The sequence below is a fragment of the Sus scrofa genome, chromosome 14 (genome assembly GCF_054392235.1).
Source record: "Sus scrofa isolate SSC_HxYL_T2T_F1_AM1 chromosome 14, Sscrofa_HxYL_maternal_Yorkshire_Landrace_v2.0, whole genome shotgun sequence".
Lineage (NCBI taxonomy): Eukaryota > Metazoa > Chordata > Mammalia > Artiodactyla > Suidae > Sus > Sus scrofa.
The window spans coordinates 132,080,096-132,224,274 of NC_139396.1; the positions used below are offsets into that span (position 1 = coordinate 132,080,096).

The 144,179-nt window shown below is 43.6% G+C and overlaps 2 protein-coding genes across 5 annotated transcripts; one reads left to right on the forward strand and one right to left on the reverse strand.

The window, feature by feature from the left end:
* Positions 1-2,108: 2,108 nt before the first annotated feature.
* Positions 2,109-87,831, forward strand: R3HCC1L (R3H domain and coiled-coil containing 1 like). The gene is given in 7 exon segments (NM_001434936.1): positions 2,109-2,171; positions 56,050-57,866; positions 70,664-70,839; positions 76,277-76,347; positions 77,213-77,308; positions 78,033-78,173; positions 87,000-87,831. Coding segments are annotated over 6 exon segments (2,355 nt in total). The 5' UTR covers positions 2,109-2,171; positions 56,050-56,063; the 3' UTR covers positions 87,068-87,831.
* A 2,598-nt stretch (positions 87,832-90,429) lies between these two features.
* Positions 90,430-111,876, reverse strand: LOXL4 (lysyl oxidase like 4). 4 transcript variants are annotated; one of them, XM_001929152.6, is made up of 15 exons: positions 111,759-111,876; positions 107,372-107,686; positions 106,377-106,555; positions 105,342-105,547; positions 103,385-103,423; positions 103,018-103,237; positions 102,014-102,197; positions 101,689-101,843; positions 100,807-100,974; positions 99,648-99,810; positions 96,825-97,068; positions 95,593-95,708; positions 94,505-94,641; positions 94,037-94,148; positions 90,430-91,668 (listed from the first exon to the last, which is right to left on the reverse strand). In XM_001929152.6, exons 2-15 carry the CDS (start codon positions 107,649-107,651, stop codon positions 91,598-91,600), a joined length of 2,274 nt encoding a protein of 757 aa, XP_001929187.3. In that variant the 5' UTR covers positions 107,652-107,686; positions 111,759-111,876; the 3' UTR covers positions 90,430-91,597. The 4 variants fall into 4 exon arrangements, with proteins under 4 accessions (XP_001929187.3, XP_020930101.2, XP_084851160.1 ...); XM_021074442.2 differs by having other exon boundaries at positions 102,014-102,200; XM_084995034.1 differs by having other exon boundaries at positions 111,732-111,876.
* Between the last annotated feature and the right edge of the window lie 32,303 nt (positions 111,877-144,179).

Below are 144,179 nucleotides of genomic sequence, written 5' to 3' on the forward strand. Positions count from 1 at the left end.
AAATTTTGGAATATTTAACAATTAGCTCTTCAGAGTTAGAATGAGCTGGCACTGGTCTATCATTGGAACAGAGGTCAGCATGGGTGCACTGAGAACCCAGGAAAGAACTAGTAGTTCATCCTGGGGAAGTTCAGCAAAGGCTTCCTGGAGTAGGTGACGCAAGCTGTGCTCTGAAGGATGAGTTTATTGGCTCAGGTCCTTAATCCACTTGAGTAGCTAACAGAGCCCTGTTCCCAGTAACCCACATTCAACTGTTCCTGGATCCTCTACTCAGCTCATCTCTGCCTGCCTGGGAGTTATCACCTGACTCTGTCCAATCCTTTAGAAAATTCTTCCATGTGGCTGCACGTGGCTTGTATTCTACTGGGTTTTCTTTTTTCTTTTTCCTCCGTATGGCTGCATCTGCGGAATATGGAAGTTCCCAGACCAGGGACTAAATCTGAGCCACAGCTGTGATCTATACCACAGCTGCAGCAATACTGGCTCCTTTAACCCACTGTAACAGGCCAGGAATCAAACTCTTGCGTCTGCAACAACCTGAGCCACTGCAGTCAGATTCTTAACCCACGGTGCCACAGAGGGAACTCCCAACTGAGTTTGCTTTGAATGCAGCAGAGGAGAGTAAGACAGGGTAGAAGTTAGGGGAAGAGTTTTCCAGAGGAACAATTTATGCAGTTCAGCTGTTCTGTAAATCTAGAAGAATATGGGAGGGAGTGGGAGGACATTTGCTCCTGACAGGCTTTGTCTGATAGGCTGAGGAGGTATGCTGATTCACACCCTGGGCTAGGGTGGGTGGCAGAGGGAAAGGGAAAGGAATTGATTACTTTTCCTGCATAATAATTCCTGCATAATTCACAGCTGGTAATTGTGTGGGTTTGTTATTGTTGGTTTCATTTTTTGGTATGGAATCATTTGATTAATACCTGCCTCTTCCAAGACACTGTAAACTCCGCAAAGGCAGGGACTGTCCTGTTCACTATTATTTTCTCAGTACACAGCACAATGCTTGGTACACAACAGGCAAAAAATACATCTTATTGAATGGTGAAATCACCTGGGAAATTTTAAAAACATGCCCATGTCCACCAACCCTGAAATAAGATCTGCTATAAATTCTCTTCCCTGAACCTCGGAACCACAACTTGTGTCAGGATAGAGAGTAAGTAGTGGGGCTGGCGTCCATTTTTTGTAAAAACCACCCAAGAGATTCACTTTCATTCCTCTTCCCAAAACCAGTCAAGTGGATCCTTTAAAGCCAATCAATGTGACATGATTAAATTTGCTGGTTGCATAAATAGGGAGGACTCCACAGGCACGCTGAAGTGCTGGGACCAGTAAGGAAGTCTGCGTAGTAAGCAGGTAAGAAATGAGCCTGGTCTGGTTTAAATCACTGGTGGTGGGTGTGAAGAGGGAAGAGATTTAAGAGATAACTCTGGATGTAGAATCTACGCAATTTGGTGACCATTTGGACGTTGAGTGGAAGAGAAAGTGAGACAGAGGAAAGAACCTAGGTTGAAGGTTGGAGTGAATATTAGCAGACAGGAAGGGGAGGAGAGTCACTTTTGAAGTTGCTACATTCGAGATGTCTGTGGGACGTGAGGGGACACAAATATTCTGGAGAACACTAATGTTTGAGGCAGGCTAGAAAACGAATTCTTGAGGAAGACGGAGAAGAACGACTTGAGAGGAAGAAGGAAAACCTGGATAGCGTCAAAACATAAGTAACAATGTGCAACAGTATCAAGTGATTTCTAAAGCTTAGGTTAGATGCCCTGAAATACCTCCACTGAGTAATGGCAACATGGGCACTTTCGGGGGCGGGGAGCAGAAGCCGCGGACTAACTTTTTCAAGAAACTTGGGGCGAAGACAAGAGTAGGGTTGGTAAGATTAAGTGGGATATGACCTTCGAGCACATTTATAGCTGAGAAGGGGGAGGAGGTCCGAGCGGACAGGAGGACAAACATCTCCCTGCTTGCATCATTTTGCCAGCTCCTCCCACCACGTGACCAGGAGGCCGTCTCCGGGGGCCGGGCCTCGCGGAGACTACAGCCCCCAGAAGGCCCCGCGGCGCTCGGGGGCGGGGCCGAGGCCTGGCGCGCGCCCGGGAGGCGCGAGCGGAAGAGCAAGAGCTTCGAGGAGGCTGCGGAAACGGAGACCGACTGCGCCCCTGGTAAAGAGCTGCCCCGCTTCCCTGTCCCTTCCTTCCTCCGCACCTTGGGCTGGGGCTGGTCGCCTCTACTTCTCCCCTTACACTTGGGACAAGCTTCCTTTCCCTTTTGTGTGTTACCGGTATTTTTCTCCTCACGTGACGTGTGGGGCTAGCCCCTGCCTGGGGCGGAGGTTTCTGGGAAGCTCCCGCCCTTCGACCCCTGCGGGCCTTGTGTTGCGGGGGAAACCTTTGAAGGCTCTTTTTGCCTCCTAGGGCTGCTTACCTGCTTTGGGCCCCTTCCCCAGGTACTCCCTGAGGAGGGGCCGTACCTTTCCTGGGTTTCAACAGGTACTGAGCCGGGTCGTGGCGACCCCCCCTCTCCGCCCAGGAGTATTGGGTTATGGGCCTCGGGGGCTGCCCCAGACGACCACCGGGCTGTGGGCGATTTCAGGGCACGAGTCTCTGGAGGGAGTCCGCTGCGCCGACTGGGAGCCCCAGGCTATGGGCTGGGAGTGAGCCGTCTTTACGAGAGGGTGTATTTCCTGGTTTTCTTGGGCCGCCTTCAGAAAACTTCAAGTCCGATTATTAAAGTTTTCCTCATCAGTAAAGCCAACTCTAAGAGTTGAGTAAGGAAAGAAGCAGGGGATTTGAAGTCTGATGTCCTGGGAAGAGCCTTGGGTCTGCCACTTGCTGGGCTTGTGATCTTTTATAGCCCATTTGTCGTAGCCTCGGTTTCCCGATCTGAAAAATGGGGGTAATTGTCTTAGAAGCCTGCCTGCCTGCCTTCCAGTGTTTTGGGCTTCAGCAGAAGTGACCCGTGTGGGAAAGCACGTTTCAAATATAACAACCTTACTATCTTTTTTCTCCTCCAGCCCAGGTCAGTTGAACTTTAAAACCACATTCATGTCTTTATGAACTTGATTTATAAACATGATCGTGATCAGTTGAATTAGTTAATAAACAGGGGGGAAGTGTCTTTGCAAAAGAATGTGAGCCAAACAAATGTTCTTATGCCCTGTTCTGAGTGAAGCGGTGACATTAGGGCCTGTCACCTTTGGGGTCAATTTAAAACTTCATCTGGATTCAAAGGTCCACCAGAGTTTTGGAGACTTCCCTTCCACCAGGACTCTTAGAGCCAGTGTTGCTTCCCTCTTGTTTTGTTATAACTTCCCTTCAGCACTACACTGGTGCAAGTAGTCCAGAAAGTGCTTATTGTTCCTCAGATGTGGCGCTAAGCTAACGCCTGTCTCCAGCAGGTCTAGTGACTTTTTTTCCTTTTCGCACACTGCTTGTGTTAAACCTAGCTCTGCGTCTAACACGGTTCCACTTACCTAGCTATACTAGGTAATAAGAAGGAGATATATGTGTTAGAAGTGCGTGTTTCCTGGTTTCTATTCTGGCAGTTTAGCTCTGTGTTTAAGGAGGTAGGCTTTTGTCTTATTTCTCCCCTTGTAGAGAAAGGATTTTACAGTCAACTTTTTGTGGGTTTGGAGGTGTAGTTAGTTGGTAATCATGTATTTATGCTAAAATCATTGGTTCAGAAATACTTGCGTGTGGTTTGGTTCTAAAAACGGAGGATGGCAGTACAGTGATTTAGTTGAATGTACAAAGTTGAACAAATTTGAGTTCAAATCCTGGCGCCTGGTGCTGCGACTTCTAGTTTATGATGTTCAACAAATTATTTGACCTCTCTCAGCCTATCTATAATTTCTGAAATGAAGATAATAGCATTTACCTCATAAGGTGTCTATAAGGATTAAATAAGATGTGAATACAAAGTAATGCCTGCTCATTGTTTTGTTGCTCTTGTAGTTGATGACTGATGATGGTAAAAAATGATGATATTTTTGGAGTTCCCATCATGGCACAGTGGTTAACGAACCCGACTAAGAACCATGAGGTTGTGGGTTCGATCCCTGGCCTGGCTCAGTGGGTTAAGGATCCCGTGTTGCCGTGAGCTGTGGTGTAGCTCACAGATGCAGCTGGGATCTGGCATCGCTGTGGCTGTGGTGTAGGCTGGCAGCTACAGCTCCGATTAGACCCCTAGCCTGGGAACCTCCACATGCCATGGGTGCGGCCCTAGAAAAGACAAAACAAACTAACAAACAAAAGATGATGTTTTTAGGTACAGTATTTTCTTGAGATTACATCTCTTTTTTGTTGTTGTTTCTAAAATGAAGGTGGTTATCCTTAACCCATGAACTTAGAGGAAAAAAAAGCTGTAAATAGAAGTTCCCAGATTGCAGAGTTTTTTTTTTTTTTTTTTTTAAGCAATTACATTTTATATAAAGATTCATTTAGGCTATTTTTCACGTTCAGGAAGTTTCCAAAATGCTCTTGTGAAAAGATTGTTGTTGAGGTGTGCTACTGGACTGTTGCTTCATTTATAGCCTATAGTAAGAATGCAGTTTTCTGTCTGCACAGTGTAGCTTGTAGCAGAACAATTATCTATGTTTATTTTTTTATTTTTATTTTTTTTGTCTTTTTTGGTCTTTTTGGTCTTTGTTGTTGTTGTTGCTATTTCTTGGGCCGCTCCTGCGGCATATGGAGGTTCCCAGGCTAGGGGTTGAATCGAAGCTGTAGCCACCGGCCTACACCAGAGCCACAGCAACGCAGAATCCGAGCCGCGTCTGCAACCTACACCACAGCTTGCGGCAGCGCCGGATCGTCAACCCACTGAGCAAGGGCAGGGATCGAACCCGCAACCTCATGATTCCCAGTCGGATTCGTTAACCACTGCGCCACGACGGGAACTCCTATGTTTATATTTAGATACTGACTATTGACTAGGACAGAGTTTTATAGAGCATTTTTTGTTGGTTCTCTGCCCTCTTCCCCTGCCCTTCCCACCTTTCTTTTTCTTTTTTCTTTCTTTTTTTTCAAAGCCAGACTCTTCGACTCTAAAAGTTCAATCTAGTGGGTAGGGTCCAGAAGATTTGGTGACCCTCATTTTTTGAAAGTGGAAACTCTTAGTGACTGGTGATGATGGTGGCATTAGTATGTGTGTATCTGCAAGGAGTGAGAGTTTAAAGAAACTGAGGAGGAAGGCTTAGTAGAGAAAACTGATATGTTGGTCAAAGCAAAATCTTAGAGTTAAGAATTGAAATGTTTACTTTTTATTTCTTCCAGTGCTGTGTTGATTACAAGATGTCCACCCATGCACATGTTTAGGAAATATTTCTTTCATGTCTTTTTTCCCTGTGGTTTCCCCTGGCTCTGCTTTGTCTGTTTTATCTTTACCTTTAGTTAAGAATCAATAAGATAACTATTTCTTCATTACAGACTTGTATATAAAGGGACAATAGAGTTACTTCCATTAAAATCTACTTTGTGTGCTATAACGTGTTATTTTTCCCTCTATGTTTTTAACATTTTGGTTTTTGACTTTTTTTTTTTACATAAAAGAAGTTTTGGAAAGGTAGACCCATTTTCAGGTTTAGTAAAAGATAGATGGTGTTATTACCATCTTAAACTTTTATTATATTTTTCTTTTATTTTTGCTTTTTAGGGCCATACCTGCAACATATGGAGGTTCCCAGGCTAGGGGTCTAATCAGAACTACAGCTGCCAGCCTCCACCACAGCCACAGCAACACAGGATCTGAAGCACGTCTGTGACCTACACTGCAGCTCATGGCAGTGCCAGATCCTTAACCCACTGAGCGAGGCCAAGGATCAAAGCCGCAACCTCATGTTTACTAGTGGGCTTTGTTTCTGCTATGCCACAGAGGGAACTCCTATATTTTTCTTATAGTAATGAATTTGGTGATACATATGTATTCATCCCCCTAATGGTTCGCATGATTACTGTATTTTTTTTTTTTCCACTTTTTAGGACCACACCAATGGCATATGGAGATTCCAGGCTAGGGGGATCCAGTTGGAGCTACAGCTGCCGGCCTATGCCACAGCCACAGCAACGCAGCATCCCAGCCTAGTCTGCCGCCTACACCACAGCTCATGGCAACACCAGATCCTTAACTGAGTGAGGCCAGGGATCCAACCCCCAACCTCATGGTTCCTAGTTGGATTCATTTCCGCTGTGCCGTGACGGGAACTCCAAAGAAGGGGCCTATCTTTTTTTTTTTTTTTTTTTTTTTTTCATACTATTTTATGGCCGCACCCGTGGCATGTAGAGGTTCCCAGGCTAGGGGTTAAATTGGAGTTGTAGCCACTGGCCTACACCATGGAAGCATGGGATCTGAGCTGTGTCTGTGACCTATACCATAGCGGGTTCATTAACCGCTGAGCCATGAAGGGAACTCTGAACTGTATTTTTTTTTTTGTTAGCTGAATTTAAGTTTGTTGACTGTGACCATGAAACTCTGAAAAGCAGAGCTAACTGGCTAGTATGTTTGAATCTGTGACCCTGTCCTCATTAGCTCTATAAACTTACTGTTCACAAGACACCACAACAGAATGAATAAGACTGGTGTATTGATGATTTGGCACCTGTGCACTCAGACATAATAGCAGTAAATGAACAGGTACCAGAAGTAAAAGTATAGATTTTTAATTATACATACAAGACTGGCCCTTACACTGTGTTTAAAACTGGTGACCTATAGGATGATCTTTGACAGTCACTAACCTGAACTATAATTTAGACATTTCTTTTAGTTGTTGTATTCATTGCAGACTTCCCACCCACAGCAGAAGGGAGAAGAAATGGAGCTAGGCTCTTCATGTCTTGAAAGAGAACTCTACTTCTCCTATTCCACCCACCAGAAAATGTGCTCTTAGCTAGTGGGGAAAGCGTTTAGAGTTTTCTATTAATGAGCCCAGGAGGATGGATGAAGCCCAGGTAACTCCTAAGAGCTTATTGAATTACAGAGAAATTCCAGTTGTCAGAGGTTTAGATAGAAGAGAAGTTATAGAGTACTGCTTTGCAGCAGTAAGCCTGCATTTGGAGATTTTCTCCTCTCAGTAAAACTTGAACCAGTTGCTTCCAGTCTGTGGTGTGCACTTTTTACAGTCTCATGCCAGCCTTCTTTTTCACTCTTGAGATTTACTCTTCAGTTTCATTACTGTTTGTTGTCCCTCTTGTATCTTTTTTTTTTTTTTTTCAATGTCAAACATGGCTAGTTTTGGAGTAGGAATAAAAATGGAGAAGCAGATAAGCACTATTGGAAACAGCAGGTGCTGATGTATAGTATTCTGAGGCTCCCAGATAACACAGGTGAGCCTGTGTGTAAGATGATTTGGATTTCTGGAATGGGCCAGTGGCTGACAGTTCATGACTGTTTAACTTGGTGCAGAGGCAAAAATGTGGAGCAATGATGTGTGACATTCCTTAATATGAGATTTGCCTCTTAGAAAAAATCCATGTAGTGTTAATACTGGCTTGCATTTGGGCTGTTTTCAAGTTCTTTGCCGTGGAGTACCAGTAGCGTATTGAAGAAAGAAGGGAAGCACTTGGACTTGAATAGTCACCTCTTAAATTTATACCTGTTTCTGTTTTCTTATCGTTTGTGAAATAGGGGTGATAATACTAACCCTGCTTGTTTATAGAGGGAAAAGTTAACAAGAGTGTCTTGAAAATGGGGTAACTGTAGAAGAAAGACAGAAAGGCAGAGTCTGAGAAAGGGGAAAACACACACACTGGGGTGGGTAACTTGGGGAGAGACAGAGGAATACACACATACAAAAGGCAGTGAGTGAGGGTCAGTCAGAAACAGAGAGGGATGCGCAGGTTCCCAGGTTAGGGATTGAACCTACGCCACAGTTGTAACCAGAGCCACAGCAGTGACAATGGCAGATCCCTAACCCGCTGACTCACCAGAGAACTCCAGTCCAACATCATCTCTCTTTTTTCTTTTTATGGAAGTTCCCGGGGGTTGGGGCTGGCCATTGGGGTATCTAGGGGCTGAATTGGAGCTTTCTTCCACTCTATTTTCTGTGTATGTATATTAACCTAAAACACACACACACACACACACTTATTGGAATCTCTTGCTATTGTATATGCATTTTGTATTCTGCTTTTTAAAAAACAAAATATTTATCGATAGTGCAATAGTGTCTAGGTCTGTTTCTGGAGTCAACATGAATTATATTACTGGGCAGTGATCTTTAAATTTGTATTCATTTTGCCTGGGAACCTAGGAGACAGGTTCAAATTCTGGCATTGCCATTACCAAATTGAAAACTAAGGCAAGTTATAGGATATCTCTGGGCTTCCATTGTGTCAGCTGTTGAATGTATCTTCCAAGGTATTTGATAAGACAATCTGATGAAAGTTAACCTTCTCCTTGGAAAATCACTTATACATACAAGATGTCCTTGTTTGGTCAGTTTTTTAAAAAATTGGAGTATAATTGACTAACAATTTTATATTAGTTTCAGGTGTACAACATAGTGATTTGATATTTCTTATGCTACAAAATGATCATGAGAGTAATTACCATCTGTCACCACACAAAGTTATTATAGTGTTATTGACTATATTCCCTATGCTGTATATTACATCTCTGTGACTTATTTCTGTTATAATTGAAATTTTATATTTCTTAATCCCCTCACCTGTTTCATCCATTGCCTGCCCCCACCCCCAAACAACCACCAATTTGGTTTCTATATCTTTGATTTTCTTTCTGTTTTATCGTGTTTGTTACTTCATCTTATTTTTTAGATTCTACATATATGTGAAATCATACAGCATTTGTCTTTCTCAGTCTCATTTATTTCACTTAGCTTAATGCACTCTGAGTCCATGCATGTTGTCACGAATGGCAAGATTTTATTTTTTTTTAAAAGCTGAGTAATATTTAATTGTGTGCATATATATATAATATATGTATATGTTACATTTTCTTTATCCATTCATCTATTGGTGGACATTTAGGTTGCTTCCATATCTTGACTATTATAAACAAACTTGCAATGAACACTGGCATGCATATACCTTTTTGAATTTTTGTTTTCCTTGGTTAAATACCCAGAAGTGGAATTTCTGTATCACATGGTAGTTTTATTTTTAATTTTTTGAGGAACCTCCATAGTGGTTGTACTATTCTACATTCCCACCAACCCTGCATAGAGTTTCCCTTTTCTTCACATCCTTGCAACTTGTTATTTTTTGTTCTTTTGGATGAGCTGTTCTGACAGGTGTGTGGTGATGTCTCATTGTGATTTCGATTTGCATTTCCCTGATGATTAATGATGTTGAACATCTTCTCATGTGCCTGTTAGCCAACTGTATGTCTTTGGAAAAAATGTCAGTTTAGGTCCTCTGCCCATTTTTATATTTTTGATATTGAGTTGTGTGAGTTCTTTATATATTTTGGATATTAACTCCTTATTAAACATGTCATTTGCAGATATCTTCTCCCATTTAGTAGGTTGCCTTTTCATTTTGTTAATGGTTTCCTTTGCTGTGCAGAAGCTTTTGAGTTTGATGTAGTCCCACTTGTTTGTTTTTGCTTTTGTTGCCCTAGCCCAAGGAAACACATCCAAAAAAATGTTGCTAAGACTGATGTCAAAGAGCATACTGCCTATGTTTTCTCCTAGGAGCTTTATGGTTTTAGGTCTTACACTCAAAATACATTAAAGACTTAAATGTATTTTTGTATTTGGTGTAAGAAAGTGGCCTAGTTATATTTTTTTTGCATGTAGGTGACCAGTTTTCCTTACACTATTTATTGCAGCGACTATCGTTTACCTACTATATATTTTTGCCTCCAGTGCTGTAAATTAATTGACCATGTAAGTGTGGTTTTATCTCTGGGCTGTCTATTCTGTTACCTAGTCTGGTCAGTCTTTGGACTTCTTCCATTCAACTACTGGGTGAACTCTGTGTTGAGGAATGGAAAATAGAACAGTATCCATCTGAGGTTACTAGGTCTTCATGAAGAGGAGGATCTTGAAGGAAGTGATAGAGTGACAAAATGGGGAGGACAGAGTAAAATTACACATGAAGAGAGTGATGAGAAGTTAGAAGCAAAAAAGTATAATATATTGACTGAATGAGACAAAAAGGGTATTTTAACAGTATTGCACAAATGGAAAGTTAGGATTTTACTGATGATGATGATGATGAGTAGTAAAGAGATGTGTTTCGTTAGGTCTATATGTGTATGGGGATAATGAAGAATTAATGGAAAGCTTTGAAGGCTAGCCTGAAGAACTTAAATTTGATCCTGGAGTATTTTTGTTGAAAGTCATATGATGAAAACAGTGTTTGAGAAAGGTTGTTCTGGCAGGTTTGTGGGATAACCTTGGGTGGGGAGTGGCTTTAGGGTATTTCCAGTAAGACAGTCATGGGATGATGTGGAAATAGAAAACACAATAGCTCTCGTGGAGGAAGAGCTATAAGTATGGGGTGAGAAGAGCTGAAAGAGTTGGAATACCTTAAAGTTTTGAGCTTCTACAAATCAAGGGTATTGCGGTGCCTTGATTTGGGAAAGAATCTCATAGAGGTCAAGGGAGAAAGGGAATGAGTTCAACTGCTAATAATAAGTTTTAGGCATTAGATAATTTGGTAGTTGAAAAAGTCTGGTACTTTAAAAGTAAACTTGGAGTTCCTGTTGTGGCACAGCGGAAATGAATCCGACTAGGAACCATGAGGTTTTGGGTTCAATCCCTGGCCTTGCTCAGTGGATTAAGTATCTGGTGTTGCCGTGAGCTGTGGTGTAGGTCGCAGATGCGGCTCGGATCTGACATTGCTGTGGCGTGGCGTAGGCTGGTTGCTACAGACTCCTAGCCTGGGAACCTCCATATGCCATGGGTTGTGACCCTGAAAAGTGGGGGGGGGAAAAAAGGTAAAGAACTCAATAACATAAATGAATGCTGTCCCTTTTAAAGTAATCCATTTTTAAGACCATGCATTTATTCTAGGAAATAAATATTCTTTGGAATTTGTGTTTTAGGACTGTTTTCAGAACCAGTAGAGCCATACAAGAAAACCAGTCTCATTACTTTATGGTCATACCTTTTGTACTCAAGAGTATTATCTTCGTTGATCACTCCACTTGTTTACCATATTTATTTCTAAGTAATATTTCACAGTTCCTAGAAATTAATCTGTAGAGGTATAAAATTTGTTACCATGGTGGATGATTAAATAACTATCATTGTGGCCGAGGACAACATTAAAAAGTCAAACTGTGACAGCAACCTTAGAAAAGGTGCTAGTGCACCCTGGTTAAAAGGGTGGGTTCTGGAAGCCTAGGTTTGAATGATCTCTTCTGTATATAAGTTCTGTGTCTTGAGCAAGTTATTTAAGTTGTCTGGGTCTCAGTTTCCTCATTTTTATTTAAAAATTTTTTTAAATTAAAGTATAGTTGATTTACAATGTTGTGCTAATTTCTGCTCTACAGCAGAGTGACTCAGTCATAAATATATGTAATTTCCCTTTTTAAGTATTATTTCCCATCATGGTCTATCCCAGAAGGTTGGATATAATTCTCTATGCTATACAGAAGGACCTTGTTTCTCCATTCTTAATGTAATAATTTGCATCTGCTAACCCCAGACTCCCACTCCTTCCCCTCTCCCCCTTGGCAACCACAAGTCTGTTCTCTGTGTCTGTGAGTATGTTTCTGTTTTGTAGATAGGTTCATTTGTGCCATATTTTAGATTACACATTTTAGATTCCATGTATTCCACATATTTATGTGATATTGATATCCTATGGGTTTTTTTTTAATTTTTAATTTTTATTTTTGTGTGTGTGTGTGTTTTAGGGCCGCACTTGTGGCACATGGAGGTTGCCAGGCCAGGGGTCCATTCAGAGCTGTAGCCGCTGGCCTGTGCCAGAGGCACAGCAATGCGGGATCTGAACCCTTCTTTACCAGAGCCATTTTGCTGGGCCCTGGTCGGAAGCTGATTTCCTCATTTTTAAAATAAGGATGGTGATAATGCTTCCTATTTCATAGGATTATTGTGAAGATTAGCTCTTAGAACAATGCCTGGCAAATATGAAAAGCTCAGTAGACATTAGCTATTTATTGCCGTCACATCAGCTACTACTGTTGTTACCACCACTACTTTGTCTATTTATCTATTTTGTTTGTTTAAAAAATCACTTATGTTCCTGTTGCATTGTCTTGTACAAATGGAATGATACACAGCTGGAGATAAAATGAGAGCTCAAATAAATGATCAGGCATACAGAGATGAGGGTGTTTTTTGTTTGTTTGTTTGTTTTTTAAGGGTGTTTGAACTAGAACTTGGAGAAGAGCAGAAAAGACCAAGGATGGAATGTTGGGGGATATTCATGGTAAGGGGGTGGGAGGCAGAAAAGGAGCAGCAGAAGACTGTTTAGAGAAAGAAAACAGAGTGTATGTTAGTGTAGAGGTTATATTAATCAGGATTAGATTTGGTTGCAGCCAGATGACAGAGACATAAGCATGATAGAAGTTCATTTCTCTTGATGTCTCGAATTCTAGAAGTAGTCTAGGACTGTTGTGGCTTGTCATGGTGGTGTGTTGCTCCAGTGTGCATGAATTCTGTTCTTTTCCCAAGTCACTTTATAGTCTGAGATGACTATAGAGCTCCAGCCTTTATATCCACATTTGAACCAGCAGAAGGGAAGAGAAGAACACATCTCCTTCTCTTTAAGAATGCTTCCTGAAAGTTATATGTGCCACTTTTGCTCATATTCCATTGGTCATATAGCCTTAACTTCCTACTGGTGATGTTGGGAAATGTAGACTATTTGGAATGGTTAATGCCTGGCAAGGAAAAAACGGGAACAGTGAGGGTAATCCAAGGTAGTTAGATGAAGAATGTATGGTAGATAACAGAGTTCATTGTCTTTAAGATAGTTTAATTCTTTATTGGTAATCCTTGATAGAGTTTCTGTGTTTAGGAAACTCTGAGTATGAAACTACTCTTATCAAATTGCATCAACAGTGCTTTGTTTTTAGGGTGCAGTCCCTTCATGCATCCTTACTTAATTAGGATTATCAGTCTCTTTTAAGGAAAATGATTATGGGTATATATGTATACGTATGCACATGTGATGTATATGTATATTTATCTTCTCATTTAACATTAGCGTTGGCCAAAATTACTTCACATGGCAACAGCATGCAGTAAAGTTGATGGCAAATAAGCCTGTGATATCTTTCTTTAGTTGCTTTAAGCTTTTAATTTTACCTAATCTTCTATCCACTCTCCAATTTGGTTGTTTTGGGCCATTGTTTTTAATCTGTCTCTGTTCTTTTATATTACTACTCTGTCTCACTGCTGTTAATCGTACTTCCCAAAATAGATAAATGAGCAAATTTAATTAAATGTGTTCTCTGCACTCTCCTGATCATTAATGAATTTGTAAGTAAGGTCAGACCTGCAATCTTCCTAGTATTATAGTGACTGAATTCTCTCTATCCACTAAATTGGTAATTATTTGCTTTAACTTTTTTTTTTTTTAAAGCCTCCCTATTTTGTGTGTTTATATTCTTTCAGTGTTGGAAATATGAAGTTCTTTTAACAAAAAAGGGAAGACCTTTTCCCTAGGATTTTTGTCCCTTTGAATTTAAAATGTTTTATTTATGTATTTTTGTGTTTGGATTTTTTGACCAATTTCTGCCCTTTTTTTTTTTTTTTTTCCATACCTGTGGCATATGGAAGTTTCCAAGGCATGGATTGCAGCTCTTGCCTTGCCAGGCTGAGGCAATGCTGGATCTTTAACCCACTGCACCAGGTTAGGGATTGAACCTGTACCTCAGTAGGGACCTGAGCCACCACAGAGGCGATACTGTCCTTAACCTGATGTGCCAAAGTGGGAACAACTATTTATTTTATATATCTATGTATCTATACACACACCCCCCCACACACACATTTTTTTGTTGTTGTTGTTTTATTTTTTTTTGGCTCCAACTTTGGCATGTGGAAGTTCCTGGGCCAGGGATTGAACCTGCACCACACCAACAACCAAGCTCACCAGTGACCATGCCAGATCCTTTACCCGCTGCACCACAAGAGGACTTCCTATTTATATATTTTTGAGTGATGAACATATGTTTAAGATAAGTTCATAGTTTGCTATTTATATTTTGTCAACATACAGTTTAAAATCGATGCAGTTTTAAAAGTCACATAGTAAAACAAACCAAAAAAAAAGGTTTATAACAAAATATAGTGAATAGTCATTGTGTCACCCTTGCCTAGTCTCTCTAGTTATTTCTCTAAAGGTAACCACTTTCAGTTCCTTAGGATGTTTCTTCTGGCATCTACATATCTTTGTATTTTAAAATAATATGTGTGCAATGCTATCATTTGTTTCACCAGTTTATTCATTATATGTAAAGTTTCTATTATGATATAGAAAATTTTGCTGTTCTTAAACCACCATTACCATTGCAGCTTCTCCCCTAGCCTTCCAGTTTGTTCCAGTAGTTAATGTTGTATTTACAGTATTATGCCTGTGCACATTTGCTGATCGTGTCTTAAATAGTGACCCCTAAGTGCAGTTTTCCACAAGGTCAGTAAAAATAATCTGTCAGTTCGAATTTTCTTTCCTTTTAAAAAAAATTCTTGGAAATTTCTCTTCTGGAGATTTTCTCTGGGCTCCTATCTGAGCCTGCTATCTGGGCCTGCTGCACAGACCTTTTCCTGGTATGGTTTTCCTTTGTTGTCATCTTTAGACTTTTCTCTCCCTTTGGGTGTGATTCCCAATGTTGTTGGAAGTCTTATCTTCATTCTCCATTTACCCTCTTGCTGAGGCGCAACACATCCTCTAGTAGTTGTGTTGAATTGAAAAGACAGTACCTTTGGCAGAGAGCTTGAGGATGACTACCCTCAAATGCCTGTCTCTGTCACAAAGCTTTCATCTGGATTGCTTGCCTTCTACTGTGGTTCACAGTTAGCATCCTGGAATTCCCATTCACCAATGCTTCTTCAGTTCTCTCTTGTGTTGACTGTTTTATTTTGCACATCCTGCGTCTTTCTTTGTTTTGATTTATTTCCTTGTTTTATGTCAAAGGATGATGAGACTGTCACTCACCCTCTAGATTATCTGATCAGGCACAGCCTCCCTGAACAAAGCAGATTGTTTATCTTACAGTATTTGACGGGAGTGTGGAGTTAAGGGATTGGAAGATTTTAAGAGGCACAACTGGGTTAACAACATCTGTAAGTCTGGTTACTTGGGTGACATTGTTGATTGGTTGGTACTTGTGCTTATTGGAATGCGTTTGTCCCTGATTGGTTGGTTTATAAAAGAATGCCTGCTGGGGTAAATCATCCTTGTTATTTGACTGGATTTAAAACTGGTTCTTCTGAAAACATTTTATTTATCTTGGCTACAGGTAATCGTTTTTTTCCTAAATTTGTAAGAAGTTTAAATTCTCAATCCTGTAGTAGTTCTCTAAGAAAGACTACATGACAGGTAGTTTTTAGAGCCTTTCCATGTCAAAATGTCTTTTCTCTCTGTCCTCATATGTGATTACTATAGTCTGGGTAAGTGAAATTCTAGATTGGGAATCTTTTTCTTCAGAATTGTGAGGGAATAGTTTTTTTCAACTTGTCCTCTGTTGCTGTTTGGAAGTTCTAAACTCACATGAATCTTTTGTTTGGACCTTCTCTTTGGAAATTTGTTGGATCTCTTCTTTGTCTTGGTATTCTGAAATTTTAGTGATGTGCCTTGATGTGGGTCTGTGTCTGTTTTCATGCTGTGCTGGATATTTGTAGATACTTGGAGGACTCTTAGTCTAGAACAGTTCACATAGTTCCAGGAGCTCCTGTGTGGCGATTGGGGTGGGGTAATAGATCTTAGCATTCAGTATGCTTGCTTAATCACCCGGTTTTAAAGACCTCTGCACTTGGAGACCGTCACCAAACCAGAGATAATCTGTTTTACATTCTGCAGAGCTAAACTCAAGTCTTTTTTCAAGAAGGCGAAGGTGATCTAAGAATCTAACTGCTCTTCAAACAGCTTTTACCCAGTGCTCCTTCCCCACTTCACTTCCAATTCCAGAGGTAGTGCCAGCAGTCCTGACCCTTCTCTGAATTTCTGGTTGTAAATTGGCGAGGGTCTCAGGTTTCTCTACTGCTGGATTAGAATTTGACTCTCAGGGAGCTGCTATACAGTTACTATTCATCTGTATATGTTCCAACTTCCAAAGTTTTGTTACTTTTTTCTCCTTCTCCTGCTCTTTCCATTCTTACTGATTTACATCTTAAAAAAAAAAAAACTTTACTGCTGTTTTTGTAGGATTTTAAGAAGCAAAATTGTACACGCACACACATATATACATGTGCACACATACATATACATAAATATGTGTGTGTGTGTATCCATTCTGTTAACTTATAAGTCTGAAGTGATTTGTGATTTGCTAAGACTGACTGGTTTATGTGAAATGGTACTACATGATCATTATAATTTTAATACATGAAAGCCAAAGTAACCCCAGAATATGGCTCAAATACAATGACCAAATACAGGCCTGCAGAGAGGACACTCCTTTAGAAAATGTCATGTCTTCCTTCATCATGGGCTATCCCTTTAACTTCTAAAGATAATTTTCAGAAAAAAACATAAAAATATACATCTTCCTCATAAGAGAGCTAGCAAATACTGATAAGTAGGAGAAAGAAAATAAGAATACTTTAATTCCACCACCCAGAGTTAACCACTACTAACCCTTTAGTGTATATTTTCTAATCTTTTCTATGCATTCACCTATTTGGGCAAGTATGTTTGAATACTATATCATTTTGCTCCTTCACCCCTACCTTTTCCACCATGAGAGTCAACTTTTTGGCACACAGTCTAGAGATGGTATTAACAACCTCAGACAGCTACCGTTTATTTGATTGCAGATTATGTGCCACGGACTGTGCTAACATCTTTTTTTTGTTTGTTTAATTTATGTTGACTTTATTTCAGAGTACTGAGAAGTTACATGAATGTACAGAAAATTCATCCAGATACGCCAAATATTGATACTTTACTATATTTCCTTTCTCTTTCTCTTCTCCCCACCCTCCAATATTTACTTCTTGAACTGTTTGAGAGTAAGGTGCAGACCTGTTCCCCTGTATACTTAAATACAAGGACATTCTTTTATGATAGCGCAGGACAGTTGTCAAAATGAGGAAATTAACATTGATAGAATATTATTATGTAGTCTACAGTCTTGTTCAAATTTACTCATTGTCCCAATAATGTACTTTGTTATGGCCAGAGGAAATTCTGGCTCATGGAGTGTATTCAATTGTCATGTCTCTTTATTTAATTTCCTTTAATCTGGAGCGTTTCCTCAGTCTTTCTTTGTTTTTGCATGGCATCATTTTTGAAGAGTATAGGCCAATTATTTTGTGGAATGCGTCTAATTTAGGTTTATCTGCTATTTTCTTGTGACTGGATTCAGGTTATCCAGTTCTGGAAGGAGTACCACAGAAGTAATGTTATGCTACTCAGCATCATGTCAGGAGGCACAAGATATTGAAATATTAGTAATGTGATCTTGGACCACTTCATTAAGTAGTATCTGCCAGATTTTCCAGTGTAAAGTTCTGGTTTTCCTTTTGTAATTTTTTATAGTAAAATATATGTAATATAAAATTATCATTTTTGACCATTTTTAAGTGTACATGTACAGTTCAGTGGAATTAAGTACATTCATATTTTGTTTATAATTTTGAGGTATCTGAAAAAATACTTTGAGACTTATTTAATAAATATCCTGTTACTTCTTGAACTCTTACTAATTTTAGTATCCATTGGTGATTTCTCCCTGGATCATTTTCATGATGGCCCCTAAATGGTGACTTTCTAGTTTCATCATGTCTTCTATGCTTAAATAAATATTTATAATACTTTATTTCATTATATATTTTAATGCCATGTCTGATTTGGCCAGTAGGAGCTCCGTTCAAGTTGATTCCTATCTCCTTTTGCCTTACTTACCCTTGTCTTTCTTGGAGCACTTCCTCACTTTTTACTGCAGGATGTTCTAGGATTATCTTGCACTCTCTCATCCTGGGTCCTGGGATGAGTTATTTTTTTCAAAGAGGTTTTTTTTTTTTTTTTTTCTTTTCTATTTAGGGTTACACTTGCAGCATTTGGAAGTGCTTGGGCTAGGGGTCGAATTGGAGTTGCAGCTGCCAGACTACACCACAGCCATAGCAATGCCAGCCCAGATTCAAGCTGCGTTTGCAGCCTAAGCCACAGCTCAGGAATGTTAGACCCACTGAGCGAGGCCAGGGATTGAACCCATATCCTCACAGAGACAGCGTTGAGTCCTTAACCTGCTGAGCCACAGCAGAAACTCCTCCTCAGTTCTGTATTTTTAACTTCCTCTTGTAAAGATGAGAAACCTATCCCCATTTTTCATATTTTTACTTATTGGCCTAATCCTAGAATATCAGAAAATAGTTTTAAGGATTACTAACTCATATACTATTTAAAAGACACCAAGTAAGTAGAGTTCAGTATTTGTTTATAGTTTTTTCCATTAGCCTGTGTGCATATAGTCTAAATCTCCACTGTCCATGAAAGTAGCCACTAACTGCGTGAATTGAGATGTCGTAAATTTAAAAACATATGCTTGATTTTGTAAACCGAGTATGAAATAAGAAATGTGAAATAACTCATTAATATTTAAATAATACCTTTATGTTGTTTATATATTGAAATATAGCCATGGTAGATAAAAGAAATTAGTAAAATTAATTTTACTGATTTTTATTTTAACGTTTTAGAAATATTAAATCACATATGTGGCATCCACTATTTTTCTCTTGGACTTCCCGTGTGGCTCACAACCTTATTTTTCTCTTGGACATCGCTGATCAAGAAACCGTGTTTAAAAGTTGCTTGGATTAGTTTTCTCTGCCCAACATCCTTCCCATAACATGGTTATGTTAGTCATTTGAAGTACAGTTCATTTCTATTTGTAGTCTGTTTTTCTCCCCATCCTAACTGATCTTATTTATTCTTGAGTATGTTAAACATTAATATGGTGCCAAAAGTCAGAATTGTTTAAGAAAAAATATATATATATATACCCACTCAGAGCAGTGTCACCCATTTTTTCTTTCCTTTTCACCCTGTTTCTACCTATCCTCTGTAGGTAACCAATGTAATCATTCTCTGAATTACCTTTCCTGTGTGTTTTTTCCCCTAGGAATGAGGAGATACATGTTGCTTTTCTTATTTTCTCTAACTTTTTACAAAGAAGCTAGCATACCATAAATACTCGTTTGTACTTTGCTTTTTTTACTTAACATTTCACTTAAATATATTTTGGAATCCATTCCGTATCAGTTTATAGAGCTCACCCTCCCTCCTTCCCTCTGTCTTTTCCTCCCTCCTACAGTTGCACAGTACTCTGTGGTGAGGGTGTTCACCATTCTCTTAACGCCGTTTCCAGTATTTTGAATTTATAAACAGTGCTACAGTTACTAACCTTGTCCACTTATATTCTCCTATGTTGAAAATGTATGTTTCCGTAAATTCCTAGAATGAGATAGTTGGGTCAAAAGTTTAAAAGCAAATACAGTTTTCTTAAATATTACTAAATCCCTTTCTGTGGGGCTTATACAGATTTGAATTTCCACTTGCAATGTATGAGAGTTAGTTTTCCCACAACTTCATCATCAGAGTATGTTGGTATACTTTTAAATTTTTGCTAACCTGTTTGTAGGTAAGAAATAGATCTCATACTTTAATAAAAAAATAAAAAATAAAATAGTATCTTGACAGAACTTTAATATTCACTTATTAGTATTTACTCTCTTTTCATAATTTATGGGGGTCATTTTAATATCTTATGTGAATTGTATTTTTAAATTCATTTTTGTAAATCGGGTTTTTAAAAATTTTTTCACCCTCAATTTTAAGAGTCTTTTAATATCTATCTATTCTACATAGTAGGTATAATAGCTCTTTATAAGTGATTTATATTACAGGTATTTTCTCCCATTTTGTCAGTTGTCTTTCAGGGTGTGTGTGTGTGTTTGTGTGTGTATAGGGGCTTTTATATAATTCAATTTTTCAGTTTTTTGTTGCATCTGAATTTTGTGTTAGAAAACCTTTCTCTTTATCTAGGATAAAGAGGAATTCACATGCATTTTCTACTAGTACTTGTATGATTTTAATTGTTGCATTTGGATCCCTGGCCCATTTGGAATTTTAAAAATTATAATGTTTGAGTTAATCTTTTTCCAGATGCTAATTAGTGTCCTAGCATAATTTTGCCCAATATATTGAGATGCCACCTTTATCATATATTAAATTTCCACTGAGTTTATTTCTGGGCTTCTGTTTTTTTGTTTGATGCAGTTTGTCCTTCCTGCATCATTATCACGCTGTTTTAATTATGGAAGCTTGATGGTATGTCAAAGGCTAGCTTTAAAAAAATTTAATGTTTTTTGGCTATTCTTACATTTTTATTTTTCTTTTGAACTTTAGTATTAGCTATCTCTATAAAAAAGCCTGTTCATATTGGGCTTTTTATTGGGATTATGTTAAATTCTTGGATTAATTTAGGGAGAACTGACATCTTTATGATGTTGTGTTTTCCATCCAGGAAGGAGGAATATCTTCCCATTTGTTCACATCTACTTTTGTGTCTTTCAGGAATGTTCTAACATTTTGTTGTTAAGTTGGTTTTGTGCACTTCTTATTTAAGTCTCCATTTCTTAAAAACTTCTTTTGTAGATTTTTATGCCAATATTTGTAGAACTACATTATTATACTTTTTAATGTCTGAAATATTTTCTGTAATATAAATGAACCATGATTTATTTAACCTTACCTGTGTAGATGGACGTTCAAGTCATTTATAATTTTTGACTGTTATAAATGGTTTCGGAATAACTATCCTGTAGAAATCCAGTTATTCCATTAGGATAAATTCTTTGAAGGAGATTGGCCTGGTCCAAAGGCCCTTTGATATATAAAAGATTTTGAAATATTGTTAGAGTGCTTTGTATATTAATAAAATACATACCTCCATCAACAGTGTGGAGTCCTATTCAGTCTATACTCACCAAAACAGGATCCTATTGCTCTTTTTTAAATCTTTGCCACTTTGATGGGCAACAAAGTACATTTACTTTGGATTTCGTTACTAATTGATGTGATTTATTTTTTCTCTACTGACTGATGAGGTTTATTTTGTATTCAGCCATCCATCCATTCAGCATATTTTTTATTGAACATCTACTATATGCCATCCTAAGGACTAGAAGTTGAACGTCTTTTTGTGTTTTGATTATTTGTATTATGTTTTTTTCTCTCTCTTTTTTTGGATGACAGTTAGTAGGTGTTTTGTCTCTCTCAGACTAGTTCTTAGAAAACTGAGAATGAGAGATGGTACTTCCTTATTCTGTTTTGTTGTTGAGCTTCTAAAATGTATTTTTGTGTGTATGTGTGTTTATTTTCATTGCACATTCTGTGGTAAATCACTATTAAACTCTTAGTATTCATGAAATGAGATCATGAAAGTTAAATGCACAGACAGGTGTCAAAGAAGGGATATATACATATTTTTATAAAAATAAATTTTATTATTATTTTCCAGGTGAGTCTGCTGTCTGTCAGAAGGGAATTCTTGTACCATTTGTGTCAGACACTGTGCATTCTAGAGTTTTGGGGGTTTTGTTTTTGTTTTTGTTTTTGTTTTGCCTTTTCTAGGGCCGCACCCTCGGCACATGGAGGTTCCCAGGCTAGGGGTCTAATTGGATCTGTAGCCGCCGGCCGACACCTCAGCCACAGCAACGTGGGATCTGAGCCGCGTCTGCGACCTACACCACAGCTCACAGCCACACCAGATCCTTAACCCACTGAGCGAGGCCAGGGATGGAACCCACAACATGATGGTTCCTAGTTGGATTCGTTAACCACTGAGCCACGACAGGAACTCCTAGAGTTTTATTTTTTTTAAAGAAGTCACTTATTTGGTAAGTCAGTGAACTATATTTATGTACATTTTAGAAATATTATTCTCTTTGTTTATATTTTGTTTTCTTAGTGTCACTTTATTTTGTAACTCTCTTATAAAACAAGTTTGAAAGTGGCAATATCCTGAAAGACTTTCAGGGTCTTTGAAGATTTTCCTGCCTCTGTTCACTGTCTTTCTTAATTTCAGTGTTTGTTGTAGAGAGAACAGGGGCTGGTTAAATATTGAAATTAGTTCTCAAAGTTGGTCTACTAGCTGTGCTCTTTTTTAGTCTCTTTCCACTGTAAGAACTGAGAATTAACATCCTTCCTGTCAAACTCTTGCTTCCCTGTATTTCATATGAGGTGCAGCAAAGATGCAGTGTTATTATAGGGGTTTGATGAACTGATGTAGGAACAACTGATGGTCAAGTAAACCCTCAGTAAAGCATAAGAAAGCAGAAGGAATAATGCTGTCAAAGAACTTAGAAATGAAAAATAATTAGGTAACTAGTGAAACTGATTTTAATTTTCTAAATATTACTCTATAGGTATTTATCTTTAATTATTTTTTCTAAGAAGACTTACAGAGTTGACATGAGACGACCTGCTGTTTTGTGAGAGGTTTTTCTTCCCACGTCCTCTGATGGCCTTTTCAGTCTCTTCCAGCTTCTGACTCTTGTGTAGCAGCTGGCAGCTGGGAAGCTGATGTATACAGGGTGAAGGCTTTAGTGGTAACCGGTAACTGTCAGAAGAGAATTGTACTTGTGTGCTGCTGAAGCACATGGGAAAGAATTAGGTGGAAACTGTAATGTAATGATAATGGTGATTTACAGGATTTTCTGTTGAATGATTTTGCACAGCCAGGCATAGAAGTAAATGTTGATATTAAGAACTGAGCTTAAAACAAAGCCTTGTCAAATAGAATTTAAGGATGAGGAGCCATAGGCACAGAAAAAAGGGAAGGAAGATTCTTCTTTGCTATGTTTTTGGTAGTCTGCTTTTGTTAGCGTCAGAAATCTAACTTCAGGTATTCCTGGATGCTGTGCATGGCTTTGTGTGAGGAGTGGCATGGGATTCCATTGTTTGTGACTCTGAAACGGCCCATCTTAGAGCAAACCAAGTGAGTTTTAACCTTGGTTATTTAAAATCTCCTTGTACCTGTCTTATTAGGAGTATTATTTTTTTAAGAAGAAACTAATTTGCAACTGGCTATAAAGAGTGACATTGTGTCTGGGAAAATGCTGTACTAACACACTGTGGTGTCCCACAGGGGTGCTTCTCAAGTCCCCAAGTACAGTGCTGACAATCTGTGACAGCCTGTGAATTGTTGGGCAGCAGTTGGGGAAGATGGACAGCAGGATGCAGTGGTTGTGCGTAAGTTATAGAGGAGATGGGAAGGGGAGGAAGTGAGAGAGGAACAGAGCACCTCAGATTCTGTGGGCAATTTGAATGAATGCTGGGCTCCTGGTTAGCTCTGCTGATAGGGCTGTGAAACAGCTGGAGTTGGTTTGGGTGGGCAGAAATGGTGTGTTTCACTTTTCCTGTCAAGGTATTACTGTTTTATTCTGTCTTCAAAACTCTAAGGTTAAATGTTCTATTGATAAAGAGTATGGATTAGATAGATTGAAAAATTCGAAGAGACCAGAAGTATCACTTCATGCTAGGAAATGAAACTATAAAATCAGGGTAATGGGGATGGGTCTTATCTTTTCCAGGAACTATTACAGTGGTAGTAAGGCCAGTTACCATATCTAGATCCAAAATGACTGGGCTTTTATTTCAGACAAATATATATCCTGTTATTTATTTATTAGATATTATACATATATACATATACCACCAGATAATTGTCTCAGAAATACTTGGCTAACTATAGCAGTCTTTATCATGTTTCAGGGCATGAGTTTCTGGATGCTATTTGGATTGTGGAGTAAAATTTAATGTGGGGCAACCTTTGCTTCAGTTCTTTCTCTGACTGTGAGAATGGTTATAGGAACTAAATGTATTTGACTGCTCCTTCAGGTGTGTAGTGTCTGTTTCTGAGTGTGGTATCAGACTTGGAGGACATTATTTTGGAGCTCATCCCTCTTGTTGACCCTGTTTCTGGGTTTTTGGTTAAATGTTAACTGCTCATTGATACCATTGGGCTGAGCAGGCATATGAGAGATGTCAATGCTGAGATTACATGCTGTCTTTTTATCAGCTCCACCTGTTGGTACATATTTAAGAAGATGCCAGAGTTCAGTGAGAGGGCAAATGTGTAAGGGAAGATATGGAAAACTAGAGACACAGTAATATTATCACCTCTCAGGAGTTGTCTGTAGGGTCTAGACTGGACTCTCCATTGCTTGGGGTATGGAATGTCTAAACTTAGTGTGGAAGGCCCTCCAGGCTGAAAACAGTTTTTCTGGCAGACTGTTTTCACTCTTTCCCTACAATGAACTTTTGACTCTAGTAGTTTCTACAGCTGTCTCCAGAAAAACGCTTTTTGACTTACTGCCTCTTCATATTGTTCAGGCTATCCCTTCTGCTTGGAATATCTCCCTTCAGCCTCAGTCTGCATACCAGCTTCTAAAGGCCTCATTCCTTATCCCCTACTTTATGATGTCTTCTTCAGCTAATCCAGGTCCTTAGTGATAGCTCTCTCCTCTGGGTTTTTACCATTTACAGCTTTTCTCTTTATTTGGCAATTATATACTACCTTAAAACAACTTAGAAAAATTCTTCCCAGTTAGGGAGAGGCAGCTTAAAGAGGGGAGGCAATATTGTTCATGTGGTTCGTACCATTTTCTTATCTGTGGTCCTACGTTACAGACTCCACCGCCCCATCACAGATCTTTGTACAATCTATGCTCTTAATAAATATTTGTTTGGCTGCAAGAAAATACCATTACCTATTGTTAGCTTTTACTGGTCTTCAGCGTTGATCTTGGTTTTTGTACCGTAAGAATAATAGATTAGAATACAGTGTAGTACCTGAGCCATGTTTTTTCAGTACTACTTTGAAAACCCCTTTATTGCACTCTGTAGAGACTTCCTGATCCTTAAAGGAGCAATTCTCTGGAGTTACTATTATATTCTAAGGTGTGTTATTCTCGAAACTCTTCATAAATAAACTAAACCTTCAATCTGCATGTAAGAGAAGCTCTTATTTATTAATTATTTAGTATTTTCTTTGCCTGCTTTAACGTGAAACTTGCTTCTTTTGGTGTCTCAGTTTATAATCAGCCACATTTGGCCTTCACAGTTGTTAGCATAGCTACGGGGAGGAAGGAGATAGAGGATTGTAACTGTTTGGCTAACATATGGACTCCACCTTCTTTACAGTTATTCTCATTTGTTACTATTGCACTTTGGGTTTTTTGTTTTTTAAAATTATTCTCTACCATGCTTTGTTTTACCCCATTTTTTAGAAGGCATGTTTTCTAGTCGACTGTAGTAGTTTAGCATGGGGACTATGAAATCCTAACCAATACTTGGAAGCTGTGTGATCTTAAGTAACTTATGTTTCAGATTTCTCATCTGTAAAATTGAGATGGTAATAGTATAGTATATAGTATATTATAAACTTAGTATATAGTTTGAATCAAATGAGGTAATATATGTAAGACACTTAGCAAAAAGAAAGCCTAGTAGCCTCTACTTTCAAAATTTGCTCAGTGGTTTATTAGCTTTAGTTTGTGAATCCTAAAGTGGAAAAAAGATCAAGTTTAATGCATGTCAGGTTTGAGGCACAGCTCTGAAAACCTTATTCATTTCAATGTTTATTGTCAACTATGGGATATCAGTGCAACCCAGTATAGACCCAGGGGAGGAACTAATTTCAAATAAGTCTAGAAACACAGACCAACCTCCAGATGTGTAGTGAGGGAAAGAAATTTGAGGAGACAGTTTTCCTTTTCCCTCCCTACCACCAAGTGTATATGCAGATTAGGAAGCAGACTTTGCTCTCTACCTTTCTATTACATAGTATATTGCTACTGTTCAGTTATAATATTAAAGCTTTGATCTGACTACCTTTTGAGATGCTCAGTAATAGGTGCTAACATTAAACTTGGAACAGTTAAGGTGGTGAACCGTGGGGTTACCACATCAGTGGACTGTGAAAGAGACTAAGCTGCGGACTGTTTCCCAGCCTATAAAGCGTGAAATCAGTTGCTGCTGATGCATGGCGACTATGGCCAGTGGAGTGTAAAATAAGTTGGGAGCATGAATTGTGTTATGTTGTGAGAAAAACCTTTTCATGCCATAGTTTGTTTACGTATTTTGAGGCCCTCAGCATCCTATTGGAATCATCTATCCTGTGTCTTTCATTGTCTTCATACTCAAGATTTTTCATGAAATGTTTCTCCCAGGTCTGCAAGCTATATTCCTTGTTCATCTGCATTTACAGAGTCACAGGCTGTAAATGTCTGAAGCAGACTAATATTAAAACACTGTAACTATTGTATCCTGATTAAGATTACACCAGAAATACACCATCTGCAGTATTTGATGTACAAGTTTTTGTTTTTAGATTCAGATTTGAAAGTGCACTCTGTATTCTGCTTTGAAGCTTCCTTCAGTCCAGGAACTGTGTTATCAATTTCACTGGTCATTGTTCCCGCGTTCCCATGTGCCTCTGGAGAAAGGGAAGTATGTAGAGAAGGGTAATGTTTTCAAATGGTTGGGGAATTGGTAGGAAGAAGTATAGAGATTATTCTTATGGGGAATAGAGGAGAGGGAGTTCCTCTCCTGACACCTGGTGAGCTTCACCATATGGCTCTGAAGGTGAGGCAAGGTGAATGAGGAAGTTTCAGAGACAATGGTGAATTATTACTGTCAGCACTTTTAAATCTGGAAGGTTATTGGGATTAGTCCTGTCATGAAAGCATTAAAGTTCTTTCGTTCTCATCCTAGTTGGTTTTCTTGTTTTGTTGCTTTGCATTTATACAGATTGTAAACAAATTGTTAATATTTATGAAGTTAATAGATGATTGTGAGAGATCATCCTGCTTAATATCAAGCAGTCATTGTTAAGTGCAGGGACTTTGAAATCCTAAGCAACACTTTAGAAGCTATGTGATTTTGGGTTATTTAAGCGTCAGCTTTCTCATCTGTAAAACTGAGAGAATAGTACCTACCTCATAGTATTATAGTTGGAATCAAATGAGAAAATATAAAGTATTTAGCACAGTCCCTGTCACCTCATAAGCACCCACTGAATGGTAGCTGGTTGTTTTTTCTCTTTCTCTTCCTCTGCTACTACTATTGGTACTACTCTAACAGGGAATCACTTTTGCTTATACGACCTACACCTTAATGGAACAGAAAACATATTTAGACGTGGTTCATAGCAGCAGATTTTGAAAAATATGTCCTTATTCTCTTGCTTAATTTATTCCTTAATAGAACTTTCTTAACTAAATAGAAACTCTATAAATATGAAGTCTTTTTATTGAAAGGAAAGATCTTTGTGTTGCCTTGAGATAGCCTTATTAAAAATTGATTATTTAAAATATACTTGATTAATGCAAATAAAACAGCTTTTCTGTGAACTTAGGAAGTATGTAGGAATAAGAGTTTGCAGAATTATCCTTTCTTATTATTCACCTGGCACCAGTTATTTTTTTCTGAGGTGCCTTCTTTGGAATTCATAGGAGAAATGTTTTTGTCTGATGCTAAGAAGAGTTGTAATGGAGTTCTGCTCTGGTGTATGAGGACATTTTTGTGGGACTGGGATGAAAAGCCATCTTGATCATTTACACTAATGGAGATGGGTGTTAGTGTGGATAATATATTTGGTTTTGATATGTATTATGTGATTATTTTTGTAGCACCATTAATTTCCTTATTACACTTTGCTCAGCTAGTGTATTCTGAGTATGTATACTGGGTGGAAAACTGGTTAGGGCAACTATGATGGTGATAAAACTACTAGTTTAGTTGATGGGAGATCTGGGTTCTGGTTTCACTTATCAGTCATATAGCTACACGTCTGAAATAAATTCCTCAACCAGTTCCCTCATCTTTAAAATAAGGGGGTTGTAGGACAGGATTTTCCAAGGTGTTTTTCAGCTAGCTCTAAGGTTACAAAGGTCTGTATGGAGGTAGCTTTGCAGTCAGGAAATGCAGCAGTAACACATTTTGACCACCAGAGGGTGAAGTCCAATCAGTCAACTTCTGCTCTGTGTTGGACCAGAATGTGCGTCATTGGAAATGAAGACACATTGCTCCTCTATTCGTTTAAGTTATGGAGCCTCTTGTTTTTCTGATTCTATTTGCATTAGATATCATTCTGCTTTTTTCTTTTCAACCTTCTAGATAGGACTGGGACCAATATATAAGGAAGGGAGAAGAGAAGAGTAGAGGTTTCCAGTTGTCAGGAATTCATCTAATTTTGTTCTCTGAGATAGTGACTCTCAGATGACCCATTGGCAGCTTTGATGGGAAGCGCAATAGTATGAGTGGCCAAATTTAAATTACTTGGGGCCACCTTCCTCCTCCCGAACATACAGGCACACATACGAAGGACATTAAACCCTCATTACCCTCACTGTCTCTGAAATCCCAAGGGTGAAAATTGGATGTCTGAGAAATATAATAAAATGAGCACAACACTTGTAATTGAAATCTAGGTTCCAGTCTTGCTTTGCTACTTAGTGCCCTTCCAGCCATCCATCTTACAACCTCAGATCCTTAGTTTCCTTATTCCAGAAATTAGGATGTTGAATTCTGAACTATGCATTCTCTTTCAGTAATGTAATACTAAGTCTGTAAAAATTCTTTAATGTTTATGTGAAAGACAGGACTATTCTCTATAAGACATTGTAATTAATATCTTGTAAAAATAGCACTGGATTTCTTTTTTCTTTTTTGGCTAGCAACAGAAATGTAGTTGTTGTGAAGGCATAAATATTAAAGTATTATAGTAAACTACCATTATGGCAAAAGAACAACAGTTGCCACTCCACTGAGTCATTTTTCTGACTCCACAAACAAATTCTCGGAACATAGACTCTGTGGCAGCGAGTCAGTCAAGAGAGGCAGGACTAGGAGCCAAGCCAAGCTGATTTGGAGTATAGTTGATAGTGAAGCATTTAAAGAAGTCATTTGGGAATGCGTGAGCTTAGAAAGAGAGGGCATGTGGGGTCTGGGAATCTGTATCACAAAGCTGGAGTCAGAATCCATTTCTTTATCACATGAGTGGAAATAACTTTGATACAGAGTCTAGTTGTATGAGTTAGAGACCATAGAATAATGTGGAAGGAACAAAGAGGGCATGTAGTCCAAATAAGCAAGCTGAGTGTCTCAAAGGTGACAGACAAATGGACTCCAAAGTGTGGTTGTAAAAACAGCCAAAAATTAGTACTTAGGATTTGACATGTACATTAGACAGTAAAAGCCACCCGGGCAAACTAGGCAGAAACAGTGTATTAGGATTATATGCCCAAGACAAAATTCTAATCTATCCTGGTTTTAATCACCCACTTTGGTGTTGGTAGGCATGTCGACATGGTATATCCAAGGCTCCACACATTTGAGGCTAGTGCTGTTGGCACTGACAAACTCTATGCGGTTTGTGTGCCTCTAATAGCTTCACATGCCACTGGAACCACATATTCACAGATCTGCTCACTACAACTGCAGAGTTCATTTCATAGAACTGGCTAGTAAAAAATTTGGCAGGCAAGCCAGCTTTTCAAGTGCTCCTAGGAATGGAGCCCAGCTGTTCCCTTTGGGCTTTGAGCTGTTGGGAGTTCATTGGGTTAGCAGCTAGAAAGAATGGACTGTAACATTTTCGGCCTAGTTTGTGACAACAAAGCAGAGGTGTTAGAATTTCTGTTCTAGAGGTTTACACTGCAAGTAACTTAACCTGATTGTGTGTCTTAATATTACTGGGCTTCTGACCACTGAAATATGGCCTGGATCGATGGTGGTTTGGAGAAAGTAGAAAGAGGGCTATCCATCATGCAGAGGCTCCCTAGAAGCTGCTCGATAATGCTGCTTTCACCAAGCAGCCATCTGTCCATCCATCCATCAGTAGGATGAAATGAGATTTAGCGGAACAGGCAGCCGTAACTCTGAGACACTTTCTAACCAACGATTGCAGCCTTGGCCTTAGTCTGACCACAAAGCACAGCAGTGGGACTTGGCGGGATGTGGCAGCAAGTGCAGTCTCATTCCCGTTACTGCCAGCCTAGAGTTTGTTCACTATGAGGCTGAATCACAGCCGAATCTCCCATACAATATTTGACTAAACTTGGGTGATGAGCAAACAATAATTCTCTTTCAGTTCCGTACTGTTTTACAAGTCGAGCAGACTCTTGATGGAGAATTTTTTTTTTTTTTTGACTTGGAAAAAAAATAAAATTAAGAGCTGATTTAATTTCTCTGGAATCCTGGCACATAGTTTATTTAGCCTTTAACCCATATTGCCTAATGGCAGAACGCTTTGTAAATGCTAAGGCATCAGGGAGGCCACCTTTCTCAGTTGTAAGCACTGAGAAAGGGTACATATGCTGGCAATTCCCAGTTTGTCATGGTAATGAGGGATGATTAGGGATAATTCATTGATTTTATTTTATACAGATTTTTCTTTTTCCTCTTAAATTGGACTTTTTACCTATCGGAAATTGCTTTTTTCTCTCTACTCCGTAGTGCCAATATGAAAGAAAACATGGACAGGAAAATAAGTAAAATATTAGAAACAAGAAGCTGAGTTACCCCCAAAATGGATAATCAGGCTCTTGAGTATTGAATGTTAACTGTTATCTTCCTGGTTCCTCTGCCTTTCTAGGGCACTGAGCCTTCTGAGAGCCTCTTGGTCAGTACATGTCTATGCTCATGTTACCTGTCCTGGTACCTTCCCTAGCCATGGCCAGGTTCATTGACAGTTTTCTTACAGTGGTCACTTCAGACCTCAGCTCCTGTTCTTTGTTCTGAAGCCTTGCTTTTCATTTTAGACTGGGGGAGGGGTCGAGGGAGCCTAATGTACCGGAGATGCCTCGGAAATGAGAGCCTTGGATGAATTCCTGGGCCTATTGATCCACCGGCAGTTTATGCATCCTGACATTCATAATCTCAGTAGGCTGCTGATGTTCCTGATTAATGGGCCCAGGGGCTGTCCATCCGTCACTTCACATTAATTACTGAAGAGGTGTTTTTCCAGTGATTTACCTGACAGCGGGCTGTGATAAATACCCTTAAGCAGAGTGGGCAGTGATTTATCACAGGGCCACACCCTCCCCCACTTACCCTTCCCCCTAACCACAGGCTAGCACTGGGACCTGACCAGAGAGTGCCCCCTCCCCATAAGCTATCTATCTCCATAATTGCTTGTGGATGCATATTTATTGGGGCATCGGACCTGGCAGATAGCATTCTAGAATTTGTGCCAAAGATGATGAAAAATAAATCTTCCCAGTAGAAAGAGTAACTAGTATGTTTTTTCATGGGGCAGAGAAGTATATATAAGGTGTCTTTCTCTTACTTTTAAGAAATCTGATAGAAATATTGCCTACCCACTGTGCATGTCCTCAACACTGTGACGATTGCTCTGTGAGCTTTAAAAAGGGGAGAAAGCACAATTTTGTCTTTTTGATATTTGTAGTCTGTTCAGGAAGAACCTGAAGAAATATGAGAAATTAGAGTACATTTCAGGGTACTGTTACAATTTTGGGAGCATTGGGATAGAACTCCAGTGTTCCATTTCCTACTTTGTGACCTTAGAAAAGGAAATTTAGTTAAATATTTAAATATTTGAGTGTTTTCCATGGGTCGGGCATTGTGTTCAACTCTGCAAATAGGAAGATGAATGTGATATAGCAGCAGATCTCAGCAGGTGAAGTCTAGTGCCCCTAGCTTTAGTTTCTCAGGCTGTAAAACTAAGCTTTTCCAGGAAATTGTATAAATATTTTAAAATAAAATTAATTTAAAATTTAAAATGATTTAAAATTAACTTATACATTATATTTATTGAGTACCTTTTGTGTTCATGGGGATACAAGAAGCATTTGAGAAACAGTATCTCCGCTCAAGAAACTATGTTATAGAGCATGAAGTGACATTCTTAAACATAGGAGTAAAACAGGAATATGAGGTAGTTTATAGTGACAGATTAGTACCATAGGTAATGAATGTACATGAATTCACAGAAAGGTGAAATCAGTGTGTCTTCAAATAGTTAAAGATATGAGATAAGCCTTTTGAATGAATAGCAGCTAGGAGTGTTTGACCTGATATAATTCAAGGAGGGCATTTCAGAATTTGGAATGAACAGATCATGAGGCCATAGAGTCCAGAATGGAAGGTTTGTGCCTGCGAGTGGTAGAAATATGATTGGAACAGAAGATGGACACTGTATTGTGGAGAACCTTGAGTCCTGGGTAAGTTTCTTTCGTGACTGTAGTGAGTCACTGAGGGTTTTGAGCAAGGAATTATGAGAAAAGGTGTGTTTTAGAAAAAATTATTATATATGTCTAATGTCATTTAGAATTGCTAGAGTATCTTAGAATACTCTCAGTGCCTTCTTTTGTAAGGTTGTTCAGAATCAAACTATCCAGATTTATATATCTCCCCGAATACAGTGCTACAGAGTGTGTGGTTTCGTTATACATGGAGTAAACAGTAGAGTTGACAGTCAAAGGAGACTAACTAAGGTTTTCTGTTTTTTTTTTTTTTTTTTTTTTTTTTTTTTTTTTTTGCCACACCCGAGGCATATGGAAGTTCGTGGGATAACAAGTTTTATAATCTTTACTCATGCATAGTTGGGAAGACAGTGGAAGTTTTAACTAATGACTGCTGAATTAAATTAGGAAACACTGTACCCACAAGTTCTCAGAAAGAAGTGATCTTTACTTATGCTAATATAACTTCATTGAGGCTACACTGATTATTCACTGTAGAAAACAGGTATATTTTAATGCCAAGAATCAGAAATTAAAGAGTCGATTTGAGCCAATTAAAGAGCTATGTTTTGGTAGGAATTTCAAGAGAATGTGATTTTTCTCCCTTTAAAAAATTAAGATATAATTTACTCCAGTAAAATTCCCCTTTCTTAGAGTACGTTCTATGAATTTTGACAAAAGCATAGAGTCATATAACTCTCACACAGATAGAATAGTTCTGTCAATCCAGAAAATTCCTCTGTGCCCCTTTGTAGTCAACGCCTTACCTCAACCTGAGCTTCTAGCAACTACTGATATATTTTCTTTCCTTTAAGTTTTGCCTTTTCCAGGAGTTGCTGTCGTGGCTCAGTGGTTAACGAATCCGACTAGGAACCATGAGGTTTGATCCCTGGCCTTGCTCAGTGGGTTAAGGATCCGGCTTTGCCGAGAGCTGTGTGGGTTGCAGACGCAGCTCGGATCCCGTGTGGCTGTGGCTCTGGCATAGGCCAGTGGCAACAGCTCTGATGGACCCCTAGCCTGGGAACCTCCATATGCCGCTGGAGTGGCCCTCAAAAAGGCAAAAAGACAAAAAAATAATAAGTAAAAAATAAAAAAATAAATAAAGTTTTGCCTTTTCCAAAATGTCATGTAAATGGAATTGTATTTCCCTATGATAAATGATATTGAGCATTTTTTGGTCTTCATGTCTTCTTTGGGGAAGTATTGTTCAAATTGTTTGTTTGTGGGTATCAGGTTTTGAGAATTCAATATGTATTCTGTATTAAAGTTTTTTATTGGATATGCAGTTTGCAGTTATATTCTCCCAGTCTGTAGTTTGTCTGTTCATTCTCTTTTAACAGTGCCTTTGAAGAGCAGGTCTTAATTTTGCTAAAGCCCAGTTTATTGATCAACTTTTAATATAAAGGATCATGCTTGTTGTGATATATTTAAGAGATCTTTGCCTAACCCAAAGTCACAGATTTTTCTTCTGTATTTTCTTCTAGTAGTGTTATAGTTTTAGGTTTTATATTTAGGTCTGTGATTCATTTTGATCTAGTTACCATATGTGTGAGGTAGGGATGGAAATTATCTTTTCGTTGTTGCCACATATGAATTTTTAACTATCTCAGCACCATTTATTGGAAAGACGTATCCTTTTTCCATTGAATTTCCTTTGTATCTTTGTTGAAAATCACTTAATCATATATGTGTGGTTCTATTTCTGGACTCGTTTCCCACCCTTGCCATTTTATTGTTCTTTGTATATACCCTTTCTCCAATACTACGCTGGTTTGATTATTGTACCTTATAGTAAGTTTGAAATCAGATAGTATGAATTCTCCAGGTTTATTCTTCTTTTTCAAAATTGTTTTGGCTATTCTAATTCCTTTGCTTCAATATACATTTTAGAATCAGCTTGTTAATTTCTTTTTTTTTTTTTTTTTTTGCTATTTCTTGGGCCGCTCCCGCAGCATATGGAGGTTCCCAGGCTAGGGGTTGAATCGGAGCTGCAGCCACCCCTATGCCAGAGCCACAGCAATGCAGAATCCGAGCCGCGTCTGCAACCTACAGCACAGCTCACGGCAACGCCAGATCGTTAACCCACTGAGCAAGGGCAGGGACCAAACCCGCAACCTCATGGTTCCTAGTCAGATTCGTTAACCACTGCGCCACGACGGGAACTCCTCAGCTTGTTAATTTCTATAAAATTCCTTCTAGGTTTCTGATCAAAAGCTAAAGATAACTTTAGGGGAATAGACATCTTAATGTTGAGTCCTCCTAGTCATGATCTTTATTTAGATCTTTGATTTCTTTTATCAATGTCTTGTACTTTTCAACATAAATTATACACATATTTTGTTAGATTTATACCTAAGTATTTCATGTTTTTAAGAGCTGTTGTAAATGGTATTTTCTTTTATATTTTTGTATTTTTAAAAATATTTTCTTGTTTTATTGCATTGGCTAAAGCCTCAATTTCAGTGTTGAGTAGAAGTGGTGAGAGTAATCATTCTTGCCTTGTTTTTTATCTTAAGGGGAAAGCATTTGGCTTTTTACCATCAAGTGTGATGCAAGGTGTAGGTTTTTATCGCTTTGCTTCATTTTTGTTTTTTTGTAGGTATCCTTTCTCAACGTGAGGAAGTTTTTTTCTGTTACTAGCTTGCTGAGAATTTTTAATGTTGAGTCTTGTCACATTTTTTTTGTACATCTATTGAGATGATCATGTATTTTATCTTCTTTAGTCTTTTGCCTTGATGAATTATGTTTTATCCGAAAAAGTTTTTTTTTTCCTCATTAGTTTTGAAAGATATTCCTGCTGTGTAGAGAATTCTGGATTCACAGTTTCCTGCCTTTCCCCTCCCTACCCCCCAGCAGTTTAATGATGTGTGGCTTTCATACTTTCTGAAAGTTCTTACCTTTTAAAATTTTGGCTTCCTTTAAGATTTGCTCTTTATTTTTAATAATTTTTTCTTACAATATGAATATGGTGTGTCTAGATCTTGGTTTTTGTTGTTGCATACTGCTTGGTATTCTCTGAGCTTTTTGGATCTGTGTTTTGATATACTTTATTAATTTTGGAAAATTTTCAGCTATAACTTCTTCAAATATTGCTTCTGTCTTCTCTTTCTCTTCTTTCCTGAGATTCTGAGTACACATATGTTAAACTGTTTAATTTTGCTCATAACACTTGGATGCTCTCTTCTGTGTTTTTTCATTCTCTTTTACATTTAAATTTGAGTAATATTTATAGACCCATCTTTATTGATTTTTTTTTTCCCATGGCTGTGTTGAGTCCCCTGATAAGGTGATTGGAGACTTTCATCTCTGTTACCAGAGATGAAAGTTTTTATTTTATTTTATTTGCTTCTTTTTTTGTAGTTTCCATTTTTCTGCTTAAGTTACCAGAGATGAAAGTTTTTATTTTATTTTATTTTATTTGCTTCTTTTTTTGTAGTTTCCATTTTTCTGCTTAAGTTACCTATTCGCTCATGCATGTTGTCCTCATTTTCCATTAGCGCTTTTAACGTATTAATCCCATGATTATTTAAAATTTTATGTATGATAGGTCCAACATCAGAGTCATATCTGAATCTGGTTTTGTTGATTGCTTTGTCTCTTGACAGTGCAAAGATTTGTTTGTTGTTTTTTCTTTATTCCCTTTTATGTCTTTTGGTTGAAATCTGGACATTTTGTACAGAGTCAGGTAAATAGTATTTATGCTTAGAAATGAGCATGCTTTACCTTTTGCCAAGATCTTTGTGTGTATATTGAAGGGAAGAGGGGCTTGAACCAGGCCAGTCTGGTTGGGATTTTGAGCTGAGTTTGGGTTTCATTGTAGCTAGGTTACCTTCAGTTTACCATAGGCTTCAAGTTTCTCTAGTGTTAGCTTGTGTTTAGGATGGGGTTTGGTTTGCCAAAGGGTTTCTCTTAAAGTCTCTTCTACCCTCAGCTTTAGGTCTTCTTCCCTTTGAACTTGCATCTCAATGCTTTTACTGTTCCCAGAGTAGTAGATTGCTGTTATGCGTGGCTTGAGGCTTGCTAGCCTGGTGTGGGGGGAAGAGGAGGAGGGCATGTTGGTTTGGTTCATTCTCAGTTTTTGGTAGATGCTTTCCCCGTGGGTCTTGGATGGGGCTTTTCACTGATCCTGCCCCTTCTTTGGGGGTAGAGGTGTTTCTGATTTTTGTTTTATTACTTCTAGTTGCAGTGGACCGTCGCCTGTTGCCCAAGGTGCTTTTTTCCATATACTTTAGGCTTATAAGAGCAATAGGCAAGACGGGTCCAGGTGGGGTTTGGTACCTTTTCCATAGGGGCTGCTGTTCCTTCTCCCAAGTCTGTACTACAGGGGAGACTTCTCTGTCTCTCCCTTTCCCTTAGGCTTTCTTTAGAGCCTCTATTGAGGTCCATGGAGAACATTCTATGAGTGAGTGAGAATTCTCTTTCTACATTGTTTTCTGTGTTTGCCAAGAGTTCTATATTCTCGTGATAGCCCACATTTGGCCTTTAAATTTTTAAAACATTTTAAGTGAATTTTTTTTACTGGTTGTTTGGTATTGAGCATTCACTACAGTTAGAAAGTGCCTGTGTTCCATCTCCTTTGAGGACCTTGTCTTCTTTGCTTAGATTTTGGGTTAGTGGCCTGTCCTGTGTGTGACTTTAATTCTCTGATGAGTTAAAGAAAATATGTGACTTTGCACATTGTCCGTTCTTTATTTTGTTTGTTTTATGGGTGAGAAAGACATTCTCCAGCTTTCTACATCCTGAACAGAATCCAGAAGTTCTTTTACTTCAGGAAGTGATTTTGATATAGGATTTTCATTGATTAAAAATAGCCTTTTGTTTGTTTGTTTGTTTTTCAACGTGCCTGTGGCATGCAGAAGTTCCTGGGCCAGGAATTGAATCCAAGCCACAGCAGCGACAGTGCTGACTCCTTAACCACTAGGCCACCAGAAAACTCAAGAATACCATTTAAATGTTTCCCTTTCCACTTCTATTTCCAAGTTGTTATATTTGTTCATTATTCACTCATTCAGAAAAAAATGAATCTGTGCTGTGTGCCCAGTGTTGGGCCAGTGATGAGCCAGAAGAAACAGTCCCTTCTCTAACAAGTATGTAGTTTAGTGGCAGAAGACCGGATAATTAAAGAAGTAGTTATAATAAAATATAAGAGCTGAGGAGTTCCATTGTGGCTCAATGAGTTAAGAACCCAAGATAGTGTCCCTGAGGATATGATACGGGTTTGATCCCTGGCCTTGCTCAGTGGGTTAAGGATCTGGTGTCGCCGCAAGCTGTGGTGTAGGTCACAGATGCAGCTTAGATCCAGTGTGACTATGGCATAGGCCAGCAGCTGCAGCTGTTATTCGACCCCTAGCCTGGAAACTTCCGTATGCTGCAGATGGGGCCATAAAGAGTAGGGGAAAAGAAATATGTATATATATCTTTGTATATTATATATACATATGTATATATGTGTGTATATATATAAAAGCTGAAATAGAAGAAGTATATGGCAGGGGTACCTAGTCTCATCTAGAATGATTAGGAAAGGCTCTCAGAGAAAGAACTATGGTGGAGACCTACAGGTTATATAGAAATTAGCTAGGAGTTCTCCTGTGACACAGTGGATTAAGGATTGGGGGTTATCACTGCAGTGGCTTGGGTTACTGCTGTGGTGTGGATTTGATCCCTGGCCTGGAAACTTCCACATGCCGTGGGCATGGCCAAAAAAAAAAAAAAAAAGAAAGGAAAAAAAAATAGGTGAAGATGGTTAGGAAGGTGTAAGAGAATAGACAGAGAGGTTGATGTGTAGGAGCTAAGATAAAAAAAAACACAAAACAACACGGAGAGTTCAAGAATCTAAGATAAGTTTGATGTGACCTTGTAGCATATAGGGACAAAAGTGACGAAAGAATAAGAGAAATTAATTGGAGCAAGTTTAGAAAGAGTCTTGTAGGCCATGTTTAAAAAATTGATTTGATCATAAAAATGATGGAAGGCATTGAAAAGTTTTAGGGAAGGGAATGTCTGAGTAGCTACTTTTTTTAAAAGAGTCTTTCTAGGTGCAAGGTGAGGAATGAGTGGACAGGAAGCTAAACAGGCCAGTTTTAATAGTATCCAGGCAATTGTGTGTAACTTGAAGTAGAGTTAGGATAGGGAGAACTATCCAGAGACATATTCAGGTATGAAGATCAGTGGAATTTGTTAATTGATTGAATGTGGAGAGTGAAAGTGAAGGAAGACTTGAAATGTATCCAGGAGGTCTTGATGTTTCTGCAGAACCTCCAGATTTTCCTTGAGAGGAGAAAAAGATCCTCTATTTCGTTTAATAAATACCCCCGTCTGTGGCCCATGATTCAAAATTCATTGAGATTTTGTGAAAGTTAAGTCAGAAAGGGGGGAAAGGAAATGATATCTAAATAATATCTAAATCATGGCAAAATTCTTCCTCCTGATCATTTTTGGGTGTTGAGTAAAACAGGATAGTTTGATACCTTCAATTTTGATGTTTATCCTATTGGCATATAAACAAATAAAATTTACAAACTGGCTTTCTTGTTCTTTTGGAACAAAAATAGCATACAATTGATCTTCTCAAAGAGCTGGTCCACGTGGAGAAACTTACTATATTTAATCACATAATTTCCTTGTTTTTCCCAGATGTTTTTACTCAGCATGTAGTGTGATGGATATTTTAGACCTTGGGTTAGAGAATTCAAGTCTTCTAAGACGGCGGAGTCATATAAGGTAGTGACCACTGCCACTAATAACTGTGGCAAGTTTTATACAGAACAGAGTAGTAGGTGCCAACAGTGTTTTCCTGGTATTGGAGGGGCAAAGTCTAGTTTTCAGAAGAGGGACAGTTAGTGATAAACAGCCCCCCTCCCCCCCGATTCTGGATTTCAGCGGTTAAGTTGGGAAAGTATGTATGGAGCTAGTGAAGGCAAACAATTAAACAGTTACTTCTCAAAGTGATGAAGTTAGAAATAAATACGGTAAGTAAGTTAGCCCAGTGTTAATGTTAGGTATTTGTGATTCAGAAAATTCAGAGTTGCTTTGTTGAGGATTTACTGTGGGATGCAGAGTTGTAAGCAGTCAAAGCTGAGTTTCAGCTATGGCACCTATGCTTATTAGCTAAATGAACAACCTACACTTTACCTTATCTGTGAAATGGCAGTAATAATTATACATACCTCAAGGAGTTGTTACGAGGGTTAAATGAGATAATATATGAGCACCTAGCATATTCCTTCCAGTCATGGACATCTTTAGTACAGGACAAATATTGCTCTGTAGCTTTTAAAATTAAATATATTATAAGATTTTCCTAATCTCAGAAACATTCATATTCTTAGTGATTTTTCATTGTTTCTAATGATTGGGATATGTCTCTATATCTACCTGTAAAAATGGGTAATGCTTAAAATATAGAGCACCATTTCTTTAATGGTGGCATGATGTTGTGGTTTTCAAGAATGAACCAGGTGTGGGGGACAGCCTTTAATCTGGCTATAATTTAAATTTGCTCTCACAATTAGTTTGCACATAAGCTCTCTTTCTGTAAATATATTTACATCATTATTCACATATACAAGTTAAGAAGGGTCTCTGTGAGTAGGAAAATAGCTAATGATGGATTGAATTAGAAAAACACAATGATAAAGAATTCTTAACTTTGATCAAGAATACACATACATTGGAGTTCCCATTGTAGTGCAGCTGAAAAGAATCCGACTAGAAACCATGAGGTTGCGAGTTTGATCCCTGGCTTCATTCAGTGGGTTAAGGATCTGGCATTGCCGTGAGCTATAGTGTAGGTTGCAGACATGGCTCAGATCTGGCATTGCTGGAGCTGTGGTGTAGGCCAGCAGCTGTAGCTCTGATTCGACCCCTAGCCTGGGAACCTCCAGATGCCACGGGTGCAGTCCTAAAAAGCAAAAAAAAAAAAATTAAAAAAAAAAAAAGAATACACATACCTTTCATCTATTCATAGTCTCAAATTAGAGAGAAATATCTGAATTGATAATACTTTTTAATTTAATTTTTAATTTTTTTTTTTTTTTTAGGGTCACACCTGCAGCATGTGGAGGTTCTCAGGCTAAGGGTTGAATCAGAGCCGTGGCTTCCGGTCTACACCACAGCCACAGCAACACCCAGATCCAAACCGTGTCTGCAACCTACACTGCAGCTCATGTCAACACTGGATCCTTAACCCACTGAGCAAAACTAGGGATCAAACCCGCATCCTCATGGATGCTAGTCAGGTTTGTTACGGCTGAACCACAACAGGAATTCCTCTTTTAATTTGTTTTTATCTTCATTTTTTTTAACCAGACATTTATTGAATGCTATCCATGCGCCAGCAATGGTGCTGGGCTTTGAGGATATACAAATGATAAGGCATTTCTTGCTTTCATGGAGTTCAGGTATAATTGAGAGTCAGACAAGCTAACAATTTGGTATGGCAGCAAGGAGCAGAAAATACCTAACCCATGAATTTGGGAGTAACATATACCTACGCTATATATAAAATAAATAAACAAGGACCGACTGTATAGCACAGGGAACTATACTCAATAATTTTGTAATAACCTATATGGGAAAAGAATCTGAAAAATAATATATGTGTGTATATACACACACACGCATATATATATATAAAATTGAACGACTTTGCTGTACACCTGAAACAAACACAACATGGGAAATTAACTATATTTCAAAAAATCCAAACTTAATAAAAAATAAAAACATAAATTAAAGAAAATGTGAATACAAGCTATATAAAGCCATAAACCCATCTTCCTTGGAGATAGAAATAAAAATAACTATAATAAAAAATAACCTAATCCACATTTTCTCTGGAATGTTTATTGAAATCTGTAGCACATAGCAGATATTCAGAGATCATAAAGGGCTGCATCTCAAAGGAACAGTCCTAAACCATCCTTGGCAAGTAGGTCTTCAGAATGGCAATGGAGACTGTTGGGTTTGGCCTCAGTATAGGACAGGCACGGTGTAATCCTAGACAAGGCTAGACTTCTGAAAACTTCTGATCAGCTTTCCTGACCCACAGGTGTTCATCTGGCTTTTTACTTCCATGGCTCAGTTTCGGCTTTTGGAGCAGCTTTTGAAGAGAAAGGAGGGTGCTGAGGGCTTCTCATCTCTGAGACATCAACTAATTGGTGTGGTTATTCTTAGTATTTTTCTCTCGAAGAGTAAGATTATTAAAGCGGAGGGCATTACACACTGTATTTTCATATTGCCCTGAGGCAGTTATCCACATAAACACTGGAATTAAATTATCTAGATTTGGTATGGCAGCAAGGAGCAGAAAATACACAGGCACATTCTAGGTTTTTGGCCTGTAACGTATTATAATACATCCCATGCCTCGTTTTCTCATCTGTAGAATTGGACTGGTAATAATGCCACTTCATAAGGTTGTGGAGAGTCTTAAAAGGTTGTTACTATTTTGAATGTCATCAAGCTACGTAAGATCTGGTAAGTGGCCAAAATAGGTATTATAAAGTTCACACATTAAAGTTCATAAACTTTGCTCAAATAAGAAGCATCTCGGATCCTTCTTAGAAACCTTTTTTTTTCCCCCCTTTAATTAGCTGCACCCACGGCATATGGAAGTCCCTAGCCAAGGATTGAATCTGAGCTGCAGCTGTGACAACTCTGGATCCTTTAATCCACCGCACCAGGCCAGGGATCCAGCCTGTTCTCTTCAGCAACCCAAGCTGTTGCAGTTGGATTCTAACGCACTGTGCCACAGCAGGAACTCCTTAGAAGCCTTTTTATTCTTATTTTGTATATGATTTGACTTTACAATATTTATTAGATTCAAAGAAATAAAAAATACGTAGCAAAAGTGACAAGTGGTGAAGAGACAGAAACAACAAAAATCATGTACTTTGCTAAAAAATAGTAAATTGAGGTTGTAATATAGTTGTGCTGTATGTGGGATGAGAAGAGCCTTTCACATGAATAGGCCTTGATGTGTCACTCAATATGTGGCCAGTTTAGCAGTTTGAATGATGCTGTTTGTTCCTCGTTTGCTTCCCATTAATGAATCTGTTTCCTGCATACCTTTGTGTAAGGGCCTCTAAATGATGCCTACCTGGTTTAAACCCTTTTTTCCCTTCCATCCAGGTATGTTAAAGAGAAGGCCTAGAGTAATCTCTTTTTGACTATAGACACTAATGTCACAAATTATTCTTTATTTTGTTAATTTAAATTATAGCATATGTTTTGTAAACCTGGTTTGAATAGAAATAGGAATAAACCTCCAAGTGGATGTAGAAATTATCTTGTGTTTTCAAGTGTGAAATATGTCATTGTATTAACTAGTGCAAGTGCATTTACAGAAGGATGCATTCGGAACACTACAGAAGAATCAGTTGTGGTTCATTAGCAGATTTTATAGTTTTTAAAATATGAAATCATTTCTCTGCTGTCCAAGTATAATTTTTCATGTTACAGTATCACACACAAGTGCCTCTTTGTTGTGTTCGGATCACATTTTTTTTTAAGTGAAGCTCTTTTGCAGAGGGAAGACATTTTTTGGTTTCTTATTTGCAGAAATGTGCTTGACACTGGGAGTGGAGGAGCTTGAAAGTACGGAAAGATTGGATATATTCCTAATTACCTTGCTAAAGACTTCTGGTCAAGTAATATAATCTTCTGATTTTTTTACTCACGTTTTATTTTACTCTGCAACCAAAATTCCAGATCATTTAAAAGAGGGAATTTTCCTATCCTTACTGTGAAAATTTCTGACATTGACTGACTCAAGCATCAGCTCAGGTATTAAATCTTCAGCGTGGTCTTCCTTCTGAAATCGCGACTCACCCCATCACTCTGTATTTCCCTTCCTACTTCAGTTTTTACTCTATCACATTTATCACAGTCAGACATTACAGTATATGTTTAAATGTTTATTTTTTATTTCTACCATTACAGTGTAAGCTCTATGAGGCCAGACTTTATTTTGTTCATTGTGTGCTTCCTGTGCCTAAAATGGGACTTGGCACATACTAGGTATTCAGTGCATGTTTGTGGAATGAATAGGGCTCCAAATTTCAATTAAAGGTTGGGAGAGCATCATCTATGGAGAAATCTCTCTTGCCATGATTTACAGAGATTTAGTTAGTGGCAAATGGAGTGCCATGAAACAAAAAGACACTAACCCTACACTGAAGGAATTTACTGTTTAGAAGAGAGCCAGACATGCAAACACATAACCATAAAGTAATACAGTAATTGTTTTGAAGCTATTTATAATGGTATATAGTGGGAACTTATGGGTGGGACCAGAGTATATCAGGGAGTCAGTGATGAAATTAGAGAGGCGGTAACCTTTAAGGTGAGATTTGAAGGACAGGTAGGGAACTATCAGGCAGGCTTCAGACTGAGAAGATAATGTCTCTTAAATCAGAGATGTATGAGAAGGCAGCTGGGCATGTTTCTAGTACTGCCAGGAGTTGGAATTGATGGACTATGAAGTCTGATACTAGGAATGACTGGAAATGAGACTGGGCGGATAAGCAGTTTTAGGGTGGCAGTGGCGCTAGACCATGTGGGGCCAAATCTACTATGCAAGGTACTTTAAAATTTGTATGTGATAAAGAGCCACTGAAGAGTTTTGAACAAGGATATGACCAAATCTGATTTGTATTTTAGAAAATCGCTGGAAGCAGTGTAGAAGAATGAACAGGGTTTGGTACTTGATTGAAATGTCAGAGATAATGACTTCCAAGTTTCTGGCTTGAACAAATGGGTTGATAGTGATACCATTCACCAGACTATGACATTAGGGAGGGAAGAACAGTGAATCTTTCTGAGCGGATGACTGGAAGTTAAAAGTACTTAATTATATTTTTGTGCTCAGAAATCTGTTAGTTTACTTGTGTCACTTAATATATTTTGTATGTTACATTTAATTATAAACATGCTAAAGCTGCTTTTAAGATACTTTTATTCCTCTACAGATGGACATATATGCTGCTGAACTGAAGAATGTTGGCATTTCTTAGTTTTGTCCACTTTTTTTTTTTTTTTTTTTTTTTTTTTTTTGGTCTTTTTAGGGCTGCACCTGCGGCATATTGAGGTTCCCAGGCTAGGGGTCGAATCGGAGCTGTAGCTGCCAGCCTACACCAGAGCCACAGCAACACGGGATCTGAGCCGCATCTGCAACCTACACCACAGCTCACGGCAGTGCCGGATCCTTAACCCACTGAGAAAGGCCAGGAATTTAACCCGCAACCTCATGGATACTAGTCGGATTCATTAACTGCTGAGCCACAATAGGAACTCCTAGCTTTGTCCCCTTTTAAGTAGACCAATGAGAATAAGACTGTTCTTGATAGTACAGAAAAACAAAAACAGTTGTTTTATTAATATGCAAAGAAATGATTCTAAATCTAAGGCCTTCCACAGGTTTAAACACCTATGAAGAAAATGCTCCTAAATTTGTTGAGGGTAGCTTTTACCACATAAGAATGTTGTCCAGTCAGTCTTATTTTCTGATTTACGAAACCTATGTAGACCTTACTTCTTTTGATGCTTTATTTTTTTGGTCATTATGAAATTAGAGAAAATTAAATCATGCAGAGATAAGCTTATATATACATTCATGCTTTAGTTGGTTCCTTTATTTGGCATATTCCCTTGTTGCTGAAGGTGGAAAATCTGAAACAGACAAGACACAAGAGAAAAAGTGTGTTTTCCTGTGTTTGTTCTGTGTCATTAAGGATATGTCAGGGCCCTAGACTAGTGCTGTCCCATTAGAAATAGACCATAAATGTGAACCACATACGTAATTTTAAATTCTTTAGTAGCCAAATTTAAAAATACAAAAATAAACAGATGGAATTAATTTTAATGTGTTTTTTAACCCATTATATACAAAATGGTATCATATAATGTATAATCCTATAAGAATATTAAGGAGTCATTGTAATTTTTCTTTCCAGGTGTTCAGTAACTACATGTAGCTAGTGTATTGGACAGCGTAGTTCTAGATTATTCTTAGACCAAGAAGTAGAAGTTTGCTCAGCACTCTGCAACGTTTGTGAAGGTATCTTTCCACCACAAGTAATTTCTGTGCTGTTTGTTTTATTATCCCGTGAAGTGTATTAAAGAGCTTGCCCCTTTCTCCAGTCATCATTTTCCTCTTTACAGTAATTTTGTCCAGTAAAGATCTGGGTATGTGTTTGTTTTTACTTTTGGCTGCAACACGCAGTAGCTTTGGATGTGTTCGGCCCCAGGCCAGGGATTGAATCTGGAAGCTATGGTGAAAGCACCAAATCCTAAACACTAGACCATCAGAGAATTCCCAGTAAAGAACTCCTTGTCAGTTTCCATTGCCTTTGCCTTCTCCTGTACTAATTTATAGTAATGGCCTCTTACACTAAAGCAATAGCATATCTTTAAATTTTACTGATTTTCTTTTTAATTACAAAAATAATTAAATTTGTTATAACAAATTCAAACAATACTGAAATATATATGTATATATATGTAGTAATTCTTAATTCTTTCCCTCTTTCATTTTCTGCTCTTCCAGATGTAACCACTATGACAGTTTAGATAATATTTGCCTTTCTCCCCTTGGGAATATATATTTATGAGAAAATTTTGTTAAATGAGAAAATTAGTACTTTGAAAATATGTCTTAAAGTGGACCTATTTAAAATGGAGACTAGAGAGTTCTCACTGTGGTACAGCTGGTTAAGGATCAGGTGTTGTCTCTGTGACAGTATGGGTTCAATCCCTGGCCTGGCGCAATGGATTAAAGATCTGGCATTGCCACAGCTGTGGCATAGATTTGATCCCTGGCCCAGGAACTTCCATATGCTGCAGGTGCAGCCAAAAAATAAAAAACAAAATAGATGGAAACTAAAGTTTCATCATTAATAAAAAGTTGTTAGGGACAATTTTCTGGCATGAAAATGTTTATTTTACCACATATTTAATAAAATTTAGGTTGTAGTTAGAGCTGTGCTAATATTTATAATTGACCAAGGATGATATAAGCACTTTCTTGGTATAATTTTTTTCACTGAAATTGTGACAGTCTGATAGCATCCTTTACTTTTTTTGATTTTCTTAGTATTTATCATATAGATTAGACTAGAGCTTCAGTTTAACCAAAGCTATTGAGAGCTTTAGCAATTTTTCAGAGGATTCTTCTCAATCCCTTGACATTTTCTTTCCCAATTCCTGTTGTGTCATCATCCTTGTTAAAGTTTCCCTTCAGTTGTTCACTGGTTTGATTCTGCCAGATCTTCATTCCACAAGGGTTTTGCTATGAGATGAGTACTTCAGTATTATTTTCATAGACCTCATGAAATCCTTCAATCTTTTCAAGATTTGTATTTTCACTTTACAATTGGGTTGTGTTATGTTTACTTTATATTATTGGATGTTTAAAACATTAGGCTATTAGAGGTTGATGGGCAAAGCCAGGATACATAGTTGCAGTAGATGTTAGTTCAGATAGATACGGATTTTATAGGTAATCAAAGGCACATTTTGAATATTATTGTATAATAAGAACTTTTGATTCCTTATGTAAACTTGTAACCTAAGGAACTCAACTGCCCATTTAAATAATAGCTAACTTTATTAAGACTTTTAACATGACTGGCAAATTTCTATATATGCATTGTTTAATTAAAGTGTTCTTTGTGTCTATGAAATAAGTCCGTTGTTATCCTTCTTTTATACTTTGAGTAAACTAAGGCTTAGAGTGGTAACTTGGCCATGATAAAGTTAAGTAATTTGTCTGAGACAAGTGCTAGTCAAGTGTGGGGCTGGGATTCTAACCTGGGAGCCACACAGCCTATACTTGATTGCATACTCATGTATACACACTTGTGCAAAAAAAAAAAAAAAAAAAAAAACATTGAATTGTAGTTTTCTTTTTTCACTTAGTATTATGTTTTGGATATCAGCCCATTGTGTAAGTAGGCCATAATTTTAAGAAAGTTCCCCTATTTAGATTGTTTACAGTTTATTTTTTTTTATTTTACTAATGTTGATGTTTTTTGACAACTAAGAGGCTCGGATTTTAATAGCCATGTGGGAAATAAGAGTGGAGACATTGGGCCTGGGAGAGATGACTTGAAGTTGAGTTCACCCCCTAAAGCCTTAAATCTCAAAATATTATACCTTCATTCAAAGTGTAGATGAGAAAAAAAAATAGTGTTACAGAAAGAAAATAAGGAGGCTTGTCTGTTTTTACCTGGGTTCTGAGTGAGAGGGGTGAGGGGAGAAGTTTCCTGTGATTGTGTAGCTACTGTTTCACTCTCATCTGGGTTTGTGTAATATTTATACTTATTGCCTTGTTCAGAAAACTTCAAACTAAAAATTTAACATCAATGCAAAACTGCTCCATAAAGAAGTACTTGTAGTCTGACTATATGGAATTCCCATTGATAAAGTCAGACAGATCACTGATGTTGAGCTCACTACCCAATATTACCAAAAGAAAAAAAAAAAAAAGGCAACACATTAAGAAAAAGAGACATAAGAGAAAACAATTAAATCTTCAGGAATTTCAGAAAATGAACTATTACATAATAAATATTTAATGTTCATGATTATAAAAATTAAAACTAATCATGAAGTTATTTTAAAAGTAAATACCACAATTATAATAATAAACATTAAATAAAAAAACGGAAATGTTAGAAATGATTAAAGAGGAGCTCCTGTTGTAGCTCAGTGGGTTAAGGACCCAACATTGTTTCTCTGAGGATGCGGGTTTGATCCCTGGCTTTGCTCAGTGAGCTAAGGATATGGTGTTGCTGCAAGCTGCAGTATAGGTCACATATGTGGCTTGGATCTGTGTTGCTGTGTCTGTGGTAGGGCTGCAGCTGCTGCTCCAATTCAACCCCTAGCCTGGGAACTTCCATATGCCGTGGGTGTGGTGGTAAAAAGAAGAAGAAGAAAAAAAAAAAGATTACAGATAAAAGGAAAAAACAAATATAAGAACAACAAAATTATTAAAAAAACCTGAGATCAGGGGCAGGACGAGGTATAAATAGGGCTTCTATAATAAACTAATCATTAAAATTAAAAAACTGATTGGATAAGATAAACTGCAAACTAGTAAATAATACTGAACACAAACTTAAAACACATAGTAGACATTTGAGAACGCCATATACATAAGAGAATGTCTTGAGAATCATCAGAGAGAAAAGAGATATTACTTACAAAGCAGTGACAAACAGCAAACAGATGTCCTTTTTTTTTTTTTTTTTTTTTTTTTTTGCTTTTCAGGGCTATAGGTACGGCATATGGAAGTTCCTAGGCTAGGGGTCAAACCGGGGCTGCAGATGCAGGCCTATGCCTCAGCCACAGCAACGTAGGATCTAAGCCATGTCTGTGACCTATACCGCAGCTCACGGCAATGCCAGATCCTTAAGCCACTGAGTGAGGCCAGGAATTGAACCTGCATTCTCATGGAGTTTGTTACCACTGAGCTTCAACAGGAACTCAAACTCATCTGACAAACAGATGTCTTAACAGTAGCAATAGAAGTCAAAATCCATTAAAGAATGGGAGCAATGTAAATATATTTTCAGACAAAAGATTGACATTGGTGGGTAAAGAATTCATAATTCAGTTATATACTGTTTGCAAGAGACACACGTGAAACTTGGGTTTGTGCAAAAAGGACCTCCAAGGGGCTGCCATTGGCCAAAGATAATTTGAACTTCAAGAAAAGTAATTATTAAAATGGATTGAAACAAAATAAGTGACAATCTATGAGATTTTTTGTTTTGTTAAAATCAACAACAAAATGTTGCTCATGGGATCAGTTCATTCAGAAACTGGTAAATAATCAAGTATTGTCTTGTTTACATAAACTGTACCTCAGAATCACAGAATAGTTGAGGGAAAGTTCACTATAAAAGATTTCTAGCTAATACACGCATAATGAATGCCAGAATTAGAATGTCATCACCTTGCAAACCCTAATGAAACAGTATATCTTGGTAGTATTCACTAAAGGCTACTAAAACAATTGGGTAAAATACTGATAGGGAACTTTAAAGTGGATGGTTCAGGCTGATAGTACTTGAACCCACTGATCATTGTGTTATTAAAAGGAGATAATCAGACATTAATTGATTATCTGATGGGATCCAGAAGGAAATTCATAGAACCATATATTCTTGTCACATATTCTTGCTATAAAAAATTAAACCCAAATTCTGTCAAGTCTTGAGATCAACCACTTTTTAGGAGGTACAGAGGTTATATATAAGAACTTATTAATATTGTAAGAAAACAATCAGCAAAATTCTATGGGACATATAACCCATTTCTTCAACAAATGAATGGCAAGATAGGAAAACAAAAACAGTGTGAGAGGCCCCTCTAAAAGACTAATGAATGCAGCGTGTGGTATTTGGATACTGATTTTATCAAAACTAAAATGAAAATAGGAAATAAATACATTATCAAAATATTTCCTCAAAAAGTGTTTTCCTTCTATGCCCTCACATTTCTCTTTATTAACATATGTTAATTAAGTGTGCCTTGACTCCCAAAGAAATTTGAGATGGCTTTAACTACGAGAAGTAAATATCACCATACACCTGGGATGGATTAATTGTGTTTGAACATCAAACTTAATTCTGTATTTTCTGCAAAAGAGTGGAAAGGAACACATTATGCTTTATTACAGGGACCATTTAACTTTGTCTGAGAGATGTCTTTTTTTCCCCCTATTTTTTTTAAATGGGACATATGGACAAGAAGGAGACTTTCGATTATGATTTACAACAGTTAGAAAGTGTTTTTCAGCTGGATGTTTCCTGTGTTGACCAACTATGAAAGCTAAGATTTTAACATTGAATCTTAAGGTAGAGAATCTTAGCTTCTATGGTTAGCTATGATGGTTTAATTTTGCTTTCAGAAAAATCCCAAGGATTGACTGGTAAATGTAAAGGGACTTGGAATGATGGAAAAATCATCATTTTGTAGCCATCAAAATAAAGATCGGATCAGATGAGAATCATTAGTGGATGCTAAATCTAGGGGGGAATTTTGATGATGAGCAGGATATTTGTATGCCCTTAAAGTGTTACTCTACAAACTGCTTATTAGTTGCATGTGAGAAAATGCACGGTAACTGCACAGTAGGGAAATTGCATAATACCCTGACCGGATGATCAAAATTAAGATGAGCATTGAAGAACAGATAGAAATCATGTGCCTCCAGACGTGACGCCCTGAGAAGGACACATGACCACCTATGTTTTCATGGTGAGAATGTGTAACCTCTGTCTAATCATGAGGAAACATCAGATAAACCTTAAATGAGGGATGGTCTATCATTTATCAGACAGTGGAAAGCTGCAAAAATGTTCTGGAATGTAGGAGGTTAAAGAGATGTGGTATCTAAATGTATTAGCTGATTCTAAACTGGATTCAGTATTAGGAAAATGTGCTATGAAGGACATTACTAAGTCAACTGGCACATCTGGAGTACTTATGTTAGATGTGATAAAAGTATCTATGTTAAATTTGCTGACCTTATAACTATTATAATTATGTAAGAGAGTCTGCCTGTTTATAGGAAATATATGTGGCATGTGGAAGTTCCCAGGCTAGGGTTGAAGCAAAGCTGCAGCCGCAGCCTTAGCAACACGGGATCCAAGCCACGTCCGCCACCACATCTCATGGCAATGCCAGATCCTTAACCCACTGAGTAAGGCCAGGGATCAAACCTGTATCCTCATGGATAGTCGGGTTTGTTACTGCTGGGCCACAAAGGGAACTCCCTCTTTGTTGGATTTTTATTTTTGTAACTTATCTTTAAATTTGAAATTATTTCCAAATGAAAAAGTTAAGACAAAATAATATGGTACAGTTAAAATGTATTCTAATGAGCTAACAAAGTGATAAAGCTTAGAGAATTTGGTTTTGGAAGACTGAATAGTTAACATGTCCATTAGGCAGTTTCTCTCAAGTACCTGATGTCTCAAGCGAGTCTTTGGTAAGTTCTGGATCAGATCAATTTATGGATGAATTATCCAGTAAGTACCTTAAGTCCCAGTATTCTGTATTGTTGCGTGAACAAGGATCCATATGTTTTAGATACCAAATGTGGACAAACAGCATTGACAATCTGTTATGAAAATATAAAAGCTTGATTTGTTTTGCTCTTCTAGTTCACTCACTCATGAAGATGGATCAGAGAGGTACTGAGAGAAAGTTACTGATATTTTCTCTCAAGGAGAATTTGAAACTGTAGAAGCAATTGGATAGGTGCTCACATGTAATCAGTGTTCAAAAGCATAGTATAGAAAAAATGATTTGGCCCAAAGTTTTTTAAAGGAGTATATTGGCAATTAACTGCCCACCATTGTAAAGGAATTTGAATTTTTACCCCCTTTAGAAAATGTAATTTTGAACAGAATTGCATGCCGATGGCCATTTCAGGATAAATTAGCTGCAAAATATACCCCAAATAACTGATTTCTCTGCATAAGAAACACATTGGTCTGATAAAAGCACTTGGAGCATTGTCAAAAAGTTAAAATTGTGTTAAGAGAGAAAGAAAATATCAAGTGCTATTAGTAAATACCTGGGTGGGAAAATTTTTATCCAGGGTACATTTAAAAAAATTGTATGTGGGGAGTTCCCGTCATGGCGCAGTGGTTAACGAATCCGACTAGGAACCATGAGGTTGCAGGTTTTGTCCCTGGCCTTGCTCAGTGGGTTAAGGATCCGGCGTTGCTGTGAGCTGTGGTGTAGGTTGCAGACGCGGCTCGGATCCCACGTTGCTGTGGCTCTGGCGTAGGCCAGTGGCTACAGCTCCAATTGGACCCCTAGCCCGGGAACCTCCATATGCTGCAGGAGCGGCCCAAAGAAATAGCAAAAAGGCAAAAAAAAAAAAAAAAAAAATTGTATGTGATAGGTACCCTTTTTCCAGTGTTAAAGATCTTTTTTCTTTTTTTTTTTGTCTTTTTGCTTTTTCTAGGGCCGCACCCACGGCAAATGGAGGTTCCTGGGCTAGGGGTCCAATCAGAGCTGTAGCCACCAGCATTCGCCACAGCCACAGCAATGCCAGATCTGAGCGTGTCTGTGAACTACACCACAGCTCATGGCAACACCGGATCCTTAACCCACTGAGCAAGGCCAGGGATCAAACCCGCAACCTCATGGTTCCTAGTCAGATCCATTAACCACTGAGCCACCACAGGAACTCCTTAAAGACCTTTCATACCTGTAGTTGCAAAACAAATTTATAAAAACACAACATGGCTCTAAATTGAATTGGCGTTATCTTAAAAGTCCATAGGATGGGGATACTTTTCTTTTCTGTGTGTCTGTGTTATTAAGAAAAAATTGTCACAGCCGATGGTGGTGTATTGGAGTATCTCCTACTAGTGTGAGGGCTGACTGATAAAAAGTTTAGGAATTTTGCAAACAGGTTATTAAACATATTCATTGTTAAAAATTAAATTATATAGCTCATTATTAAATAAATGGCATTTATAAAAAGTTAATATCTAAAATTCATCACTTCCTATTTCTTTAACTACATTTTACTTTGATCTGTGCTCTTGAAGTTATTTATGTATAGTTTACCTTTACGGTTGAAACATCACATCATGATGTGCTACTGTGTATCTTTTCCCAACTCCAGGTTCAGTGATAACATGCTGATAGGTTGATATCACTCATGGTAGCAATATTTATACCACAAGATCAGCAAGTGCCGTAAATCAGGGTTTGCTTATTGATTGTCTAGACAAAGTGATGGAGAAATGCTAATAATGCAGACTTCCAAAAGTGCCATGTCTTTAGCATATTGTGCATAGCTCAAAAAATTGAGGATATGTTCTTTCATCCAAAAATGATTATCCACTTCAGCAAAGAAGTCACATCATTCACATCAGTGGCATCATTGATGTAAATGAAAATATTAACCAGTATTCCAAACTACACTTGGAAAGCCGGTTGCTAAATCTTTACCAGCAGAGTGATGGTCATGGAATAAATTGAGTTCATTGTTTTGGTAGGAAATAGATAATTTATTTATGGTTATTCAGCTTTCGAAATTCATATCATGATGACATGTGGGCATTAACTAAGAAAAAAAGAAAGGTAGCGTTTTAAAAGCCATTTGCTATAGCACAAAATAATTTTAAATTTGAAGCCTTTGATATATGTCTACTGTTGGTGACAAATAGAATCAGAATTTAGAGTTGAGGGAGTTCCTTTTGTGGCTCAGTGGTAACGAACCTGACTAGTATCCATGAGAATGTGGGTTCAGTCCTTGGCCTCGTTCAGTAGGTTGAGTATCTGGCATTGCCATGAGCTGTGGTGTAGGTTGCAGATGCAGCTTGGATCCCATATGGCTGTGGCTGTGGTGTAGGCCCACAGTTGCATCTCTAGTTCGGCTCCTAGCCTGGGAACTTCCATATGCCTCACGTGTGGCCCTAAAAAACATTTTTTTAATTAAAAAAAGAATTTAGAGTTTGAAAAACACTTAAAATTGATCCAGACCATCTACCTTACAGATAGAAATTCTCTAGTTTATCAGTCTTTCATCTAGACCTAGTATTAAATTATTCTAGAAACAGAGCTAGCTCATTTACCTGATGATAACACTGGAGGACACTAAAGAGTTCTTATATTGAACTAAACTTTGTTTTCCTTTCATTTCTACCAATTAGTTCTGGTAACTGACTTCTGGAGAAATACAGAACAACCAACCCTGTAGAGCAGCCAGCCTAAGGGTAGCTGGGATGTTTTCATTTAGACCTCTCTGGGCAAGAAGTATACCTTTAGTTCCTTTAACCATACATTGTGTGGTATGTTTTCTTGACTTTGTAATGACTATATTTGCCTTGCTATATTATCTTTTGGCTTTTATCGGCTTTGATGAAGTAAAAACCCTTAGTTTCTTTCTTTCTTTCTTTTTTTTTTTTTTTGCAAATTATACATTTTCTTCTATGTTGTTTGATTTTTTTTTTCTTAACCCAAAATAGATCTTTGTTATGTATTCATTATTCTTCATGTTGCCTTCAGCATGGCTTTCCAGATTATAGAAATGGTGTTAAATTGTAATATTATCTTTCTTGGTGTTTTATTAGTCATGTCACTGTTGTGTCATTTGCAGATTTGATAAACATTTAGTGTTTATTGCTTATATCCAAATTATTATTTAAAATGTTGAATTTTAAAGGGCAGTGGGGACATAATTTTCTTTTAAATAACTTTCTCTAAATTCTCCTCTACCCCTTATCATTACTTTTGGTGTGAGTCCACCTACCAGTTCTTAGTAGCCCACATTTTACCATCTTATGCTTCATCTTGATGTATTTTGTCAGATGCTTTGCTGAGATCTAGACTGTGTCTGTGGCATCCCCTCCAATGAAATATAAAATAGACACTTCTAAAAGATCCTGGTGGGGCTAAATGTTCAAGTCATAATCTTCCACAAATGGAAAGATAGAAAATCCATGAAGAACAATGAGCTAGATGGTAACTAAAACATCAAAAGCAAAAAGGGACAGGTGGCTCACTGGGGACACTTGATGAGCAGGCTATGGTAATTACCCATCTGAAAAGAAAATAGCTTGTGCCATGAAAGTGGAATTTCTTCACCGAGGAAGTATTCTCACCAGGTGAAATTTTAGGGATCTAGAATAGAGTGGACAGGATTTGTTAGCCCTGATGAGGGCCTTTCCCTCTTATTATCTTTTTCCTTTGAAAGATACATGGTGAAATACTAACAGTGGGTGCTTCTGAGTATATGTGGGTGTTTCTTTGCTAGGTGTAGGACCTTCTTACTCTCTTTGCTCTGGACTGTTTCACAATATTATTTTGAAAATTCAAAGCGTAACTCAACATGAAGTTGTTTAGTACATTTCCCTGTATTTTCTAGATAGGAGACAAAGGTTTATTTAACCTTGGTTAAATTCCATTGACTAACCACAGTAGAGGTTGTTAGGGAGTTACCAGTGAGTTGTCTCATTGCATTGCTTGGTCGCCACCCTCCTTTGTCCTACCCAGACCCATTTTCTTGGTACCATGAGGGAGAAGAATTTACAGTAGATCACTTACTTAAATAGTGTTAGTAGAATAACTTCCTCTTTCCCACTACCTATTTTCTTTCTTAAAGATCATAGTTTACAAGCATTGTCATCCAGAAAGTAGTACCTGTTTGTAGTTGTCTCATTTTCTAGCCCACATTTGTTACTCCTGTTCATATGTTACTCTTAAAATCGTATTTATGTATATATATTTATGTTGGACAAATGTGCTTTTAGGGGTCCTCCTTGAATATGTTCGTCAGTGTAAATTGTGATAAGATGGTTTTATGAGTATCTGATAGCCTGTGATCACTTCTTTAATAATCTGTTTTAATTCAGTTAAAGACAAGGCTATTTGTTAAAAAAAAGTAGAGAGAACTTGGAAGGTGGAGGAAAGAGGCCATGTGGATAAAATTCACAAGCTTATGAGTTATTTTGGAACTTACTCTCCTTAGTTGCTTACCTGATTGCATTAATTATTTTAGCTTTTGCTTTTTTTTTTAATTTGTGGGTTTCTATAGGATGGATTAGGAAGCCCTCTACCTAGTATTTAAAAATCTCTTGGTTCAATACATTGTAATTAGTTTAGGTAATTGAATCATCCTTTTTTTTTTCTTGCAGATTGAAGTGGTGCCATGCAGCAAGAAACAGAGAGATGCAGAGTTCGAGCCAGAAGGCCTGACATGGCACTTTATGTACCCAAAGCTCGAAGGGGCATAGTACTACTCAAATCAGGTGATGAGGGCAAAAGCTGTGGCCCACCTAACTCCATGGTGAAAGAAGAACAAAAGGAAGATTCTGTCTCCCAAAAGAAGGTCTTTAGAGACAAACGTGAGGCTCAGAGACTAAGTATTAATCCTGATAAAAAGGAGCACAATCATAGGGAAGGGAAGAAATCCTCAACAAAATTTAAAAAAGACACATGCCTTCAAGGAAGAAATAAAAACAGGGTTTGTACTAAGAAGGCGGTTACCGAATCCAACGAACTGTTATCCCAAGGACATCAGCAAAGAGTCTCAAATCCTGGGATTATATGTAGTGTACCTTTGCAAAGATGTTTTAAACCAAAGAAGGCAGCTATAGAGTGTTCAGAGGTTAAAATCACAGATGTGTCAGGACATGAGAGGTTGCTTCTATCTCAGTCTTGTTCAGAAATCAATGAGGCTCAGCTTTCAAACAAACCATTCCAAAATATGGAATTCTGTGATTTCAGTAGGCGCAAAGTAAGTGGGGAAACATCTGAAGACAGAGATTTGGAAAGCAGAATTGAAACTGATGCCAAGGTCACGGAGATAGTATCCCAGTTTCCTGGAGAAAGTTCTGTGTTGAAACCTGAGAGTGTGATTGCATCAGTAAAACCAAACTCTGACTGTGGAATTGTACAAGCCATGCAAACATCAGGTGGAATGTTGAAGCTCAGCAGTGGAGGCCTCACCACTGATTCTCTTCCTGGAAGTCCAGATGGTATCATTGATCAGAATCATGGAGACTTTAATGCTGAGAATGTTAGTGATACGGCCAACAGTACAGATTTCATCTTGAGTCAGAGAGCTGTAGATTCCATTCCTGAGACTATGGGTCATATCTCCCATCAAATGACTAAAGTTAGCAATTTAGAGAAGACGAATGGCGTTTTTGATCCAGCAGTGATTAGGGAATGTGAGGAGAATGATGGCACTGCTGATGAGTTATGTGTAAAGCATGAATCTTCTGATACATCTGTCCTTGCTCATGAAACATACACAGATAATGGGACTAAGAGTGTAGGTGACATTACCAATAAGGCATGTATGATGAACATTACAGATATCATATCTGATCAAATAACTGTAGGCAGCCCTTGTTTAGTTGCAGCTAGAGTAGCTGATGAGGCCTGTAGCGACACAAGTAGTTTCTCAGACTATTTAGAAATGAGTGTAGATACAGCCCCTCTTCATGTAGCTAAAAGTGGGAATGACACTGAAAATAGCAGCAGCCTGACTGCTTGCTCAGATATTTATGTTGAGAATATTTCATCTAGTTTCACAGAGTCAACAGGAAAGTTGATAGAAAGTTTGTCAGATTGTGCTTCTTCCTTACCTATAAAGAAGATTGCTGGTAGCAATTGTAACACATTTTTGGACTCTGAACTCAGTATGTTAAATGGGACAAAAGTACTTTCAGACAGTGCCTTGGGCAGTGATCTAGATTGTACTGGTGATGTAACTGAGGCATTGCATGAACTAAAAACTGCTGAAGAGTTCAAAACAGAAGAGGACTCAGAGAATATAGAATTTGGTGTATCCTTTCCTGATATGGAATCAATATCTATGGAAACCTCCATGAACCTGAAAGCAACGGAAATGTCTCACACAGAAGGAAGCACTCCTAGTGAGGAGAGTTGGGAGTCTATGTTTAATGATGACGGCGACTGCCTGGATCCACATCTTCTGCAAGAGGTATGTTTTAGTAGAAGTTGCTTAGTACTTGGTTTATTGATTTATAGAGCCTAGGATTTGGCGGGTAATTTTGATAGAATTTTTGAACATTCGCACATTCTCTCATATCCGGGATAAGGATTTGTGCAACAAACTGATAGGATTGTAGATTGAGAAAAGAATATCTGATAGATCTTTAAAAAATAAAATGGAGTTCCTGTTGTGGCGCAACGGAAACGAATCTGACTAGGAACCATGAGGTTTTGGGTTTGATCCCTGGCCATGCTCAGTGGGTTAAGGATCTGGTGTTGTCATGAGCTGTGGTGTAGGTCGCAGATTCTGCTCGGATCCCACGTTGCTGTGCCTCTGGCGTAGGCCGGCAGCAACAGTTCCGATTAGACCCCTTGCCTGGGAACCTCCATATGCCGTGGGTGCGGCCCTAGAAATGGCAAAAAGACCAAAATAAATAAATAAATGAAACATATGGCATTGAACTGTATCTATAATAGGCAAATTCTGAGAGAACTTATTGACTGGATTAAAGATGAATTTAATGGATTCTGGCTATTTAAATGGACTCTGGCTAACTGTTGAAAAAAATACAGATGGAAGCTTCTTCCAAAGGGCTTTTCTGTGTTGACAAGATGTATTTTACACCAAATTATTTGAGGAGAGGAGAATAATTTATTATTCATGTTTATTTTATTTTTCCAGCAGATGTTGGAATGTTGTTAGACACTGTAGAGGTAAGGGAGGGGTAAAATGAAGGTACGGTGGTTTTTTTAAGAAATTTATGCTGAAGAATAAATGATTGTTGAGTACATATAGAAAATAATACCAGTTAGGTAATGTTCAAGGCATTTTAGAAATCATTTAGTTAAATCTTCTCATTTTTAAAATTTTTAGATACTCTCTATCCAGCATTTACATTTCTTACCATAAATAAGAATCATTAATTTTGTGTAGTAGAACCATTCCCCCTTTTATTCCTTACAGTGAGTTCCTATAACCTTTGCCTGGAAGGGGAAAAATGATTTCCCTATAAAACCTCCAGTTTTATAAATGAGGAAATTGAAGGTGGTTGGTTGTATCTTTAGGAAAGTCAGAATCGGGATTTCAGTATACTTCTGTCTTAATCCAATATTTATTTTCTTTCTATGAGACCGCTTCCTCACCTATAAAATAGTTTTGTTTGATTGATTCTGTAGAGCCTTTTAAGTAGTAAGTGATGAGTCTTTTGTTTCTGAGTTGAACCAGAAATATAGGAAAATAATCACAAGTCCGTATAAAAGAGACATGTGAGACTGAAGAGGGCAGCCCATTGGACAGAACCACTGTGCAATACCAAGCAGTTCATCCTTATTTTTAGGAGATGTTTGTACATACACTTGTACCGTAGTTATTTAGTACTTCTTTTGGTCAACTAGGAAACAGTAACAGTAGGTCTTAAACATTCCTTAGAAAGAAATGTAGAGCAGAAGATATCTACCAATTAATATCCACGAACCCTTTGAAACTGCATGCACAACTTGATATGTATGTGAGGTGCTTCATAACTTTAATCAGATTTTCAAAGGTGATGGTTCCCCAAGTATGGTCCCTGGAGCAGCAGCATGAGCATCACTTGGGAACTTGTTAGAAATGCAAACTCTTTAGCCCAGTAGTCTGTATGTTTACTAGATTTTTAAGTGATCCTAATGCACATTAAGTGAGAACCAGTGCTCAGAGGCAAGTTAAATGTATATCAAAATGTGAGTGTGGTAACTAGAGGTGTCTATTAGCTCATAATTAGAAAAACACCTCTCAGCAGAGGTTTTAGACCCAAAACAGGTTAAGACCCACTAATAATGTGGGAAATTAGGTGAATATAGGGAGATTAAAATTAAGGATCCAAGCACTGGGAAAAGGCTTTAGTCTGGGGAAGGAAGCAGAGTTCTCTGGAATTGGCATGGGGACCACTTGAGGGGGTAAGAGAGCACAGGTGTGCATAGGAAAGAAAGAACAGCTTCCTATAAAAGGTCACGGGACACAGAGCCCTTTAAACATGGTAGGACTCAATAAATACTTACTAAATGGATATAGGCAGTGGGACGGAGTTGCTTTCTGCCTTGTTTTTTTGTTTTTGTTTTTTTTTGGCTGTGCCCATGGCATATAGAAGTTCCCAGGCCAGGGACTGAACCCATGCCACTGCAGTGACCCAAGCCACAGCAGTGAAAATGTGGGATCCTTAACCCACTGAGCCACCAGGGAACTCCTCTATCTTTTTAGGGTAGCCTCTGTGAACTTTCAAAATATCATTGCAGTTAGACTTGCATTCTGTGTAGTAGCTTAGGGATATGGCTTCTGTATTGGGAGGGAGCTTCAGATGTGCAACTCTTTTTCAGATCTTAACATTGTTTGGAATAGGTGCAAAAGAATTTAGGCAGCTAAGTCTTTTGAGGAGCACAGTAACATAGCCAAAGGGATACTAGCATGACCTAAAGCTGGCAACAACAAGAAAACGAAGCAGGTGGTGGTTTCAGCTGAAAAAAAAACCAGTGCCTGGATATTGTGTTAGGATATCTTTTGAGGTGCTTGGTAGGAACTGGGGTCTATGTTGAAACAGGAGGATAGAGAGCAAGAAAAAAGTTGGATCGAGAATGCTGGTAGTGGACCCAACTTCAAGCTGTTGTCTCATGTGCTTTGGGTTTTAGAAGATGTAATAATAATAACTACTATTAAAAGATGTCACAAATCCAGTAACATTGATAGCCCTTTGGTGACTGTTACTCCTAATTTATTATTTATGTGATTCCAAATGTACTTTATTAAAGGCTAAACCAGAGTGTCTGCCTACCTTGAAAACTTTCCAACCAAAGATTTTTGGCTCTTTTCCCAGCTGGCCTGTTGGTTTGTTGACAATGGCTAACCTTAGAGGTATGCTTACTACTTCTAATAGGTAGAGAGGGATGCTCTAGAGCAGGGTGTGGTCACCACTGGCATGTAAAGCAGTTTCCTTTGACGTTTGAACTTCTAAAACTGCCTGAAGGGGATAGAGAACATAGGTAGGTCACTATTGCTCCCAGAACTGCAATGCTTGATGAATCTCCAGAGATCAGTCTCCTAAAACTGTGGTATGTGATGCCCAGAAATTGAAGTTGACAGTTGATAAAGAAAAGGATGTTGGCATGACTTTTTTTTTTTTCCCCTTTTCCAGGGCCACACCTGAGCGGCTTATGGAGGTTCCCAGGCTAATCGGAGCTGTTGCTGCCGGTCTACGCCAGAGCCACAGCAACACGGGATTCCAGCCGAGTCTGCAACTTACACCACAGCTCACGGCAATGCCAGATCCTTAACCCACTGAGCGAGGCCAGGGATTGAACCTGCAACTTCACGGTTCTTAGTCAGATTCATTAACCACTGAGCCACGACAGGAACTCCAAGGCATGACTTCTTTTAACCCTTTGAGATCTTGGTACAAGAACACAGGAATTATTGTCTAGATAAAGCTTCCCCTACTGCCTCCTGTACTGGTTAGCAAACCTATCAGTAGAAGAGTCAGTAAGATGCCAGCAACATAGCATTGATGTTGATAGACACTGGCATCTGGTCCCTTCACTGACCATTTCTGGCCTTGAGGTTTATTTTTAGGGATAAATATTTAGGTAAGAGTTTCCTTTTGCTGTAGAGGATTACTAACCCTTCATTCCCAGACCATATTCTTTCTGGGGGTACTTCACAGTCATACTTCATCAGTGGTAGCTCTCCATCTAGTCTTTCCAGTCATGCCAAGAAGAGGCAATCCTGATACCTCTCCCTGCTTGAGAGGTCTTCCTCCCCTCTTGACTATAAATTTAATTTACTACAGTGTTTTCACTGTTCAGTGGATCTGTATAGCGTCTTCCCAAGAATGCCAGCATCAGTCTGCCATAATTACCTTTCAGTACCGTCTGAATGGGAGCCAGGTCCATATTGGTTCAGGATATTCACTTGGTCCCTGTCCATATATTCATTATATTCATTATGCATATATTCATTAGAGGAAACTAGAACTTGCAAATTTGTCCTCTGGCAGTAGGGTCAGTAAGTGATGATCTGATTAATTGTTGGGACACTATAATATGCCTCATATTGCAGCTTTCTTTTTTATTTCCTTTTGCCCTTCTCATTTTCTCCTGTCTTATTCATTTTTACCCTTTCTTTTATCATGCCTTAATCCAAATGTATGGGCGATGGATTTCTCTCACTGATGATAATCAGAGACATTGAGATGTCGCCGATAACATATTCTAAAGAAATCTTTAGATGACACCTTGACTGGCATTTTACTCATTCTTTGTTATAAGTTTTATGAAGTCAAAGTTTGCATTTCTGGCCTTGGTTTCTTGAAAAGGTTAGTTGGACGTATAGCCCAGATATATTAGATAATTTTATTTGCAGATAGGGAACACCACTGAAGACATTATATACATTTTATATTTAATATATAAAATGTAGAGTTTAGAACTTTAAATTTATCCTTCTACTGTTGTAAGGGATTTATGCCCAAAGCAGTATAGAAAAGGACTGGGAACTGTAACTTATGCTGAATATTATACACCGTAGTTTTATTATCTTTTTAGGAAACTCTTTTTGGATGTGTTCAAACTTACACCATGAAAAGTTTGAAAAGACTTTAAATACTTACAAAAAATAGTGTTATTCCCGATGTGCCAAAGATAGGAAGTTAAATTGGCGAGACATTTTAATTCTAGCTTTCGATTTATTCACATTACCATGGACCAACATAAAAAATTCTTGGCTGTTATTCTCAGTTTTCTGTGATAATGAATACCTTAAATAAAATCGAATCCAGATAACCCCAAAACCTTATTTTTTGTTTATATCTTTTTTTTTTTTTTTTTTTTTTTTAGTCTTTTTGCCATTTCTTGGGCCACTCCCGCGGCATATGGAGGTTCCCAGGCTAGGGGTCTAATCGGAGCCATAGCCACCAGTCTATGCCAGGGCCACAGCAACGTGGGATCCGAGCTGCGTCTGCAACCTACATCACAGCTCACAGCAACGCCAGATCCCTAACCCACTGAGCAAGGGCAGGGACCGAACCCGCAACCTCATGGTTCCTAGTCGGATTCGTTAACCACTGCGCCACGACAGGAACTCCTTGTTTATATCTTGAGTCTGCTTTCCAGTCAAATCTTTCTGATTTATCAAAGTTTATAGTAAATAATAGATTTTATTTTCTTCAATAGAAAATGAGTTAATCAGTTAAATAGTTGCAAGATAACACTGGAAGAGAAAATAGAAACAAAGAGCTTGAATGACTTAACCTGCATAATTGGGATTTGATTATGTGGGTTAATTCAGTAAATAATTATGTAAATAGACATTGTGGCATTTGAAGCAACCACAGTAACACCACTGATTCCTGGTCAGGTCTCTGTTGTCCATGTCCTTATAGCCTCCTGATACCCCCAGTATTTAAATTTATTATAGCCACAACTAGCTTAAAGTGGTGTTTTATGTTTGTGTTTAATTAAAAGTACCTACAGAGGAGTTCCCCCATCATGGCTTAGCAGAAACGAACCTGACTAGCATCCATGAGGATGCAGGTTTGATCCCTGGCCTTGCTCAGAGGGTTACAGATCCAGCGTTGTTGTGAGCTGTGGTGTAGGTCACAGACTGGCTTGGATCTGGCATTGCTGTGGCTGTACCATAGGCACAGCTGCAGCTTGGATTCGACCCCTAGCCTGGGAACCTCCACATGCTGCGGGTGTGGCCCTAAAAAGACCAAAAAAAAAAAAAAAAAAAAAAGCCTACAGAAATGTTCTTATTCCAGCTAAATAAGATCAGAGTCAGTTATAACACATCTCTTGATTGATAAGGACTAGGAACTAGAACTTTAACCAGAGATAGAACTGTACATGTCTTTTTTAAAAAGTGGAATGTTAGCATTGAAAGGGACCTGTAACATAATGTCGTCTAGCCTTCTTGCTTTATAGATAAGGTACCTGAGGCCCCGAAAGGTTGTTATTGACCTAGCTAAGATTAGTGCCAGTGTTGGCACTAGAATCCAAATCTCCTGGTTTCTAACCCTGGGCTCTTTCTATGACAGTAAGCCTTTGCCTCTACCTAAAGGTCTCATCCAGTCAATAGACTTGATACAGCTGTTCTTTCCTCAGCTCTAATATTGGTGATGTGAGGGATAAAAGAGTAGGATAACAATGTTTAAAGAGTTTATAGTCTTACGGAGCAAGCTGAGGAGACTTATTCTTAGAAATGACTAGAAAAAAATAAAGGAGTATTGTTTTGTTGAGTTAAAAATGCCATTGATTGTGAAATATATCATTTTATCTATCACTAAGAAGAAATTAAACTTTTATACAATGCTTATTATTACCATTTAGAATGTTTCTTTTCTACATCTTGAAGGAGCTCTTTTAGATTTAGACATAAATTTTTATCACATATCATTTCTTATATAATAAAAATATAGGTGAAATAAATTGGTTATGATTTCCTAAAACTTTGTTTATTTATTTATTTAATGTCTTTTTAGGGGCACACCCATGGCATATGGAGGTTCCCAGGCTCTAGGGGTCAAATTGGAGCTGCAGCCACTGGCCTACGCCACAGTCACAGCAACGCCAGATCTGAGCCATGTCTGCGACCCACAGCTCACAACAATGCTGGATCCTTAAACCACTGAGCAAGGCCAGGGACTGAACCTGTGTCCTCATGGGTACTAGTGAGGTTTGATTCCACTGAGTTGTGGCAGGAACCTCCGAACTTTGTGTTTATAGTCCAACTTTTCTAATAATTTCTTGACTCTGTCATTGATATTGATGCTTTTTCTATTCTGTTATCTTCTGTACCATAAAGAATTTTAATGATATAGATTTCTTAAAAGAATACATAAAAGAAGCAGATGTCATTGTTGCTGGATTCTTAAGCCATCTTTGCACTTGTATAGAGCTATTCTTATATCCAGATTTCTTCTGCACTGCTAACCATCACAACCTTTCTGCAAATGTTGGTACCGGTGCTTTTGGTGCTCATGCGTATGCAGGCAAGCCGTGTCAATATGCATAATTATAAGTTGTATACTGATGTTGGAGATGTTCAAATGTAAAAATGTGTATTTGATAAAATATTGGATTTTATCAAAATGTGGATTGATAAAATATGGTATATGTCCAACTTCCTAGTTTTATGATACAGTAGTGTAGGGAATGGAGAAACCATCAAAATGGAGTTAATAGTGGAAGCTTCAGGAGGAGATAAAGATTGAAGCTCGATCTTAGAGGAAGGATCAGGAACAGACAAGGCATTCCAGGCTATGAGAGCAGCTTGTAAAAAGTACAGAATGTTCACAGATTTAGGTCCTTTAATTTGTCACTATCAGAAGTTTAGATGATCTATATTGAATTTTTGTTCTTGTTGTTTTCCTTTTATAATTTATCAAATTGGATTTTCTGCATGATTATATAATCAGAGCAATTTAAATTTATTGGTAAAGGGAAAAGAAAAAAAGTATCATTTTCCCCAAAATTTCAGAATGCCATCCAGAATCATTTAAGAAATATATGTTGCATAAATGAAATTCTTATTTGTCAGGGCTCTATCTAGAATCGGTCTTGATAAGCATGCATTTGGACAAAGTAATTAACTTGTGGCATGTACATTTTGTTCATTCCACAAGTGTTTTTTCAGTGCCTAGTTTGTGCAAGACATTGTGTCCAGTAAGGGACTATAGGGATAAATATGACATGTCCCTTGTAGTTGAATTAGAGAACTGAATGTTGATGAGGAAACAACAACCATTCTTTCCAGGTGCCAGCACAGTATCCTAGACTCTCTATGGCAGAGTACCACAGAAATTTGTTTTCTCATGATTCTGGAGGCTAAGAGTCCAAGATCAAGGTGTCAGCAAGGTTGTTTTTTTCCTGAGACCTCTCTCCTTGGTTTGGAGATGGCCGTCTTCTCCCTGTGTCTTCGCATGGTCTTCCCTCTGTGTGTCTGTCCAAATTTCCTCTTATAGACACCATTCAGATTAGGGTCTGTCCCTTTTTAACAATACCTCTGTAAAGACGTTATCTCTAAATACAGTTGTATTCTAAGGTACTGGAGACTATGGCTTTAACTCATGACTTTTGGGAGGACACAGGCCCAAGCATCCTTCAAGTGCACATGTTATTCAGTGTAACCACACTGAACTGTTTGATGTATTCAACAGTCTTTGCATGCCTTTGCACACTTCTGCCTGTGGTACTTTTCTCTGTATAATTTCTTTGCTTGAGCAGTGAAGAAGAGTTAAGCAAAGTTCATTATCCTCTACCTACTGGTAATACCTTCTTTATTCTTATATCTTTATTGTGTAGTAAAATTCTTTGTTCAAGTTCTTTTTCTAATATGTTAAACATACATTAAATGTTTGTTGGATGGGTGGCATGGGGTCAGGTTAAGGTTAAAAGAAGAGACAGGAGTTCCCATCATGGCACAGTGGAAACGAATCCGACTAGGAACCATGAGGTTGTGGGTTTGATCCCTGGCCTTGCTCAATGGGTTAAGGATCTGGCGTTGCCGTGAGCTGTGGTGTAGGTCGCAGACACGGCTCAGATCTGGCGTGGCTGAGGCATAGGCCGGCAGCCACAGCTCTGATTAGATCCCTAACCTGGGAACCTCCATATGCCGTGGGTGCAGCCCTTAAAAGACAAAAGACAAAAAAAAAAAAAAAAAAAGAAGAAGAAGAAGAGAGAGGTCTAACTGTAATATAGATGTGTTATGCAGTGAGTATTATAAAAGTAATGCAGATGAGGTAAATGCTGTAGAAGTATAGAGGAAAAGTCAGATTATAAATGTGACCAAAAGTAATGTGACCAGAGCAATAGGCAGGAAGAAGCAGGATGTGTTTAGGCATAGTGAGTGTTATCTTCGGTTGGAATGCAGTGTGTTTTAAGGCATGATATGATATAATGCTAGAAAGGTTTATATATATAACCTGTTACACTGTTAACTGCTGTAATACACTGTTACTGCCGTAATAAATTACCACAAACTAGTGTCTTAAAACAACACAAATTTAATGTCTTACAGTTGTGAAAGTCAGAAGTCCAAAATAGATCTCATTTGACTAAAATTAGGGTGTTGGCAGGGGTGTGTGTTCCTTTCTGGAGACTCTAGGGGAGAATCCATTTTCTTGCCTTTTTCAGCTTCTTATAGCCCTTTTCTGTCTTCAGAGTTAGCAATGGCCAGTCTTTCTCATATTCCATCACTTTGACATACTGATTCATTTGTCTCTGAAACAATTCTGCTTTTAAGGACCATTGTGATTATATTGGGCCCACCTAGATAATCCAGGATAATCTATTTTAAAGTTGTCTAATTAGCAAATTTAATTCTACCTGTTATCTTTATTCTCCTTTGCCATTTATCGTATTCGTAGGTGGAGGGACCTTAGGACATGACATCTTTTGAGAGGCTATCATTCTGCCAAAAACAGGTAGGTTGAGGCCAGGTTATAGGAGCTTTAAATATAGCCATTGAAGATTTTTGATCAAGGGAATATTATGATCAAAGCAGTATTTGGGGAAGTTTAATCTGTAAACTATATGCTGTCTCGAGTATAGGACTGGAAAGAAATCACCCCTGAGTTGTCTTTTCACCTTTGCCGTTGACCCTCTCTCAGTCACTCCCTTCCTTCCTCCAAGAACAGCTTCTGTCCAAAATCCTTAATCAGAGGAAATTACTTGTCATGAACATTGATGTGGTCACTGGCTTTGATTCTGTTCCCTGTAAGGAACATGTTCTGGAAGGAATAGTGGACCAGCAGTCAGGAGACCTGAGTTATGATTCAGACTTTGTCAGTAATTTGATTTGTAACTTTAGGGATATTCTTTCGTTTCTCTGGGATGCAATTCTCCATCTTTGTAATCAGGATAGCAATGACAGCCCATCTAACACGCCCATCTGACAGAGATATAAATATAACCTTATTCCAAAACAACAAGGCATATTTTTAATTTTTTGTCTGTAGAGATTAACTTGTGACTTCAGAACTTTTTGTTTCTCCTTTTGTACCTTGAAGAACCGAGGATCAAACAAAAAATAAAAAGCTCACTGATCCATGCCTAGTTGACCTTCTGTCTGTACCCTCTTTTTTCCCCTCTACAATAAGAATCAGACAATTATGTTATAGCCAGTCAGGTACTATTTTATAGACTTGTTTTCAAGACCAGATTACTAGGCTATAACTATGCTAAAGCCCTCACCTTGGGGAAGATAATTTTAACTTAGCTGGATGGTTTGTGGAAGCTGGTTATGCATATGAAGGGATATCCGGTTTTCACTTATGCTTTGTAAATAGCAAGACAGGCCACTGGAATAAATCCTAAAATATCTGTGATTCATAACTCAAAGTTATTTGCTGGGTTGTTTGTAAACTTTCCTTTTGTCTTTATAATCAGTTATTATATTATTTCTGTTTCAAGGTTTTTTATAGTCATGTATTATTTATTTCTCACAATGCATTATTTAGCCCTAGTTTTTAAATGCATGGACATGCAGCAGTTTGTTTTATTTTTGCAGAGTAATTCAAAAAATCAGTGCCAGAATTTCAAAAATTAAATGAAGAAAATGGTTCCACTTACAGCAGCATAAAGAAGTTAGAAACAAATTTAACAAAAGAAATGTAAAACTTGTACTCTGAAAACTACAAAACATTTTAAGAAGAAATTAAATAAGACCTAAACAGACATCCCAGCCTATGTTCATTTTCTTTAATATTGTTAAGATACTTCCCAAATTGATTAATACATCCAACTCAATCCCAGTTGCCCTTTATTTATTTATTTTTTTTGCAGATATTGACAGGCTGTTCCTCAGATTCACATGGAAATGCAGGGGACTCAGACAGAATGATGTTGAGAAAGAACAAAGTAGGAAGACTTAAACTTCCTGATTTCAAAACTTGTAACAGTAATCAAGACAGTGTGGCACTGGCATAAGGGTGGACTTGCAAGTGATTGCAGACTTCCCTCCTCCTCTCTGGCTCTCAGTTATCCTAAACTGATACACTAGTCCGCTCTAGGCTTTTGAACATTCATTAAACGTTTAGCTGATACCTTCTTGCCCACTTGTGTGGTGGCCACCTCTTCCCATGGTGTGCCAGAGGTAAAACCGTGTATGTATTCTGCTTCTCTTTGGAGGGACTTGTCAGCCTGTGGATTTCAGTTTACTTGCATGCTCAGCTGTCTGGTAAACTCAAGGAAGTTATGATTCTATAGATCAGTCGGTCTTTTCTCATTGTTATAGCATGGGGAATATTCTCTTCCTGTTTTCTGCATCCTAAGTGGGGTGGAGATGACATGGTGCTTGACTTGTAGCAGATATAACACCTAGTTAAAATTTGTTTAAAGTAGGTTGAATTTATTGAATACTTAGGTGCCAGGTAGTATACTAGGCACTTAACTGCATCATCTCATTTAGTTCATACATTTAAGATACTGTTATTATCATTTCCATTTTTTAAGATATAAAACTGAAGCTTAGTGGAGAGAGAAACTAGAGGCAGTGCAGTAGACAAACATTTTTGTTAATTTTGCCTAAATCACCTTCCTCCTTCCCTCTCTCCCAAATAAAATTCTTAAATTTTTTTTCTACTTCTCTATGGAAAGGAGATACATCCTTGGCATTTAATGCAAATTCTCATTTCCTCATTTGATGAGAAAAGAGGCACAGTATGAAAGAGAGAAAGCTTGAAGGACTCTAATTGGATTTTTGATAGAAAAAGACAGGGTTTTTGTTTTTTGTTTTTTGTTTTGTTTTGTTTTTGTTTTTTTTGCCTTTTCTAAGGCCGATCCCACAGCATATGGAGGTTCCCAGGCTAGGGGTCCAGTCGGAGCTGTAGCTGCCAACCTATGCCACAGCCACAGCAATGCCAGATCCAAGCCGTGTCTGTGACCTACACCACAGCTCACAGCAACACCGGATCCTTAACCCACTGAGCGAGGCCAGGGATCAAACCCACAACCTCATGGTTCCTAGTCAGATTCCTTAGCCACTGCGCCATGATGGGAACTCCCAGGTTTTGTTGTTGTTGTTGTTCCGAAGGCTTTGGGTGGTCACTACCAGCCTCTACATTTTATAACAGGTGAATGATAAAATGACTGTCATGGCTTTGCTGCCACTTTCCATTCTCCTGCTTCCAGTGTGAAAGAGTTAATAGCCTTCAGTTTTTTCATAGAATTTTAAGTATTCTTCATAACAATTAATTCTTTTATTAACCTACTGTGTGGGAATCCCCTTAGGTAGCTCTCATGCTAGGGAACTTTAATTACTTGTACCACTTATATTTGTTAAGTAAGCGACATTCAGCAGAAGGTAGACTTGAACAAAGTTTTCATTTTTTTAACTTTGTTTTGTTTTTCAATTTCAGAAAAGAAACTATGTGTGATCAATTAGCTTAAATAAAATGAATGTTATTAATTCACCTCTTCAGCTGTTTTCTGAAATTCATTTTCTAAGATGTGTCATTTGTAACTCACCACATTAATCATCCTATACTTTCTCACACACTGGTTGATAGGCGCAAGTTAAGTTCCGTGCAGTGCCCGTCTTTGCTGGAATTTCAGCACCTTTTCAAGTATTCCACATGTGTAATATAAACTGGGTGAGAGACACTAGTCATTATTGTCTTCATGAGCAGTATTAATACAGAGACAATGTAAAAGGTTGAGGAATAGGAACATGGAGACAAAGAGGAGGATTGTTTGTGTATCGGGGGATATTTTATAATGCTCTGGCTTGATGTAACAGTCACATATATGCTTCCTCCTCCCTAGTTATCAGGGAATATGACGAATAGAGAAAGCATCCAGGAACCTAGATTCGATTATTACAACCATGAAGTTCCTGATACTGACCTCAGTGATTGTGAATTCGCACATGTCATTGAAATTTATGATTTCCCCCAAGAATTTCGTACCGAAGATCTCCTACGGGTTTTCTGCAGTTATCAGTAAGTATTTGCGAATGATTGGGATGTTAAGGAAGGTGGGATGAGTGTCTTCTGAAAAATCCTCTCTTTTGTTTTCCTATTCCCTGTTGTTTACTTTAGCATCAACTTTATTGTCTTTTTCAAGCCCATTAGAAATCTTCTGTATCAAACCGCTCTTCTTCTAAATTCCTTAAAAATGCTAAAGAGTCCTTCTAGACCCCATTTCAGCATTTAAGAAGATTGTCATCAATAGTGTCATCAGAATCTGTTTTCATAGTGCATTTAGTCCATTTATATTTATTATAGTTATTGATGTATTTGGATGTACGCCTGCCATCTTTTTGTGTGTGTTTACTTGTCCCATCTTTTTCTCTTCTTTCTTGCCTTCTTTTGGATTGATGAGGTATTTTTTCTAATTCCGTATTTTTGGGAAATAATACTGTTTCTATTATTTGGTAGTTACTTTAGAAATTACAGAATGCATGTTTAATTTATCAGTGGCTAAAGGTAATATTTTTACACTTTCTCAAAACACTCAAAGGGTTTTTAACTCCATTCCCCAATTCCATTCTGGTGTTTCCCCCACCTCTAAGTAATAATGCTATTGTGATTTAGTATGTTGATTCTTTCTAATTTTTTCTTTTTAAACTCCATTTGATATTATTATTGTTTTATATATTCAGCATTCAGATTCATCTACCTTCTGTATTCTTCATTTATACCTTCTTGCATTTCATATCTTGCATTTGAAATCTTTTTTTCTCCTGCATGGAACATGGTTTTTAGCATTTAAATTAGAATCAGTCTTTTAGCAACACACTTACTTGGGTTTTGTTTTTGTTGTTTCTTGATGGCTTTATTTCAGCTTCATTCTTGAAAGATGTTTTTGCTGGGTATGGAATCTTAGGTTGGCAGTTATTTCTCTCAGAAACTTGAAGATTTTATTCTGCTCTCTCTTAGCTTTTCTTTGTGTAGAATGAGAAGCCAGCTGAAAGTCTAACCGTTGCTTCTTTTTTTGTTTGTTTTTTTGTTTTTTGTTTGTTTCTTTGTTTTGGCTGCACTGTGGCATATGGAAGTTCCCAGGCCAGGGATTGAATCTGCGCTGCAGCTGCAACCTATGCTGCAGCTGCAGCGACACCTAATCCTTAACTCACTGCTCTGGGCAGGGGATCAAACCTGTGCCGCTACCAGAGATGGACTTGGTTCTGTAAACCTGCTGTTGCACAGCAGGAACTCCCACAACTGTTGCTTCTGAGTGTAATCTGTCTTTTTGCACAGGGTGATCTTAATGCTTTCTCTGTGTCTTTTGGTATTGTGCATTTTCAGTATGGTGTAGCTTTGTGTTTCTCCTCCTCCTTATGCTCATTCTTCTCATTCTTATTCTTTTTCTTATTATTTATCTTCATTATTTGGGCTTCCTAAATCAGCAGTAGGTACTTTTTATTGATTTTGGAGAACACTAGACATTATCTCTTTAAATATTGCCTCTGTACTGTCTCTTTTACATTATCTTAGATGCCAGTTAAAACTGGATTAGACCTTCTTACTTAATATTTATGTTATCTCTTTTCCATTTCTTTGTCTCCAGTACACATTCTGAGTAATTTCTTTAGCTCTAGTTTCTGAGTTCACTGATTTTTTTTTTCCTCATCTGTTTAATTTGCTGTTAAATCTGTCCATTGAATTTTTAAGTTTCATTTTATGTTTCTTGTTTTTCGAAGTTCTTTACTTTTCAAATCTGGATGGTAATTTTTTGGTTTCTTTTTCTCCAAACATTTTCAAAATGTTAAAAATTTCTTTATATTAAACGTAGACCTTCTAATGTCTGTGTCTGGTAATCCCTTTTTCTGAAATCCTTTTAATTCTGTTCTGCAAGTTTTCACTCATAGTGTCTTGCTTTTTTTGGAAGTTTAGTTTTTATTGTGAGGTTGTTTTTGTTGTTGTTTGTTTTACTCTAAAGCTGACCTTTTTTTTTTGGAATTTAATTTATGGGAATTGAGGCGTACAATAAAACGAAGAGGATTATCTCCTGAGAGGCTATGTGTTTTCTTCTGCCAAGCACCAAGGGCCCTAACAATCCAAAAGATTGTAAATTAAACTATTTATTTGCAGTTATATTCTGACCAATGAAATAGAGAATGATAAAAAATGATTGTTATATGTCTCAACCAGTTTATTTTAACAATACATATGAATGTCCATTTACTTGCCAGTCTATGATGTGGTACCAAGGCCTTTTTTTTTTTCAAAGTTACTAGTCTGTTGATTGAGTTCTGTATGTTACACTGTTATCACCTGCCACTTCCAGCAGGAACTTATGTGCCTTCAGAGTCACCTGAGTTAAAATTCCTTATAGGTTAAAATGTTTTCTCTTTTCTTTATCTGTTTTGCCCAAATATAATTGATAATATTTCTGGGGTTTTTTTTTTTTTTTTTTTTTTTTGGGTCTTTTCTAGGGCCGCTTCCACGGCATATGGAGGTTCCCAGGCTAGGGGTCTAATTGGAGCTGTAGCCGCCGGCCTACACCACAGACTCAGCAACGCAGGATCTGAGCCGTGTCTGCGACCACCACAGCTCATGGCAACTCTGGATCCCTAACCCACCGAGCAAGGCCAGGGATCGAACCTACAACCTCATGGGTCCTAGTCAGATTCGTTAACCACTGTGCCACGATGGGAAATCCAGTTCTGGGGTTTTTTTTAGTTGACTTCATCTTTCTCTACCCTTCCAAAGCATTCAATTGAGTTTTTATAGATACAACAACTTTTCTTTTTCACACTTATATTTCACTGTTGTTATTTTATTCAATTATATAGTAAAAATATAAATTAAAACTGATATAAGTGGGTTTGAGACTAATTGCATTACCTTTTTTTATGTTGTATATAAGTCATACATTATATATGAGTAGGTAAAAGAGTTAGGAGTATAGTTCTGTATCCTTAGCTTATAAGAAAATATAAGCTTTGGAAATAAAAAATAATCCATAAAGTAAGTGATTAAGAAAAAGATTTTCAGGGTCTGGCAGAAAGTCAATACCAAGAAAGGATTATACTTTAATGCTCCAATCATGACTCTAGCAATGAACCAGGTCTGTTGTCTAATATACAGATTTAAACTTAAAATTCAATTCATGTACATCTTGAATTAGGCTATAGCTCCCAACTTCTCCTTAAGGTTCAGAGAGTAAATGTTTTAGGCAACTCTGCCATCATTGCACAAAATTAACCACAGACAACAGGTAAACAAACGAACCTTTATGTACAAAAACAAGCACCTTGTTTTTCTGTAAGAACAGACAAAACTAGCAGCCAAGTGACCTCGCTTAAATTTTGTGTGTGTGTGTGTGGGGGGTGCATATCAGTTACGTAGGAAAGGAAGAGTGACCAGAACCTGGAGGACAGTTAACAACCTCTGCCTAGACTTGGCTCTAAATATGTAATATCAGTCAGTCTAATTCATTACAGTTATGTTAAGACCCAGTATCAGGGCCTGTTCCAGATAAATGCATAGTAGATTTTAAAAAGCAGTCAATGAGATTAAATCTAAAATTAGAACAACTTTATGTTGTCACTAATAATGATTTTTAAAACCAAGGATCAATTTTCTTGATGACTAGAATTTCCTGAAGATTAGTTACTTCTTAATTATTAACTTCCTTTGCTTTGTTTTTTCCTAATCTTACCTGCAAGTCCATTTTTCTGTCAAACCCAAAAACATTCTCAGGAGAAGCATTTTAAGGGATTATGAAATTCCAAACTCTAAAAGACCTTCCAGAGCCCATCTAGGTTTTTTCCTATCTTTTGTCAACTATCTTTCAGACTCATTCTGTTGAACTTTTTCACGGTCTCCAACTCCTGTGGACGTTTGATACCTCTTTATTTCTTTTTCCTTCAAAAGAAATTTTTGCTCAACTAGTTGTTAATAAAGAGGGAAGACGTTTTAGCAGTTGTCTTCTTTTTTTCTTTATAGTGCTGTAAAAAAAAAAAAAGAAAGAAAGAAAAGGTCATGGTGCAGAAGTCTCTAGTAATGCCTAGGAGTCAAATACCAGATTCAACCTAATTTTTTTTTTTTTTTTGTCTTTTGTTGTTGTTGTTATTGTTGTTGCTATTTCTTGGACCGCTCCCGCGGCATTATTGTTGTTGTTGTTGTTGTTACTATTTCTTGGGCCGCTCCCGCGGCATATGGAGGTTCCCAGGCTAGGGGTTGAATCGGAGCTGTAGCCACCGGCCTACGCCAGAGCCACAGCAACGCAGGATCCGAGCCGCGTCTGCAACCTACACCACAGCTCACGGCACACACCACCACAGCTCATGGCAACGCCGGATCGTTAACCCACTGAGCAAGGGCAGGGACCGAACCTGCAACCTCATGGTTCCTAGTCGGATTCGTTAACCACTGCGCCACGACGGGAACTCCTCAACCTAATTTTTAATCACATCTTCATCGATATTAATCATCCCCTAATGAAGATTGCTATTAATAATAAAAATAATGGGCACCATTCATTTATTGAATGCCCACTAAGTGTTCAACATCGTGCTCTTTGCCTTGTCATGGATGATCTCATTTCTTTTTCCACAGCAACTCCGTCAGGAAGGAACTATGCCTATTTCTACAGATGAGCAGATCTAGCTTATAGAGAGATTAAACCTGCCCATAGTCTCAAGGTGGCAGAACCTGAGTCCATTTATATCTGACCCACAAACCCCATGCTCTTGACAGGAACTCTGTTGAGTCCATGAGCTCTTTTAAGCTCCTGGCTGAAAAAATAATGTGTCATATCATCTTCCTGATAGTCCTTGTGCTCTCTAATCTGGTCAGATATTTCTCTCATCTTCATTTCTTTTATCCTGAATTTTTCTGACTTTGCCACAGTTCTCTCCCATTTTCCCTTTCTCCCCTTCTACACTGGAAAGAAAGAAAGATCAGCCCCTCTGATGATAGTTGTCCCTTTTTCTCCCTTATTTGATTGATTGATTTTACTTTGAAGGACCTGTCTCCCTCTTCCTCTCTGTTTCTTGTCTCTGAGCCTACATTTACGTTAAATCCAGATGACCTTCCCGGCCCACCTCCTCCCCTGATATTCTTCTCCCCCTCCTCAGCTTCCTCTTTCTACCTCTTCTTGTTCTGTTGCCCTAAGAACATCTCTTGTAAGTAGTGTGATAAATACTTTACCTCCCCAGGGAATATGTGAGCATTAATTAGTTGATGTCTGTAAAATGCCTGGCAGTGTAAAATACTCCCAGGTAGTTCTTTATGATGGTATTATTGCTTTTAAAATTCAGTGGCTTCTTCTGTCCTCCAAGCCGTTTTGTGTGTCATCATCTCCATTTCACCTGTGCGCTCACTGAGTGTTTCCATCTCATCATGAAATGCTTTATGAGACTGTATTTGAAGGATGTTTCATAAAAGCAAATTTTATTTTAAAGAATAAAATTGTGTTCTTTTCTTACAGAAAGAAAGGATTTGATATTAAATGGGTGGATGATACACATGCCCTAGGAGTATTCTCCAGTCCGATTACAGGTATGTATCCAATGGTTTTCAGTGTGCTTATTGTCCATTTTCTCCTCCTGTGGTCCTTATTACCCTTCTATTCCAGCTGCCTGGCCTTTCATTCACCAATATAGATAATTGGCAGGTACAGGTTTTGAGTCATGTTACTCTGATACTCCCTCTCTTTACCCTAATCCAGTGATATTTGGAGAGATAGCTCCTTCCAAGGTTATATGCTGCAAAACTGTCAGTTGTGAGAGTGCATAAACAGATTATAGATAAAGATATTTAAGAAGCCAGTGTGACGGAATCTTAAAATATTTGTGATTTCCCCCTCCTCCCCAGGCAGATGAATTTGAAGTAGCCTTTTAACCTGTCTATAGTGAGCAATTGTAATACCTACTTTCTGATTGTATGATTTCACCCTTTCACTTACAGGACCTCACAATAGGTCTGATGCAGAGCTGTTCAGAGAAGTTAGAAATGTTGATTCCTACCTGAATCACCTAAAATAGGGGTCTATAGACTTATTCTGTAAAGGGCCAGATAGTAGATAATTTAGAGTATAAGGTTTCTATCACAACTTAACTGCTGTTGTAGCAAGAAAGCATCCTTGGACAGTATGCAAACAAACAAGCATGGCTCTGTTTCAGTAAAACTTTATAAAAACAAATGATTGGCTGAATTTGGTCACAAAGCCATAGTTTGGTGATCCCTCATCTAAAATAATCACTGCCAAGTTGTTCCTCAGAGATTTTTCTAGAGCTTACTGTTTTTTTGGCTCACCATGAAAAATAACATTTAGGAAATACTAAGAACTAGCCTTACTTTTATTTTATTTTATTTTTCTTGCGTCACTCCTCTTCATGTCTTACATGTTTTTTCTTCTTTACAGCTCGTGATGCTCTGGGTAGTAAACATAGCATGGTGAAGATGCGGCCCTTGTCACAAGCCACTAGAGCAGCCAAGGCCAAAGCTAGAGCTTATGCTGGTGAGCCTGTAATCTCAGGGGCCTTTTCTTGTTGATACTGGTGTTATTGTTTTTTTCTGGCACTCATATAGCATCCAGGGTTCTAAAGGTATATAACGTCTTTATTTTTAATGTTAAAAGAAATGTGGGGTTTTTTTGTCTTTCTAGGGCTGCACTCGTGGCATTTGGAGGTTCCCAGGCTACGATCCAATCAGAGCTGTAGCCACTGGCCTATGCCAGAACCATAGCAATGCCAGATGCTACACCACAGCTCACGGCAACACTGGATCCCTAACCCACTGAGCAAGGCCAGGGATCGAAGCCGCAACCTCATGGTTCCTAATTGGATTCGTTTCCACTGCGCCACGATGGGAACTCCAAAAGAACTGTTTTTGAAAAAAAAATAGAAAAGGCTTTGTTGGACATATAGCAGCCAGTTAGAGAGTGGGAAATACTAATGGCAAGCAATGCAGGAGCCCTTTCCTGATGACATAGAGTTTACCTGGGTGTTCACCTATTTGGTAGTCACTGTAAGAAATTGTGTTAATACAGATAATGAAGGCAGGATTGTTTGTGCTTTGCCATGTTAATTTCCTCTGATCTTCATCTATCAGGCTTGTATTAATTACTGCAGATGCAGCCCTTGTTAGTCTATTTTGTATGTTAATTACTGAGTTAAATCACTTGGAGCTAGAGTGCTTGCTTTTCCTTACTCCCTCTTACTCCCTTCCTTTCTCCCATTTAGAGTTTCTCCAGCCAGCAAAGGAGCGTCCTGAGACTTCGGCAGCCCTAGCCAGAAGGTTAGTCATCAGTGCCCTTGGAGTTCGAAGTAAGCAGAGCAAAACAGAACGGGAAGCAGAGCTCAAGAAACTGCAGGAAGCCCGAGGTGAGCTGGAGTGATGGCGTTCTTCTTTAGTCCCATTAGAACTCACATGAGGCAGGTTTTTAAAAAAAGAACAAAAAACAGCCCATCCCATTTTGTCATTGCCATTTCCTGGAAGCCTACCATGTGCACTGAAATTGATCTCATGCCCTATATGTAGGAAGAAAGGACATTTTAGGATTTGTCTGCCTGTCCCACACAGCAAGGGATCCTAATCCATGCTCTTACTCTTGTTTTCCAAGAGATAGGTTTAGTCTTTTTAGTTCATCCATGACTTTTTCTGTCATTCTTGCTCCAGACACTCAAAAAAATTTTGCTATGAAGACATAATAGTCTCCCAGGCAGAAAACATTAGTTGCTGTGGTTTTATTGGGCCATGATTGCCATGATATTATCAAGTGGTTTAGATCTTAGACGACAAATTAAGGCAAAGCCAGCAACTGACATTGATGATAATAACTGTAGGAAGTAATTTTTTTCTTTAAAGACAGTCCTGAGTGGCTCCATTAGAGCACATCTAGTTTAGCCTAATCTTCTGATTATTTTCTAGTACTTAAGAGTTCTTAGAAAATATTTCAACTGATGCATAGGCAGGATTTTTCTTTCCCTGTAGTTTAGAGTTGTGGCTAAATCTCTTTCTCTATAAGCGGTTGACTTATATGCAAAGGCTTGGGACTCCGGTTTGCGCTTAAGTACTTTTTACCAACCTTTGGGCTTTAGAGAGTCTCATTGCGTTAACCCATGGTCTGTAGAATCTGTGAAGGCAATTTACTCTGAAAATTCCACTTACCAAAAAGTAACTTCATTTTTCCATTAAACGAATTGAAGTTTCAAACTCCTTGTTTATTGCCAGTCTAACAGGGCCATTAATACTTCCTGTCCACTCTGCTTTGGTGATAGCAGGCAGCTTGCAGACTCTCAGCTGCACTGACCAGATAACTAGTGACAGAGTATGTCATGGCAGGTGCTAGAGTTTCCGAGTTGAACCCAACTAATTTTTGAAACTTTAATGATCATAATGAGGCAGTTTGGATTTCTCCCATGCATTGTTGACTCAAAGGCTTCTTACAGACCATAAAAACAGGGGAGGATTCCTCAGGTTTTTATAGATGTCATTAACAGAAATAGATTAAAGGAGACGGTGCAACATCCTTAACTCTTTGTTAATTGGTTATCTCTGAGAAAACGATTTCTCTGTGATAACAGAACTTATCTCAGAAGTTCAAAAGACAGTAATAACGGTGGTATTTATAAAAGGAGATATGATTCTTTTTGCAATGTATCATGCTTCTCTGTGAATATAATATGACCTCTATCTGTACAGGTACTACAACAGTAGTTTTGTATGGCTGTCATCTGGGTTTCTCCCTTTATTTCTCTGTATGCACATCAGCATACAGCTCCACTTAAGTATTTGTTAAATGCCTAGTTATATAAAGGACATTTCAGTGATGCAGTTAAAAATGAGGCTGTTAGCTGAGTGGGTACCCTGTTACCTTTTTAAAGAAGACCTTTAGTTGTGAATAGAGACCCACTGTGGCAAGTTCCTCCTATCTGTTGACTCTGAAGCTGTACATGTTATGGAGAACTCTTCTTTATTATGCTTCAGAATGTTTCCATTATATCTGAGAACATTCACATGGAAAATTCCTGATATATCTTTCTGGCTTCTTTATGCATACACTCTTATAATTGCCTCCATGGAGCCCAAGACTTCTCAGTTAAAATTTTTTTTTCCCTTTGGAAATTAATAGTAGTGTTTATGTATTGAATGGAACAGATGTTTTTGTTTCAGATATTCTCATACTGGAAGGGAAGGGGTCAGTACAGCCTAGGAAATAACATAATAGACACTGAAATCAGACTGCCTGGGTCAACATCGACATTCTGCCATTTACTGGCTGTGTCACCCTGGGTAAATTACCCACTCTCTGGAGGCCTCTGTTTCCTCATCCATAAAATGGAAATCAAGTGAGATAATCCACAAAAGATACTTAGTCACCTTCAGAACCCATAGGAATGCTCTCTCCCTCTTGTTTCTATAAGCCCGTGATAAATATGTGATAAATGTTAGCTGCTGCTATTTTTTTAGTAATGGTAGCAGTATCATTTTATGGTGACACCAGCACAGGTTCCAGTGCATTATTATCATTATCATTTTGGTCCTTACTCTTTTTATTTTACATTTCCTATGATACTCTATCAACTACATTTGACATTCACTGAGTACCTGCCCTGTGCAAAACATTGTGCTCCTAATTAGGAGAATTAGAAAGATGGTAAGATTTTGTTCCTCTCCTTAAGACTTGCAGTCTAGTGGGGATATTTGCCTTAAGTAAGAACGAAAATATGAACCCGACTGCAGGTGTGATAAATTCATTGAGTAATAAAAAATTAAAAAATTAAAAAATAAAAATAAAAAGGCTTTGCTGGGGAAAAAAAAAATATGAACCCGATTTTTTTGTTTGTTTTTGGTCTTTTTAGGGCTGCACCCCCGGCATATGGAGGTTCTCAGGCTAGGGGTCTAATTGAAGCTACAGCTGCCACCCTCCGCTACAGCCACAGCAATGCCAGATCCGAGCCAAATCTGCGGCCTACACCACAGCTCACGGCAACACCAAATCCTTAACCCACTGAGCGAGGCCAGGGATCGATCCCGCAACCTCGTGGTTCCTAGTCAGATTCATTTCTGCTGTGCTGCGACAGGAACTATAGTTCTGAAGATTTTAAGATTAAAAGCCATGAAAAGGTTTTTGTGATGAAAAGGACTGGAAGGAAATTCCTGGCAATGTAATATGTTATGATAACTCTTGATGGAGATGGTAGTATCTATAGTTTAGAGCTGGCCCAGAGAAGTTAAGTTACTGGCCTAAGGTCACCCAGCTGATAAATTGAGAAGAGGCATTTGAACCTAGGCCTCTCTAATTCAAACACTTGTTCCTTCTGCAATACTGTAATCTCTTTTGAAGGAGCGTTGGAGTAATTAACTTTTTTTTTCCTCAGAAAAAAATATGTAAAAAATTTTAAGGTCCTCAGAAAATGAAATATGACCAGCTTTTTTTTTTTTTTTTTTTTTTTTAAGTTAATTGTCCCAATGGTTAGAGCTTTCATTATCAGGAAATTCTTCCTTAGGTCTAACTTAAATCCGTATGATAGGAGTTCCCATCGTGGCACAGTGGTTAACAAATCCGACTAGGAACCATGAGGTTGCGGGTTCGATCCCTGGCCTTGCTCAGTGGGTTAACAATCCAGCGTTGCCCTGAGCTGTGGTGTAGGTCGCAGACGTGGTTCGGATCCCGTGTTGCTGTGGCTCTGGCGTAGGCCGGTGGCTACAGCTGCAATTAGACCCCTAGCCTGGGAACTCCATATGCCGCGAAAGCGGCCCAATAAATGGCAAAAAAGACAAAAAAAAAAAAAAAAAAAATCCATATGATAGTTTAAAACAGTTTCCTCTTCTTTTTTATTTAGTAGGAATAGGAAACATCTGGACACCATTCTGTTCTAACAGCCTTTAACTATAAAGATCAAGGGCAGATTATTTAGGAATGAGGGGATCTGTGCTGAAATAGAGTTTTTGCCATTAACTAGCTGTGTGGCCGTGGCAAGTCTCATATCTCTCTGTGCCCCCGTTTCCAATGAAGTGTAAGCACTGCCTGACTTAACTGATGATGGAGAATTTTTTGAGCAATGTAAGTTAACGTGCATAAAAATGTTTAGAGAGGTGCTTTACGCATTTAGAATACTATTATTTATGTGACGCTTCAGAAATTAGTGTTCATTATAATATGAGCCAGTAATGACAAATATGTACTATGTACTCTTCCTCCCCATTTATTATCCATGACAGACAGTGCTAATCGGTTATAACACTGTCTCTTGGTAAGTTTTGACTTAACCACTGCCAGTTGATCAAAATTAGCCTGTCAGTTGAAATAGGCATGCCCTCCTGATATAGGTACTTTTATTAATAATACTATAGAATAATTTCCTAGCCTTTCTTTTTCCTACTTCAAGAGTTCTGCAGTCTATTAAAGTGCCTAATTCATAAAAAGATACTCAGTGTACATATTCATTGACTGAATACATTAATAACATTGGTTGTTTTAATTTTTTTCATAAATCTTATTTTACTCATGATTCTGCTCTGAACCCTTTCAATTATTTTCTTTATAAAACCCAGAGCTAAACATGCGTGTGCAACCCTTCTAATGAAGGAATTTGGGATTTGTGATTTTGAGGTTTATACGCTTTTCTGCTAAGTTCCTCCATCCTACTTTGGTCTTTTTACTCTATTATTGAGAAGTCTTTGTCTTAATCCTTAAAAAGGAGATTCAGAAAGTAAAGCTATTCTGGAAAGAATCGAAAAAGGGAATACCTAAATCATTTTAAGCAAATCATATTGTGCGTATCTGGAGGTTAAGAGCCTTAATTCATAAGTCTTTGAATGTGAGAAAGGATCCTTTTCTAGCAGAATGCCTGACAGATCAGAACTAGACTAAGAGTGGAAAGTGAAAGCAAAGATTATCCTTGAGAGTACTTTGTATTTGACTTAATCACATGTTTTAAACCAAGGATTCACACTAAACAATAAAAGCACATTTTAAAGACCAAACACAGGAATACATGTAAAATTTCCCCAAGTTCCACTTATTGAAACACATAAGTCCCGTCTAAAGTTGGAGGTAGATATCATTACTTCGTAGAGTAAGCTACTCTCTCATTTTCAAAGGCTGCCATAATTTTGTTTTATAACTTTTTTCCATTTTACTCTTGGGGGTAAGTGATTAATTGGCTGGTTCTAAAAGGCCATCTTTTGGGTCATAGGTCTGAGAGGCAGAGTAAGTAAATAATAATTTGATTCCCTAGTTTGATTAATGGAATCACTAAGAACTTAAAAGTAAAATCGTCTCTATAGAATACTTAGTCAACTGTAATAAAAAAATTTTAATGATCATCTCTGCCTTCTGAAATCCCTTTTAGGAATTCCGTTATTCTGCCTTTAAGAATAGTGCTACATTGCTGACTCTCAATCTTAGGGCATTTTCTTGGTGTCTTTTTGCCCCCAATGTGAAGTTCTCTTCATTTCTAACCACATTTCCTTTCATTTTAATGTGATCTTTTTCTGTGAGATACAGTATTTACCCATATTCTTGGTGTCACCTGCTATTTAATAAATTACGTCCCTGGCCTAGGTCAGAGATGAGAATGTTAACCCTCGGACTGACTGACCAATTCACTAGTTACTGCTAAGGAAATAGCACGAGTTTCACTTAATACATTGGTAATTGTTAACTCCATTCTCAAGAGTTAAATGCTCCCTTAACACTTATGTGATCCAGACTCTTATTTTACCCAGTATATTAATGATTATATATATACTTGGTAAGTTTGAAATCTAAAACTTGTTAAAATTAGAGGTCACTTATATTCTCTTTCCTTGATCTACCCAGTCTGTCACTCCATAAAAGAAGGCAATTAGATTAGTTTGACCAGACTTGTCCTTCAGGTCTTGATGTTGATTATTACTCTGTAGGTGGCTACAGGTAGATTTTGTGATGATTTTTCTTTATTATTTTCTTAGGTTGTAGAAGTGAATTTTGAAGGTTTTAATTTACGTCCCTTTTCTTTATTTTTTAAAATATGACACCAAACTGTCCTCTTTTTCATCTTCAACACTTGTCGTTTCCTCAGTGAGAACTCAACTCATTTACTGTAATAATTTATTTATTATACTGAGAAATAAAAGTCTTCAGGACCAGCTTATATGAGTACTTTAGGTTAATCATTTCTTACTAACACATCTATTCTTTAGCTCCTTGCCCTTGTGGCTGCTATTGAGCTTTCTCTTTACTTAGTTTACTTTTTTTAATTGGTGGAACTTAAAGTTAATAGGAGCTTTTTTAATACAGTCTATCAGCTATTATCTACTTTCTTTTCTCTTTAATAAGGGGATGACATGTTTATTCTCTATCTCTCTGACAATGCTTTTTTTCACATCTTTTCCCTTTTTGTGTAAATATTTTCAGATCTTCTTTTCCGATGTCAGGATAGTGGAAAGTATGCTAGTTTAAGGATTAAGGACCTGGGTTCCAGCTTCAGGTTTTCACTGATCATGTGATCTTAGGCAAGGCACTTAACCCTTCCATGCTTCCCTTTCTTCTTGAAAATGAAGAAAATATTTTTAGATCTCATCCTAACCTATACTTCTGTATTCTAGTCATGTTCTGCATTTTCTAAATTTAAGCCTCACATGTTCACTATTTCTTTGAGCTTCTCAGTGTGTCTCCCTCCTCTTGCTGGTTTTATCATATGGTTTACCAACAGAATTTCCTCTATGTTTACATGTATTTGGCAATACAGATCTACAGCTTCGGGTAGAATATGTTTCAGAAACTATTCCAATTTTAGAAAGATGAAATGTTTATCTGAATGCATGTTTCATAACACCAAAATCAAACACATTAGCATCAGTATTTCTACAGCAGAGTGTACGACTGATTATTTGCACTGAAGGGCATATGAAGACTCTAAGTGGCCTCATGTCCTTTCAGGTTATATTTCCCATCAAAGGAGTTTTGTCCCCAATCTCTCTTTTTTTTTTTTTTTCCTTTTCGGCAGCACTTGCAGCACATGGAAATTCCCGGGCCAGGGATCAAATCCGAGCCACGGCTGTGACCTAAACACAGTTGCGGCAACATGGGACTCTTAACCCAGTGCACCAGAACAGGGATCAAATCTGCACCACTACAGAGACAGCACTGGATCCTTAACCTGCTGTACCACAGCGGGAACTCCTTGGACCCAAACTTTTTAAAAAATAAAACTTTGCTTTTAGAGCTACTTTGATTTTGAAATTGTGAATTATGGGCCAGTCATTCTGTTTTTCTATACTGCTCCTGGGTTTCTTTTCTTATAACTTTCCATATTGCCTTTCTGATTAAAGTTTCTGAGCTTATTGAAAAATTTGAGTTCTGATAATTCATTTTTCTGGTGTCTTCGCTTTTTCTTGGAATCCAGAACCAGCTTTTGATCGCTTTCATCCGAGGTTGCCTTGCCTTTAGATTCCCTCCTAACTTTTCCCTAGTTGTAAGAATCAGAACCACAGTCGGCCTTCCTAAGAAATCCTGGAATTCTGTAGACAAGCCAGTTATCCTTAGTGCTGTCTCCCTGGAGAATCCCAGCCCGCTTCAGGTCTGCCGGAAAGCTGAGTCACAGGACACTGAACTAACTGGCCTTCAGTTTGGAATTTGCCGCCCCTCAACTTTTTGCCTCTGGTAACTTTGCTGCTATATTCAGATAATGCCACAAGATGGTGCCCAAATAGCAGCAAATTCCTCTTTCTCACATTTCCAAGTGCCAGTCAGCTTCCTAATCAGGTTCTTTGCCCTTAAAGTTGAGTCAAGTATGGTGTAGGAGTTTTGTAAGGGATCCTGCTGATTTGGAAAGATACGTCAAAATTGCAAGTATTAACTCTAAACTCACTTGATTTCTGTAATCCCCCTGGTTCATGGCTTGCAAAATCTTTTACGGACAGTATCTGAAATAATTGCCCTTGGAAGGAAGCCCTTAGGCTTAATCATCTACACTTTATGGTGTCAAGGTCAATGACTGACTAGCCATGAAATTAGAACTGGTATTGTGGCACCTAGTGAAGTGCTTGAGTCACCAAACCACATATGGTCTGTGTTGTCTCAAGTCTTAGTAAAAGTGTTAAAGGAAAACCAAGCTTCTATGTTAAAAATTGAAGATGGATTCCCTAGGTTTATGCAGTGTGTGTGTGTGTTTAGAAATAGTTCTTAGTTTCCCTCCATTATGTGTGGTCTTTTCCGTGTTGGAATTTGTATTCCAGAAGACTCTGGCTCCTGAAAATACTCTGAAAATACTGAAATTCTATTTCCTGTGAAGTATTTTTTTGGGTACGGTTGTAGTAGGGAGATATGACTAAAGCCCAGTGGCAGCTCTTTCCTTTTTCTTCTTGTTTGAGCAAGAAGGTCGAAGAAAAGTATTGAAATATATTCTTTGGTTTGTTTTGTTGTTTTTGTCTTTTTAGGTCTGCACCAGCGGCGTGTGGAGGTTCCCAGGGTAGAAGTCTAATTATGGAGCTGTAGCTGCCAGCCTACACCACAGCTACAGCAACACCAGATCCAAGCCACATCTATGACCTACACCACAGCTCACAAACGCCGGATCCTTAACCCACTGAGTGAGGCCAAGGATCGAACCTATGTCCTCATGGTTACTAGTCAGACTTATTACCACTGAGCCTGTACAAAGGGAACTCCTGAAGTATATTCTTGATCCCTCTTGAAATATATGTAAAAATCAGTAGGCTTGGGGGAGTCCCTGCTGTGGCACAATAGGTTCGGTGGCACCGCTGCAGCACCAAAAAGACGCAGGTTTGATCCCCAGCCTGGCACAGTGGGTTAAAGGATCCAGCATTGTAGCATCTGCACCATGGGTCACGACAGTGGCTGGGGTCTGGTCCCTGGCAGTAAGCTGGTCATAATAGGCCATTATATTGAAGCACTGACACAGTGGAGAAATAGAATTAAATACATCATCAGCAAGACTAGAATCTGCATCCTGCTAGGCTCTTACTTATACTACGTGTTTTTTATTTCTGCTCATGCCAGATCTTTCTCTCTTTATTATGTAGTAATAGTAAAGCACTTGGGAAGTAAACATGTTAATACTTGGAATCAGGTGAGAGGAAACCATGGAATCCACCATCTCTTGATTAAAATTTGCCTTATAATTCAGATTAAGGGAAAAGCTCTGGTTACATGAAGTCATACTACCATTTTTAACACTGCCCTTACTTATTTACAGAGAGAAAACGATTAGAAGCCAAGCAACGGGAAGACATCTGGGAAGGCAGAGACCAGTCTGCAGTTTGAACATCACTCCGTGATAGGGATAATTCCATGAATTCAGGAAAGATTTCCGTAATCTTCAGAAAAGGGGATTTTTCCCGAGCTCTGTGTACATGCCGATGAGCATGTTAATGAAAGACAGAGATAAAGCAAAGGGATCAAGACCAGGGCTGACCAGGGACAGGAGGAGGATAGGCTCCTGTCTGTCTTCCCTCCTAAACGCAGTTCTTTGGAATCACCTTCCTGTGTTGGGCATGGAAGGGAGCCATCAGCTGGAGAGAAACTCGGAAGATGTGACTTCAGGAGTCCTGGACAGGACACAACCGTTAGCACTTCCAAGGTGTTCCAAGCAAATACAAAACAGAGGATTCAAATCTGAAGGGAGATTAGGTAGGCCTTGCAAGGGCAGGGTGTTCCATAGTGCCTCACAAAGCTGAGAACAGCAGTGTTGCAGAGGCAGGTGAGGTAGGGGCAGGGGCGGGGCACAGGGAACGGAGCTGTTGGTGCAAAGAGATGGCACCGTGTCTCATGTATGTGGTACTCACAGAATCTACACGCCAGTTCCAGAACCCGAAGTTGGCGAACTGCCACAGGTGTAGGTGTTTGGACCCTGGAGTTTGTACTAAGCTGAGGGCCTGGGCCGCTCCAGCTGCACAGCAGTCAAGGCCATGCCAGCTTCGTTCCTCATGGGAAGCCAGTCTCTTGGGAGCTGCATGCCAGTTCCAGTTTAAGCAGTTCTGTTGTGTTGTAAGAGGAAGACATTAAAGCCCATTTGATGACTTCTGTCACTCTGCTGTGTGTCAGTTTTATCATTCCCACAAAGAACTGGAGAGCAGTTCTCCCCTTATCCTCACCCCCAGAATGCTGTGCATGGGCTCAGTGGGTCTCTTGGTTTCATTGAAGCCCACTGAGTGGACTGGTCATCTCTGTGTATAAAATACTCTCCTGGAATTGGTATATGGCGGCTCCTCTCCACTTCTTGTCCTCCTTGCTCACCCCCACCCCACCCTCTCGCCTTTGCCATTTCTGTCAAATCCAACATCCTGCAGAAGGCCTCTGGCACACAGCATGTTCTTGGTATGATCTTCTCTGCCTGCACCAGAGGCATTTGGCAAGTGGCACCAGACCATCCAGTAGAGTGAAGAGCAGCCTGAGTAAAACAAACACCTTTGGGCCATGAGAGATTTCCTAAAAGACAGGGACAATCTAGAACGTCAGCTTGGGCTGGAGCCATCTCGCATCTGTGTTCTCTGTGTTTTTGGAAAGTGGTTGTACACTGAGGAAAAGGTAGTGCTAGACCTTAAGATGCTGAGGTAGGAAGAAATAGTGTCCTCTAGTGCTTTCAGCGAGGGCAACAGCTTCATTTTTGTATGAGTTCGTGCCCATGACAGTGATGGATTATTAGCACTGCCTAGAACATGGTGGCCTGGGGCTCTGTCCAAGGGTTCGTCAGATGACACTGGCCTTGGGGCCGAGTCCTGACCCAACTATCCCTGCTGCTGTTCCAGTCTTCGAGCCCTCGTGCATATCCTCCCAAGTGTTCTTCCCATTCTCCATCTGGTCTGAAGCTGTTCCTTGTTCGTGTTCAGTACCTCCCTTCCAAGTGTGGGGGAGTCATGAAGTCCTTCTCTTGACCCTCTGCCCCAGTATTACTTAGATCAGGGCCCCTCTCTTTGGCTGTGGCTGTATAGCCTGTGCGCGCTGTCTTACAGAACAGAGGCTGGGCTGCTGAAACAACGTGGCTTCATCTGAAAGGAAGTGCCGGGACCCGGCGCCCTGTTTCATACTGAACAGTATCTCAAAGGTCTGCTTTTGCTCTGTTCTGATTCTTCAAGGCCTATCACTTGCCTTTAAGGGCGCGTCCGCTGTGTGGTGACATTTTGGTTTTTAAGGGCGTAGTTAATGGTAACATACAGCCCCATGTTTATCACGCAGTTTTCCTGCAGTACTTACTCATCATTGCAGGAAGTTACTTTTGTCCTCCTTTTAATGCTTTGTTCTCGGTGGCTAGTGGTGGTGCTGCTTCTGCCACTAGTAGAGGATGTGCTGTTTTATTTTTCCAGTAGCTGGCACTGATGCAGTATACTGGCTGGCGGGGAGAGGACTGCCCTAGCCCACTGTGGAGGGTGCGGAGCTTGTCCACCTGGGAACCTGTCCCTTGGCTGTATCTAAACCGCGCCTTCACAAGCCAAGTTCCCTGGAGAGCACCCCGGAGCTGCCACTGGCTCCTTCGTTAGATGTTCAAGAAGACAGCTTTGTGCTGTGCGTGTATGTTGCCTCCTGGATGAATCCCAGTATCACCGGGAATTGATCATAGGAAGACACACTGCCCTTGAGTTCCCGTGTGCTCCTTATGAAGTAGAAGTCTTTGTGGAATAGAAATAAATGAGGCCTCTGACTGGAACCTTAGGCCCTTCAGTTTCTCTGAGACTGAAGAATGCCGAGGTGAAAATCTTTCGACATTTTTGGTTCTGTCTGGAATTCGGTGGTTGGTATTCTGTTAACATTCCGTAGCTAGTTACGAGTCAGGCCAGCCACATCTTCCCATGTCCTTTCCTTTCAACCTGGAGGTGTAACAGCACAACCCTTGTATAGCTTTTTCCAAGAATTAGAACTGGCTGCACCTATCAAACGTCTGATGTGGGCAGCCAGACTGAGACCAGGGCTGGTGGCTGGCTGCCTGGCCTGCTTTTTCTGGCCCTCTTGGAAACTGGATCCAGCAAGAAGCTGGGGGTAGCCTTCCTGCCTGAAGCTAGTCATCAGTCACCACGCGCTCCCCGCCAGCTACGCAGCCTTTCACAGACCATTAGCTGCATGTGCGAGTATAATGTTGTTACTGTTTGGGAGGTGTTTGCTGGATCCAAGAGGAAGTCAGTCCTTCCCTTGTTTACCTACACTGCCACGCCAAAATATAGTGCTCCCTCTGCCTCCTGAAGGAGATGAGGGCGCTGAGAAGAGAGGGAAGGTGGAGGAGCAGAAGGAAGAAAGCACTTCTTTGCAGTCCCAGAGGATACCCTAGAGTGGGTCCCTTTTTACTCCCTAGGGAGGGTAGCCCTCAGGTGTGGGGACGGAGGACTATTTTAATTCTGCTGCATCTCCCGCCATTCATTTTGGCCTTGCAGCTTTGGTTGTAAAATGTTACCATCTTTGGACGCTTCCTTCTTTCCTCCTCCTTTTCTTCCCTTAACCTTTCCAACCCACATTTCACTGTGGAGCCTGGCGAAGGGATTGGGCAGCAGCAGCCTGGAGGCTACTATCAGAGAATGTAGTGGGGTTGCTGTGAGTGGTATGTGTGCCCCACACGTCTGAGTCACCAGGCCAGTGGGAGTGGAAAGCGGGTAGAGCCAGTGTGCCGGGCACTGCAAAGGATCACAGCCAGTCTCGTCTTTGTAGCAGTCCACAGTGAGCGGTCTTTATTGGCATTAGGGCGTCAAACCTGTGAGGGTTATCCCCATGTGTGTCGAAGTGGAGAAAGATGAAGGCTTATGTCTGAGATGACCATGGGATTCGATCCCACTGAGCAAGGGCCTATCACAGCCACCTCAAGCAGGAATGGTGGCCTTTCCTAGCTTTAGTCCTTAACTAAATTAAATGCTCCCCCTCTGACTTCTTCGTAGTCTCCTGCCCCCGACTCTACCAGACCTGTCCTCTTTTTCCTGCAAAGATGAGTGGCCTATTTGACCCATGTTCTTTCTGCTGCAAAAATTTATTCAATATAAAATACACGCTATAAACTTGGGGGACCTGACATTTAGACTAGTCCTGAGATGCACAGTGATCTTGCCTGCTGGTTTCTGGCACATATCTTCCCTTGGCAGAGGCCCTGGCAGTGGCTGGGGTCCACATTAGCCCAGCGGTCTTTCTGCTTGGCCTCCTCTTGCTGTTCTGGAGGAAGGCCCTATCTGGCAACTTCTGTGGATCGTGTCCTTTCTCAGGCACTCAGTAACTGGTGGTTTGGGCCCATTAGGGGATGCCTGAGGCCTAAGCTTCCAGGGGTATTACAGACACCTATGTGTGCAGGAGGAGAAGGTAAGGGCACTAAAGACTCGTAGAGAATATGACAGCTGAGTTCTAAATGAGGACAGATCAAGCAAGGGACTGAATTCACCAGCTTCTCTGCCAGTTGTGACTTTGACATAAATTGTGCTCCTTTGAGCTCCTGGCAGAGAGCTGACCACTCCTTGTATTTTGGTCCTCCAAGACATCTGCAAAGCACCATGTAAATGGGAACTGGGCTTCCTCCTGGGAAGCAGGACCTCTGGGGCAAAATCCGAGAAAGACTGGGTCTCCTTATGGAAGAGGAGCTCAGCCAAACGAGGCCCAGAGGCCACAGTCCGGAGATCAGAGTTCCTTAGGGGACAGACCCAGAGCCATCCTGAGGGAGCAGTGCCATCCTGGTTTGGCGATCTGGCCATCAAAAGGCTTCCTGAGCAGGTTCTTGGTGCCCATTGGCACTGGCCCCTTGCCCTCTGAGTCTGGGCTGTGAAGGGCATGGCTCCAATAAACTGAGGTATCTGGTGTGTGGGCAGCAGCTGGGAGTGTGCGGTGATAGCTTCAGATGAGGTTGTTCCTGAGACGCTGTTCTTGCTCCAGGGAGAGCTCTGCATTGGCCCGGTACGAATCCTCTGTTGGACCAAAGGAAAAGAGGTAAGTGGCCAGCCTGACCAGAGTCTCATCCCTTTCCTGACAACTTCACAAACATGGATGCATTCTGCCCAGTTCAGCCTTTGTATCAGGTCGGTCATGGGCGCAAACAAGAATCCGTTTTATAGAAATAGATGCTCCCAGATGTGTAGTTGCAGGGTCATTGGAAAAAATAGGTTTATTGAGTGGAAAGGGTTGGGCTGGCCACTCTCCTTTGCCCCCTCCCCAGATTCATGCTCTATCCTTCTTTGTTCTCTTGGTGGCCTGGAGACCTGACCCCTGAGATTGCCTTGCCCTGGTTCCCTCATCTTCTGGTTTCTGGTTGATGTAGGTCATTGGGAAGCAGCCGCAGGAGATGAGAGGATGGAAGGAGACAGGCGGGGGCATCTCTTCCTGTTCCTGCAGTGATAATCCCCTGCAACTCCAGCCCAGCCCTGCCAGGTTCTCCGTCCTCCACAGCTCCAGCTTTCTAGCTCTAGGACACTGTCTGCCCCTGCAAGCCTAAAGTCATAACAACTTTCTTTTCTTTTTTTTTTTTTTTTTTGTCTTTCTGCCTTTTCTAGGGCTGCACCCACAGCAGGCTATGTTCCCAGGCCTAGGTGTCTAATCAGAGCTGGAGCCACCGGCCTACACCACAGCCACAGCAACGCAGGATCCGAGCCACATCTGCAACCTACACCATAGCTCACGGCAACGCCAGATTCTTAACCCACTGAGCAAGGCCAGGGATTGAACCCACAACCTCATGGTTCCTAGTCAGATTCGTTAACCACTGAGCCACGACGGGAACTCCCATAACAACTTTCCACTCTTCTTATCCCAGGACGTCTCAGCACCCATGATCTCCTTAGTCCTATTCACACCTCTAAATAGTCCTTCATTAAATAACTTCTCACCCGAGTGCGCCCTCTGTTTCCTGCAAGGGTCAGAGCTGCACTGTATTTCCTGCCACCAGCATTATGGAGGCTCGGCCTCCACATGGGCAGCCTTAGGTTCCAACTCCTGATTTCTCTCACGTTCCATCTCACTAAATGGCAGCAGAATCTACTCAGTCACACCATTTTGAATCCTTGGATGACTACTACTCACTGTCTTCCATCTGTGGCCAGGGTTCTTTTGAAAACATAAATCTGATCTTTTTGCCACCTTGACTGAAATGTGTCCATGGTTCCCAGAAGCCCATAGGATGAAGACCTTTCTCCTCGCAGGAACCATCATAACCCTCCCTGCAAAGAACGCCAGTGGGTTTGCCTCCACAGCCCTCTTATACAAAGGGGAAGGCTTCTGAGGTGGAGACTTCCTCACTGTCTTAAAGCTAGAAGGTGGTGGAGCTGGATTTGCAGCCCAAAGAAGGCTTTGGAGGCCACATCCTGTGTTTTCTCCTACCCTTCCTTCTCTGACTTCTGCCTCTCCTTTGAAACCCAGCTCAGATAACACTTCCTCTGGGAAACCTCGGCTAGCCTCCAGGTGGTTGCCCAGGGCACTCTGTTTGCTCAGCATTAGCTCCTAGTGGTTAGGGATGCTCAGTAGGACTGGGGTTAACCCATCTGCACGTCTGCTTACACTCCCTAACCCTCTGCTCTGGATTTCACTCCCGGTTTATGTTCCTAGTGCCTGGCACAGTGTTCAACACAGAGGCAGATCTTAATAACTGTTTGTTGACTGAACAAACGCCTGCTCCACCCCATCAGTGCAAAGTGTGGGTATGGGAACAGTCCCTCTGTCCTCAAGTTTAAAATGTTTGTATTTGTGTGTCACGGCACATACAAGCATTTTGAACTTGAGGACAGAGGGACTGTTCCCTTTCTTTACAAGCAAGTGGGGCAACCACCTCCTCACTCCGCCCCTCACTGGATCATTGCTTCTTTGCCTGAAGCTACCAATCGGGCAAGTGTCCTAAGCCCTGTTCTCCACGGTCCCCTTGTAAGCTGTGGTCCCAGCTGGAGGTAGCAGCACAGATCTGGGGACGCCTACCTTTGCGTGTGAGACCATCAGCCTAGGATGGGGGCAACTAAGAAAGACCCTATGAAAGGAAGCGGTGGAGGGAATAACAGACTGCAAAAGGGAAATCTTGACATGGCCTCAAGTAACAGGAAAGACTCTAGGACAGATGGGAGACTGAGTTTATAATCCAAACAGCCTTAAGGACAACGAGGGAGGTAGAAGTAGTTAGTGGGTGAGGCTGATGCAGTCTGTTCCAGAAATCCTCCTTCTATGAAGCTGTCAAAGGACATTCATCTCTGTTCCATCCTAGCCTTGCACACACACGCTGAAGTCACAGACAGGGACATTTAGGGTCTCCCCCTCCCTGAGCCCACTTGGGGCCGGCTCACCGGGACTCGCAGTTACCTGTGTGGCAGTTATGCAGCCAGACCCGTTGCCCGTCGTACTTGCAGCGGCACTGCATCATGTTGTTGGAGAAATCTGACTCTGTCACCTCGAACTTGGGGTTCACGACCACCTGGAGTGAGAGAAGCATCCGCTGAAAACGGGATCTGGCTTCTGAGTTGATGGTGACTATGATCCTTGACATTCCATGTAGTGTTACAAAGCATGCTTGTATTTTTTGCCTCATTAACACAGTTGCCCCAGGAAATGGGCATTAATGTCCTTATTTTATAGATGGGGACTGAGCTGGGACTTGCACACTGACTACTGAATAAGGTCCCCTGGATCCTGGTTCTTTCCCCTATAGCATAGCTCCTTCAAATGCCAGATGTGTCAGAAATCCTCTTTCTTTCTCTATTTGACCCCGGGGAGCTTTTGGAACATCTGGAAGAAATGGAGCTCCTGTGGAGAATTCCCAAGCCCCCTTACCTGGAAGATATAATCCCCAGGGCCCACGTCTGTGATGTCCACCCACTGGCAATCAATGTCGTGTCGGTAGGTGTCCCAGCAGCCAACGGTCACTCCCTGTTCCCCAAAGTTGGCACAGGCATAGCGCCTCTGCATTCCTGTAAGGGAGGGTACTGGCAGTCACCGAGGCACTGAACAGGTGCTCGGGACCAGGCGTCTGCCAGCACTTTCACATCCTCTATCAGTTGATCCTCACACCAGCCTTGCCAGATGAACACAATCAGATTAGGTACCTGAGCTTTAGCTAAATATCCTGTCGGAGGGGAGTTCCCGTCCTGGCTCAGCGGTTAACGAATCTGACTAGCGTCCATGAGGCCACAGGTTTGATCCCCGGCCTTGCTCAGGGGGTTAAGGCTCCAGCATTGTCGTGAGCTTTGGTGTAGCTCACAGACGTGGCTCGGATCCTGCATTGCTGTGGCTGTGGTGTAGGCTGGCAGGTACAGCTCCAATTTGGCTCCTAGCCTGGGAACCTCCACATGCTGTGGGTGCGGCCCTGAAAAGCAATAAATAAATAAATATCCCATCAGCGCCCAAATTCCTACTATCCATGAATTCACAATCCCAGCACTGCCGCAAAGCCCATCTGCAACCGAGATTATTTCTCTGAATGCTCTAGTGGAGGTTCCTGTCGGCCTAGGAAATGTGGTTGGAAGCTTCCATCCCTGCTCTGCTGATTCACTTGTCCATCCATCCATCCAGTTCTCTGGAGGCCAGTGTTTACCATGCCCTTTCTAAGGGCTGGGGGCTGTAGGTGTTCAGATGGGAATCAGATGATCAGTGCCCTCAAAGGACTCAGCAGAAGTGAAACAGGTCTATAGCTGTCATCCCCCCTAAAATTGTTAAGCATCTTAAAAGGTAAAAAGAGTGTTGGGAATGCAGAGGAAGGAGAAAACAGACGAAGTTTATCTTTTTGAATTGCCCTGAGGGCTGACTGTTGCGAGGCCAGAGTCTCCAGGTGCCTGAGGCCACTGAGCAGGGCAGAGGGGACCCTGATCCCAGAGGGGCTGAGGATACAACAGAGGAGACTATGCCTACAGGAAAGCACGTACCTGTGGGGCAATTTGTGTCCTCTAGACAGAAGCTGGCCTTGTGCCCCTCAGCCACCTTGGAGCCATTGAGAGTGAGTAGGTCATAGTGGGTGAAGACCTCGATGCTGTGGTAGTGCCTGCAGAAGGAGCAGAGCTGTCAGCCCGGCAGCGACAGGAGAGGGTCCCCGTGGAGGAGCTGGCAGGGAGGACTGAGGTGCTAGACCCCATCATTACCCGGAGAGGAGCGCTGTAATATCAGGGCAGTGCCCTTCTCCCTCCCAAACCCAAGCTTAGTGTGACCCATGGCCTACTTTCCCGGCACCCCTGCCAGGCAGCCAGACACCGCTGTCCCCAACACAAGTGTCTCACCCAGGTGGGGAGGGATAAAGGCTCCCTCACACCAGGGGACTGTGCCTAGCTACCAGGCATGAAGTGGGGAGGAAGGCAGGCACACTTGCAAGGACAGCCCAGGAGCGGAGCAGCTGAGACAGGAGGGATGCTGATTCTGTTCCCTGCCAGCCCGGGTCCAAATTGCTACCATTGTTTCCCATCCAGTTCTAATGACAACTCTGTTTGTGCTACAGGGAAAGGTGCTTATTATGTCAGAAAGGCCAAGTCCCAACGTCACTGCCTGTTCCTCTCAGCATTCCCCACCCATGGCTGTGTCCTGAAGAAAATAAAAACCCTTTTCCATTCTGCTTTAGTCACAGCCATGGTCTCTCCTGTCTGGGCTGGAGGCTCCCGATAGGAAAGAAGGCTCATTGTCTCCTTTCGGTGCCAGCGTTCGCGCTCCTCTTTGGGGGCCTTGCTTTGTGGCTTCAGAAACCAGCAAGCGTTTTCTGCAGAGCCAGCATCCTGGACAGGGTGGCTATTTTGGGTCTCCAGGCTTCTAGGAGTCCCCACTTCACCTGGCTTTTAAAGACAAGGCCCAAGGCCCAACAGGCAAAGCATCCAGTATCACTGTCATGGAGACCAGCTCTGCTGGCAGTGACTGCTCTGTTGGACACTGCTGTGGGCAACGGATGCATGAGTGCATCCAGGGCGGGCCAGCGAGCCACGAGAGGGCAGGCTGGTATTCCTGGGATTCCTCGTTGCCTCCGGGAGGCAAGGCCAGCAAGGTGCCTACAAAGGAAGGCTCTTCCCCCGAGCAGACACCCCTCCCAGGAAAGTCTACCCAGAAGGGACCAGACTGGTTTGGTCCCTGGACCCTGCTTTATGTCCCTCTAGAGCAGAGGGCATGAGCAGGCACTGACCTGTGGCACTGGTGCCAAATCCAGCTGTGGCGTCCCGTCTTGGGACGAAAGTCTGCCCGGCCCAGGTTGTGGATCTGGGAGGAGAAGCGCAAGAGGCGGCGGTGTCCGTAGGGCCAGTCCATGCGGTTAGCGGACTGGGAGAGGCAGTTCTCCTCGTGGGCGCAGTACAGCTGGCTGAGCGGGCGGTCCTCCAGGTAGGCCGTCTCCTGCACCAGCTGGGCATTCATCACCAGGTCCGGAGCACCTGGGCCGCAGAGGGCACGGTGGTGACACCGAGGTTAGAACAGCAGCCGGGGAGTTCCCGTCATGGCACAGTGGTTAACAAATCCGACTAGGAACCATGAGGTTGCAGGTTCAATCCCTGGCCTTGCGCAGTGGGTTAAGGATCTGGCGTTGCCATGAGCTGTGGTGTAGGTCGCAGATGTGGCTCTGATCCCGAGTTGCTGTGCGTAGGCCGGTGGCTACAGCACCGATTACACCCCTAGCCTGGGAACCTCCATATGCCAAGTGAGCGGCCCTAGAAAAGGCAAAAAGACCAAAACAAACAAACAAACAAACAAACAAACAAACAGCAGCTGGTTTGGCTCCCTGGCACAGGGGCCAGACTTGCCCCTAGACTGAGCTCTTTTGGAGGGTCCGGGAGAGGAGGGCCACTTAGGAGTCAGAAGACACAAGTTCTAATAACAGCAAAGATCTACTGCCTTAACCTGGGAGGCAGCCACAGTGTCACAGTTAAGTTCACTGGCTTTGGAGCCAGGCTGCCTGGGTTCCCGTCTTGGCTTAATTTCTGCCTACATCATTAACTAGCTCTATGACTTGCCTGACCGTTTTGTGCATCATCTTCCTCATCTGTAAAATGGGGACTATTAATGTGATGATACCTATAATGCGCTTAGATCATCGTCTGCCCCAGAGTAGGCATGCAGTCGATATGAGCTGGTATTTCTTTTGTAAGACGCATCTCAGCCCATTTGTAACCCAGCTCAAAGAACCCCTCAGTAAGCTCTGCTGGTACCTAATTTGTTCCCTCGGCTCACTCTCTCTCTGGGCCTCACCTCCTGCAATGCAAGGGGCAGAGGGAGAGGGCTGCAAGGGAGTGTTAGAAGAGTTTATTTCCAAGCCTGCTCCTGGGTTCTGCCGTTCTGGTCCATTCTGCAGTTCCTAAGCCTGTGCTTCCTCCTCTGTTCCTGTTCTACCCTGATTGCTATCATGGGTATTCACACCAGGGCATCCTGTGCCTTCTCCTCTGAGGCATCGTGGACTTTCTGCTGCTTCTCTGTGCATAAAAATCCAACCACCTAGAGCCTGCATCTCCACAGGCTGCTCGGCGCCTCTACAGTTTCCTTCCTGTCACGGGGGATCTTACCCTTCACGGAAGCCACATGCCACCTCTGCCACCAAGGTCCCTCATGTATTAGTACAGAAAGGCGGAGATCCACAGCTTTTGCCATATAACATCAAGAGAGAAAAGCTGCCTGTTCTCAATGCTCGTTCGTGCAAAAACAGGGCTACAGTCTAGATATGGGTGAGCCTGGGCACCGACAGTCAGATGGGAACACGGGTTTATCTCGGTGGACAGAGGGTAGGAGTGAGAGTTTGGCTGGTTTGCTGTATGATGTCTGTACTATTGCTAAGTGCTCTTGGAATTCCTCAGGTATATTTTGGAGAGAGCCAGGGCCTGCCTACTGACCAGTCCTACAACTCCTGGGGGAGAGGAGTGCTTTCAGAGAGAAGAAGAGAGGGTAAGGACCAGAAAGAAAGAAGAAAAATCACAGAGGAGAAATGGGGACGACCACAGAGGTGGCAGCTCAGCTGTCAGTGCTCAGCCGTTGTGAAGCATCAAACGCATTTGGGAGAGCTGCCACTCCAGGCAGTAGAACAGAGGGGTACAAGGTACATGAGAGGGCAGGGAGCAGGCCCCCACGGTGCTGGGAGCCTGGGGCAGGGAGGCCCACCCTGAAGCCCCATCACCCAGTGGGGGAAGGTGTGCTGTAAGGGGCCCCGTTCTTCCAATGTACGCTGGACACAGAGGAAGCCCTAAAACTCGCTGACAGAGGTTAAAGATGTCTTGGCATTGAAGGCTGGCTGGGAAAAAGGTCAAGTGGCCACACAGTTTGGTGGCAACCTGCAGCCTTTGAACTGGATGTGGTTATCTTGGCCCCAGACCTGGTTGGCCGATGCCAGACAGATGCTGCTACCACAAGAATCTGGGGATGTGGGGCAGACCGATGCCTCAAAATGGTCTTGACCTCAAGTCTTTGGGGGTAAATTCCACCGCTCATCACAGGCCCCACGTGTCCTCATATATCTATACCCTCTACAACAGCTTTCGAACTCTTCTTACTCAAACTGTAGTAAGAAATATATTTGATGCTGTGACCTAGTGCACGTAGACATAATTCCAAGAGAAAAATACTACCTTTACTCAATGTAACAATTCTGTTGTTTTCTATCTTGTTTTATGGTTGTGTTTTTTTTTCAACAATCAGTCATGACCTGAAAATTGAAAACCACTGTTGTGTGTCCCTAAGTTTTCACAAAGTCTCTATTTTAATTCTCACAGTAACTCTACGAGATGGGCAGAGCAAGGTAGTATCCCCATGGGGCAGGTGATCTGGCCTCACACGGTCAATGTCAATGGCAGAGCAGGTTCTCGGCATCCAGCCCTCCTTCCACCTCCTACACCCTGCGGGCCTTGGAGCTGCGACCAGCATTCCAGGTCCTCCCTGAGAGCAGGAGGTGCAGGTTTGCCCACCTGGGGGAACCCAGCACCCCCCCCACACACACAACTCCCCGTCCCACTGGCCCACTCCCATTACTCACTGTCTGTGCAGGACACTCCGGCCGAGGGGCGCCCTGCACCGTGAGAGCAGTGCACCGGCCCGTGCCTCTGACACTGCTGCAGGGCCAGCTCTGTGCCTGAGCAGCGCACCCCGCTCATCACCACTTCCCCGGCCCCTGGCGTCCCCTGCCAGTACCAGGTGTCCTAAGAAAAGAACCAGCATCACCCAGTCAGGGCTGAGACCTGCTCCTAGGTCTCCTCTGAGGCTTGAGCCCTGTCACATCACCCCCACCAGGCTGTAGTCAGCCCTGGCCTGAAAATCTTTAGTGATGCTCCTTTGGACTCCTGGGTATTAGAAATGTCTTCCATGTACCGAGGCAAAAATCCACTGCTATGGCTTCCACCACGGGCCCCACTCCTATCCCTCTCCCTGAGGGCAGCCCTTGGCTATTTGAAGAATTGGTCCTGTTCCCTTCCTGTCTACTCAGACCTGTCTCATTTCCCCAGCTGTCCTTTATAGAACCCTAGATGGTCAGTTGTGCTCAGGATGAGGTGAGCCCGGTATTGCCTGGCAGGCCAGTGCGGGCGGGGCTGAAGAGTTTTCTCCGTTGCAGCCATGCCGCAGGCCCTTAATTGTGTTTCCTTGATGTCTTTTGAATCCCTCTCCTTGTTCCCCCAGGACTGCCACTAGCCTGGTCCAAGGCAGCATCATTCTCAGCTGGACAACTGCAATAGTGCATTTCTCTGTATTCAGGTTAATCTCCAGCCTAACTGTGTGCCACATGGCAAGGACGAAATCTTTTAAAAAATCTGCATTGCAGGCATTAATGGCCTTGCCCCTGCCTCTTCCTCCACTTGCTCTCGACAGCCACACTCCACCCCGACCCTGATCTCCTCAACAAAGTCAAGCTTTCACTCACCACAAGGTCTTTGCCGTTTACCCCTCGCCCACCTTGTCTGCCTTACTTCTACTCAATCTTTCCTACAGGTGCAATGCCTGCCTGTCGTGTGAATGTTTATGAATGGTCGTCTCGCTCCCTGACTGCTCGGTGAGGCAGGAACTGTGTCTTGTTCACCACCGCATCCCAGGCACCCAGTATTATACTGGTGCAGAGTTTCATTCATAATTAATTGTTGACTGAATGAATGAAGGGTTAGCCACTTGAGCACAGGCAGTCTGCGAGCACAGCAGGGACCTACCTTGATGGCATGGTTGGCAAAGCCCAGGCCCAGCTGTCGGCAGGCCACCATGGCTTCGTTGAGGCCCCAGTGATCGCTGCACACAGCCCCCCAGCGCTGGACCCCGTTCACCTCCACCTGCACCTCCACCACACCTTCCTCAGGGCTGCGCCCACCAGCCAAGCGCACCTGCAATGGTGGGGGTTGTGAGGGGAGGGGCCGCCTTAGGAGGGGAGAGCTCAGGGCTGCCAGCCTGGGGACCGGCCCAGGCCAGCTCACCGGGCAACCCTGGACACGACACTCCCCCTCTCTGGGTTTGTCTCCTCTGTGAAGTTAGGACATTTTTATCAGAGAGCCCCCAATGTCCCTGCCTGCTCAAGAAATCTGACTCCAAGAGCCTGCTCCCGGGGCTCCTGTTCTGCCACTCACCCTCCAGCTACCTGCAATCCTATCACTAATGACCACTTGCCAGATGCCAAGGGCTTTCCTATCTACTGTCCATGCACACTGACCCACAGTCCACGTTCGGGGACGCTTGAACTCTGCCCCCACCCCCCGGCCTCCAGTGCCACTCCCAGCGCTGACACCCCATGGCCCGCTGCCCTAGGCACCGTCTCTCTCTACCTCACCAGGAACCTGAGAGGGTGGGTGGGAGAATGCCCCCATCTGAAGAGTCCCCATCCATATCCTGACCTCTGTGAAGGCCAGAGCCTGGCCCCAGGGGACGTAGGCCAGGTCAGTGGAGACCCCCGAGGAGGGCATTCCAGGCTGGAAGTCTGGGCTGGTAGTCTGCCCAGCCAGCTCCAGGGGCTGGTTGCCTGAAGCCCTCTGCACCCCTACCCCCTGCCCCCAGCTGCACAGGGTGTCCTGGGCTATCTCAGGGCTGCCCAGACCCGAGCTCACCTGATTCCGGAAGCCCATGTCTGGGATGTTGCATCTCACGGCAGCATCATTCTCATGCTGGCAACCATTCCGGGGCCCTTTCAGGGAGGGGCAGTCACCGAGGGTCCGCTCATATCCCCTGCAGCGCACCTCACTCAGGTGGATGGGCCCCAGCGCTACAGAAGGGAGGGGGAGATTCCCTGAGGCTCCATCGCTGCGGCCTCCCCTCCGCGGGAATCGAGAAGGTAAGGACGTCTGTCCTGGGCCCTGGTGCCCTAGGGCCCCCGAGGGACGGACCAGTGCCACATCCACGTTCTCCAACCCCACCCCAGGCCTCCTCACTCACCTTGGCCCAGCTGGGCCCCAAAGAGGGCCTCCCGAGCAGAGCCAAAGCCGAGCTGGCGACACACGACACTGGCGGAGATGAGGTTCCAGCCGTGGTCACAGACGGTGCCCCACTGGCGGTTCAGGAGCACTTCCACCCGGCCCTCGCCCACCTGGGCCCCAGAGCGGAGGCGCACCCTCGGCTCCTGCTGGCAGGGAACCCAGCTTCAGGGAGAGGGAGGAGGAGGCAGGGGAGGGGCTGTGCCACCGCAGGAGCCCCTTCTAGCCAGACAGAGCCAAGACCAGAGTTCTGGTCCCACCTCTGACTTCTACAGCAATTACCATGCATAAGCAGTTTTGCACACCCCCTTCCCTTTCCTCAGTGACAAAGAACTGCCACAATAACCGCAGAATCAAACTCCAGCTCTAACAAAAGAGCCTATGGAGCTGGGGTCCCTGGGCTTCACAACCTGCCACCCAATCACCAGGCCAGTCCCTTCCTCCGGCCCCGCCTCTGTGGCTGCTTTGCCCTTTGGGGTTGAACTAGAGCGACACGTCCCACACAGACCCGTGAAATGCCTTTTGAGAGCTGCAGGGACAGGGTATGAACGGAGCACATGGTGTGGAGGTAACTTCCGTCTGAATTCTCTGCCAGTGCTTCCTATTTCAGTGAGGAGACAGTCTCTCTGGCGGGGCACTTACTCATGGCTTTGTATAAGGAAGGGCCAGGCTCAAGTTCAATACCTTGGGTCTTCATTGAGATGTAGCTACAATGTAATTACTGTTCGGGTAGTTACCTTCTATTTATGGCCAGTGATGTCACCTTTCCATTTAGGTTATAAATAAATCCCAAGGTTCTTCCATTCTGCAATTTGCTCTCTTCCTCCGAGTCTCCATATGGGTGGTTGGCCCCTCCCCACAGTCTGTCCTGGGGAGCCCCTCCCCCTCAGTCCCACCCCCACAGGGCAGGGCCTGCGAGTGGGGCCCATGCCTCCAGGCCTGCGTGCAGGCCCCTGGGGGACCCACCTCTGCCGGGGACTCCTTGCGCTCAGGCTTCGACGTCGGAGGGCGGAAGCGGGCCCCTGCCACACAGTTGACCACAGCATGCATGCCACCCGGGCAGGCCGGCCGCAGCTTGCCCTGAGCTGGCGCCACCTGCACCTGGCAGTTGGCCAGGTGGGGCTCTGTTCCCAGGCAATTGACCCGGTGGATCCAGAAGGAATTCTTCTTCGTCAGGCTCATCAGCCTGGAAGACAGAGGAGACTGAGGGTCGGGGAGGGGTGGAGGGCTGTGTTCAGACTCAGGGAGGCCGAAGCACTGGGGAGGGGAGAGGAGTCCCGAGGGGAGGGAAAGCCACACCCTCTGCCGCCTCGCCAAGGGTGCCACTCCTTACCTGGATTTGGGGTCGTTCATCTTGGAATTCCAGACCTTCCTGGGTAGGAACAAACAGGTGGGAAGTGGAGTGGGTGCAGAAGTCCTGCCCCGTCACCCTGGCTCCTCACAGTCATCTTTGCGTTTGCACCATGCTTCCCAGTCTTATTTCAGCACCACAGCCCTGAGAAGGTCCCCCACCCCCACAGATAACCATGACCTCCATTTTTTTTTTTTTTTTTTTTTTTGGTCTTTTTAGGGCTGTACCCTTGCCATACGGAGCTTCCCAGGCTAGGGGTCGAATCAGAGCTACAGCTGTCAGCCTACACCACAGCCATAGCCACAGCAACGCAGGCTCCAAACCTCATCTGAGACTTATTACACAGCTCAAGGCAACGCTGGATCCTTAACCCACTGACTGGGGTCAGGGATCGAACCTGCCTCCTCATGGATGCTAGTCGGGTTCATTACCACGGAGCCACGACGGGAACGCCACGATGATCCGCACTGGACGGGGAAGGAAGGCAGGGCCCAGCAAGGTCTCCTGTGACTAATCCCAAAGTGGAGTCTCTTTTGCACTGGGCCACCCCAGGGCAGGCAGCTCCAAGCTCCCCCTTTCCCCAGCCCAGAAGAAGGGCAGCCTTTAGGGAGCAACCCGAGAGAAGGGGCCCCCGGGGAAAAGTCCTCTGGGAGCAGGTGGAAGTTGAAGGCCTTCCTGGTGGGGGCTGCCCACTCCGAGACAATGAGGCTATAATCAGAGCTGCCCTCCTCTTGGGTGGCAGGCAAGTCAGCCAGGCCCAGAGGTGCAATTACTGGCAGCAGGGAGTCAGGGGCCCCATTCCCTAGTCGTCCCCAAGGATGGAGCCACGTGGCTAGTCTGGGCAGCGAGGGTCCTCTAAATCAGAGACACAGGACAGAGCACCTACGACTGATTGGGGACAGGCAAGGGTGGACGACTCCGATGTGCTGAGGGAGATTTTATCCCTTGATGAGAAACATACGAAGTTTTCACTGACAGGACTGGTACAATTGCGGTCATCATTCTCAGGCTGATGCAATCTTGTGACAGTTCTGTCACATTTCAGGAGAATATTTTTATGTCTCCTCTCCCGGATGCCGCCCCACCCCACGCCTAGCTTACACGCAACCCAATCAAAACCTGGCTGGGATCAGAGTAGAGGAAATTCACTGGGATAAAGTTGAGCTAATTCCCTGCGGATTAGGTAACTGAGGTCCAGATGCCCGACTGAGGACCCACAGCTCGTTATTGGCAGAGCTGAGACCAGAACTCAGGTCACGGTACTTGGGGTTGGCACTGTATCGCTACTAGCTAAGTCTAGTTTTTTAACCTGGGACACAAGACTTTACATGTATTTACATTTCCTTTGGGGAGTATTGTGTACTATGGTCAATGCTTTTTATTTAATTGGCAAGGCCAATGTTTATTTTCTGACCATTTCTAGGAATTTCCCAGAGTCTCAAAGTTCTTCCTCACTCTTGTTTTAATTTGTCTTAATTTTTTTTTAATTGGGTGGATTTTTTTTCTTTTTTTTTTTTTTCATTTTCAGCCACCACACGACATAATGAAATTCCTGGGCCAAGGATCTGATCTGAGCCGCAGTTGCAACCTATGGCACAGCTGTGGCAACGTGGGATCTTTTAACCCACTGTGCATGGCCAGGAATCAAAATTGTGTCCTGGTGCTGCAGAGAGGCCATCGATCCTGTTGCAACACAGCAGGAACTCTGCTCTTGTCTTAATGATTCCAAGGGATCCATAGCCCGGGAAATCCAGGCACATTCCTCAGTTGGACCTGTTTCCCTCCCAATCCCAACAACCACTGCATGTCCTGCCGTAGACACCCACTCCTGCCAACCTCGCTGAAGTCTGCAAGGTCCCACACGTGTCACACACATCCAGCCGCTGCCCCAGAAGCCTGCCTCCCCCACGGCCCTCCATCTGCCCAGCTGTCCTCCTACCTGTAGTAGTGGCTGATGACAGGAGCATCGCTGGGGAAGCCCAGCATCCCACACACCACTCTGCTGTTGTTCCTGGTCCAGCCCTGGTCGCACACCTGCCTCCAGTGGCCCTCGTACTTCACCTCCACGGCTCCCTCCGTCACTGGGCTACGCCGCTTGGTGCTGGCGAGGATGGGCTTGAGCCGCACCTCCTCCAGCCGCCGGCTCTGAAGGGGCATGTGGTCACCGTGGGCCCCAGGAGTCCTGCCCCCATGGAGCCCACTGCAGGTCTCCACGTGGGCAAGCTGGGGCTCAGCAATCAGAGGTTACCCTACGGAGCTCCCTCATGGGACAGGCCAGGGAATGGGGGCCCAGGGGTGGGGAGACATTCGCTGAAGGCCACACAGTGAGTACAAGGCAGGAGCTCAGTTTGTTTAGGGTCTTTTCCTCAACCCCAGAGAGAAGCAGGCAGGACTGTGCCTCCTTGGGGTCAGCATGGGAGCCACTGGAGTTTGGGGGGCTTCCACCTGGCACAGAGGTGCCTTCCTCAGGCCACCCTGAGGAGAGCTGAGGATGGGCACAGACCAGCTGCTTCGATCGCCAGCAGGATCCTTTGGCCCACGAGAGCCCTGCCCAAGCCCTGGATGACTCAGTCCAGACGGAGCCCCTGTCATGGCCCCCAGATTCAGCTGAGGCTGCCTGGAAGCAGAGGGTAAGAGAAGAGGCCTGCCCTGCCTGCTCCTGTTGTTTGGCTTGGGCTGTTTTTAGCTCAAGGCTGTTTGTGCCAGGAAGAGGCAGCAATTGTGGCCAGGCCGTGTGGGTGAGGCAACCCCCTACCCGCCAGCTGCCTCCCTCATGGAGAGCAGCTTCAGTGATTCCCAGCAGGCCCAGCCCCTGACTCCCTGTGCCTAAGCTGGGGCCCTCTACCCATGCACCTGCTCCAGGCCACGGGCAGGGATGCTTCTCAGCCCGCATCCTACTCCTGTCACCCCCCTCCCCCGCCCCAGGTTCATCACTCAGAAGCCCTGTCCTCTGACCCCGTTGTCAGCTCCTCACCTGGGGCCCGAGGGCATTGGAGACCCTCTCAGAGAGAAAGCCGCGCTGGCGCTTGGGGTGGCACACCACCCCAACATCCTCCGAATGGCTGCAGTCACTGACACCCCAGCCATTAGACCCACACTGGTCCAGGGAGCTCTCTGTGCCCACACAGCGCACATTGTCCAGCCAGATGGGTCCTGTGGTGGAAGGGACAGGTGACGTTCAGGGACAGGCACAGAAAGGCCAGTCACGGACTTGGCCTCCCAGATAGGACCCCCTAGTTACCAACTTTTCTCTTCCAAAGCTTGAATAGAAAGTAGGAGTGGGGGAGAGGAGTTGGTTCTCCTGAGAGCTTGGTATCTACAATCCTGTGGCTCAGTGGTAACAAATCCAACTAGTATCCATGAGGATGCAGGTTCGATCCCTGGCCTTGCTCAGTGGGTTAAGGATCCGTCATTGCTGTGAGCTGTGGTATAGGTCACAGGGGCAGCTTGGATCTGGCATTGCTGTGGATGTGGCTGTGGCCAGCAGCTGCAGTTCTGATTGGACCCCTTGCCTGGGAACTTCCACATGCAGCAGGTGCAGCCCTAGGGGGGAAAAAAACCCTGCCTACTGCCCCCTCTTGGCATCAGGTCCTATAGAATCTGCTTTTGGAAAATGCCAGGCAGTTCTAGCCATTAGGTCTACCTGTTCACGCCTTCATCCATCTAGTCATTCACTCAACAGCATTTGCTGAGCACATGCTGTATGAGACTGCCATGCTCAAGGAAACTAGAGTTGAGTGGTAGTGATGGCAGTGATGGTGGTGGCCTCAATGCATGTGAGAACAGGAGGGTGGGACAGGGTCATCTATGCTGGAGCACCTAGGAAATGCCTCACGGAAGCAGTCATTTGAGCTGGGTATTAAAGGACAGGTGGGACTCTGATGTGTTCAGCTGGAGCCTCAGGGCCCCAGCCCGAGAGAAGCCGCTACCATCTCTGCGTCATTGGGCTGGGCAGCACCAGTCACTCACCTTCCCCTGGGCCATACTTGGCGCTGTGGGCCCAGGTCATGGCAGTCTCAAAGCCCAGCTGGCGGCAGGCCACCGTAGCCTCCTGAAGCGCGAAGTCGTCATCACACACGGTGCCCCACTGGCCCTGGTGCAGCACCTCCAGGCGGCCCTCCTCTGGCCTGCTCCCTGGGCCCACCAGCCGTAGCTTCACAGGGCCCGGTGACTGTGGCCTGCAGGGAGGGGCCTGGCCCAGCAGCAGGAGTGGCAGGAGCAGGGGGAGGGCGGCTGGTAGGGACCACATTATGGTGACTTCAAGGGCAGCTGGGGTCAAGGCACCTGGGCAATGAGTAAACGTAACAATGGTCACCACCGCTGCCTCTGACCTCAGGCCTCTTCTGCTGGAAGAGACAAAGGACAGCACGTCCCTCCGATTGTGTGTGTGTGTGTGTGTATGTGTATGTGTTGGCACAGATTGAGTTTTGACTCTGAGATTAGTCAATCTGGTTCAAACCCACCCTTCACTGGCCATGTGTCCTTGAAGAAGCTTAAGTTTAGCCTTCCCAGTATTGTTGTGAGTGTGGAATAAAACACTGTGTGTAAAGTGCTTATCACAAATCCACCACCGGGTAAGTGCTCAGTAAACAGCTGTTTTCGATGCAGTCTTATATGTAAGAGAGGGTGCCCTACCCTTTGAGTCATGGGGAACCCCCAGGGGCTAGGATTGTCTGAGCTAAAGGAGATATTAAAGCATATTTGGTTCAACCTCCTCACTCTAGAAACAAGGAATTAGGATCTAGAGAGTTCCAGAGACTTGCCCAAGCCACACAGCAAGGTCTGCCCCTAGGTCCATGCACGTGCATGATTTGTACATTGACTGAACAAACGTTTTTTGAATACTTGCTTTGGGCCAATTATTCAGCCAGGTGCCTAGACTCGGAAATGAACACATCAACCACGACTCCCCGCCCTCATGGAGCGCAGAGAAGAGGAAACAGGGAAGGCTTCCAGAGATGGACACTTAACCTGGGCCTTGCAGGATGAATAAGAGTTCTCCTGGGTGGGAAAGTGGAATTCCAGGTAGAGAGAACAAGATGAGGAAAGGAGGAAAGAGGGAAAGAAGTGAGTTTGTGCAAGAGCAGGAAGTGCCCTCTCTTCCTCTACTGCAGTGTTGGAGGGGACAATGGTACAGGGATGCCCTGGGGCCAGATGATCAAGGGCCTTGTGCACCAGTGGAGGGCTTGCCCTTCAGCCTATAAGAGGCCATGGGAGGGTTTGGGGCAGTGACCGTACATGGGAGAAGGCTCCCATTCCCAGGAGGCTGTCCTCAGATGCTCTTTGGGTCCTTAGAGGGGAGGATGGGGGGCTGGTCCTCTCCCCCTCATACATTAGCAGCCTTGGTCCTGGGAGCAGGGTTGGGAAGAGCACAGAGGATAGTCGTGGCCAGTTAGAGCTGTCGAAGTGTCTGCAGCCTCAGTGCTGAAGCCCCTCCATGGCCATCTTGACAGCCGATGAGGAGCTGAGACTGGCCAGGAGGAGCTGATGGAGAAAGTTTGGTCCTTGGCTCCCTGTTCAGTGCTTGAGTCTTAAAAGGGCTCATTCTGGGGAGACCCCATCCTTGCACAGCCACTGCTATTCTCGGGGTTGTTCCATAGCTGGTCAGTTTCAGTAGGGAGGGTCTTACTGGGCCCCCTGCCACTCCCTACTCCATTGGCTGGTTTCTAGCTGAGAATCAGCTCATGCCTTCGGGCACCCAGCCCCACCCCCTTCAGCTGTCAATCCTCCTGCTTTGGCGAGCCCAGGACGGGGGTTGGGGGGGGGGGCTCTTAGAAGTGCACAAGATGGGCTTAGGAATGAAGCTCCATGGGAACGGGGACTTCGTGTTGTGTCCGCAGTGCCCAGAATAGGTATGTAGATGGCACCCAATAAAATGCGCAGGTGGCATAGCACAGTGCTTAAGCCTGCAGGCTGGGAGTCACGCTGCCTGAGTTCACATCCCACCTCCACCAATAGGTTTCTGGGTGGTCTTGGGTGAGTGATTTAGTTTCTCAATGCCACAACTTCTCCCTCTGGAAAATGAAGATTAAATGAATGTTAAATCCTTAGAAGAGCAAGCTCTCAATTGACAGCTATTATTTGCAGCAAATGAAACAGCTACTAAAGAACCAGTGGTCTAGGCTGGTCCCAGCACCTCTTTGGACACTTCCTTTCCAAACTTAAGCCCTGTTTTCTTCATGTCCCTCCTGACTCCGGAGCCTGTGGGGGCTCTCTACTGGCTGTCACCACTGTGCAGAGTGGGACTGAGGCACCACGGGGCAGCGAGGGACTGAAGCAAGCCAAAGTCACTGTGGGTAGGGACCTTCCCCAAATGACAAGAGAGGATGGAAGGACTGGGCTCAGGGTCCTCTAGCTGTAAGGACCCAGTGATCACACTGGGTCTGGCCTGAAAGATGACTGCGCTCCCTGTCCTCAGAAGTCAGGATGCTCCTCATTCTGCCACCAAATTATGTGACTTGAGTCAGGTGCTTTCCTCTCTCTGAGAGTCAGGTGCAATACCTCTAAAATGAACGGGTGGCACTGGGGGTCCCCCATCTATGCTTTGATGGTCCGGGGTTGGGCGGGGCAGGTCTGTTGTGTGGCTATGGCTGACGTCCCCAGAGTACTGTGACGTCTCGTTAGAGGCTGTGGATAGTCCGGGGCCAGCAGGCTCCCTTCCCTCCAGGGAGCCTCCCTGGGGACAGGGGCGGGCTTCTGCTGCAGGACCCTGGGAGCTAGAACAGCTTCCGCCCATGAAAGCTACGCTGGAGGTGGATGTGGGACAGCAGGAACCGAGTCATAGAGAGGGAGAGCCCCTCTTCCAGCCTTCCTGCCCACTGCAGGTCCCTTGGCTCTCGCTCACATCACACCTGCCTTGTCACTTTCCCCAAACATATCCTTCAATTCCCAGCCTCCAAGCCCCCTGCTCTCGCTGTTTCTGCTACTTGGAGGAACCTCTCCCTCTGTCTCACATTGTTAAATTTCTATACATCTTTTCCACATTCAGCTCAAATGCTCCCCATTCCATTAAGCCCCTCCCACCCTGCCCAGACCCCCACTGTCCTAGCACTCGGTGTGTTTGCCTCCTGTCCCCACAACCCAGTGGCGTGTCTCCCTGCATCTGTTCCCCCAGCGCTGAGCACAGAGAAGAGGACCAGGCTGAGACACCACCCTTAGAGAATGGAACAGCCTCAAGAGTGGCTGTTCTTCTAAGTGAAAGAGAAAGGGGCAGCGTGAGGGGAAGCAAGGCTGAGGAGGACGGAGGTTAGTAATAATAATTTCATCATTAAACTTAATTATTATTATACGTTAAAAATGTATTGAATCCTTATCTCCACTTGACAGAGGAGGAGATGAGGCTCTGTGAATCTAAGTGACTTGCCCGGACGGGATGCAAGCCCAGGCAGCCTGGCTCCAGAGCCAGGCTCTCTGTCACGAACGAGATGGACGTGGAGGAGGAGGGGGAAGAAGGAAGGGAGGCAGTGAAATGAATGAAATTCCACCCTATTGCTGGTTGATTTATGACCCAGCCGTGGTGGGAGGGCCCTGGAGTGGGTGCCAGCACTGAGTGCCACCAAGAGACGGAGCCAGGATCCTGCCAGCTTGAAGTAGAAAGGCACTTGATCCAGGTGCTGCTGGGAGACACCTGGCCTGAACTGGCCCGGCTATGGAGACTGGAAACACCCAAGGTTATTCAGGAGAGAGGGTTGGGGCCGCTGTCCTGGTGGGCACCAGCCCGGGCAGTCACTCACAGCCACTTCCCTCCAGCTCTTTGGGGAGGGGATGGGACTCCCCACTCAGCCCTGATTTCCTCCCTGGGACCTGGATTGTGAGGACCTAAAACAGTGCCAGCAAAGGGGCTCTGGGTGGCACCTGTCCAGAACAGGACATGCACAGGTCGAAGCCCTCTGCCCACTCTCCATTGGCTGTCCCCCAATCACCCTCTACCCCCAGCATACTCAGATTTGGTCTGTTTCCCCAGAGAGCCCAGCTCCAGCCCGCCTCTTTGTCCTCTAAGTCACAAGAGTGACATCTGAACCCACCTACCCCTTCCCCTGCCTCCTGCCCTGGGTGAGAAGGTAAGAGAAATGGTTACACGCAGCGTGTGTTCACAAACAAGACACGCAGGCACCCCGAGGCCGCGCCGCACCACCCTGGGCGGGCCTTGGGCCAAGCTCTCCAGCTTGGTCACTTCCAGTGGAAGCAGTTTGGTGAGCGACCAGGGGGCTAGGCTAACGTCCATGGGACCCCCATCTCTCCCCTTCCCAGCCTTCAGGAATCCTCAGAGACTTGCAGACCTTCAGAGAGACAGAAGTCGGACAGACACACAGGACAGCAAGAGACAGACCTGGCCAGGGGCCAGACAGGGGCTCACCAGCTGGAGCGCGGACGGTGCGGGGCTGGGGCTGGGGCTCAGCGGCCGAGCAGCGCTAACGGGCCTCCTGGAGCGCCCTGGGGCCCTTTTATCCGGCTGAGGCCCGCGGGCGCCCACCACCCCTCCCGCCCGCCCGCCGCGGAGGAGGCCCGCAGGCCCCGCCCCCGGGCGGACCTGGACTCGGCGGGCGCCCCGCCCGATGGGCCCCTGCGAGGGCTGGTGCCCACCCCACCGCCGACCCGCGCGGCCCCGGGTGCCCTGGGGCCCACCCGCAGCCCGCGGGCCGGGGAGGTGCGAGGAGAGGGGAGAGCGAAGTTGCGGGAGTCGAGGGTGCAGCTGTTTTCCGTGCAGGGAACTGCGCGCTGCAGCAGGAGGGACTGTGGGAGGATCGGAGTTCCCGGGAAAGGGCTGTGGCTCAGCGCCAGCGGGCTGCGTTTGCCCGGCGGGCCGCGTGCAGCTGTGGCCTCCCCTGTTGGAGGAGGCGCAGTTTCCTCCCCTGCAAAAGAGTTGACCTGGGGGTTACATTCAGCCAGTCCCCAAGTTGTGCAGCCCTCCGCGTGGGAGCGCCTCACCGTCTTAGGGTCCGAGTCCCACCAGTTTGGTTACTTAGGACATCGCAGACTCTCTTCTGCTGGGGGGGGAGGCAGGCGTTGCGGGGGGCTCTGCTCAAACGAGGTCAGGATGGTGGGGTGCAGGTTTTTGGAGTAATAGCTGGTCCTCTCCGTGGTCCTGGTCCCTCGAAGTTTATTGTGGGCTGCGGGGGCGTGAGGCCTCTGTTCTGCCCATTGTACAGTTGGGAACACTGAGCCCCAAGCCATGGGACTTGCTCCCCAACGTAATAAATCATAAACGAGAGTACTGAACTCCTCCCTACAACCCCTTACAGAGTCGATTGAGGCAGCCCTGACCCTTGACAGGCTCGTGGGGGGAAGGGTATGTGAGGGGGGGGAGCGGTTCCAGGGGGAGACTGTGGAATAAGACAAAACAGGAAAAGCTGACAGAGCGGAGTCCGGTGAGCTAAGCTGAGAACCCAGGTGCCTGGATCTCAGCCCCTTTCCTCCAAATTCTTTGCCCCCTGTCCTGGTCCCTCCCAGTGCCTCAGTGCCCCTTCTGTAAAATGTGCAGAGTCCCAGCCTCCCAGCTTCCTTTCTAAGCCCAGATCAGTGCAGTCTGATGCCCCCTTTCCCCCACCTTGCCTGAGTGTGTTCCAAAGGCTCATTCATTCAGCAAACCTTTATTGATTTTCTCTTACTTGCTAGACAGGGGGCTAGAGTACTAGACAGTGCAGCCGGCTGGATGGGAGGAGCTTCCCAGTCTGGTGGGGGAGGCAGAGGAGTAAACAAACATCACTACAAGGCAGAACCGTGATAAAGGCCAGGGTGGCAAGGTGGACATTTTTGATTCCTGGGTGACTGCCAGGTCACATTGACCCCGCCACCGGAGGACTACTGTTCACCCCTGGCCGCCCATGTCCCAGATGTCCCCCCAGTGGCCCTGCCCCGCCCCAAATGGGGCCAGAGCATTCCCTGTGATGAATCAACAGGAAAGAATGCTCCCAGCCTTGGGTCAGTGGCAGCAGCCGTGGCCCAGCCCCTCCCCCAGGGACAATGAGGCAGCTGTGGGCTGGGGTGCCAGGTATGCCTCGGCCCCCTCCCCATACCCAGCCACCTCTCATGCTGAGCCAGGAACAACACGGGAAGCTCGGAAAACATGGGCTTCATCTGCTGCCAATCACCCGCCCAGGCTTGGCCGCCAGAACTAAAAATACCCTGGAGGCCAGGGGCTGGCCTGGGCTAGAGCCCAGGGAATGAATGGATGTTGCCCGGAAGTCCTTTAACCTGCAAGGCTCTGGGCAGAGGCTGAGGAGCAGTGGAAGCAGGGACTTCCCAGGGAGGGGGTGGGGGGGTCACTACTGTGAGCCCCTCCTTGAGAAGTGAGGGGGTCCGGTCTCAGGCCCAACTCCATGACTCAGGCCCAGGTGGGATATTCTCAGCTGAACGGCCATCTCCTCATTCTTTCTTTTTTTTTTTTTTTTGGTCTTTTGTTATTTTAGGGCCACACCCGCGGCATATGGAGGTTCCCAGGCTAAGGGTCAAATCAGAGCTGCAGCCCACTGGCCTACGCCACAGCCACAGCCACACAGGATCCGAGCTGTGTCTGCCACCCACACCACAGCTCACAGCAATGCCAGATCCTTAACCCACTAAACAAGGCCAGGGATTGAATCTGCATCCTCATGGATGCTTGTTGGGTTCATTAACCACTGAGCCACAACAGGAACTCCTATCTCCTCATTCTTATATGCTGCTGCTCTGAGGGTCAAGTGGGACAGTTCAGTTCAGAAATTTGAGAGCTTTGATGGAGACTGTCCGCTTCCTCCTTCGTGCCTGACTGTGCTCATGGCCTCGGCCAGTGCCCAGACCCTCTGCTGCACTCTTGATATACAGGTCTGTGTCCACCTCGACTCTGAGGGCTCCTTGAGCTTCTTATTTCTCTCTATACCCACTTTTTTTTTTTTTTAATGGCCACAGCTGCAGCATATGGAGGTTCCTGGGCCAGGGATTGAATCCGAGCCTTGGCTTTGACCTATGCTGCAACCATGCGGAATCCTTTAACCCACTGCATCAGGCTGGAGATCAAACCTGTGCCTCCTCAACGACCTGGGCCACTGCAATCAGATTCTTAACCTGTGGTGCCATAATGGGAACACCTAAACCCACTTTCTATCACAGAGCTCAGCACCCATATCAAATGCTCACTGAGTGCTGATGGATTGAATAAATGAGTCTCTTTGTGCTAGTCATTGAGTCGGGACTAGGGGAGAAGCAGACAAGCTGGAGGTGAGATCCCTATCCTCAAGGAATTTGCAGAGAGGTGGGGAGACGGACCCATAGTCAACCAACCAACAGACAAGCTATCATTGTCATCATCGTAACAGCTAGCAGGTGTGGAGCCCTTGTTCAATGCATTTCACCTCATTTAATCTTCAAAGCCCTGTGGGCAATACTTTCATCACCCTCCATTCATGAATGATGACATTGTGGCACAGAGAGGTTAAGTGAGTGGGCCAGAGACACACAGCTGTTATGGGCAGAGGGTAGCAAGTGGTAGACTGGAGCCTAGTCACAGGGCTCTGAGGTTACAGAGGAAGTTTGAGGATTGAAGGCTTCATGGAAGAAGAGCCTTGAAGGATGGATATGACTCACTAGGTAGAGAGGTAGGAAAATGAGATGCTCATGAATAAGTTTTGGAAGCCACAGAGCACTGTACAGGTGATAGGAATTTCCCATCTCCTCTCACCCCTCACCAGGTCCCCCAGGGCCCCAGGTCTAAGCATCTCGGTCGTCCACCCCTCAGAGTAAGGAGCTGAGGGTCAAACAGTAGTGAACAGGAATCCCTTCCCCATGGGGTGTTCCTCAACCCCACTCAAATCAGAGCCTGTGCTTTGCTCCCAAGTGGGAAGACTGAAATTTCCTGCACAAAGCTGTGACCCTGGACCTTGTCAGCAGTACCCAGGGAACCTGGCTAGAATACCCAGTGCCATGCCCGCTGGGCAATCCTCCTCCTTCAGGATTCAGTCCAGCCTCCCGTCTTCAGACCCAGTATGGATGCAGCTGTACAACTTGGGAATCGGCGACCGAGCTCTAGTCCTGATTCACTGAGATGTGTGGCATCAGGCAAGCCATTTTGCTGAACCCACTGTATGGCCTCCAGCATCCATTTGTCCTGCCTCTGCACACCTGCCCCTCTGACATCCCAGGGCCAGATGTCTCTGTTCTCTTCTCCTCCCTGCATCTCGGCTATCCCCGACTTCCATAAATCCTGTGCAGGTGGAGCTTCCTAATGTGTGGGCATGTCCTAGCTCAAGAATCCTCAGTGGCTCACTGTTGCCCACAGGATACAGAGAATCCACTGTTGCTCCTCCTGGTCCCTCTACGCCTTTCCTCTCCTGGCTTCATTTTCCACCTTCTACCTGTCCTTCAGGACTCACTCCACTTCCAACTTCTCTACAGATTTGTCCAGGACACCTTGCCTAAAGGCTCTCAAAATACAAAGTACTGGCAGAGTCATGGAGTGGAACCAGACCCAGTCTCTGGCCTTGCGTTGCTCAGTGCCTAGGAGAGGTGACTCGGTGACACAGCAGTGATGGAGAGTGGACGGTGATCACGCAAAGGAGGACAAACAAGTGGGGACGGGACCATTTCAAAGGACAGGCTTTTTCTTTGCTGAGAGCTATTTATCGGGCATAAGGCTTTTGTTTGGGATGGGGGGGTGGGAGCTGAGTGGACCTTGAGAAGTCTTGGGAGTAGGGGGGGTTGCGAGGAGGTGGCTTTGCAAGGCTGAACAGAGCTGGGGTACTTGATACCTGACCCCTAGTGCCAGGGCCCACCTCTAAGCTGCTTCTCACCTCCATGTCACTTGGCTAAAGCCAAGGAGGTGGACCTGGGGAGCAGGAAGAGCTGAGCTGGCTGAGGGAGGGGAGGAAACGTGAGGGAAGAGCTGGTTACATGGAAATGTTAGCAAGTTTGGATTTGTGTTATGTCATGTGATCTGCCCCCTGTTCCTCTGAAAGCTTCAGAAACATCTCTGGCACTCAATAGCTTTTGCAGTTGGACAGGCCTGCCCAATATTTGCAGGGCTTGGACTTGAGTCAAAGGAGGCCTTATACTGTACATCTAAGGATCTAAGATTTAAAATTCAAACTAACCACCATCAAATAAAACATGGTCTGTCCTTCTACCTTGATAAATACACCTTTGGAAGGGCCTGGAAACCCAGGTTCGAATCCAGAACTTTCTATTGCTTAGAGTGCTGGGTCAAACATGTTACTATGCGGGAGTATTTACTCCTTGCCCTGAGCCCCAGCGGGGCCCACCTGCCTCCCTCTCCCACCACCTGCTCCACCCACAGCAAGGGGGCTTCTGCTGTGACAGAACCACCAACGCATGAGGCCCTGTCCAGACCTCCACAACAGGGACTGTTTGGCCCCCTGAGCCTGGGTGCACCTGCTGGAGGCCCTGTCTGCCCTCAGGAGGAAGGGCTGGGAACAGACCCGGGCCTATTGGGTAAGAGTTCTCAGAGCTAGGTTTAGAGATGGTTTGGGGGTCCTGTGGCACATCCCCTTGGCCCTGCGAACTTCATGCCCCTGGGCGGGGTGGGGTGGGGTGGGTGGGCATGATTGGACAAGGGCCCCAGGATGCCCCCTGAAGCAGGGAGTCCTTTCCACGGCTCTGTGTGGTGGTGGTGGGGGGGATGACCCTGAGGTGGGAAGCAGCTTAGAGGTGGGCCCTGGCACTGGGGGTCGGGTATCAAGTACTCCAGTTCTATTCAGAGAATCCAGCCCCAGGGCCTGGCGGGGGCCCCTGCCCTACCTTGGCAGGTAGGGGGCCAGGAACCTTTCCCTGGAGGGCTGGGGTGGAGTTGATTAGAGCTGTAGGAATTTTAATCTCTCCTGGTCTTGAGCTGGTATTTAACTCTTCACAGATGCCTACATTTTGGTGGGGGGCTGCGGGGTCTGGGAAAGGCATGGTCTGGGGGGAAGACAAGGGAGGCTCTCAGTAAACTGTAAGCTACTAAAAAGCAGAGAACCCGACTGAGACCGCCCGGTCTCTATCTCCGCCTCTGGATCCCCGGCACAAAGGCCCTGCATTCCCACAGATGTTTGGATGCTCGTTTTGATGTGATACCAGGAGATTTACCTGCTCTCTGCCCTGTAGCCTTTTTTTTTTTCTGCCCAGGAAGATACACGCTCTCCCCTCCTTACCCTGATTCTCAAGCTGAAGTCCTGGCCGGAGGAGGGTTGTCATCCTTGTCGCCATCACCCCACCCCCCCGCCACATCATTCCCTCCGTCTCCTTCTAGACCCTCCCCAAGACCTGCTCTCCCCTTTCCTTTTCTCTCCCTGCCTCTCCCTTTCAGCCACACACCCCTCTCTAATCCCTCCCCCAATTCTCCTCCAAGCCCCTTAAGCATATGCCCCCCGACTCCCATTCTCCTTCTTCCCCCCAGTTCCACCTGCAAACGCCAGATTTCCCTGTCTCAGCAGCTAAGCTTGGGCGCAGTGCCTGGACATGCTTCTACTCAGGTAAATTAAAGTCATACGTTCTGGGTAAATGAGATGCAATGAAGACTCTGTGCCACAGTCCCGAAGCCCCCAAGGTCCCTTCAGAATCTCACATGAGTTTATGCTGACCTTCTCCGCGCCAGTAATGGAACCCCTTTTTCCTCAAGTGACACCAGGCAAGTTAAATTAAAACACATTTATTCCACGCCATTTTCCTGGATCTCTGCAAATGACGAGTAGAGTGACTGCCTTGCTTCTCCAGGCTTCCTGTGCAGTTGAGTCGGACTTGGTCGCCCAGCCTGGGAACCTCACAGCTTGCGCTACGTGTTCCCAGCCCAGGGGCTTGCCTCTTCTTGGCCTCTTTAGAAAGATGGTTGACTATGTGGAGGCAGAACCCAACTGCACACAAAAGTATTAAGAACCACTCACAGCCCCAGATCAACCATTGGTGAATTATCTCGAATTATTTGAGGCAGTCTGTGGGAAAGAAGAGCTCAGAAACAAAGTTATTGATTAAGAGAGGTGCACTCGACCTACACACAGTTTGATATTCTCTTGCACTTGAGTCTGTTAATCACGAGCTTTGCACACATTTTTGAGGTTCTTTGTGAAGCGCTGGTTTTATCTGCCCAGCTAGAATGTAAGCTCAAGGCTGGGACTGACAGGCTTCAAAGGATTAATGATCATGCAACCAGCCAAGGTCCTGCTTCCAGGAGCCAGGAGGGGGCAGCAAGGAGCTGTCGGGGTGGGGTAGTCTCTTGACCAGGCCTATCACAGGGCACAGGATGGGACCTGCCAAGAGAGAAGTCAGGGAAATCCTCAGAGAAGGTGGGAGCTGCCAAGACCAGGGCTGAGAACCAGAGGGGAGGCTGGGGAGCATCAGGGCACTCAAAGGCCAACCCAGGAGTGAGGGTGGGAGATGCCGGGGTGAGAAACCAGCCCCACCAGAAAGGCAGAGCTAATTTAATGGGCTTGTTCAGACAACACCAGACAGGACCAGGGGCAGGCTGGCAAGCTCATGTTCCAGCTCAGGCGTTCTCTGAGTGTGGTCTCAGACCCGCAGCATCCATGTCACCTGGGCACCTGTTAGAAATGCCAATTATCCGAACCCACACCCACTCAATGAGAAGCTCCCTGGGTGCAGCCCAACATCTAGGTTTTAGCAAGTCCTTTAGATAATTCTAACGCCTGCTAACACTTGAGAACCACCTCTCTGGCCCACATCCTTGGAAATCATTTGTCCTGATAGAGTCTGGGGCCCTGTGGATGCCATTTTCCTGGGAGTCTCAGACCTGCCTGGTGGGCTCAGCCCTGTCGGTGGCCTTCTTGCATCACGAAGGGCCTGCGCCATGTAAGATGGGGCTCACGGTCTTCTGTGTCACAGTTATTCCCAAAGGGATTTCAGCCCCTTCATCGAGGAAGGGGCCATATCTCCTGTCCTGCCCAGAGTTCTACGAGGACCTCCATGTCCCCAAGGAGCCCGTCATTGGACTAGTGGGGGGCAGGGGGGATTCATCACCATTGTCCTCAGGGGGCCCTAACTGGGCTGGGCCAGGAGTTGGGGGGTCAGGCCCACATCTAGATTCTGGCAGATTCTTCCTCCACGATAGGAATTTCAACATCTATCCAAGACCACAAAAATCTATGCCATCGTGAACACACACTGAAGGTCTAATATCGGCCAACCGGTGTCGTTGACACCTACCAACTTTGAGCAGGTGGAAGGACGTGGAGCCCATTCCAAATGCCCTGTCCTTCCCTTCATAGCTCGTCCTGGCTTTCATAGTCCACGGTGAATCCCGAGTTGCAAGAAGAAGGCGTAATCCTGGACCATTCTGGATACCCCAGTGGCCAAAGAAGAGTTAAACAGTTACAAGGGTGTTGAATTGTTTCACAAAAGAAACTGTCCAGAAAGGACAAGAAAAGCTTCATTTCCTAGCCATTAACTGAAAACCACTTTTCTTAGGACAGCTTGACCTCTAAAGTGTTGCTTGAACTATCCAGAAAAAAAGGCAGATAAATGATGTCCCCTTTTAGCATCCATGCTAGTGAATGAGGTGGAGAGAAGGAATTCCACCAAGAGAGCAGCAGAAAGTTAACGTCTTAGGGGAAGTAATTTCCTCTCCTCATTACCAATTAATGAGCATAAGCTTCTGTCCACCGGCGCTCTTGGAATTACTGTCACTGTGGTGTGGTGGCATGACGGGAACTTGGTCTTGACGCCTTAGGCTTCTGGGAAGAATTTGTAAACCCGAGCTAAGAGGTGAGTGCTTCTCATTCAAGTCGGGGCATTATCCTATACTAAGTATTGGGCATGGATCTGTCATATTTGTACAGAAAGCACTTGCTGGGTACGGGTACACTGTGGACATAAAAACGTAAAGACCAGGTTTCCTTCTCTCAATATGTAATATAAGTCATGAATTAAATTTATATCATTGTACGAGTTATATGAATTACATCAGCCTGTGAAATCTGTGGGTATGGATAATATCATTCATTTACTTATTTATTCAGTGATATTTACTGAGCACCTATTATTTATGTAGCCACTGGGAAATCTAGAAAAGTAAATTTACTTTTTTATTTTTATTTTTATTATTTTGCTTTTTAGGACCGCACCCTCGGCATATGGAAGCTCCCAGGCTAAGGGATGAATCGGAGCCATAGCCATAACCACAGCAATGTGGTATCCAAGCTGCATCTGTGACCTACACTACAGCAATGCCAGATCCTTAACCCACTGAGTGAGGCCAGGGATCAGACCCGCATCCTCATGGATACGAGTCAGGCTCTTTCTTTCAGCTGAGCCACAATGGGCACCTCCTAGAAAAGTAAATTTAGCCCAAGTTTCCCAGGCTCCAGGGTACTGCTGAGGTCACATGGTATTTTCCAGGTTCTTCTCTCTGTTGTTCAGGTGGTATATCCAGCACCACCACCAACCCACCCCACTCCCACCCCACTCCCTGCCGATCAGTCGCCTTCATTTTACATCTAAGGGTTATTAGAGGGTGGCCAACACGTGCTCGTAAACCAGGCTGTAAGCTACGCTTCGATTGCAGCACCTTCTGTAATCTTCTCCCAACTCTGCACCACCTCGTCCCCCGTTGGTGATGTCCATTACCTGAGAAGCTTCGTGGAGAACTTTTCAAGGATTCGTGGCTGGTGTTCACTGGGGAAAATGCTGAGATCCAAGCCAGAGGGGTGGTGGTGCTTCTAAAGCTGCCCCCTCTCAAGGCACAGAAAGAGGGGTGCTCCCTGCCCTCGGAGTGAAGAACATGCCTCTCCTGGACAGTGCTGTGCGGTGTCTGCTGGGTCCCAGTCTATGGCCTATTTTGCCATCAATACTGCACATTGTTGAGTGTAGGTTTAGAGTAAGTCTTACATCTGATTTTGAATCTTCCAACTTTGTTCTGTTTCAAAATTATTTTGGTTATTCTACATCCCTTTGCCTTTCCATGTACATTTTCTTACTTTAATTTTCAGTTTATTGTATGTCAATTATACTTCAATAAAGCTGTTTTTTTTTTTTTAAACAAGAGAACCAATTAAAAAAAAAAAAAGGCCCTCCAGTGGCTTGTTAATTGCCTCAGTAAAAATCAGTGTCCTTACTATCTTCTATAAGCCCGACATGCATTGTTGCCTGGTTACCTGGTTACCTGGTTCCCCTCATCTCATACCACTGTCCAACCACATTACCCTTCTGTTCCTGACTTGTTCCTACTTTAGATCTATATACATTTTATTTTATTTTATTTTATTTTATTTTATTTTACTTTATTTTTTAGTCACCCTGCAATAATACATGGAGTTCCCAGGCCAGGGATCCTATCCGAGCTGCAGTTGTGACCCACACCACAGCTATGGCAATGCTGGATCCTTTAACCCACCACGCCGGCCGGGGATGGAATCCACGTCCTGGTGCTACAAAGATGAGCCGCTGATCCCATTGCACCACAGTGGGAACTCGTCCATGTACGTTTTAGAATCAGCTAAATTTCTGCAGAAAAATCTGCCAGAATTTTGATTGGAATTGTGCTGAATTTATAAATCAGTAAGGAGAAGTGATATTTTTAGAAAATTGGGCCTCTGGTTCATGAACACAGTATAGGTCTCCATTTATTTTTCTTCTTTTATTTATTTAAACAGGGCTTGGCATAAAGAGTCTACATAAAACATATATTTGTTACATTTATGCCTAAGTATTCCATATTTTGGTACTATTGTAAATGGCGCTTTAATTTTTTAAAATTTCCACTTGATGCTCACTGGCATAGAAAAATACAATCAATTTTTACATATTTTTTTCATTTTTTTATTACTCAAATGAATTTATCACATCTGTAGTTGTATAATGATCATAACAATCTTATTTCACAGGATTTTCATCCCAATTTTTATCTTTTGTCTTTGTTGTTGTTGTTGTTATTATTGTTGCTATTTCTTGGGCCGCTCCCACGGCATATGGAGGTTCCCAGGCTAGGGGTTGAATCGGAGCCGTAGCCACCGGCCTACGCCAGAGCCACAGCAACGCGGGATCTGAGCCGCGTCTGCAACCTACACCACAGCTCACGGCAACGCCGGATCGTTAACCCACTGAGCAAGGGCAGGGATCGAACCCGCAACCTCATGGTTCCTAGTCGGATTCGTTAACCACTGCGCCACGACGGGAACTCCCATCCCAATTTTTACATATTGACCTTGTATCCTGTGAAACTGCCAAATTCACTTCAGGTAGCTTATATGGTCCTTGGAATTTTTCATATAGAGAACATGTCATCTGAGAATAGAGACAGTTTTATTTCATCCTTTCTGGACCATATGACTTTCACTTCTTCTTCTTCTTGCCCTGTAGCTCTTTGTGGGACCCCCAGTATGAAGATGAAGAGGAGGGCTAAGCAGGAACATTTTTGCCTTGCATCCAGTCTTAAGAGAAGATAATCTTTCACCCTTAAATATGATGTTACCTGCAGATCCATTTCATCCGAGATGTCAAATTTCTGTGTATGGAAGTCTCTTCTAGAGATTCTCTTGTTATCCTTTTGACGTCTGCAGTGTCTGTAGTTCTAGTTCTGCTTCATTCCTGATATTGGTAATTTGTGTTTTTTCTCTTGTGTTCTTGCTCCTTTCTTGCTAGAGGATTGCCAATTTTATTGGTCTTTTTGAAGAACCAGCTTTTTGTTTCATTGACTTTCTTGATTGTTTTTCTGTTTTCAATTTCTGCTCTTGTCTTTATCATTTCCTTGCTCTGATTTATGTTTTGTTTTGCTTTGTTTTTGGCCACAGCCACGACGTGTGGAAATTCCCCAGCTAGGGATTGAATCCATGCCACAGCAGTGACCCAAACCACTGCAGTGACAACACTAGATCCTTAACTCACTGCACCACAGCAGGAACTCTGAGTAGCTTATTTTATTTATTTATTTATTTATTTATTTTATTTTTTTGTCTTTTTACCATTTCTTGGGCCGCTCCTGCGGCATATGGAGGTTCCCAGGCTAGGGGTCGATTCGGATCGTTAACCCACTGAGCAAGGCCAGGGATCAAACCCACAACCTCATGGTTCCTAGTCGGATTCATTAACCACTGTGCCACAACGGGAACTCCCTTTTTTTTTTTTTTTTTTTTTTTTGAGTAGATTTTCTTAAATGTTTGCTTTGGGTATTTTTTAAATGTTTGCCTAATTTTTCGCAATCTACTGGTATTGCCATTTTCCCAGTTGACTGGATGGTAGAAATATTTTTCCCCTTATGTCTTTACCTGTTCCCATTTATAATATAGTTATCGTAAATGTTTCCTTTACATAAATTCATAACCACATCAGACAGTGTTATAATTTTTTGCTTCATATTATGTATGGCTCCTAACATTTTTGTTGTGATGGGGTTGGTATTTTTTTTTTCTAGGGCCACACTGACACCATATGGAAGTTCCTGGGCTGGGGGTCATATTGGAGCTGTAGCTGCCAGCTTACACAATAGCCATAACAATGCCAGATCCAAGCCACATCTGCGACCTACACTGCAGCTCACAGCAGTGTTGGATCTTTTAACCCACCAAACAAGGCCAGGAATCGAATCCACATCCTCATGGATACTTGTCAGGTTCTTAACCTGCTGAGCCACAGTGAGAACTCTGGACTTGGTATTTTTTGATGGTCTTTTCATTCAGTTGGAGAACTTCCTGGCTCTCAGCATGAGTAGTAATTTTTTTTAGCAAAACCTGGACATTTGGGGTATTAATGACTATCTGGATTTTCTTTGACCATTTTTTAAAATTTTATTTTATTTTGACTTTCTTTTTTATATTTATTTTTTATTGAAGTATATTTGATTTACAATGTTGTCCCAATTTCTGCTGCACAGCAAAATGACCTATATGTATGACCTGTCATACATATATATACATTCTTTTTCTTTAATTATCTTCCATTGTGGTCTATCCCAAGAGATTGGATATAGTTCCCTGTGTACTTTATTTTATTTTAATATTTTTTGTTTTTTAGGGCTGCACCTGTGGCATATGGAAGATCCCAAGCTAGGGGTCAAATTGGAACCACAGCTGCCAGCCAATGCCACAGCCACAATAACATGGGATCCAAGCTGTGTCTGCAACCCACATCACAGCTCACAGCAATGCCAGATCCTTCACCCACTGAGCAAGGCCACGGATCACACCCTCATCCTCGTCCATTACCGCTGAGCTATAACTATGTTCTTTATTTTATTTTAAAGTTTTAAAAAAATGTTTATTGGCGTATAATTGACTTACAATGTTGTGTTAGTTTCAGGTGTACAGCAGAGTGAGTCAGTTATACATATACAGACATCCATTCCTTTTCAGATTCTTTTCCCATATAGGTTACTACATAGTATTGGGTAGATTTCTCTGTGCTGTACAGTAGTTCCTTGTAACTTATCTATTTTATACATAGTAGTGTGTCTGATAATCCCAACCTCCTAATTATCCCTCCCCTCAACATTTCCCCTTTGATAACCGTAAGTTTGGTTTCAAAATCTTTTTTTCTTTTTTTTCCTTTTTAGGGCCACACCCACGGCATATGGAGTTTCCCAGGCTAGGGGTCAAATTGGAGCTGTGGCTGCTGGCCTACCCCACAGCTACATCAATTCCAGAGCCAAGCCGTGTCTGCAACCTACACCACAGCTCACGGCAACACCAGATCCTCAGCCCACTGAGCAAGGCCAGGGATTGAACCCGCAACTCATGGTTCCTAGTTGGGTACGTTTCCGCTGTGCCATGATAGGAACTTCCTGGTTTCAAAAGCTTTGAATCTGTTTTTTGTTTTTGTTTTTGTTTTTTTAAAATAAGTTTTTTGTATATTTTTTTATTAGATTTCACATATAAGCGATCTTGTATGATATTTGTCTCTGTCTGACTTCTTCCCTTAGTATGATAATTTCTAGGTTTATCTGTGTTGCTGCATTACTTCATTCTCTTTTGTGGCTGAGTAATATTCCATTGTATATATGTACCATGTCTTCTTTATCCATTCCTCTGCCGATGGACATTTAGGTTGCTTCCGTGTCTTGGCTATTGTAAATGGTACTGCTATAATTGTATTATAAATGAACATTGGGGTGCAGGTATGTTTGGGGGCTTTTGTTGGGACTTTTGTGGTCTGTACCCACTGGTGCTGCTCAGTTGTCAGCTTCTTCAGCAACAAATCTGGTAGAAGTGAGGCCAAAATAAAACCCAGGGAGCTCACCCACTGTGTCCTTCCTTGGGTCCCTTGGTCTCTAGCTTCTGTTTTCCTTTCAGAGTCTTGTCGCCTTTATTTTATATACAATGTCCAAGGTTTTCAGCTGTAATTAAATTCCCACCAGTGGGAGGGATAGGAAAAAGTAGTTCTATGCCATATTTTTGGAAGCAAAATCCCATGTTACTCCTCTTTTATTTCTAAGGAATTTGTTTCGAATTGCTATTATTTCTTTCTTAAATGTTTGGTTAAATTTTCCATGAAGTCGTCTGAACCTGAGGTTTTCTTTGTTGGGAGATTTTTAAAACGGTGAAGGTCTTTAGAGTATCTAGGATTATTTGGATTATCTGCTTCTCATTGAGATTGGTGGTTTGTGATTTTCAGGGAATTTATTCATTTCATTGAAGTTGTCACACAGGTGGGTGTGTGTGGGTGTGTGTGTGTGCGTCTACACATGCACGCATATGTTGTGCATATTCTCTTATTTCCTTTTTAACACCTAGGCATCTTAGAGTCTGTAGGGATAGCCCTGCTTTCACCCCTCATACTGGATATTTGTGTTTTCTCTCTTTTTTCCCATAATCCTTCAGACCCAGAGGAGGACCAGCCTTCCCTTGTGAGGGGTCCACTCAGCCTCGGACCCTGAATGCCATTCTTCCAATGGGCCAATGTCTCACTGGGGAAGCAGGCTCTCTTCTCTAGTAAGGAGGGGGCTACTTCGTGCCCCCCCCCACCCCAGAGGGTTCAGGTGAATCTGAGAGTTTGTGGTTCTCATACACATCCATCTAAATGTCCCATCCTAGAACTCGGGGCTCCATTTTCCCCCATCGGTGTCCTTGCTTTAGCATAAGACACATGTTGAGACTGCACCCATATCCTTTGTGGTTTTGCCAGCCTTGTGATGAAATCCTGCGCCCAATTTTCCACCATCTACCACACGGTGACAGAGCATGACCGCCTCTTTTTTTTTTTTTTTTTTTTTTTTTTTTTTTTTTGTCTTTTTGCTATTTCTTGGGCCGCTCCCTCGGCATATGGAGGTTCCCAGGCTAGGGGTCCAATCGGAGCTGTAGCCACTGGCCTACTCCAGAGCCATAGCAACGCGGGATCCGAGCTGCGCCTGAAACCTGCATCACAGCTCACGGCAACGCCAGATCCTTCACCCACTGAGCAAGACCAGGGATCGAACCTGCAACCTCATGGTTCCTAGTTGGATTCGTTAACCACTGCGCCACAACGGGAACTCCCCATGACTGCCTCTTAAGTGCTGCCAGAAAAGCCTTCTGGCTTCCACAGCATGCTCTCAGTTGGTAGTTGACTGAGCCTATTGTTTTCTTTCTGTGAGATTTCTAGGACATTAAAAAAGTCATCCAGGAATCTCCGTTGTGGCTCCGCAGAAATGAATCTGACTAGCATCCATGAAGAGGCAGGTTCGATCCCTGGCCTTGCACAGTGGGTGAAGGATCTGGTGCTGTGTCGAGCTGTGGTGTAGGTTGCAGATGTGGCTCGAATCCCACGTTGCTGTGGCTGTGGCGTAGGCCAGCAGCTACAGCTCTGATTCGACCCCTAGCCTGGGAACCTCCATATGCTGTGGGTGCGGCCCTAAAAAGACAAAAAAAAAAAAAAAAGGCACCCAATTCCATGATCTTTATTATTATACTGTTCCCACAACATTCAAGTGCTGCGTTTACTGCACCCGTTTTCCCTTCCGCCTGTGTATTACCCTGATTCTCTCCTGGCAAGCTATAACACACCTAGGGTTTTTACCACCCCCTTACCATCATCGTGTGGTCCTTTCGTTACGTGAACTGATAAGGGATCCGGTTTCAGAATCCTTTCCTAAGGGTGTGCTGTCTAGGGCCATTGTTACCACCAAGAGTATTAGCCTGGGTTCCCCTAGAAGCAGTTGCTGAGAAAGGACTAGGCCTGTATCTCGTTTACCTGGTAGGTAATCCCAGAAAATAGAAGTAAAAGACCAGGAAGAATGATATAGTCGAGGAGAAAGCCAGTTAGAAATGGAATATTGAGCGTGTTACCACAGTAATTAAGACCCTTGGGGACCCTCTTTGGAGGGATGCACTCAGAATTCCCTCCCAAAGAATGGAAGGCTGGGGCATTTATTTGCCAACTCGCTTTCCAATTGTGTCCTCTATTGTGGAGGTTGCCTTTGGGTATTAACCACCCCAGGAGGATGTGGAATTGTGCAGAAGAAGCATCTCCTGTGCCACCATGCAGTGAGGGTGGTGCATCAACAGCCAGGCCCACAGTCTTTGAGCTGTAGTCTGTTTGACCTTGTGGCATGCCCCCAGGCATTGTGGCCAGGTTTTGCCTAACCTGATCCTAACTCTGCTGGCCTCTGAGTCAACAACGCTTTCTCTAATGCTGGCTCCCTCCTATAGATGCCGCCTGCTTTTCTGGGGTGTTGATGCAGTGGATTGAATAGTGGCCTCAAATAAGATAAGTCCAAGTCCTAACTCTCCAAATCTAGAAGTAGATTTGTGACCTTATTTGGTAAAAGCATCTTTGCAGATGCAATTAAGTTAAAGATCTAGAGATGAGATCATCTTGGATTTAGGATGGGCCCTAAAATCCAATGGCTGGTGTCTTTATAAGAGAAAGGAGAGGGAGATTGAGACATCCAGACACAGGGAAAAGACCATGTAAATACAAAAATCGGAGATTGGAGTTAGTCTGCCAGAGGTCTAGAAACTGGAGCGGTCAGAAGCTGAAAGAGGCAAGGATTCTCCACCAAACCTTCTGAGGGACTAGAGCCCTGCCGACCCCTTGATTTCAGGGGAATTTGTGGAAATTTGTTACAGCAGCCACAGGAAGCTGGCACACTAGCCACAGCCTGAAACTTTGCCATGAGAGGACCAAGAACCCCAAAGATGTAGCACTGTCCCATTGCTGTGTCACCTCTGGTTGCTGGGATGTGGCCACTCCATGGTGTGCTGGCCTCATGGACCTCATCCCTGAAATGGCTGTGCTTGACTGTATTTGTGGTCTTTGTATGCATTACATGGCTTTGACCTCACATGGCTTAGTCACCCAGGCCCTGCCCCGACAGAGACGTGGGACACAGCATCTTGTCTGTCATCCCTCAGACCTCTCCCAGTGGGGCCTTTTGAAACTATAGATACCACCTTCGGCTAATTTAAGCCAAAAAGGGACTTATTGGAAGGATACAGGAAAAGCGGAAGAGTGCGGGCTGGAAAAAGGCAGGCAACTAACTCCGGGGACCTGGTTATTAGCAGGAACTAAAGGGCAGTTGATTCAGGTCGCAGCCCATGGAGTGGCCTCAGATCATCTCACTCAAGTTTATTTTTTATTTTTATTTTTTAAATTATTTTATTTTATTTTTATTTTTTCCCGATGTGCAGCATGGGGATCAGGCTATTCTTATATGTATACATTTTTTTCTCACTCAAGTTTAAATTCAGCCCGAGAAGGGCTGATTGGAGTGGATGAGTTCTGTGCTGGAACTGGCTTAGGGACAAGGGGGCAGGGTGAGGAAGGGCATCTTGACAGTGCTACCAAGACATCACTCAGGGGGCGGGGGGGTTCCTCAAAGGGAAAGAGGAGCGCAGGTACCACAGATGGGAAAGGATGCTGGGCAGATGGAAACCCCCGCTGCCCAGGCCAGTAGCAAGAACCAGATTCCTGGTCCTCTTCCTGTCCTGACTCCCCCTCCCAGTCTCTATTTCTTCCTGCTCAATTCCTCAGAAGGAGCTGGGAGAAGCCACCGATGATTTTTTGTAACTTCAGAGGATACCTCGAGTCAGCCAAGAGCGATAATTAGACTGTGATCGGTCTATTTAAACATTTCACTTAATCAATGACAATCATCTATGCTGTCTCCAGGTATTGATGACATAGTCCTGCCTTCTGGAGATCTTGGAGCATCCTCCCACGATGTACCGCTGACAATGGGGAGCTCCTCGTGGGCGTGTTCACACGCGGTGCTGAAGCCGACCTTTCCATGTGGTTGCTTGAGATGCTTTTTCATCTTAATTGTTTCTGACGACAGGACAGAATAGCAGCTCCTTCTCTTACTAATCTGAATCTAAGTGGGAAGGAGCGGCCCAGTTAATGGGGCATACAACTCTTCCCAGGTGGGAAGGATGGGGCTGGCTGCTCCAGACGCCCTCACAGAGAAGATACAGGATGCAGCCTAGAGATTGGCCCTGAACACCTTTGAGGATGATGCTTGAGAAGAAGTGACCCTGGACAGACACCAAGCCACCCCCTCCACCCATAATCATCATGACAGCAACAGGGGCTCAGGGCGGTCCAGGGGCCCCAGTGAGCAGTGGGTCTGGAGGTGCCTCAGTTGCAGGCAGTGCAGAAAGGGGAAGAAGGGCCAGGTCAAAGCAAGGAGGCAAGGTGCTGAGGTTCAGCCTGGCTGCACATTAAAAAAGACCCATGATGGGTGTTCCTATTGTGGCTCAGCAGTAGCAAACCCAACTAGTATACATGAGGGCATAGGTTCGATCCCTGGCCTCACTCAGTGGGTTAAGGATGCAGCGTTGCTGTGAGCTGCAGTGTAGGTTGCAGAGGCAGCTCGGATCTGGCATTGGCCAGAGGTTACAACTCTGACTGGACCCCTAACCTGGGAAATTCCATATGCCGCAAGAACGGCCCTAAAAAAGAAAACCCCCAAAACCCTATGCCAAGGTCCTACCCCAGACTCGCTGTATCTGAATCTCTGCAGTGGTGGTGGCCATGTGTTTCTGGGCAACTGTATTTTTTAAGTTCCCAGGTGACATTTTATTGCACAGTGAAGGTTAAGACTCACTGAGTTAGCAGGGTTCTCACTTTGAGGGCACCTGCGATGTGCCCTGAAAATGGATGTAAAATTGTCTGTAAATAAGCTTTTCTAGGGAGAGGAATCCATCGCTTTCATCAGATTCTCAAAGCAGTGTGTGACCTTCCAAAGGGTACAGAGCTCAGAGGTAAAGAGGGTTGAGGGCCTGAGCCAGGGAAGAAGAGGGGGCTTTGAACTATGGTGATTCTGGTGCCAAGAGTTCCTTGAAGCCCTGCTGCCACCCCCCACCCCCCAAAACTGCCCTTCCACCCTTAGCTCAGCAGCCAGGTGGCCTGGCCACCAGCTCTGCTGGGTAACTTCTCCATCAGCTGCTTGAAACCAGCTGGAAAACGAGAAGGACAAGATTTGGAGGCGGATGTGAAGAAACCAGGGATCTGCCTCAGGCTCCTCTGACCCCAAATTAGGACCATAGGGACCAGCTCCACAGCCTGTGAAGCAGTGATTCTCAGAGTGTGGCCCCCAGGCCAGTAGCTTCAATTATCACCCGGACACTTAGAAATGCCATTAGTCAGGCCTCACCACAGACCATCTGAACCAGAAAGTCTGGCAGGGCCCAGCAATCTGTGTCGTAACAACCCCCCTGCATGATCCTCCTGCTTGCTATAGTTGAGATCTACGGCCGCAGGGAGTTTGTTGCTGCTGAGCTGAACGCCCAGGTAAGGCTGGTCCAGCAGGTGGAGAGCCACCCTGTCCCCACTGAGACAGGCTCTGCGAAGGCTGAGGGGGAAGAGATTTCAGAGGCCTGTCTTGGGAGGGAGGAGGATTGGACGTTTATGCTCATTTGCTGCATCAGAGACGGCAGAGGCTGGGGAGGAGGGCAGCTTCTATAGCCTGTTTCAGGCACACAGTGCAGATGGTTCCAGCAGCCAGCCAAGTGTCATGTTGACTTTGGGAGATGCAGGGCCGGACGTACTTTCTCGTGAGCAGGTAGATTTAGGTCCCTCTGGGGAAGTGGGAAGGGGCAGAGGAGCTGAGGGCAGAATCTGAGTCCATCAGAGCCCCCTCATCTGTCCCAGAGCATCTGCGTGGGGCTGAATTCGCCCCGATGGCCTCAGCACAAGGGCAATCCCGCCCGCCCTCGAGGCGCCATGTCTGGCTGGGAAGAGGAGACCTGCACACAAGGGAGCAGCCCTGCTTGGAGGAATGACTTCAGGGGACGAGGCGACAAGGGTGTCTTGGGAGCGTGAAGAGTGGATGGAGGTTTGTATGGTGAGCAATCCCAGAGGGGTTCTCGTGGGGAGTGAGCTGTGCGTGGGGCCTGAGGAGCAGGTAGGTAGCCACAGGGATACAGGCTGGCTGGGAAGGCATCCCCACAGCCTCCCATACAGGCCTGGGAGCACAGAGACCCTCTGGGCTGCTGAAGCATCAGATGGTGTAGGGGACCAAAGGAGGCAAGGCCAGAAAGGAGTGTCAGAGCTGGGTGCGGAGGTGGCCCTGCCTCCCGATGCCGGTGTAGTGTGGGCTGAAGCAGTTGAGCGGTGCGTTAGCAAGAGCAATTTGGTAGCACAGGTGGGAGGCCCCTGAGTGGAGAAATAGCTGGGCGGTCCCCCCAGGTATGAAGTGAGAAGGACCCTCAGTTGAAGCAGGTGCCATTTAGTGAGAGAGGCTCGTAGTTGAGCTCACGGCCTGGTGATGGTTTCATGGCTTTTTATTGCCATGTGAAGTATCAACCACCTGGGTCTCTGCTCCCTCTTGCTGCCCCCAGCCCCAGGCCCAGGCTCGGGAAGTGACGGATGGTGGATGAACCTGAGGACCTGCACAGAGAAACATGGTAGGTAAGCAGGAAAGGGGGACGCAGAGATGAACTAATCCCTGGCACAGCCTTGACGGGGAGTTTGGTGCAAGAGAAAAAGAAGGAGGCTGATCCCACACACTGATGGGGAGGGGTTTCCTGGCACTCTGTAGAGTGAAAAAAAGCCAGTTCCACCCCAGTGCCTGTGGGGTGATGCTGCTGGTGGGCACAGTAAGAACCTCCTCACGTGATCTACATGATGCATTTTTTTTCCCCTCTTTTTAGGCCACACCTGGGGCATATGGAGGTTCCCAGGCTAGGGGTTGAAACCAAGCTGCAGCTGCCGGCCTACGCCACAGCCACAGCAATGCCAGATCCAAGCAGCATCTGTGACCTACACCACAGCTCATGGCAATGCTTGATCCTTAACCCAATGAACGAGGCCAGGGATCGAATCTGTGTCCTCATGGATACTAGTCAGGTTCTTTACCACTAAGCCACAACGGGAACTCCAAGATGCATTTTTTAAAAAGTCTAGAAAGACACACAGCCAATAATTGATGGGGTAGCCTCCAGGGAAGGGCAGGTAGCTGTAGCATGGTGTGAGGAGGGCCCTGGCACCCCGTTTTGCCATAGAGCTGGAGAAGAGCGGTAGTTTGTAATGCATGGCCAAGAAGGAATGAAATGAGAAGGAGCCCTGTATCAGGGATTCTCAAACCCCATTGTGCAGCAGTTACCAAGGGACTAGTTAAAATGCAGGTTCCTAGCCCCATCTCAGCCACCCTGAAGTAGGATGTCAGGGTGAGGCCTAGACATCTGCCTTTTCACCAGCTTCCCATGATTCTCATGCCAACGATCCCTTACGGGACTCCCAGGGCAACTCCATAAAACCATCCTCCCTCCTGTAGTTCAAGCGCTCGGCTGCCAGCCTCGCCAGGGCAGTGTGGCTTCCCCTTCAGAGGTTCAGGGGCCGGGCGAGTGTTGTGTGGAGCCAGCTCTTCCTTTGGCATGTACTTTCTCAACAACCACTGCTCACCAATCACTATTCTCAACAACCACTGCTCACCAATCCGCTCAGAGCCCAGTGCGTTGAACTGGGTGCTCCCACCGCCTCTGGGGCCTTTATAAATATGAAGGGACAAAGGGAACCACTCAAACGTCCCTGGGCGAGTTTTAAAAGAGATCTGAGCTCTTAAAATCACCCTTCCCAAATTCATTTGGAATTCAAAGCCAGTGAGGAAACCTAGCATTAATTAAATATTTAATTGATGCCCATTAAGACTGGAGTATTGGTTTTAGTTCAAATTTATTACATGGTTGTATTTTTTATAGCCGCACATATATCCCATGTAGGCCATTGGTTCCCCTCATGTAATAAAGTGTTGGGTATATTTATGCCCATTTTATAGGTCTTGGAGCTTAACTAGAGTATTGCAGGTGATTGTGGAGACATAACAGCATTTGCTTTTACGATGCTGGTGGTGGTATAAATTTGCTGTTCAGTCACCACTGATCAGACCAGTAACCACCAATTACAACCCTGGGCCTCTGGGAAAATGTGGGCTGCTTTGTAAAAATCCACTTGATTGTGCAGTTTTCAGGTACCTGTGGAGGCAAAATAGAGTCTGTTTGTATGTTTACAAAGTCAAGGGTGGATGAATGTCCCCTCACTTAGTGTAGCCAAAGCAAAATCCAGAAGCAAACCTCTATGACTTAAATCATCAGTTTGGGGGAGTTCCCTTGTGGCTCCACAGGTTAAGGACCTGGGATTGTCACTGTTCTGGCTCAGGTTTCCCCTCTGTCCTGGGAACTTCTGCATGCTGTGGGTGCAGCCACTCCCTCCCCCAACAAAACCCCAAACCCCCATGAGTTTGGAGATTCACTGAGGAACAGAGGGGTTTGTGAAGGGTAGAGGCATACAGGGGCCAGGGAAGGGATAGAAACATACAGGTCTCCTCTTGCTCTTTTATTCAGCTTCCAGAAGCCCTTGACTTTGGCCCCCAACTTCTCGGCAGTGACTCCTTTTACTTGCGAGAAGGAGGAGGTGGAAGAAGGGGAGCTGGACAACTCCACAGTTAACAAAACTGATTGCTGAGTCGCTTTAGGTTCAGCAGTGAAAACTGGGCCAGAACTGGCTTTTCTTCCGGAGCAGCTCTTGTTTCCAGTAACTCAGTTTTTTATAAATTTAACTTTCTAGAATGGTTGAAATAGGCCCCAGTCTGTTTTGATTAACACAAGAGTTGGGAAACAGTTTAGAGCTCTGAGGGCCAACATCGTTCTTTGAAGTCGAAAACACAGCAGTAACAACAACCAGGCAACAAACAAAACTGTTTTGTTTTGTTTCCTGAAAAGCCTCTGTGTGCCAGGCCCAGGCACTGCCTCATTTGGCCCTCAGAACAGCCCCATGATGGGTGTTCTCTTGTGGTGCAGCTGGTTAAGGAGCCGGCATGGTCCCTGCAGTAGCTGGGGTCACCAGTGGTGCAGGTTCGATCCCTGGCCCCGGAACTTCCCCACACTGCGGGTGCCGTGGGGAAAAAAAAGAAAAGCCCCACGCTGGAGACATTATTATTACTGCATTTACAGGCGTGGAAAGTGAGGCCAGAGAAGGTGAGTGATTTGTTCATGGCCACCTAGCCAGAGAGTGGTTCTACTTTAAGGCAGGTCCCCCTGGTTCGGAGCCCAAGCTCCCAGCCCTCTGCATTGGGAGGCTCATGGCTGTTGAGTAAAGAGGGGAGGCTTAAATTCTCAAGATCCAGACCTAGGAGACCAGGAAGGGCAGAGGCACGGCGTGGTCCAGAGACGTCCAGGCACAGCCACAGTTGTACTTGTCACTTGTGCCAGAAAGGATCTCTATCCGCCGCATCACCGCTGCCCTCTGGCCCCTACATCTGAGAAGGGTTCCCCCAGCACCACAGACCTCAGAGCTGTGCAGCATAGCACGTGCATGGCCACACAGTAACTGTCCCTCAATGTTCCAGGAGCCGTGCTGTGCCTCAGCGTGGTTTGGGGGTCCGCCACACAGGGGCCTCAGCCTTTACTGAGACCTTCTGATGCTCAGCACGAAGCCTGACCACGTCACATCAAAGCACCTTATCAAACCTGCAACAATCCATTCCAGTAAGCTGAGGTTCAGGGAGCCCAAGAGCCGGGCCACAGGCCCACGTCCAGGCTGAGCCCCAGTTCTCCTGTGACCAAGCCCACTCTCTCCCTGGATGCTCATGTCTACCTGCATCCCCCTGAAGCCTCAACTTGAGGTGTGTTTAGCCTTACGCACCTGGTGTTTAGGGGAAAGCCCCAAGATGCTTCATAATCACACTGGCCCACTACGCTATGATTTTTTTTTTTTGTCTTTTTAGGGCCGCACCCCAGCATATAGAGGTTCCCAGGCTAGGGGTCAAATTGGAGCTGTTGCCGCTGGCCTATGCCACAGCCACAGCCACAGCCACAGTCACAGCAATGCAGGATCAGAGCTGTGTCTGCAACCTACACCACAGCTCACGGTAACGCCAGATCCTTAACGCACTGAGAGAGGCCAGGGATTGAACCTCTGTCCTCATGGATGCTAGTCAGATTCGTTTCCGCTGAGCCACGACAAAAGCTCCCGTTACGCATTTTTAGACTTCTTTTTCATTTCCATGTATTGGGTTCCCCTCTCCTTGCCTTGACCTTGGCAGGAGGTCTGTGGTTGCCAGGGGTTACAGTGGGGCGAATATGATTACAAAGGACGGTGCAGGGTTTGAAGGCGAAGGAACTGTCCGGGATCATGATAGTGATGGAGAGTATGTGAGTCTATACTTGTGCTAAAACTCGTGGATCGCTACACCCAAAATAAAACAAAAAAGATCCACCATTGCTGGAACACATCCAGCTCACGGTACCAGGAAGAAGGAGGGCTTCCTGTGGAGGAGGATGGTTCTGGATTCATCCCCGTGGACCCTGCCTTTCTGCTCCCCAAACCAACAGGACAGAGCCCAGCTTCTGGCTGACCTGCATCTTGGCCCCTCGGGAGGGGTGTCTGCCTCCTTCCCCACCATGGAGGTGCGGTGGAGTGGGGTCAGAGGGCTCCCGGGCCCTTTTTCATCTGGGTGTTGGGGGAGCAGCTGGGTGCTTGTGGGAGACAGAGGTGTGACCTACATGTGGCTGTTTCTCTGAGCGCTGCTGGGGTCCTGGGGAAAGGAAGCCCCTCCCTTCCTGCCAGCCCCCAAAATCACACGCATAACCAGAGAGACCCACTGGCAGCCCCTCCACCTTGCTAAAGGGAAAAGTCTTGACTTGGCCAACCGAGTCAGAAGCCAGGAGCACGTGGGCACGGATGACCTAAGGATTCAGGGAAAGGCCCCCCCAGGGTGGTGACACTGCTGTTGGCAGTGCCCTCTGGCCCTGTCTGAGTTGGAGCTCTGTGGGTGACCTACATACCAAAGAGCCATATCAGGAGGCACCAGGAGAAAAGGCCAAGGTGGTGGCTTTATCCAGTTGTGTTTCCAAGAGGGGGCTCTCTGGGTGGCAGCTCCTGGCATGGGTGACAGGCAAGACCTGGGCACAGAGCTGGGCCTTCCCAGGTGGGACTGGGCTGTCGGCTGCGGCTGCCAGTACTTTTCCTCACTTACTCATCCGACTCAAAAACAACTCCACCCACTTGTGGTGAATGCTGCCCTGCATTTTTCACCTTTGGGCTACGATTCTGCGGAAGAAATATCAGCCTGGGAGGAAAATTTTGGCTAAGTTCGAAAGGAAAGGCCTGGGGGATGGAAAGTCCTTTGAAACCTTGCTTGGATGGTGACTGCTTGACCCAGATTCTCCTTTTTCAAAAGTATGCTTAGCGCTCAAAGGCCAGGGAGTCGTGCAGATACAGGCTTGACAGACACCTCTGGGGAAATGCACCAGCCACACACAGCTGCAGCCTCGCTCAGAGAAACCTCGAGCCTGAAGGTCAGGCCAGATTCCAAAGGGCATCCTAGCCGCGGGTGCTTCCTGTGGGAACCTCTGGGGCCACCTGAAGAGGGTGAGGCTTCAGTCACCACACTGTCCCCAGCTGGGTCTTCACCTGGGCCAGCCTCTGTCTGGACATGAGACCCCTCTCCCTTTGTCCCATGTGCTGATGTCTTAGTTCCCCCAGACCTGGGTGCTGAGAGCCCTGGAGGGGATCCCAGGACATGCTGATGCTGGCATGGGAAGGGGATGGGGGAGGAGGGAAGGGACGGCCAAGTGACTTACTGCCATGGGCATCTGGGGTCGAAGTCTGCTGGGAAAAGCACAGAGAGGCAACCCAGGGTGAGCCCGCCTGGGAGCAAGAGAGCTGGGCTACTTATGCCCCATCAGGTCTTGGTCATTCCATGGCCGAGCAGGGTGCGGAGCTAGCGGCGGGGGCTTGGGCCACCAGCTCAGAGGCAGGAAAGGCTGAAGGACAGTGGCCTGGCACAGCTCCACTGGGCGTTTCTGCACCAGGTCTATGCAGGCAGGTGCTTCCGAGACCCGACACTCCTATAGTGAGGTGGCTGGTAAAAATGGGCCAATGCCCCCTAAAACGTTGCAGATATCTCTGTGATAAAAGGGATGTCTGCTGTCCTCTCTCCTTCCAGCCGGGGCAGTGAGTTAGGTCCAGCAAGCACAGAGGCTGGTGGAGGCAGTGGCAGTGCCCCTGGGGGGAGGGGTGGTTGGGGGGAGAGATTTTCCTGGAGTGAGGCTTGCTCTTCTCTCTCTGTATCTCCTTCCATGAGTTAGTTGCTCACGGTTTGTTCCTCTCCCCACCATGGGAAGGAAGGAGTGGAAATGCTGAGAGAGAAACCTATGAGCCTGTGAGACAGCCTTGCTTGGTATCCTGTCTCCAGAGTGGGGCTGAACAGCCCTGAATTCCAGGGGTGCTGGCTAGCAGCCCACGGCCACGCCAAGCTTGGGTCTCACCCCAAACCCAACTACCAGGGCCTTGCTGTTCTCTGGGTCCCCCAGCAGTCACATCAAAGCACACTTGAGGCTCATTTCTACACTGTTCCCTGGCCTCCCTAATTCTCCCCACCTGCCTCGGACCCCACAGCTGCCACACAGACTTGCCAGATGTGGTCTCTCAGATGGCTTTGCCATGCTTGGGCTAGGATGCTGCAACCACAGGCTCCCTTTGCCCACAGATCCCTGAGAGGGTCTACTGATGGGGAGGCCAGAGGACACAAGGGGCTGGAGGAGGAAGGAGCTGGGGCTTGCTCCCCCCGGACTGGATTTGCTTCTTGTTCCCATCACCCTCATCCTAAGACTGGTCCCACATCTTGGCAGCAGAAGTCAGTTCCAGTTTTCTGCTTTTCTGGCTCACTTCTAGAATCAGCCTCCTTGTGCCCACTCAGGTATACCAGGCCAGCAGGCACCACCCCCCTCAGAAGCCTGGGGCCCAGCTTCTCCCTGCAGAGACCCTCTTCTGAGCTTCTCCATCCCGACCACCCCAGCCCTCCCTGTTCTGCCCTAGGGTGGCAGCTGCGTTTGTACTTATTGGCTGGTATCTCAATGTGTATCCCATCCTTTTTTTCCTCCTTCATTTCAGTCATCCAATACCTGTTTAACCAATTCTCTAGATCAAATTCTCTCTGTTAAAACAGCTACTGTGGTTTCTCTTTTCCAGACCGGACACTGACAGATACAGACCCCACGGCTGCCAACAGACCACATGAGGAAGTTGCAATTCACCATCTGTTTTTCATCCATCAAGGCGTAGGTGGCTGCCAGCTTACCCAGTTACCACACTGTGATGAGGCTGTTCCACCCCAAAGCAAAAAACCCGATGCCTTGGTCAGCCTGTGTAACCTCATCATGAGCAGAGTATGGCTTCCTTTCTGTCTTTAGAAATAGTCAGGCTTCTTTGCAGGGCTCCTTGAGAGCTTAGAGGTAGGGGGTTGAGTGGGGGCAGGAAGATCATGATGCAACCATCAAGGGGTCCTTAGGGCTCCTAACTCTTCAGACCTCTCTGCTCTCCAGATGGCTGCGACCCCTCCTTCAAGCTCTGGACTCCACGGCTCCCTCCCAGGCTGCCACCTTCCATCCTCCCAGCCAGTCATTAGGGATGGTTCCCCCCAGTGTGGTGGAAGGGTCCCCACAGGGCCCAGACTGGGCTTGAGGGGGAGCTTCCAGCACACATGGTAGCTGGATTGAGTTCCCCCAGCCCATTATCCACAGTCTCTCGGAGCTGGAGATCAACTGCTCCCACCCTCCCATTCTACTGATGGGGAAACCAGGACCCAGAGAGGTTAGGCAGCTTGCCTAAGGTCACATGGCTTGTTGGAGGCAAGACCCCAGCTAAGGTAAAATTCTCTGTCTCCGGGGGATAGTTCCAAGCTCTTTCCATGAGCTACACTGAAATGACTCAGCGTACAAGTCTCTGCAGGCCAGCTAAGGTCAACTTGTTTTTGCCCAGTATCCTTCTCTCCTAGACTTGCTGAAACATTAGCTTTTTCTTTTCTTTTTTTTCTTTTGTTTTTTAGGGCCGCACCTGCGGCATATGGATATTACCAGGCTAAGGATCAAATCAGAGCTACAGCTGCTGGCCTACACCACAGCCATAGCAACATCAGATCCAAGCCGTGTCTGGGACCTACACCACAGCTCACAGCAATGCCGGATCCTTAATCCACTGAACGAGGTCAGGGATCAAACCTGCAACCTCATGGTTCCTAGTTGGATTCATTTCCGCTGCACCACAACAGGAACTCCAGACATTAGCATTTCCTATCTAGTTTTCTATTTCCCCTGGTGTAGCCCAGAGTTTCTTCTGAACTTCCCTTTCTTTTAAAATTTTTTTTCTTTTTACAGCTTCGCCTGCGCCATATGGAAGTTCCTAGGCTAAGGGTGGAATCAGAACTGCAGCTGCTGATCTACGACACAGCCACCAGAGTTGAGCTGCATCCACGACCTGTTCTGCAGTTCACAGCAACACCGGGTCCTTGACCCACGGGGAGAGGCCAGGGATTGAACCTGCATCCTCACCGACACTATGTTGGGTTCTTAACCTGCTAAGCCACAGCAGGAATGCCTCTAGTTCTTTTTAACTCTTTGTTTCTGGTCCAGCTCTCCTGATTCTCTGCTGGTCCTAACTGCCTTCTCCCACCAGACCCCTCTGTCCCTCTTAGGGGGGCTGGGGGCTCTCACTTTCCCATTCCTAGTTAACCTTAGCAATTAGTCTTGGCTGTTAGGTTATGTAAACAAAGGCTCAACACAGACTGTAGCCCTATAATCACAGCAAGTCCCCGCCCTGATGTCCCATGGGCATTGATTTAGCTGTCGTTCCCTAAAACACTGTTTTTCTCAAATTGCAGGCTTGTGGGTACCATTCTTCTGAGGGTTCTTGCGAAGTCGGGGTGACACCCTTCAGAGTACAGATGCCATCAGCCCGTGGATCAGCCTGAAGTGCTCCACAAGCATTGTTTTCTGGCTACCTCGCCAGTGCAGAAGAAAGGAAAGCCCTCATTTCCTTTGAGGAGTGAGGCAGAGGCAGTTCTTAGAAATCACATCTAAAGGCTTTACCCCTGGGGTAAAGCACAATAATAAAGCCTCAGCTTAGGTTTGTGCTGGGCGACTGCCCTAGTTCAGGGCTTTCAAGTCTGATGTAAATCCAGATTCCTGGGGAAGCTGTTTAAAAATGTTTCTGCCCTGTCACTGCCGAGCTCTCAAAACAGTCCCTGGGAAGAGAGAGTGGTCTAAGGATCTCATTTTATTTGATTTCATTTTATTTTTTTAGGGCTGCACCTGTGGCATATGGAAGTTCCCAGGTTAGGGGGAAATTGGAGCTGCAGTTGCCTACCTACTCCACAGCTCGCAGCGACTCTGGATCCTTAACCCACTCTGAAACCCTCTGGAGTGAGGCCAGGGATTGAACCCACATCTTCATGGATACTAGTCAGGTTTGTTACCACTGAGCCACCACGGGAACTCCCTTTTCTCTTTCAAGACTCTCTAATGATGTTCAGCCAAGTTGAGAAGCACGGCCTAAACAGATGACAGAGGCTGCTGCAAGTCTGTTGGGACATTGGCAGGAACAAAGGATGCAGGGAAGGGTTTGAAGAACCTGGAAGATGAGCTTGTGCAGTTAGGCCTTTTGAGGCTGAATATATCTCCTAGAACAGGCTGCGTGGGGCCACATTCTAGGCTCAGCTCTTTCTGCGTATGGTCAGCCCTTCTTGGTTAGGAGCATCTCCTTTGGGGTCACAAGCAAGAGGCCCAGTCACTCTGACCCCCTCCCTGCCAGGGACACACTTCTGGGGGCTTCAGTGAAAGTATAAGGTTGCAATGTCTCCCACCATGGCACCTGCACAGTGGAAAGTTATCGGATGGCACTCATAAGTCCCACTTTGATCAGACCATTATCTTTTTATTCTGCATGAGCCTGATTACAAAAAAAAAGAAAATGTGAAAATATGTGACTGAAGCACCTTTGCATCTATCACCCCTAAAGTCCCTATCTGTGGTACAACAATTTAACAGCCTTTATGCACCAACCAGCATCTGAAAATAGTTTGTATGGAGAACTTTTTTTTTTTTTTTTTGCTTTTTAGGGCCATATCCATGACATACAGAGGTTCCCAGGCTAGGGGTTGAATCAGAGCTACAGCTGCCAGCCTACACCACAGCCATAGCAATGCAGGATCTGAGCCACGTCTGCGACTTACACCACAGCTCATGGCAACGCCAGATCCTTAACCCACCATGCAAGGCCAAGGATTGAACCCGAAACCTTACGGTTCCTAGTTGGATTCGTTTCTGCTGTGCCACGACAGGAATTCTGTATTGAAAACTTCAGTGATGCTATTGGACGTGCATTTGCCCCGCCTCCCCTGGGAATGGCTCTCCCTGCCCAGTAGCCATGTTCCTGCTGGGTGACCTGCTATCCCGGTCTGGCTTGTTTGTATCAGGGGTCATTCCAAACTGGCCCAATCAGATTTTTTCCCTCATTAAACTGGAATTTTGACTGACAAAATGGAGCCAGCCCGGTCCAGTCTCTATTCTGGACCTTCAAAGTGAATACTCATGAACAACGGAGGGCATATTCTGTCAAGTAGATGGAAGAATACTCCATCTGCCTACAGATGGAAAAAGGAGACAGATGTCAGAGAGGAGCAGAGATGGTAGATGGTGGTGGGTCCTGGAGGGATTGATGCATTAGGCTCTTGGCTTCCATCAGACACCGCCAAGTCCTTGTAATGCAACCCTTATGTTATTATTATTATTGCTTCATAAGCAAACACCTATTTTCTGTTCCTTGCCACCACTGAGTCCTAAGTCATGACAGGGCATGAGGTCACCAGTCCAGGGGCTGACAGCCTGCTGAAGCAGCCTAGGCACAGCATTGACGCTAACTGGATAATAATGTTAGGCATTGGTTATGTACCTACAGTATGCCAGACACAAGGTAAGTATTTTATATTTGCTAACTTTAAAAATATTTACAGTGGGTATTCCTGTTATGACGCAGCAGAAAAGAATCCGACTAGTATCCATGAGGATGCGGATTCGATCCATGGCCTTGCTCAGTGAGTTAAGGATCTGGTGTTGCTGCAAGCTGTGGTGTAGATCACAGACACGGCTCGGATCTTGCATTGCTGTGGCTGTGGTGTAGGCCGGCAGCTGCAGCTCCTATTTAACCCCTAGCCTGGGAATCTCCACATGCCCCAGGTATGGCCCTAAAAAGAAAAAAAAAAAGTACAAAAACCCTAAAAGACAAAAGTTATTATCTCCTTTCACAGAAAAGGGAACCAAAGCTTGAAGAGAAGAGATAATATTCCCAACTCATACACAGAGGGTCGAACTGAAATTCCAACCCACGTCTGTCTGACTTGAACACTAAGCCTCTTTTGACTACATCTTGATACTTTTTCACGTGGCGTGAGACCGAGGAGGATGCAGACATTGGCAAGCTGTTCATATTGGGTGTAGTTGTTATCTGGAGAGCAAAGCCGAGAAGGCAGAGACGCTGAACCCAGCTCAAGGCCTGAGGGTCCACTAGGTCCGAAAGAGTTTTAGCAAAATATCCAGGACCCTGGAGAGCTCCCAAGGAGCTACGAAGCCTACACCCTCACTCCTGCCTGGTAGCTCAGCCCCTATCACGAACCTCTGGGTGCCGCAGGCTGTTCGCTGGCACACAGGGATGGGTTGTTCCTTGGGACTATCCTGGGCACTCTCATACCCCACCATAAGTTTTTCTCTGCATCAGCTTGGGAGAAAGAAGCCTGACTTAGGCTGCCCACATCTCCATGTTTAAAGAATTGAAAATAACTTAAGTTATCTCTTTCAAGCTAACCCACCTTTTCATAGATGAATTGATGGGCAAATGTGATCTGTTAATCATACCAAACCTCCTTTGGTGATGTAAAACCAACCTGGCTGCTTTGCATAATAAAAGCTTGAAATTATGAGCCTTACAGGGAACAAATAAAGCTGGATCATTCAGGCTCGAAATTTGGAACCGAACATCCTTGCCCTTGCCTTTCACGTGTGCTCCACCATCACATGGCTGCCCTCGGCCACGGCTGTTTATTTTTAATCCACATTTCCCCAAAATAGATATTAACCATTTTCCTGCAGCTTTCTGGCTGCACCCTCCGCATCACCCAAGAGCAACAATATTTCTTTGACCATATGCATGGGGGGGGGGGGGTTCTTTGACACCATAAATGGCTCCTTTGCTTGGTATTTAAGTTGGCTCTTTGTGGGAAGTGTTGGCCATTGCAAACTTCCTTAATAAGTTCTTCATGACTGCATCTGCGCTGATTTAATGAAATCATTCTGAATATCAGTGGGCGGATAATGAGCCCCGAGGCAGTGACCAGGGTGAGGGCCCAGATGGAGGTGGGGGGAGTGGCGCGTGGAAATGGGGAAATGGGAGCCAAAGTGTCTTTCTGGCTCCTAAAGGAAGGTGAAAATGAATTAACCCCAACCCCCCTTCCCACCCTTGGCTCTGACTTCTCTGTTTTGGAGACATTTGGGTGGAGCCTATAGAAGAGTTTAACATTCTTCCCCAGCCTGCAGGAGAGTGAGAACCAGGAGTCCATCCTCCCAGCCCTCCCTCTCATGGTTTCCCTCTGGAGGGGACGTTAGCTTGAGTTTTCCTTCCCAGC

Coding starts and splice junctions, on each gene's coding strand:
- LOXL4 (XM_021074442.2), bottom strand. CDS start 107,651: ATGTGGTCCCTACCAGCCGCCCTCCCCCTGCTCCTGCCACTCCTGCTG. Junction 105,548..106,376: donor CCAATGCCCTCGGGCCCCAG/GTGAGGAGCTGA, acceptor ATGCCCCTTCAG/AGCCGGCGGCTGGAGGAGGT. Junction 101,844..102,013: donor TGGGGCCCAGCTGGGCCAAG/GTGAGTGAGGAG, acceptor TCCCTTCTGTAG/CGCTGGGGCCCATCCACCTG.